The sequence below is a fragment of the Peromyscus californicus genome, unplaced genomic scaffold (genome assembly GCF_007827085.1).
Source record: "Peromyscus californicus insignis strain IS unplaced genomic scaffold, ASM782708v3 Scaffold_18__1_contigs__length_77618521, whole genome shotgun sequence".
Classification (NCBI taxonomy): Eukaryota; Metazoa; Chordata; class Mammalia; order Rodentia; family Cricetidae; genus Peromyscus; species Peromyscus californicus.
Window position 1 is genome coordinate 4,822,088 of NW_026294480.1, and position 144,179 is coordinate 4,966,266.

The window sequence follows — 144,179 nt, forward strand, 5'->3', positions numbered from 1 at the left end:
CTCAGGAATGGAAGAGATGAATGCTGGTGCTCAGCTCACTTTCTCTTCATTTTTTTGAGCCCAGGATCCCAGCCCATAGGATAGAACTGTCCATATTTAAAATGAGTCTTCTCACTTCAGCAACCCAATCTATAAATTCTGAAATGATTTGAACGAGAAATGTCCCTCATAGTCTCTGGTGTATGAATACTTTATCCCCAGTTAATGGTGCTGTTTGGGGGTGGTGTTGGGAAGTGGCCTTACTGGAGGAAATATGTCACTGGGGACAGGCTTTGAGGCTTCAAACACTACACACCATTTTTACTGGCTGTTTTTTGTGTCAACTTAACACAAGCTAGAGTCATCAGAGGAAGGAGCCTCAGCTGAGGAAATGCCTCCTTGGGATCCATCTATAAGGCATTTCCTCATTTAGTGATCAATGGAGAAGGGCCTAGCCCATGGTGGGTGGTGCCATTCCTGGGCTGCTGGTCCCGGGTTCTATAAAAAGGTGGGATGAAAAAACCATGGGAAATAAGCCAGTAAGGAGCTCCTCTCCGTGGCCTCTGTATCAGTTCCTGCTTCTGGGATCCTGCCCTGTTTGAGTTCCTGTCCTGCCTTCCTTCAGTGATGAACAGCAATGCTGAAGTGTAGCCCTAATAAACTTTTTCCTCCCTAACTTGCTCTTTGGTCATGGTGTTTAGTTGCAGCAATAGAAACCCTAACTAAGACAGGTAAGTTTTTATTTTTAATTTGTAGATTGTAGAAATTAACATTCTGTCATCTGTCTTACATATATTTTGCAAGAGAGCTGTCATCTGAATACTCTTGGTGGCTCCTTCTGTTGTATGGAGACATTCTAATTGCTATAACTAATGTATTAAATTTAAGCGACTGTGTTAGATTTCTTTATAAGAGTGTACTTGTTAACATGTCTCTATTCCACCTAGAACTTGCTATTCTCTTGTGAGTAAGGCACTCAGCCTTGTTTTCTGTCCCTCCTAGCCCCACCATCTCATGCATGCTGGCATCCAGAGTCCAATCTGTGCCTCTGTCTCCCTCTTCACAGGCTTCTCTGCTGTGATGGGTAATTTTATTTGGTAACTTGACGCTGTCTAGTATCAGCTTGGAAGAGAGTGTCAATGCAGGACTGTCTGTATCTGTCTGGCCTGTGGGTATGTCTGTGGGAGATTGTCTCGATTGCATTAATTGAAGTGGGAGTGCCCACCCATCTGGGCGGCACCACTCCCGGAGTTTGCATCCTGGACTGTCTGAGAACAGAGAAGGTGAGCAGGGCGTGTGTGCATTCACTCTCTCTGCTCATGACTGACCTCCCTGCTGTGATGGACTATAACCTGGAATCATGAGCCACAATGAACCCTTCTTCTCTAAGGTGCTTCTTACCAGGGTAATTTACCACAGTGATAGAGATTAAAATAGGACTCCCTGTGGGTCTCAATTCTTTTCCCCTTTTCCCCTAAATACTCTTGACATTGGATCTAGGCCCACACTATGTCCACAATCATCCTAAGATCCTAAATGCCCTGCCATCTACGAAGATCCACTTTCCAACAAAGTCACATTTACAGGACCTGGAAGATCTAGAAGAAAATGTCTTCTGTGGAACCAATATTCTTTCTGCTACAAATGGAGAGAGAGAGAGAGAGAGAGAGAGAGAGAGAGAGAGAGAGAGAGAGAGAGAGAACAAATTTATAGACAAAAAGAACAAGATTTCTGTGATTGAAAGAGAGGTCCTCATGCTGACCTTAGTCCTAAACGGCAACACTGCAGTGGTCTGTCTTTTTTTGAAGAGCTGGAAGTTGGAGTAACAACTTTGAGCAAGGACCAGAAGTCCACAGTCCTATTTGGGCCAATGTCCCACTGAGGTCGAGAGAGGCAGTGGCAGACAGGAGCTCTGAGGGACTGTCTACTGGATGCCCTTCATGAAAATCACTGCAAAAGGAGACTCACATCACAGTGCCTGGGCTGAGCTCAGGGTGTTTATCTATGCAAAGACTGTGTGAGAATGTGTCATATGATTGCTCATTGAGAACTCATGAAAAATAACTACAGGGGAACTTCTATAAATCCCACAACATCATGGCAAGAATTATGAATAGGAGAGGAGAAGGGAGGAAACACACACGTTCCAAATCTCATTGAGGGATAAGGAAAAATTAATTTAAAAATTATACTCAAGAGGACAGGGGCAGAATTGAGGAAATCCTACTGTGGAAAGAGCTGCTGCACTGTGTGCCCAAAGTAGACATACTTGCTGTACCAAGACCACAGAAACTATGGCCACAGTTAGGGAGGGTGGAGAACACTGCCAGTCACAAAAACAGGAAGAAGCACACAGAACAGCAGACAGCCAGGTCAAAACAGCAAGATGAGGGAAAAGGAAAAAGAAGATAATTAAACCTTAAGGAACCGAGGAAAGAAATCAATACAGCGATGAAACTAATGAGATCGAGGACAAGAATAATTCCCAAAGCTGAGTCAGACGTGTGTGCCTGGAGAAGGGGCGGGCAGGTGTGGGGCCGGCGGCTGTGGGTGGAGAAGAAGCTGCTGTGAGAGCTACGATGACTAGAAAAACAAGAGGAAACTTGAATCTGCAAAGATGCATGGACAAGATTGGACCGCTAGTGCAAACGGCCCAGGACAGCCTGGATTTAAATCTGAATTTGTAAAATCTTTGAAGGCTACAAGGCTCCCTTATTTTGTCTGGGCTATATAGAAAAGATGCATATTTTCTCATTTTATAATTTTTTTGGGGGGGAGGGAAGTTTCAAGTCAGGCTTTCTCTGTATAGTCTTGGCCGTCCTGGACCAGGCTGTCCTCGAACTCAGAGATGCACCTGCCTCTGCCTCCTGAGTGCTGAGATTAAAGGCGTGTGTCACCACTGCCTCTCCTTATTTTATAACCTCAGCACTCATATTTTAATGTGATGGTATCAGGACATCTATAATATTATTTATGTATCTATGTAGCTAACATCTATATATCATCTATTTAGTATCTATGTAGCTAACATCTATATATCATCTATTTAGTATCTATTGTTATATCTATCTCCTACCTATGTGTCACCTGTCCATCTTACCTATCATCTGTCTACTTATGATCTTTATATCATCTATCTAATTTTAAGTAGGAGTGTTGAGGACCTAGGTGTCTGCCAAAATATGTAATTTTGTATTAATACATTATGGGGGGAGTTTTTGTTGTTGTTTTTTCAAGACAAGGTTTCTCTGTGTATCCCTGGCTGCCCTAGAACTCACTCTGTAGGCCAGGCTGGCCTCAAACTCAGAGATTCGGGCTCTGCCCCCTGAATGTTGGGATCAAAGGCATGTACCACCACTGCCCAGCATGGAGGAATTTTTTTTAACAATAATCAAAAGACACTCAGCACATCTGGCATGCTGACTTGCCATTCCTAATGAGATCTTCCAGCCAAGTATAGATAGAAGGGAAAAAAAGATGCTTAATTACAAGATTCTTAGTGAAAATCACTATCATTTTTAAATAGCAAAATATCAGCATTATTTTAACTAAAGCCAGGAATTATATAAAACTGACTGTTTTTTGTAATTTTGTTTAACATAATCTGGGTGATTCTAAAAGCACAGTAAAAAGTAATCAGTGCAAACCCCAAGAAAAAGTGATATAATTTTCTTTGCTGAAGACATTCAGTATTAGAAAGCCAAAGAGGCTTTGAATTAATGTGAACGCATGCATACAAAGTAAAATGCAATTATCCACAGCATCTCTCTGCATCCACAGTGTGCTTCTAGAAATAAAAACAACAAGAACTATAAATAGTGAGGGAAATTATAAAAATCTTATTAAAAGACATAAAGCAAGAATAGAAAGGCTTTGGGTTTTGGTGGGAAGGCTTCAAACCACCTCCACAAGATTGGTATTTCAATCCAGCTGCAGTTAGTATCCCAACAGGAGTTTTCATGGATTGGTCCTGAGAGGTAGGAACGAGGAAGACCTGAAAGAGCTGAGGGGTCAAAGAACACTGCCGAAGCACTGTGGAGCCATATTGGATCCTGCAGTGGAGGCATGTGAATATTGTGTGCCATGCCGGGGATCAGGTGGACAGGTGGTACCTGGGAAGGTCCAGACTAGCCTCCTGTCTCCTTGAGAAGCCAATATTTAGCAACAGTGGTAAAGAATAGCCTCCCAGGGCTTGTAGGTTGCCCCTGCTATGGCTGAACACACCTGGAGCCACTCAGGTGGGCGGAGGGCTGGAAGATGGCAGTACACTGGGATGCCACTCCCCCACACTCTTAGGGGGAGTCAGGAATGAGTCAGCACCTAGGCCAGCTCCATGAGCCAGCCTCCCAAAGCATGCAACCTCCTCCTTTCACTTAATATGGGCTCTGGATCTTTGTGAGGTAGTTGTCTGGATACTCGCGCTCTGGCCAAGACAATTATTTTGGAAACTTTTTGTTTCATGTGAGATTGTGGCTTTCTCAGTGGACTAGGAAAGAACACCCTTTTCTGAACTCTGGCAGAAAACCGAAATTTGGATTTCACAGTCTAAGCACCCAGAACCTAGCCTGCTTTGGAACTGTACTTTAGCTCACATAGTCCTTAGTGGTCACAAATGGAGAAGGCAAGACTGTTGTGGGATAACCTTTTTGTACACTGTGAAGATGTGTCTCTTCCCAGAAGTCCTGTCCATCCTCTCCGGCCTAACTGTTGGCTGTTCAGCTTTTTATTAAACCAATCAGAAGGCATCTTAGGTAGCAACACATCTTTATATTGTACAAAAAGATCATCCCACAATACAAGCCTTAATAGGTTTCTATCACCCTCTGTGATGACGCCACATGGATGGGGGAATGCCATCCCAGGGACCATGGGTTGCAGCATCAGGCCCTTTGGGCTGAAGCTCTTGGTCAGCTAGGACTCAACTGGCATGTAGTGGTACTTATCAGGAACCCAGTGCCGCCTCCTTCTCCCCAGGACATGGGTGGAACAGACAGTATCACTAGAACCTTGGACCTTAGCCACTAAGGGAACTGGAGACATCTGTCTCTCAAAGGACATGGCATTGTCTATTGGTTAGGACCAGAAAGTTAACACTGGACAGACAAGCAGCAAGGTCTTTCCAAATGCTGTGCAGGCCCACATGAGGTGAGGACTGGTAAGGACCACACAGTGGAGGGGCACAGCGGTCAGAATGCCATGAGCTAAGGAGCAAATGAACAAATAAACCAGTAGGGCATTGTGGCTTCAGTTGGCACAGGGAAGTCAAGGGAGAGTGAAAGAGGGAGAGTCGAGAGTCACCATCGGAATGAGGGGCAGCAGGTGTGCAGAAGGCTAAGGGTGGTGGGAGGAGAGGTGAGTATGCCCCCAGGACCTGCTGTATAGGCTACGCCCAAGGAAGGGGAAAGACGATGGACCTCCTGAGGAGGAGCAACTGGGAATGCCAAGAAGTGTTTCCCATCAACTTCTGATTCCTGTCTGGGCTCGGGGTATGTGTACGGTGCCTGCCCTGACTCTGGATCTCACTCCAATTCTGTCTCCAGCCATAGTTTGGGGGCATGCTTTAGTCCTGAGAAGTCTAGTTTTGACCCAAAGCCTTACATGTGATCTCTCAGGCCCAAGCATAAGCAGTATGCCGGGTGAGAGGTCCTCCCACATGCACAGTGGACTCGGGGCCTGTCTGGCACACAGCAACCTCTGGAGGGAACTGTCGTAAAAGGGGCTAGCCAGATATGCTCATCTATGTCTGATTCCCAGGTCTGATCCCAGCATGAGGCCATCTACACACTTGGTTTTCCAGCTCTGGCACCTGCCGTGTTCACTGTGGACGTTGCTGAGATCCTTCCTCCGCACTGACTGGACTCACCCTCTCCTCCTCCTCTCAGGGAGACAGCAGCCTGTGGTTCTCCTGAGCTGTGAGATGATAATGGCCCATGTGCATCTTACCTGGTGCTGCTCAGTGAGAAGAAAGTGTCACCCTGGGGGCCAGTGCCTGCAAGAGCAAGTGAGTGAATGAAGGACAGACAGTATTTCCAGTCTGACACATGCCCGAAAATCACCTCCACCTTGATTGCTGTAGTGTCCTCATCTACAACTGCAGTCTGGAGGCCTGCTGACCTCCTTTGGGGGAGAAGGAGAGACCCCTGGAAAGAATTCACTAGCTACCAGCTTCCAAGGAGGCCGGCATATTGCAGCAAATCTCCTCCAGGCAGAACCCCAACAAAGCCTTCCAACCAAACCCTCAAGGCCAGCCTGCCGAAGGCTCTGAAGACAGGTGCTGCTGCCTCAGCTGTGTGGTGGTTTTCCATGCCTGCTGGCGGCCAGCATGTCCTTCTTCTCACACAACAAGCGAGCGGCTGAGAGTCACACGAATCGGCTTTCTATTAAACCACGCACCCATGAGGACAGCACCTGTGTTTTAGTTGTGGTTTCTATCGCTGTGGTAAAATACCATGACCAAAAGCCGCTTGGGGAAGAAAGAGTTCTTCCATCTTATGCTTCCACACCACAGTCCACCACTGAAGGAAGTCGGGGCAGGAACTCAAGCAGGGCAGGCACATGGGGCCAGGAGCTGAAGCAGAAGCCATGGGGGAGTCTGCTCACTGACTTGCTTGCTCAGCCTGCTTTCTTATAGCTCCTCAGATCACCATCGGGGTGGCACTGTCACTGTGAGCTAGGTGCTCCAACATCCATCACCAATCAAGAAAATGCCCCCAACCAACTTTTCTACAAACCAGTTCCATGGAGGCATTTTCTCAATTAAGGTTCCTTCTTCCCAGATAACCCAAGCTTATGTCAAGTTGACATAAAAATTATCCAGCCCAACATGTACCCATGGCAAACTCGCTAAATGGATGAAGGAATGAATGAGTGGGTGGATGAAGCCTTCAGGTCTGCAAAGAGAGAAGGCGTCATCAACTGCTATGTTGGTAGTCTTCCTCAGTCCAGGCAATATACCAAAAGTTGCTCAGCTAATAGAAGCAGCATTACTTCCATCCTCCTTCCCACACCCAGACCCAGGGAAATGTCTCCTTCCCTCGAGTGTGCCTGCTTCTCCCCTCTGAGCTTGTACTATGTCCCTGGAGCAGGCCTTGAGGCGAAGGACGCTTCGGCTCCCAGTCTCTTGAGGCTTGCTCTCACTCAGCTGTGTGCTTCAGAGACCCATAAACCACAGGTAGGGTCCGGTTCAAATCCCAAACAAGCTTCTGGCCAGCACTAGCATCACCAAGAAGGTTGTGAGTGGGGACACCACCATCACCATTGGGCTGCAGAGGCTGGAAGAGACCCCAAACCCAACCATCCAATTGAGCCCAACAAACACCTACAGGAGTAGGAGATGGAGAATGAGAAATAATGTGAGTGCTTTTTTAAAAAATCATCTTTGCCTTAAGTTGCTACGTTTTGGGGAGAACAGACACTCAACAAAAGTAAAGGAACAGGAGTAATTAAATTAAAGGGTTGTTGAATAAGGGTTGTTGAAACAGAGATAGCAGCTGGGTGACTGTCAGTCTCCCAAAAACCTTCCTTCTCCATTCTACTTACTAAAGTACAAACGATCCTCTGCTAAGCAGAGCTACATCACTCCCTTACATCAGTCTGAGTCCGTTGAGAGACAGATATCACTAGGCATCATCAGCATCATACGTCAGAGGAAGAAGAGGAGGTATCATTTAGAGGGTCTTTAAAATGTCCACTTGCAAAACATGATCCTGTGGTGATTCATTTCAACTGTCAGCTTGATGAGATGAGATCTAGGAGCCCCTGGAAGATAGACCTGCCTGTGGGGAATTGTCTTCATTAGGCTAAGTTCAGAAGACCTGCCCACTGTCGGCGGCACCCCTCCCAGACTGGGATCCTGGACACATAGTATAGAAAAAAAAAGAGTCAAGCACTAACATTCATCTCTCTTTGCCTCTTAACTGTGAATACAATGTGACCAACTGCCTTGAGCTCCTGCGGCTGTCATTTCCACTGTATGATGGAAAGCTGGGAGGAAATCAGCCTTCCCTCCTAAGCTGATCATCAGAGAGTGTCATCACAGCAACAGAAAAAGAACTAAGACAGTCCCCAAGGCCACTCACACTGCAGCCTGAGCCCATGTAGCTTGTTCATTAACGTAGTATTTTCTCCCAGGCTCACTCTTTGTGGATGTAAAACTGTTTGCCCAAAGACCCAATATTTGAGCATGAACAAGGTTGTTTAATAATTGATCATTAAATAGCTTCACTGTAGACTATAAGCCAAAGTGAAACCCAAGATCATCATAGGAATAAATATGACTGGGTCAATAGCATCACTATAGTAAAACCCTGATGTCAAACAGGCTAATGTTTGTGTGACAAGAATTTTAGTCACCTCAAAACTCGCTGAAGAGAGTCAGAATGGGAGCAGAGCATGGTGGCACACATCAGAAACACCGGTTCTCAGACTATGGAAGCAGGTGTGTGAGTGAGGAGACAAGAGGATCTAGAGTTCAAGACCAGCCTAAGCTGCACCAGCTCCTGCATCCATAAACCGGTCAGAATGTTATAGACAAGACCTGAGGGTAAGCAAGAAGTAGTTTGACTGTGTGGGAAGAAAGCTCTTTGTTGGACAACAATGTCTTCCTCTAACAGAGTTCTGGTAGAGTGTAGACTCTGGACCTTGGGAAGGCTAGCATCCTTCCTACTCTCAGGAGAACAGTAAACAGCCACAGCCCTTTACATAGGAGTTTTCACAGCTACGTTAAGGCTCAGCACAGACTGAATTCGGTAGTGACACTGTGGAGAGGAGTAATCAAGACTGTCTGAAAGAGCTCAGAGTATTCCACCTCCTCATATTTACAATACAGTCTCAGAAGACCGCACTTGTTCTTTCTCATATGCGGATCTAGCCAGTAATATATGTATATATGAACAGATGCACACATGGGCCCATTTCATGCATCTGTGAACCAAACCACCAAATTAACTTTTATTTTATTTAAATAGTCCTGACCATACAGCTATCAGTATAGGTGTTAATGAAGATGCATGTGCCTGTTTAACTTGGACTAGTAATCATCCTGAAAGTCTTTTCAACAACAGTTTCTATGTGAAAACTCAAATATCAAAGAATACTAGGTAATGGTGGTACTTTGAAAGAAAATGGCCCCCATAGGCTCGTAGGGAGTGGCATTATCCAAAAAGATTAGGATTTGTAGACTTGTTGAAGTAGGTGTGGCTTTTTGGAGGAAGTGTGTCACTTTGAGGTTTCAGAAGCTCAAGCCAGGCCCAGTGGCTCACTCTCTCTTCCTGCTGCCTACAGATCCAGATGTAGAACTCTTGGCTCCTTCTCCAGCACCATGTCTGCCTGCATGCTACCATGCTTCTCACCAAGCTTCTTTCAGTGATGAAAATGGACTAAACCTTTGAAACTGTAAGCTAACCTCAGCTAAATGTTTTCCTTTATAAGAGTTGTCATGGTCATGTTGTCTCTTCACAGCAATAAAACCCTAAGACAGTAATGCATACTGACATATTCTGTCCGAGGGCTCCAAATTTCATAGAGCCTCCCGTACTCAGGTAATAGTCTCCAATCAAAGTGGTTCATGATACATTTTTTTATGAACTTAATTTTGAAGAAATTTGTATAAACACAACCAAAAGATGAGGGGAAAGGTAGTGAATGAGGCAAAGACGTTCTGGATGGAGCTACAAGATAATGGTAAAGTAGACGTCATGTCTGAAAAATAGCAGAGTGTGCTACAGTCACTGAAGCAGAAGATAAAAGATGGGTCTGCCACAGACAGAGAGCACATCCAAGCCATGGTTCTAGTGAACAAGGCAAGTGTAACAGTTCATCAGCGGCTAAGGATCCCCAGGGAAGAGATGCACTACCTCTGAAAAATAAAGGTGCAGATTTAAGGGGTTTGTCCTCTTTGATTATCTTACCACAGCCATGTCTGCTCCAGTGCTTTTCTAACACAAATGCCACTTACATTAAAGAGAGAAAACCCTCTGCAGCCACCAACCAGATGTCCCTTCCTAAGATGGCATGCCAAGACAAGCAGTCATTCCTCTGCTCTCCATGTAGACAGAGCTGCAAACATGGAGGAAGTAGTTACCACCTCAAGACAATGTAGCTGTTTCTTCACAGGCAACTTTTCTTTGATACTTACTTTCAGTTGACACGGAATTATCCAAAGCAAGACTAAGTTGTTTCCGGTGTGGATGTTGGTGATGAAGTGGATGGAATCAGGGCCAATGTCTTTCTGTAAAGAAATTGATAGTAGGAGACTTTCACAGTGTAAATACAGAAGGATCATGTAGCTACAGTTTTCCTGCCTGGCCCACAGTCAGGACAAATCTCTGTCACCTGCCAGTCCCACAGCCACTCAGACCCGACCAAGTAAACACAGAGACTTATACTGCTTACAAACTGTATGGCCATGGCAGGCTTCTTGCTAACTGTTATTATAGCTTAAATTAATCCATTTCTATAAATCTATACCTTGCCACGTGGCTCGTGGCTTACCGGCACCTTCACATGCTTCTTGTCATGGCAGCGGCTAGCAGTGTCTCCTCCCACCTTCCTGTTCTCTCAATTCTCCTCTCTGTTAGTCCCGCCTATACTTCCTGCCTGGCCACTGGCCAATCAGTGTTTTATTTATTGACCAATCAGAGCATTTGACATACAGACCATCCCACAGCAGGATCATAGGGCCCCAAGCATATTATCTAAACTTGTCCAGCATGCTTTCTGATTCATATAACCATTCTTAGGGCTCTATAGACAATAAAGAAAAAAGTGCATGTCTTCAACAGAAAGCAAAGAATTCCAAAGCATTGCCCTTGTCAATAAATGGAGTATACACTTGATATGAAAGACTGCAGAGACTTGTACTTACTGGCACTTATGAATGCAACCTGCTGTGCAAGTATAACCGACAGATGCTTCAACCAGTTGTCCAATATGGCCCTTGGGTAAGGCTGCAGGTGTTTAAAAGTGAGAAGGTCCGGGGAGAAGCTGCTGGAATAACATTGATGGGGGACAAGGTGTGCACTTATTCAGGAAGAGTACTAAGCAGAACTATGACCCCCCTCACCCAGAAACATAATAATATTGGTGAAAATGGAAAAGAACAAAACATGATGAAAAACCATTTTCAAAACTGAGGAAAATAGAACTTGGATGTTCTGATTGTGAGAAACATCCTCAACGTCCCAAACCAGAGAAATATCTACCTAAGTTTAACAATAATCTAAAGGAGTCAGTCATGGAAGTGAACTATTGAAATATTTCAAGAACTCAGCATCACTCAGTTATTAGAAGTCCTACATCCAAGACAGCTATTTTCTATTACAAGGAGAAGAACATGGGATTTATTTCCTCAGAGTCTGTCATACAAGGAGACAAGGATGGATTTGAACCAGCTCAAGGACACCTGAACTCTAAATCCACGAGAGATCACACAGACCCAAGTTCAAACCAAGGTGGAGATTCTGAAAACAAACAGCTGGTTGAATAAGATGTGATAGATACAACCAAAAGTAGTGAAGACACTTCAGCAGAGATGTCACCAAGCGGTCACACTGGACCAGGAGGATACAAAAAAGGTGCTTGGCATTCCCACTGAAATGTCCCAAGAGGCAACACTTCCAGCAGGGGCTTGTTGACGAAGAGTTGCCAGGCGACACCACATTCTCCAACAATGCTCAGCAAAGGGAACATGTTTCTGCTGGATGCTTCAAAAGAAAGAAATGTAGGACATTTCCTTAATCATAGTTGTTGCCTCAATCTCCTGGTACAGAACGTTTTTGTTTTTGTTTTTGTTTTGTAGAAACACAGGAATTTTCCATCCGTGGCCATCTTCACCAACAAGTGTGTGCAAGCAAGAACAGAACTAATGTGAGATTGTGTTTATGACTCTGGGACACGCCTGACAGGGAAATCCTCTGCAAATGTGGTTAAAAAGTGAAGGGGAAAAAATAATATAAGCCAGTGTCCGGTGCCTGCCTATTTATGAAATAAGCTGATCTGGCTGACATCACAGCCTTCAGTAGCCAGCGAGACTATGGCTAGTCCCTTGGTTTCCCTTACCCATGGGATTCATATTTTATTTCTGATCTTATGTAACTTAAGCCAGTAACAAACTAAGGATATTTCCACATGCATCGCATGTTGCTTGCTTTTACTGTCATTTAACTTTACACAAATAGAATGGGAATGCATATTTTATATAAATACTGCTGTGCAATTTATAGCATACTTGTATCTTACATAGTAAAGACAAAATTACAATGCATTTGTATGTTCTTTTAAAAATCTTATGACATGTACGTCTAAGTGAAGTGGCTGTGTGTTTTAAACAATTTATATCCTAGCCAGAGCACTTAGCAAGACAGAGAAACAAGGGCATCCAAGTCAGAAAGAAAAAACATAATTTTTTTTTTACAGATGGTATGGTTTTTTTATGTTTAAAAAAATTTTTTAAAATGCACACATACACAAACTGTTAGGACCATCAAAACAATTCCATTAACTTTCAGGGTGCAAATGACTTAGAAGTTCTTCTGTCTGGAGCTGCATTAACTCTAGAAATATATTTGGAGAGAATTTCTGTCTTTGTGACACTGTACCCACCGATCCATCTGTTTGTGCTTTCTTTAAAATCTCTTTATGGGCCAGGCGGTGGTGGCACATGACTTTAATCCCAGCACGCAGGAGGCAGAGCCAGGTGAATCTCTGTGAGTTCAAGGCCAGCCTGGTCTACAGAGTAAGATCCAGGACAGGCATCAAAACTACACAGAGAAACCCTGTCTCAAAAAAACAAAAATAAATAGGTAAATAAATAAATAAAATATCTTTATGTGTATAGGTTTTATATGTATGGGTTTCAAAAGTATCTTTTATATTTATTATAACGTAATTTACATGGGATTTTATTATGTTATCATTTTGTCATTGAATTTCATATTTAAATTTATATATAACCATCTTACTAAACATGTTTCTTTCCAATAATTTATACAATTTAATGTTATTGTCTTAGACACACACACACACACACACACACACCACATCCTACTGAATTCATTTAGTGTTGTTCCTATGTGTGTGTCTCTAGGGATGACCATTTGGAATCAAATAACTTATCAGGGAGCTCATTGCTGAAGCAGACTGGTTCTCCTGCTCAGCGGTCATTACCTACCTGTAGGTCTCCATCTAGGGGTAGCGTCTTGTGAGACTGCCCCCATCCACACGGACATGCCAACTTATATTGTCTTGTTTAGGCAGCTGTATCGATGAGATTTTATGGGTGCAGCTGCCCTGTCGTGTACAGGAGAAATGATCTCACAGCCGGCCGGCACCCTGGACCTCCAGCTCTTGCCGTCTTTCTGCCCCCTCTTCTCCGATGGGTTGCCCTGTAGATTTATCAACTGGAGATGCACACCCACAGTCAGTTGTTCGCTGCATTCTGACCAGTTGTGGTTTCCTGCGATGGTCTCTGTTTCTTTAATGAAAAGTGAGGGCTGTACTTATCTGTGGATACACAGATAAGCATTTGGGACACAGTTATAGATTATAGTGGTTTGGGAAAGTGGCGATAATAAAATGGGTCATCTTATCTTATTGCTAATTTTAGGAAGATGCTTCAAACATTTTGTAACTAGAAATGTCTTCTTAGTATGCTGGCAGACACTTAGCCAGCTTTTATATCACTCTAACAAAACACCCAAGATAACTACATTTTTTGTCCCAGTCTATGGAGGCTTTTTGTGTATGTGTTTTATATTTTTAGAGAAGGAGCCCCAGGATTTCCCCTCCTGTGTGTTGTGTCTTGCTTCTTTCTGGTCCATGATGCCAGCTGAGGTTGTCAGTATAAAGAAGTCAAACTGGAGGGATGGAAGCAGGCTCTTCTGCCATCTTCTTAGATCTTTGAGCCACACATCAATCTAGGGCTGATCCCTCCACACTTGTTCAGCCTTCCTGTGAGGTTCACAGTGATCTTCCCAGCCCTGTGGTCATCAATGATTCCAAATTTGCTGATGTAACCGTGCTTCATCATCACAGTTAGGAGCCGAATGATGACTTTGGGGCATGGCCTGATGAGGACCTGGCATTTGCCTCTCTTCTCAGAATTGTTAATGTTCTCAAGAGTATCTTTCAAGACATTCATGTGCACCATGGTGATGTGTACCATGGTGGTGGTGTGCAAAGATGTGTACCATGGCAGTGGTGTGCAAAGATGTGCACCATGGTGGTAGTGTGCAAAGATGTGTACCATGGTGGTGGTGTGCAAAGATGTGCACCATGGTGGTGGTGTGCAAAGATGTGTACCATGGTGGCAGTGTGCAAAGATGTGTACCATGGTGGCAGTGTGCAAAGATGTGTACCATGGTGGCGGTGTGCAAAGATGTGCACCATGGTGGCAGTGTGCAAAGATGTGTACCATGGTGGCAGTGTGCAAAGATGTGTACCATGGTGGTGTGCAAAGATGTGTACCATGGTGGTGTGTAAAGATGTGCACCATGGTGGTGGTGTGCAAAGATGTGCACCGTGGTGGTGTTCAAGGAAATCTTATATTCTGTCATCTTATAATAAACCAGTCCAGTTTATTAGACAGTATTTGCTCACTGCTTGGCTTGTTATGGGAACACAGCAGGTCTGATGGAATTGGTGGGATATGGTTCCTGGCTTGCCACCCCTCAGTTCCAGTTAGAGAACAGTTAGTTGAGACCTGTGTGGGAACAATGATGCTGAGTCCTGCACATGCAGGCTGCAACATATTAGGATGAATTAGGGCTCATTCTGCTAATGAAACCCACCTCATACCCTCGCACGAAAGGAAAGTAACACCAAGATGTTAATGACCTGATGTCCTTGCAGATTCCAGAACTCTGGGTGCTGATAATGGCATTTTGTAACATTTTTACACTGGAGGAAAAGTTGAAGGGACAGGCAACAAATTACTATGCTAATTGCTTTGTGCTGAAAAGACTTGTTAGAGGGTACCAAAGGTCAGACAGGAGGAATAGATGGTAATGATTTGTTGTAAGACGTGACAGCAATGGTTAATAGCAAGCCGCTGTGCGTTTCAAAACCACCGGAGATTTTGAAGGAAGGAACAGTAAACACTGGGGTTACAGATGGGTTAATTATCATCATTACAGCATTCCATGGTGTATAGAGGTGTCCTAACACACATGGTACTCTACGAATATATACAATTTAATGTGTCAATTAAAAGTAAAATAAGATCTATTTTGACTTGCTTGTAAGGTTTTATCTTAGCCTCTTTGCAATGTGCTGGCATTTCTCATACGATAAGGAAAAAATAAACACATAATAATATAATGACAGTCTTATTTTATTTAAAGGACTTTTTTTTTTGCCAGAAAAATTTTGTGCATTTTAACTACAGAATAGGAAGCAAGGATTTTGTATAGAGCTTAAGAACCAAACCTAAGCCTAGCGGTATGGCTGTAATCCTAGCTGCTCTGGAGACTGAGGAATGAGGATTCAAGTTCAAGGCTTACCTGGGCTGCAAGTGAGGCCAAGGATAGCCTGGGCAATTTAATGAGCTTCAAAATGTAGAGTGAAAAGAGAGCCTGATATACAGCTTAGTGGGAGAGGGCTCGCTTAGCGGGTGTGAGGTGCAGGTTCCAGCTCTGGTCTCTCCCCCTATCAAAATAATAACAATAAAATAAATAAGGGCCCAAGCAGGAACTAGGCCCTCTGAATGTGGGTGACAGTTCTGTGGCTTGGTCTGTTTGTGCGGCCCCTGGCAGTGGAACCAGGATTTATCCCTGGTGCATGAACTGGCTTTTTGGAGCCCATTCCCTGTGAAGGGACACCTTGCTCAGCCTCCGTACGGGGGGAGGGCCTTCATGCTGCTTCAACTTGATATGCCAGGCTTTGTTGACTCCCATGGGAGGCCTTACCCTCTCTGAGGAGTGGATGGGGGGGGGTCGAATGGAAGTGAGAGGGGAGAGGGAGGAGGGGAAGGAGGAGGAGGAACTGTGGTTGGTATGCAAAATGAAAAAAAATAAAATAATAAATAAATAAGTAAATAAGGCCAAAGTGTAGATCAAGGAAAAAAATCAGTATGGCTTTTTCTCAGGGAAACTCTCTCCAAGACCCCATTCCTTTCTCAGTTTCCCCAGGAGCTGTTGGCTCCTGAGGGCTTTGTTTCTCTGTGTGGTGACTCAGACTTTAGCAATGACAACTTGACTTTTTAAGCCTAGTGCCCAACCCTTTAGGCAAGTCCCTAAATCTTGCCAGATATCCCTTGAACTAACAGGGGCAAAAGCTAATGACCTCAAACACATATTTAAGAATAAAATCACTAGCCAAGTACCCACTGCAAAAAATACTCAGCAGGCCGCCTGTGGTGATGATTGCATGTAGCCCACTCATGGGAGGCAGCTTTGCTTAGGTAGTGAGCTCTGCGCTAGCCTAGGCTGCATAAGACCCTGTCTCGAACAAAACACATTGAACAGACAGGGCTAGCAATATGTGGAATTGTACCCATAGCTGCTCAGGAGGCTGAGGCAAGAGAGAAGAGCTCAGGTCTAAGGTCTGCTTGGATGGAAAGAATCATGAGAGGGAGGGAGGGAGGGAGGGAGGAAGGAAGGAAAGCTTGGGATTGGGATATAGGTCAGTGATTCTATTCCTAGTGTACCCATGAGCATGCACACACACACATACACACACACACACACACACACACACACACACACACGCACACATTCACTATAAAAATCTTTACACTATCACTTGTTGAAGATGTCTGACAAACCTCAGCATGTCAGCAGAGTGGGGGCCTGGGTGTGGGGATATTTTGTGTGTGCTCTAACAAATAATGCTTGCCTGGAGATCAGAGTGTGCAGCTAGCCAGTAGTTAGCCATAGAGGTCAGGCAGTGGAGCACACACCTTTAATCCCAGCACTAGGGAGGTGGAGACAGGAAGTGATATGGCTGGGCAGAGAGAGGAATATAAGGTGGAAGGAGACAGGAGCTCGACCTTTATAGGCTGAGGAGTTGGTTGCAGGACATTTCCTTATAATTAATTTCCTTGGCTTATTGCCAAATAATGGAAAAATCTTTTTTCAGGCTGAGGAGTTGTTGTGGTAAGGAAGGGTGACTGTGGTTTGCTCCTTTGTCTCCCTGATCTTTCATCATTTACTCCAGTATCTGGATCTGGGTTTTTATTATTAAGACCAATTAGAATTTGAGCTACACCTGGACTCCTGATGGGAAAGGCTAAGTGGGATGCAGGATGTAGAGAGACCACGTCCCCAAGGGCCTGGGAGATAACAAGAGGCTTGCTTAGCCCTGCCCTGTGTCATTGGCATGCTGCCTGGAACAGGCCTGAGATGCAGGCAGAGACTAGCCAGGCTTTATCCTGGGGCTGGAGGCCTCCCTGTGGCACTGGTTAATGGGTCCCTGGTTAACAGGTTCCCACTGAAGCCATTTCCTATAATATGCTCATTACTTATTTTTTTCAGTAGAGCATTATGCAACCCCTCTGTTCCATGGCTCTAAGCCACCCTCCCTGTGTGGCTAGCTCCTCCTGGGCTAGAGGAAGCTAGCTGAGCACCAGCCTTCACCCTTCACTGCTTCTGATGACATGCGACCAGTCCCCTCACATTCCTGCCGCCCTGACATCCCCACCAGAAAACTGCAAACCAAAGTAAACCCTCCCTCCCGTCAGCCGCTTTTGTCAGGGTACTTCCCCACAGACATGGAAAAGTGACATTGTCCCCACTTGTCACCTTTGTCTACTTTCACATCCCTACTTCCCATCGAGGCCACTCTTACACACTCACTAAGTACACAGGCTTTCTGAAGGCCATTATTCCTGGGTGTCTAGTGCTGAGCCGGGGCAGGTCCCCATCACCCCATCAATGAAATGGCGTCCAACGTGGTGGCAAGAGTTTCCACCTAAAACCTGAGAAAAAAAGATTCTAAAACGGAGCTAAAAACAGTTCCTAGTTGTCTCTTTCAAGTTAGCGGCAGCCTGCCGGTTTGATCTACTATGGCAGGTTCCTGGCATGTGCGCTCGACCTGCAGTATGGCGGGAATGAGGCCTCTGCAGGTGGCACATTAAGCTGTGTGGTGGATTTAGCCTTTGCTAGTAAAAAAAAAAAAAAAAAAAAAAAAAAAGAGGTTTCTGGGCTACACGCTGCTTTGATAGAAGCATAGACCCACTATTTCTGAGAGTTGATGGCTCCCAGAGCTGGTGGAAAACGTATCACCGCCATGTTGGGAAGCTGAAGTGGGCGGAGCCAGCAGCGCTAGCGCCATTTCAGGCTTAGAAGGCTGCAGTTTAAAGCAATAGGCTCAAGCTAATATAAAAACATAAGCCACGTAAAGATGGCTACCACACAGAGAATCTGGATTATGTTCTCTTTGATATTCGTAACTAAAGAAAAACATTTGATTGTAAAAGCTGTTGAGTTATGCCAAAATGTATATTTTAAAGGTACCTTGACTTCAAAATTTGGATATAAAGATATGTTGCTTTGGAAAGGAGATTCTGCTTTTGTTTCCACAGAAAGCCAGAGGCTATGGATTTGTTCCAGATTAAGATACATCAGGTTTGACCAGCCAAGACCCCCTGAAAGGTCTCCGATGACACCATGGCCCAGATGATCCAACATCCAGAACCGTTTCAAGGCAACTGGCTCAGACGATACACCCTCATGGACTACTCCATAATCCTAAAATATTCTTTGTGTCCCCATAAGATACAGCGCCCCCCTCCAGCAGGAAGTAGTAAAAGAAGCTACGCCCAAATTCCCAAATATACCAAGCTGACTTTGGAGAAGTGTAAAGGTTAAAACCTTCCTTTTTAAGAAAAGAAAAGGGCAAGTGCTGTGGGATGGTCTGTATGTCAAATGTGTTGCTGATTGGTCAATAAATAAATCACTGATTGGCCCGTGGCCAGCCAGGAAGTATAGGCGGGACAAGGAGGAGAATAAAGCTGGGAAGTGGAAGGCTGAGTCAGAGAGACACTGCCAGCCGCCATCAGGACAAGGAAGATGTAAAGTACCGGTAAGCCACAAGCCATGTGGCAAGGTATAGATTAATGGAAATGGATTAATTTAAGCTGTAAGAACAGTTAGCAAGAAGCCTGCCACGGCCATACAGTTTGTAACCAATATAAGTCTCTGTGTTTACTTAGTGGGGTCTGAGTGGCTGTGGGACTGGCGGGTGGCAGAGATTTATCCTGACTGTGGGCCAGGCAGGAAAACTCTAGCTACAATGGAACTTAAGAATGACTTCCTATGGGTAAAAACCAACATTCATTGGCCTCTCCTGGAGCTGGGCAGCAACTCCATAAACTAAACTCTCACAGTAAAATGTTTCCATACTCCCGGATCTCACTGCAGACTGTGAAAGCACACAGGTTCCCCACCCCACCCCCCACTCATCCCACTGCTCTCAGACCCCCTTCTTGAGCATGACCAGCATTGCAGAAAGTATCTCCAGAGTGAGCTCTTCTTTAATTTAAAACATGCTGTTTACTTCTGGGATGTTTCCAAGTGCTCAAAAGAAATGATTTCAGAACAATTAAGCTCATCACTCTAGGAAATTATGGTGCCTGTTTTTTTGTTCGTGTTTCTGAGAGGGACTCTCCACTCAGAGAGACCACCAACCACCCCACAGGCCACCAGTACTCCCTCCAAGGGAACACCTGAAGAGCCCCTTCTTTTATGGCAGGTTCTGATCAGGACAGGACAGGAGAAAACCCTGAGCCAGGCTGTCCCCAGCCCAGGACCCCAGGCAAGAGGGCATGGCGGAAGTAGACATCTGGAGGAAGAAGAGTTGTGCGGAGCCATTCAGAACAGGGTCTCATTTTGAAGTCTAGTGTGTGTCACACGTGGATTGTCCATTTCATCCCTTGCTCACCCACAGCTACTGTCGATGTGAAGCCAGACGTGAATGAGCCAGCAGTATTAGCTGGGATCTGCAAACACAGTTAATGACTGGTTCCTTTGAGAGCCTAGTTTCCTCCTGGATTGTTTGTCTGCGGCTACATGACAAATTAGAAAAACAGTACCAGCAAATAGGTGCATAATCATCAGTGTACACAGCGTTATTCACGTCAGTGAAGAGATGGATGAATGGCAGCCGGTAAGAATTCCAACATATGTCAACCTGAGTGAAGTCTGAGAACATAACACCAAAGTGAAAAAAGCCACTCAGAAAAGAAATGCAGCCATGTGATTCCACATACGTGAGACAAAGTCACAGGGACACAGAGCTGGCTACCAGGTAGAGGGAAGGAGGGAGTGTCCAGAAAAAAAAGCGTTGATGAAGGCTGCTGAAGAATAGGAACGGGGAGAGCTTGGGAAGGAGCAGTGAGGAGGACCTTGACAAAGTAATGGGGAGGGCCTGGGAAGGGGTAATGTGGTTGAAAACAAGGAGAATGTGGAGAGCCAGGGGAGGGGAAGAATAGGACATTGCTGCTTCATCGGCATATAGTTTCAGCCCAGGGTGCTGGAAATTGAGGCCAGTTTTATATTAATGTGATCAATAATATTCATAGCATGCACACTTTACTGCAAAACAAACCCCAAACCCCACAATCTGTCATCTCACAGGTTCACGGGTTCTGGGACGCGGCCTCAGCAGGTTGATGTCATGATGTCAGAAATCTGTCTCCTTCAGGATGTTTCACACGAGCAAGATCCAGTTCTCATCCTCCAGATTGTTCCGGTGGAATTCACTAGGACGGAAACCCCAGCTGTCTTGTTAGCTTTCATCTAGGACTACTCTAAGCTTCCAGAAGCCTGGCAGGTCTATAGCCCCCCGTGCTGACCAATTCCTCTTTACAGGAGGACTCAGTGACCTTGAAAGCACTCACCTATGAGGTCTGATCTGGATTAGCTCAAGGTCAGGTGTTTGTAAAGTAAGCACAGGCATGAAATCCCTTTAGGATTCTGCCTGATATCCCAGGAAGGGTGTGGTGTAGCGTGTGCCTGGTAGGGAGTCAAGGGAACCACGTCAGAGTTTTACCTATCTGTCCAGTCTTTGCCTCTGCAGGAGCGACCTCAATGAATCTGGTTAACCCTGAAATCAACAGACGATGATGGGCAAGCTGATGCCCTTTGGTTGGCTGATAAGACCCTGTGAGAAAGAAGATTCTACAGTGAGATGTAGAAGGAATAAAACCGTGTCTGTTCTGGAGGCCCAGCCTGCTTTAAGGACCTAGGGAGCCTCCTTGATAAGACACAGGCGATGAAAAGGCCAGCGTGAATCTTTCCACGTCTCTGGTAAAGGAACCCCTTGTGGCTCTCAATTAGGCAATGCTTCCCCACTTAATAGTCTGGCTCCAGCTGTTGCCTAGACTTGAAAGCCATGAAGCTGGGTCAAGCGAATGATTTCAGGCCTCCAGAGCAGTAACTCCTGCTAATCAGTTTATCTTCTAGAATCTGCCAGTGCTTTGAGGACAGGCTAAGTAACGGTTCCCCACCACAGCTCCCTGGGAGGGATGTGAGACCCATGTGCCCAGCCCTGTCACAGCAGACTCTCCAGAGTGGGCCAGGTCTTCCCAAAGCCACTCAGGTGATGATAAGGGACAGTCAGTGGAGAACCAGATGATCATTTGGGGAACAACTTCTCCTCAGATGAAAGTCATAGAAGTTGATTTCCCTGAAGGAGCCTCAGCTTATTACAGCAACAAGTACAGCAGTCCGGGGAGGACCAGTGAGTCGTGGAAAGAAGCTGGCTGGGCACAGCTTGTGGGGGAGCAGCTCATTTCAGGACATCCGGCTCATCTGATGCGCACGCACAGAGGGTACTCTCAAGTACCAGATACTAGAGGCACAGCCAGTTGCACACAAGATGGACAGGGACCCTGCTTCCAGAAGGCTGCAGTCTCCTGGAAATGTACTACACAGGCTGATGGATCCTTAAAGTGCTAAGGGCCTGGAATTTTTACATGGAGCGTAACTCCGCCATTTTGTGCTCTTTTAGGTAAGAAAATCACATCATGGTTGTGTTACGACAGAGTGTATGTTGGCTTCTTTTGCTCCTAGAAATTTATAGAATGATAGAATGTGATGTGTGTGTGTGTGTGTGTGTGATGTGTGGTATGGTATGTGTGTATATGCCTGTAGTGTGAGTGTGTGTGTGTGTGTGTGTGTGTGTGTGGTGTGGTGTGTGATGGGTGCCTGTAGTGTGTATGTGAGATGTGTAGTATGGTATGTGTGTGTAGTGTGTCTATGTGTGTGTGGTATGGTGTGTGTGGTATGGTGTGTGTGTGTGTGTGTGTGTGTGTGTGTGTGTGTAGTGTGTGTATGTGTATGGTGTGTGCTTGTGTGTGGGGGGGGTTGTGGTGTGTGTGTGGAGTGTGTGTATGCGTATGGTGTGTGCTTGTGTGTGTGTGTGTGTGTGTGTGTGTGTGTGTGTGTGTGTGTGTGTAAGCTCCCTGGAGCTGGGCAGCAGCTGCAGGAGAAGCATCATGGTACCCTTCCCTCTTCTGTATGCTTGGAATTTTCCATAATGAAAAATAACTAACAAACTTAAATTTAATTTTAAGATGATGAATCAAGAGACAAAGGGATTGCTTAGTGATTGTAATTTTAAACTTTTATCATGTTCTTATTTATTGCATGGGTGCACATGTGTCATGGTACAAATTTGGAGGTCAGGGGAAAGCTTGTGGGAATCAGTCTTTCCTTCCACTATGTGGGTCCCAGAGATAGAACTCAGGCCTTTGGTCTTACTAGCAGCTACCCACTGAGACATCTGTCCAGCCCTCATTTAAGTCTTTAAAGCCAAATTAAAAAGAAAAGTTCAAGAGTTCTGAGTGGAGTGGAAGGCAGCTGCCAGACACTGAGGCCTTCATGTCACACCATTAGCATCAGTTAGTCAATGTATCTGTGAATGTGTTCAGACAAGAGCACAGACTATTGCGAGACCCAGGTCCTGCTGAAGCCCTGCCTCCCTGCTCATGGAAAGCAGAGCCACCAAGGCTAAGCCAAGACCCAAGTGCAGTACTCAGGAGAACCTGTCACAGAGTGTGTGGGAAATCAGTGCACATTTACAGAACTGAAATGGACCAGTAGAGCGCTCTTCTCTCCCACTAAGTCCAGACTCTTGTGGAAGCATTTCTAGACTTAGAGAGGATAAGAACATATTGAAGATGTGAAAAGATCGCCCTTAGCCACCTTCGGAAGGAGCAGAGGGCAGGGAGCCGGTGAGGCAGTGGTGGTTGCAGATGCAGTGGTCAGTTTCTTCTCTGCAGATATTCAAAGAAAGAGACATGGATCTCTACCATGGCAGCAAGGGTGTGCCATACTAGACTCTGGGAGGTCCAGAGCGGTGTCTCCACATGTGGAGAAGGAGCTTGCTTTCCAGTCTTCCTGAGCAGACACCATGATGCTGGGCACACAGGAGTATGTGTCAGAGGGAGAGGGGGAGGGAAGAATGGAGGGGGAAAGTCAGTAAAGGAGGCGCGAAAAGGTCCCTGGAACCTCACTCTACACTTCCCAGTACCTACGTCAGGAGGCTCACAACTGCCCATCTGCACAACCAAGGGTCTGACATTTCTGCTCTTGCAGGCACCGCCACCTCATGTACACACCCACACTCAGACACACGTACATACACATACTTAAAGTTAAGAAAAAAAGTAAAACTTCACAAGACGTACCATGTTGGAACATGAAGTTAATCTGAATATATGTTCCTGGGCCATGGTCACTCATGTATGGCTCCAGAACAAGTTGTTTCTTTCTCTCCTTCCAAGAGCTGTTGAGTTGACAGGAAGGTGCGGTGTATTCTCTCTGGACCTTCAGAAGAGGACTGCAAACGCTTGGGATGTGGACTGAGGAACTGCAGTGCTGAAGACAGGAGGCTCAGAGCAGTCTTGGAGAACTCAGCCCAGAAGGTGGAAGTGACAGGGGAGGCATATTGACGCTAAAGTCCCAAGTGGCATTTCCAGGCTTTATGGATGGGTTGTGCTGTCAAGCTTCCTGACTTACCAAGGCAAGTCTCAGGCCTCTCCACAAGGGGGCACCAGAGCCCACATCTATCACTGGGACAGTCTGAGCACAGCCGTGGGATGGGACTGGGATGGTGGCATAGTGGTGCTGCTCAGCCTGGAGAAGCTGAACTACATTTCCCAGGGGCCCCTTTCCCATGTGGTCTGGTAATGCGAGTGGTGAGGAGGATCCTTTTTTGAGCAATAGAGGAGACACGGAGCATAACATAAGCCTCACCTGCTGGCCTGGAGCAGCAGCTGGATCGGCCCACGGCTGACATTCACCCCAGCCTCTTTGGACTTAGCCAAGTGTGTGTGATTAACTCTGGTATGGAAAGGCCCAGCTGCAGCACATAGTCATCAGCTAAAAAGCCGGTATAATGCTTTGGAGTCCTGAGTAAGAGCCCTAAGTACTGGTGCTCCTCCTCCCCAACCCCTGCTCCCTAGGTCCACAAGGGCTCCATCTTGCTCTGCAGTTACAGGTTGCTTTAGTGAGATCACCACAGTCCTGTCTTACTGCATATAACTTCTGCTCCCAAAGGTTTCCTCCGACCTGACTCTTCACTCTGGCTTAGGCTTCTTAGCACACGGCATGCCCCAGGGAGGCCTTCCTCCTCGTTTTGCAAGTAGCTCACGGGCAGATACAGCCTGCTGCACTCAGTCTCTGCTCAGCCTTACCCACCTGTACCCCTCACCTCTGCATCCACAAGGGTCTCCCCATGGGCTAGCCCTTGTAATGCCTGTGTTCTGGTCTAACAGATCGCTCCCTCTAGTCTCCCACTGCTCATACCCGGTCCCTCCTGGAAGATGACCTCAGCACCCCAGGACCTACCCTCCATGCTCTTGTCACATATGTGGGAGTGCCCCTGCTGGCCTCAAGATCCAGAATAGTGAGGGCTGCCTGCTTCTGTTCACTCACTTCAGTGACCTGTATCCTGGCACATAGAGATTCTCTCATGAACACATTGAATTAGTGACTGAGTAGGTGTTGACTTATGTTCTTCACTCCTCTATGGACTTGTGTGGTAGTCTGAATGTAATTGGCCCCCACAATCTCATAGGGGGTGGCACTATTAGGAGGTGTGGCTTTGTTGGTGTGGGCATGGCCTTATCGGAGGAAGTGTGTCACTGTCAAGGCGGGCTTTAAGGTTTCCTGTGTTCAGGATACTGCCTAGTGTGTGAGGAGACTTCCTGTTGCCTGCAAGGTGTAGCACTCTCAGCTCAGCACTACATCTCCCTGAATGCCCTCATGCTCCCTGTCATGATGATAATGGATTGCACCTCTGATACTGTAAGCGACCCCCCCCCAATTAAATGTTTTCTTTGTAAGAGTTGCCGTGGTCATGGTGTCTCTTCACAGCAAAGGACAATCTAAGACAATTTGTTAGGACCTCTCCCTAGTAATAGCAGGTAACAGCCAACAGGACGCTCTCATCCATCACCTCGGTGAATTAGAGAACATGAGTGACTGAGTTTATTGTAGACCAGGAAAGGAGATGGAGTCAGACCACACTGATCTTCTCTCCTCAGTGTGGGCCTCAGCGGGGGTCAAGCAGGAGGTCCATCTCCTCCTCACTCCCCGTGGACCAGCCTGAGGGCCCTGAGGTGGGACAGAGGAGAGATGGGAGCCAGGTCTCAAAAGGGACCTGACCAAGAAAGGTGGAGCAGGGCCTTCCTTCTTCATGAGCTTCCTGGGAGAAAGCCAGCATCTTAAACAGTCTGATAGCCAGGTTAGGGACACGGGATTCTCCTCAGTAAAAACAACGTCCTCTCTGCCAGGCCTGCTACATTGCCAATGCCTGTGTGTGGAGGTCAAAGGACAGTCCTCTCTTTCCACTGTGGGTTCCGGCATTGAACTCAGGTCCTAATATTTTACTCCGTTGAGTCATCTCATCACCTTATTACTTTCCAAGAGTTTGCACAGTTTTCACCAGACACTGACACGGGACAAAAGGAAAACGTGTATGGTGCTTTCTCCTCCGACCCCTGCACCCACACATGCAGTCTTCTCCCTGGAGCCAGTGTGCGTCTTCAGGGGCACCAGGCAAGCGGTGATGCTGGTGGACTCTGTGCGCATGCGGATTCGTACTAGACTTCCGCAAATGCAGGCCGCCCGACTCCCGCACCTGCACAGCTGCTCCGCTGTGGACACCCCATAATCGGCCCGACTGTCCCGACTGACCGCTGCTTTCGGAGCCTTCACTTTCAACGCTGCGGGGACTGACCGGGCAAGTCTGTCCTCTCCCACTTACCCAAGCACGCAGTGGAACTTCCTGCAAGTACATTTCCTAAATCAAAGGGTCTGAGCGCTTTTCACTTGGCAGCATTGATAAAACTGCCATCCATGCGGGTTTAATTAACACGCACTTGGCCCACAATATGACAGGAACGAAAACTAATTGCTTGGATTTGCATTTCCTAATGAGGTCGGGCATATTTTCATGTTTATTGGCCGTTAGTATTTATCTATTTTGCCAGTTTCTCTCTTTGGTGGCCTTTTCCTGTTTGATTTGAAGGCATTCTGCTTATTAAAAAATCAGCCCTTTGATTCAGCATGCTTTCTAATTTGCCATTATCTTATGCTGTTTTGCATGTGGGATTTTTTTTTTTTTTATGTAATTGAACTTGTGTATATCTTTCCTTTCATGTTTCTGGGGCTTGGGTCATATTTTAAAAGATGGTCCTCACTCCAATACTGTAAAAATCAGCAGACTAATTCACACCCCTCCTGAGACACATTGCATGACACACAACTACTGCAGCTAGCCTGCTTTGCACCTGACAGCTAATCTCAACGGTAGTTTTATGAGATCTAGGACCACCTGGGATATGCTCCTCTGCTGTCTGTGGGGGATTATCTTAGTTAGGTTAACTGAGATGGGAAGATGCACCCACTGTGGGTGGCACCATTCCCTGGGCTGATATCCTGGATTGTATAATAACGGACAAGTGAACTGAGCACAGTATTCATTTTCCTTTGCTTCCTGTTAGTACCTGTGAAGAGACACCATGACCATAGCAACTCTTACAAAGGAAAACATTTAACTGGGAGGGGGGGGAAGCTTGCTTACAGTTCAGAGGTTCAGGCCATCATGGCGGGGAGCATGGCAGCATGCAGGCAGGTTAGGTCAGAAGGATGTAAGTCTCGTGAAGGGGATTAGACAAACACCTGTGAACTCAAAAGTGCTGCTCACAGCCTTGATCACACAATGCTATTCTCCAGAACAGTGAAAAAGCAATGTCTGCTAGCTATACACTATTAAAGTTCTTTGTCCTAAATCAGAATGGACTGAGAGTGAGTCCCCACCTCGGCACATATTTCCATGCCAAAATGAGATACTAAGCCTTTAACAGATGGGCAGGGGAATCTCAGTGCAGGGATTCCAAAGAACACTGCTGCATCTGGCCGTGGTTACTCCCCTGGGCTGTCTCCTGGGATCAGCTGGTGAGTCACTCCTAGCTGCTTTTCTTCCCCCTCCACACTGGTGTGAACGTAAGCCTCATAGGTATGCTCTTGCAGGCTTGTATCTTACGGTATAGTACCCAAAGTTTTATCTACTTTATCAGCCTTTTTATTTGAATTATTGATCACCCCTACCCAGCATGTGTTCTAGTTTAAGACTGTTTACTAGCCTCGTTGATATGCAGATCTTTACATGTTCCTGCCTTGTCCTTCCCTAGCTGCTAAGTTTTCTTATTGTAACAGGACTTTTCACTGCCTTATATGAACTGCATATTTTGCCTTCTTCAACATTTTGTTGCAAGGCTGAAGGCTACACTTTTATGAGTTTTATTCCTCTTATGATCATGAAACATCAGCTTTCCTTTGTTGCCATTAACTATGCCTTGCCATTGGTTCTATGCTGAAGATTGGCATGCCTCACACCAACTTTTATTTAAAATGTATGTACTTCCTGAAAACCAAAACCACTTCATTGGTGCTTCCCATCTGGTTCTCCAACCACTACCCCACAGTAAACATTGAATGAAGGGTGGGGAAGATGGCAGCTGTGTTGTATGGGGCCTTGTGTTCTTGCTTAGCTGTAGTTCCGCTGAGATAGTTAAGGGGCCCGATCCAGGGCTGTCTGCATCTTATGACTGAAGCTGGGCCGTGGTGCTTAAGCCCCTTATCCCACCTCCACTAGGCCTTCTATCTGCAGAGGTCACCACAGGCCCCACAGTCTCTGTTGTGCCGTGACAGCCCATCTGAGCTCCCTGCACCGCACCTGCTTCTCATCCAGCCTCCCTGCCTGCAAATCTCAGCACTGATCCTTGGGGGCCCTGGCTTCACCAAATTCATCAAATGATTTATCAAATGACATTTGCACGGGCAACAAAGGTATCACAGAACTTGCCAACAGGACTGAGGACCTGACTGACTGACAACCTGACTTTGGAACCCACAATGTAGAGAGAACTGACTCCTGCAAGTCCTTAGACTTCCACACACAAGCCATAGCATATGTATGCCCACACAAAGACATAAACAGGCATAAAAAAATTAAGAGCCCTGCCCCCCCCCACACACACACAGACAAGTGTAAAAAGTTAGAAAGTGTAGGCAGCACACACAGACAGAGCTGAAGAGCGCTCAGGTGTGTCAGGAAGGTGCATCAGCTCGCTCTGGACCTTTCACATGGTTGCTGTAGTTGAGAACTGGGAAATATCTGTGTTACCAAAATCCACCTGGATAAACACTGACCCATTCTTTGTAGTGTAAAAAGCAATCATTCTGACACAGGGTTTATAAATCACCCAATGAGAACACAAATCTGTACCAATTCTTGGGTACCCGACCACTTCTACTGCAGGGCCAATGGTTGCCCAAAACTTCAGCTCTGAGAGTAGAGAGATGAAAGGGCAGAAACGAAGTGTGCAGAATTAACAAATGGCTACCACAGAATTTCTGTGAGCTCGGACGTGTCCTCAGATATTCCTTCTCTGACCATCAAGAAATGACAGCAGGAACGAGAACCACACATGGTCTGGCTGAGACTACGGTGTACTTAGCCCAGTACTTGGCTGTGTTAGTGGTCAAGTTCTAGAGGCTCCACACAACAGTAGATTACATTAGCAAAGATGATTTTAAGTTATAGATGCTTTTACCCACCTCCTCTTTGGTTCGCCTTCATCAGAGGCTTTGTTCCTTAGGTCAGCATCCAGCTCACAACAGCCACATGCTGTTGTGCTGTCTGCTAGCATGGTGACATCATGACCATTTAGTGATAATAAAACAGTCCCAGAGACCTGGGGGGGGGGGGGGGCTAGTCAGCTCGCTGTGGCTCCTACTACATGACCACAGAATTCAGTGGTCTGAAATATGACTTCTACCTCTGTGGATCCAGAAAGCCCCCATGGACCTTCTGCTCACAGGTTTGCTGGAAGGATTCAGTTTCCAGTGTGGTGGACCCAAGTCTCCCTCCTTAGGGAAGAAAGACCAGGCACAGGATGGCCCTTTGCTGGCTTCTGGCCACTTCAATTTCACAGTGCTCTTCTCCTTCCCTATGGGAGCCTAGAGTCTGAGATGTGCCAGACAGAAGGCACCCACGTGACCCCAAGAAAAACCTGGGTTTGATGCTTTCTGAGTCTCCCTGGAAGACCATGCTGCTTAACTGGATGAGACCAGCCCTGTGCTGACTCCTCTGGGAGATGCTTGAAGCAGGTTTCTTCTAGATGTTTCTATGGATGGGCCCTGTTCTGGCTAGTTTTATGTCAACTTGACATGTTAGTCATCTGAAAGAAGGGATCCTCAATTAAGAAAATGCCTCTATAAGATGGGGCTGTAGGAAAGCCTGTAGGGCATTTTCTTACTGATTGATGGGGGAGGGCCCAGTCCATTGTGGGTGGTGCCATCCCTGGGCTGGTGGTCCTGGGTTCTCTAAGAGAGCAGGTTGAGCAAGCCAGTAAGCATCACCCCTCCATGACCTTTGCATCAACTCCTGCCTCCAGGTTCCTGTCCTGACTTCCCTCACCGATGGACTGTAAACTGAAATCAACCCTTTCCTTCCCAAATTGCTTTGGTCATGGTGTTTGATCACAGCAACAGTAACTCTAACTAGGTCTCATTGCTGCATTTCTAAGTTTTTCCACTGGAACAAAGAAAATCTGGAAAAATGACCATGCTGAATCCCGGGAGTCCTTGGGGGCCTGGCAGGGTGATAGTCAAGTCAGTAAGATGGCAACCAGTCTTCAACAACTTAATTGCCCTCATTCCACACACTACAGACAAGTCACTATGTGTGGTATCTCCCCAAAGACACAAGAATCCACGGGGTATGGATTCTCAAGTTGGAAGTCACTGTCAAGGCATGGTGATGATGATGGCCAGAGTCAGCACAAGCCACTGACCTCATGAAGCTAAGCCTTCCACTAAGAGGGCTGACAGATAGGCAATGCTCCATTTACTCCAAGTGCTGAGGGGGACTGCACCCACCAACGTGCAGTCAATGCAGATATCCCAAAAGTTATGGATGGCATAAGAATTCTGCCCTGGACTCTCGTATGTACGGCCGTCTCCAGTCTTCACTTATCTTTGATTCCGAGTAGCCTTAAGTCTCGTGGTTCGGTTGATGTCAATCCCTCCTCAGAGCCAAACCAGCAGTCAGCTTCTGTATTCTTCTGTTCTGTGAACTCCAGACACATGCGCACAACATATGGTCACTTCTGTACAAACAGCAGCTTTCCACTTTCCTGCCCCTGTCACGTGCTGACATAGGACCTTCTGTTGTTACATACAGTGTGTGGAATGACTTTGCAAGCACATGTTTAACACCCCTGCTGGTCTGGGACGTGGTCAGAGGTAAGCATCATTTATACTCATCATTTCCATATATTCCAACGTTCAAAGGAAACAAAGGCTTTGGGTTTTCTCCTAGATTTTGTTTCTATTTATGCGCATGTGTATATATGTGCAAGGACATGCAGAAACCAGAAGAGGATGGTTATATTCCCTGGAGCTGGAGTTATAGACCGTTGTGAGCCACCCCACATGGGTGCTGGGAACTGAACTCAGATCCTCGGCAAGAGAAGCAAGTGCTCTCAGCTCCTGAGCCATCTCCCCAGCCCCAGAAGTGTTTAGTTAAAGTCTGTCTTTCTTTTAGTCCACCCACAGAGGCAATTGCTACTCTGCACCTGCTTCCCGAGGCTGCTTCAGTGACCGCTTAGGAAATACAAGCACCCATAACTGCTCTGTGCAAGGCCAAGAAACCCTACAGGCAGATGTCTTTACTCCCATAATGCACTTGTTGGGAATCAGACAACTTGACCTTACTGAAATTAAGAGGAAAACATCCTTCACTATAAGCATTCACTGGAACCACTTTAAACCTTCTGGAAACCAAGGGAAATGCATGAGCCTGGGTGGCTCTACATCTGTGTGGCACCCAGGATTGCCACTGGCCCACACTCCCAGTAGAAGGGTGTGAGCAGCTCTGTTTGCTGAGACGGTGTCTGGATGATGGCCTCCACTGGTGTGCATAAGCCCGGCACTTGGGGAGCTGAAGCAGGAAGCTCTCAGTCCAGGTGCCTGAACTACTAACAAAGCCATGTTGTGGGATAGTTGTTCACTGTGAACATGCATTGCTGTGACTGGTGTAATAAAACGCTGAACAGCCAATAGCTAGGCAGGAGGTATAGGCGGGACTCCCAGGCAGAGAGAAAGGAAGTAGGAGAAGAATCTAGGTGCGTGGGAGACACCAGTCAGTGGGATTCCAAAGAAGTCGGACATACGGTATAGATCAGCGGTAACAGCCACGTGACAGAACATAGATGAAAATAAACGGGTTAATGTAAGTTATAAGAGCTAGTGGGACAAGCCTCAGCTAAGGCTGAGCGTTCATAGTTAGAAGTCTCCGTGTCATTATTTGGGAGCTGGCTGGCAGGATGGGAAGACTCAAAAAGAAGAGTCTTGAAAGACCTCCCTGCAAAACACCAACACTGAGTGGGGAACCATGGCAGGCAGGGGACCGCAGAGAGCAAAGTTGCTACCATATGAGGCGCACTGCCTGTATGCTCTGGGTGAACACAGGAGCCCAAGAACATTCTACAGAACCACTGAGCCACACCCTGTCAGAGAAATCACAAGACAGAGTCCGGGCAGCACTGGTTGAGAATGTCACCGTGCCATTTGGCAGTGAGGTACTTCCAATGGTTATGACTTAGTGGTCTTCTCATCTCAAGGCTATACTTACAAATAAGATCTATATTTTAGGAACGACTCACTGTTGCTAAAATTCCTCCCACAGGGCAAGGAACACAAGCAGTCTGCCCCTCCTAAGAGTCCAACCACAAGCTTCACCAAAAACTCCACAATTCTGCCAAGGTCCATTCTGGGGAACTAGTGAGTTTACTGGGCTTACTCATAGAGCAGGTGAGGGCTACTTAGAGTGGCATGGGTGCCCTCTCCACAAATGGCAGTGCCAAGTCTTTAACCAGCAAGCGGTTTCCCCACAGCCACTTAGATGGAGCCCTCACCCCAGTCTTCTCCAGCCTGTATTCTCTAGCCGCTCCCCGAGGCAGAGTTATAACATATGCTATGGTGTAGCTGGACATTTAGGTGAGAGTCCCGTGACCCTCCCCAGGGGATGTCAAGAGTCAACCAGTCCAGCTGGGATGACCTTTTGTGAGCAGCTGAACTCGCAGAGCTGTTGTTGGGCTCAGAGATCGGACTGTTCCAAGACTACACAGGAAGGCCCAACAAAACACACCTGTGACCGATGCTCAACGGTACACACCAAGAACACTCCACACACGGGAAAGAAAACTACTGCAAGAACACTGCCTGGAGAGTCTGGGTGAGGCCAACACTACTGACACGGAATGGTTCAAGAGGCCAAGGAGACGGACACATGAGCAGGTGCCATGTCTGCCCTGCATTTATGTGCACTGCTAAGGAAAGTCAACAGTCACTTCTGAGTACGAGGCTGTTCAATACCAAGGGCTGACAGGGAAAGCTGCGCTAAAGCCCTCCACTCTGGAAATGGTCACTGCTGGGGAGGATAAACATGACTAGGCTAGCCCTCCTGGAAGCCAGGCAGGGAACAGTACAGTTCCACCCTGTTCTACCTCTCCATTCTTAAATGCCGAAACCCTTAATGGCTCAACCAGCACGAGGCTGCTTCTGTGCTAAAACCAGGTCAAGGATCCAGCACACCCCAGTCCGGTCTAGAGCAGCTCACGGAAGCAGGAAGGTGCTCAAGACACACTGCTGACAACCCCATGCTAGACCTATTCAGTCTATACCAGAGACAAGAGGACTTGGTTTTCTCTCCCATTAGCCAACTAAGGGCAAATCAGTCACATGCTCAGACACATTACCATAATAGCTCTTTATTTCATGACCCAAATAATTGCAACCCCACTTAAAGCACCTGCTGGATAAGCACAAAACTGTCCCCAAAACTGCTGTCATGATTCATCAGTCTTTATTCTGGGATCACTTACTTTTTCACTCATCACAAAGGCACAGAAGTCACCTGAGGCTTCAGGTGTCAGCATCACCGCACGGCGCACCAATGTGCAGTCCAAACATTATTAAAGCATAGAGCCGTTTCCCAAGAGTTGTAGTTTTTACTATAAATAATTTTTAAAAGACTAGGCCAATACTGGCCCGACAAGGGACCTGAACTTCTGCAAAGGCTGTTTTGCATCAGCCTTTAGAAGAAGAAACATAGATCCAATCTGCCAAAGCGATTCCTAAATGCTGGAAAATACAACTCTTCCCAGACTGCTGCCACCCACCCATGTACAGGCCCCAACAATACACTTCGTAGCTAAGGACATTCTGGATCTTATCTCAAACACCAAGGGATGATACCAGCTCAGTGTGTGGAGATCTCTTCACCGGGATGGCTCAGTTGCAGCTGGGTCACAGCTGGTGATGGTGGCCTCTTCTGCTGTCTGCTCGGCATCCTCTTCATTTTCGGGCTGCTCTGGACTGGCTACACTCTCATTGGTAAGAATGACCCCATCTTTCTCCTTTTCTCCTAACACCTCAAGGCCCATCATCCTGAGATAATGAAGCCTCTCATTCTTGGGTACAAAAGTTCGAATAGAAGCCTTTCCCCGCCACCCACACAGCACAATGGGGCACTGGAGGGCATCTGGATTCCTGCCAACAAAGACGTTTGTAAGCATTAAACATCCTGTTAGCTACAGCTAATGACACTGACATGCAACCTCTCCAAAAAAAAAAAAAGTGCTGTACCCACCACCCCAATTCCGGCCATGTGTGCAGTCAGTTTTCTGTGTTCCTGACACTCAGCAGCTGCCACCCTTACTATCTGGAACTCCCCAAAGGATAAGCCCTGAAAATCCTGTAGCCTGGGACCCTCTGGCTTTGGCTTTCAAGTGCTGGGGTTACACCATGAGCCACCATGCCCAGCTACTTATCCAACAATGAGGGATACACACTTACGCAGAATCCGGTTCATACTTCAGCACAACACTTCCCTTTGCTGGAAGAAAAGAGAAAAGTTTTCAAAGTTTTCACTTAGCGGCCACAACTAAGATGGGTGTGTGGTTTTCAAGAGGACAACTCTCAAAAGAAGGAGCAGGAGGCTGTGAGTTAACTCCTGGTCAATTCTCAACACTCAAGTTAAGTAAATAAAGCTCCAGCGCCTAGACCCAGCCCAGAATAACATGAGAATTACCATGTCCTATACCTCATCATCTCAAAGAAGGACGAGGGCCAGCCAGACGGCCCAGATGGGAAAAGTGCGTGCTGTTCAAACCTGAAGCCTGGAGTCTGGAGTTCGATCCCAGAACCCAGTGTGAGGAAGGAACCAACTCCTACATGTTGTCTTCAGACCTCTACATGCACACTATGGCCCACACATACCCAATCATCAATGAAAGACGTAACATAAACCTTCATGTAAGATTAAAAAAAAAAGAAATAGAAAGTTCCTGTCTCTTTTTAAATAATCTCTCCTTTGAACTGTGGTTCTGTGGAGGAGACAGAGTGGAGATAAGTGTTCCAAACTGTACACCTGTGGCTCCCACCAGGGTGAGACAAGTCATACAAGCCCAGGACCATGCAGAGTGAGCTGTCTGTGCGCACCAACAGACGCTTGTGAGAGGAGTGCACACAAAGGAACAGGCACTTGGTGACGAAGTTCAGGAGCTGTAAGAGGACAGTGCAACCAAGACTGTGGTCTCACGGAACTAACACAGGACCTGAACTCCAGAGTCCTACAAAGATAGGTAGAAGAGTCAAGAGGTGGGCCACAGGACCAGAACCAAATAATGTCCAGCTCAGCAAGATGCAGCCAAACAGGGGCTTAAAGAGTCAGGCCCAAGTGCTTTATCAACTCAGGGGTACTGCCGAGTAGCAGAAGGGATTCCATAGGGACAAGGGAAAGAACCCTCAAGAAGGGACCAAGTCTTTCATATGAAGTGACAAGAATCTGCACAGAGCCCACTTAGAGCCTCTGTAATGTTATCTGTAGGTGACTTAAAACGCCCTCCAGAGTGAACGTCCTATCCACAGCTGTTATTCAGATTACTTGCTGTGCAGCCAAGGATGATGACTATCTGATCTTCCTGACTCATGTCCTAAGTGCTGGGGTTACAGACAGGCTGTTTCCGTAGTTTATGGGGATCAAAGCCAGGGCTCTGAGCATGCGAAGGGAAGACCTGTGTCAACTGAGCACATCCCTAGCCAGGCATGACTTTTTTCTCTCAAATATTTTCAATCCATGACTGGTTGAATCTGAGGAGGTGGAACCCATACAGAGGGCCTGTCTGAATTGCTACATGTGACTGAGAAACATGTCCTAAAAGAAGAAATACCTGTTACAGGTGTTACCTGTTGCAGGCCTCATGAAGGTAACACAAGCCAGCCTCTGGATCCCTTTACTCACCCAAGTCCTTGACTTGACTGTAGGCCTCACTGCTGAGTTTTCTGAAGAATGGGTTCTCTTGGGTCAACAGTGTCTTCACATCTTCCATTGACACAGTGATAATTCTTGAATTAATAAATGGATACAATGTATATATCCCCTGTAAGAGTTGAGAAAGCACCATGATCCCATGGGTACTTCAATTGAGAGATTGATACAATGAATATATCCCCTGTAAGAGAGCACAGTGATCCCTTGGATACTTTTACTGAAGAGCTTTCCTGTGGAGCTCATGACTTGACTGAAGCCCCTCCCCTGGGTCAAGGCCCTGGAGGAACTCAAAGACCTCTTAGGTGGCCCAGTCAGCTCCAGCAAGTCTTTAAGTACTGAAATCTAGTTGCATGCCCTAAGGACCTCTCTTGGCTGTCTCACACCACCATGGCTAAGACTTTCCATTTCCAAATTACCTCCTGTGCCAAACGGAAGGCACAGTCAAACTCTTCACCACTGTTATTTCGACACCAGACTTTTATCCCGGTGTTAATGACCTGTAAGTTAAAAATGAGAGGAAACAGGAATTAAGGACGATTGTTTACTGCAGCCCCTTCCACTGTAGGGTAACATGGCTGCCTGTAAGCAGCTTTGGAAAGGGATGGGAACCCTTTCTGGAACAGTTTTCCAAGAATCAGCTCATAGTCCCACCACTTCTATGTCCACAGCTCATGAACGATTAAACACAGGAATAAGTCGCACACATCTCAGTATGCATCCAGACAGAGGCACTTCATGTCACTGCCCTGACAGCCCAGCAGACCCTGGAGGACGGAACAAGGCAGCTCCCGATGGCACTGTTAGGAAGCACAGGCAGTCGGCTGGCGAACCTAAGGAAAACTGTCTTGGGAGAAAACACACCCGGGCACTGGGACCTGCCCCTCCCAAGGAAACGAGCGTGCATGTGCAAGGTCCTGCCCGTGGTTCACAGCGCCCCACCTTCATCTTCTCGCTATTGTTCAGCAGTACATTCCTAAGCTCCTTGGAGACCATGTAAAGGTGCCGCTTCTTCCCTTCTGTAGTTCGAGTTAACAAGTTCATCCTCGGGAATGAAGGATCCAAGGCATAGAACTTCCTGTCAACAAAATGGCGCTGCTTACACAGACAGCCCAGGGCAGACCATCTATGAACCTCACAGCCCGCAACAGGACCTAACTCCCAGACACGGTCCACCTTGCCTCAGAGCACAAGCAGGATGTGCCTGAAGGACAGCCAGGTCAGGGGCTGTTCCAAGAGCAGCTCTTCCACCAACCACCACCCGGTGGCGAGGAACCCAGACTCCCACACTAGGACAAACATTAAAGTTTTTACAATGTATGCTTTCCTGTGCTCCCCGTGCAGGGTAATTCCACGACTACCCAGACGTACTATCTCCTCAATTTTCTATGTAAGAGCAGACTGGGGACCTCGGCCACTGCCTGCTGTACTCCACTGAGTGAGAGGAACCTTCACTGGGTTCGAGTTGGCAGCTCTTCAGTTATCTTCACCTCCAGTGGCAAGGCTAGCGCACCTCTCCAGTACCACCCAGCTCGAAGGCACCATCAGGAGGAAGGCTCTAACTACAAAACACCAGCTGTATGTGACTGGTAGCGGACTGGCTTTGCGACAGTGAATTTTCTACAGCGGGATTCCAATGGCAGGATCCTTACTCAATAGGCGGGAACAAAGGGTCATCTTCAGGAATGAACACAAATGGATCTTCTTTAAATCCAAACAACTTCATTTTCTTTGATGGAGGAGGGCTGAGGAGGGAATATGGAGGTGGTAAGGCAGTCAGCAAGTATGGCAGGAGCATTCACTACCACAGCACCCCTGTGGTCCCACCCAGCACTCAGTCCTGAACTGTAGGGCTGGATCCCACACAACACCCAGTGCTCTGCTGTGGGTACTCTCTGCCCTACAGAGCAGAGCGTAACAAACAAGGCGCTGTCCTCACTTCCCGGAAATCCCCGTGGCTAAGGCTCTGGGATCCCACTTAGCTGACATGCCCAGATGCAGTTTTCCTCACCCACAAACGCCATCTTTCTTTTCATTACTCTCTGTGTTCTCAGTGGCGTGTGTTACTTCTGAGTCACCGGCTCCAACGATCATCTGACCGTCCAGCTCAGGGAGGTCACCAGGATTCCTCTCTGTGGCACCCACATGGCTGGATGCTATGTTCTCCCTGGGCTCTGAAGATTTACTCTGTACCTGTCGAGGGGAACAAGTTCATTTTCATAATAAAGCAACACACTTCACCACTGCAAGAAAAGTAAAACTACCACGTTCATATCAACCAGTTGTACTTTTCTATGACATTGCATGACAACAAAATCTTCTTCTTAAAACATCATTTTTAGAATTTGCTCTTTAACTGGAATTTACAGGCACTGTTCATTCAGAGCCAACTCTCCAGTGGCCCCACAAAGACCACCACAGGCTGGCCTTCGTAGAGGCCTATAGAGCCAGCCTGTTCTTACTCAGCAACCCTGTGTCTGCTCTGGCTAAGGCACACGAAGTTCGGGAGAATGTGAGAATGTGCTAACCAGGGGTCCTGCCATGTTAGGAACAGGCACATAACTGAGGAAACTTAACCAAAAGAGGGCTGTTGGAACTGCTCCAGGGCGTGAGTAATTAGGAGAACACACTCCCAGGGTTTCAGGAACTGGGGTAAAGAACTGGCTTGGAGTAGAAGTCAAGGTTGCAGTGACACGTTGAAGCTCCTTTAAGCCTGGGGACGTAGCTCGGTATGCTAGCACACTCGCCCAACACACACACAGCCCGGGTCTCAACCACTAGCAACACTAAACAATCTACAAAGCTGTGTGTCCTGGCTACACGTCAGAAGATCAGTAAGAGTAGATCTTTCAGTTCCATTGTCAGATTACAATTCAGGGAGCTTTGGTGCAGGCAAGTCCCGAATTTTCCTCAGGTCAGCAAGCTGTAAGAGCCAAATCCAAGCCACAGCAGCAGTCTCAAGAGACATCTCAAACAGCCTGCTGTCCACAGCTCCTCTGAAAAGACACAGCACAGCGTCTATGTCTCTGGCTTTGATTCTGAGTGCTCTCTGCTCCCCATGACTGACTTGTTAACACACTACCTCATGAGGAGTGTGCCCCTGCTCACTCACACACAGGGCAGGTCAGACACCCAAACTAAGTAAGAGACAGAAAAGCAGGAGAGAGGGGGAGAGAGAGAGAGAGAGAGACAGAGAGAGAGAGACAGAGAGAGAGAGCGAGAGAGAGACATGGAACCCTGCAAATGACACAACATACTCTAAAAAGCAAGACAACTCATCAAAGGAAAAACACCCTTGTACACTGCAGAAGTAGCATGAAGCCAGAAGGCACTTCGGTGTAGGTCAATCTACAGCACACTCACAACAGCCTCTGAACTGTTCCCAACAGCTCAGAACCACTAGCTATGGATACAGAGCACAGAAAATGCCACTAGTACAAACTAAGACACATCATTTCCAGGGCACACACTAATGGAGCTAGAGGTAGAACTGACTGGTAGAGCATGTGCTTACCATAGGAAAGGACTCTAGTTTCAACACCAGCTCCAAATAACTAACTAAATGCATGCCACTGTTAAAACACATTGTAAGAAAACACAAGGAAACCTCAACTGACTACTTGGAAACAGCCTTTTAAATACACTGGCATTAGTAAACTAGTAGTAAAATGCATTAGTCTAGTTAATTTTACTTCTTTTTTTTTTTAAAGCACACTACTGGAAAAAGACGCCTATGGCTGGCATCCTACCTCTATCAGGAAAGAGTACAGCTCTAAGCTTTACTCCAAAGAGGTTAGGCCCACAGTCTCAAAGTGAGGACCTTCCTAGCCTACCAAGTTCATGGTGAACACCCAAAAGCACAGGGTCTCTGCCTTTATCAGTTAGAAGCCAAACAGTTACCCTTGGCCACCTATAACTGTGGCCAGAGTAGGTTGCAATCCTTTGAGAAAACAGTTCCTCTTTTGCTGTGGGATGGTCTGTATGTCAAATTGCTCTGATTGGTCAATAAATAAAACACTGATTGGTCAGTGGCCAGGCAGGAAGTATAGGCGGGACTAACAGGAGAACAGAGAAAACAGGAAGGCGGGGGGAGTCACTGCCAGCCTCCACCAGGACAAGCAGCATGTGAAGACGCCGGTAAGCCACGAGCCACGTGGCAAGGTATAGATTTATAGAAATGGGTTAATTTAAGCTATAAGAACAGTTAGCAAGAAGCCTGCCATGGCCATACAGTTTATAAGCAATATAAGTCTCTGTGTTTACTTGGTTGGGTCTGAGCAGCTGTGGGACTGGCGGGTGACAGAGATTTGTCCTGACTGTGGGCAAGGCAGGACAACTCTAGCTAAACTCTTTGTTTTTCCAAAGCTGAACAGTCTTAGTCCTAATCTAAGATGATCTTGAAGAAACAGAGGTTTGCACAACAATTCCAGGCAAAGTCCATAACCACAGAAGTCTGACTTATGAGCCATAATAACGGCTAGGTTAACAAAGAAGAGGGGAATGACACAGAGACTGGGAAGGCACGAGACACCACTTCCCATGGCTGCTCACAGATGAGAAGAGAGAGCCTCACTCATGGCCAGTACACACAGGGCCAGAATGAACCCTATGGTGGAGGACAATGAATGTCAGAGCCCCTAGTCCTGCCCACCATCAATCTCACATCATTTCAACTGCTGTTAAGTAGCTGAACTTTAAGACAGAGACAGAATGTGCTACCCACACACGGCCTTTTTCACCATCTCTTTGTGAGATGTTGCCTGCTTTTTTGAAAATCTGAAATTCAGATGAATCCTCTTCCTTCAGGCTGAGCCTCTCTAAACATCCTCACCCCTCAAAACCTCCACTTTGCTCTGCATTTCAAGTGAACTAACTCTTACAGGGTTTGTCTTGTATGAACAGTAGTAAGGTCACATGTTCTGTTAGACAGTTTTGATTTAAAAGCCCTTACCTTTGGCTGACGTTTATTCCATGGCATTGATGCTTTTTTGACCAACACTGCCACAAAGAACCCTCCAGTATTCTGATGATGTGGTAGTATTCGAAGGCTAAAACAGTATATATATATAAAACGTCATACAAATGATCTGATCTTCCCTTCTTGCAAACTCAGCCCCTCTCACAAAGAGCTCCCACTCATATCGTCTGAAAAGTTCACGGAGGGAATGGGAGAAGACATTCCTCCACACACGGATGGAGGAATACTGCCATGATCAAGGTGCACTGCAGCATTTATGGAGCCGTCCTATGAAGCCGCTGCTCTGTACAATTCCTACACACTGACGAGTGAAGGGTGAAAAAGCTCATGCAGTCTCCAAAGCATTAACTCTGAGATTCTAACCAGTTTCAGGATTTGTCGACACTAGCAGCAAGCACTGGGTACCGAGTTCACAACTCAACAGACCATCTCCCACTCCAAAGCCCACAGTGCCCACAAACCTACCATCGCTCAAGATGCATCGCTTGTAGTTTTTCCAGGTCTTTTGGTGGGAACATAGTAGGTCGAACCTGTGTATGCCTGCCCTGGGGCACCTCATCCCAGCCTGCAAACCACTGCCCATCTCTAGTCATGACCTGCAGAAAGACCAGCAGCACTATCACAATGAAGAGCACGCCGTACACAGGGAACACAGCATAAAAGGTAAATTTGTTTCTCCAGAGAAATCAGGCTATTTGCAAAGATAAAGCTAAAACATGCAGGGCAATAACTTATATAGCATCTTTTAAAATTACTGAAATACCTTCACCCCAAAGTCCAGGATAAATAGCATCAAGCTCTCTGACCAGGTTATTTACTTATTTAAAAAAACAAACAACCAACCAAACAACCAAATCTCAGACTGTTTAGGCAGGAAGGTCAATGGGGAATTGTTTGTTTATAAAAGCAAGGTTGAATTGCAACCCCCCCCCACACACACACTCAAAAAGGTAGCAAGGTTTTAATTTTTGGATGAGAGCAAAGCTAGGTTCTATATGAGGAACAAAAACAGAGAAAAAATACATGCAATATAGCATTTGTCTTTAAATAGAATCTGTGCGTGGATTCTATATTGTACAACCAGGTGATGATTGATTCACAATACCCAAACACAAATGTTTTCCAACATCTGTGGGTCTTAAATCCTTCAGGTGTCCCTGGGTCCTTTGAACTAAAGCCCTCACTTCAGGATTACCTTCCACTGGGAGACTCCAGGCATCCACTTCAGTCCTGGCAACTCAGCAGATACGTCAGCAAGCTCAAGAGCACCTAGGAACATATACAAGGAAAACCTCAAAGGCTGCCACATTTGCCCATTCAAAGAAACACAGCAAAGTCCATACAACATGGTTCCATTCTAAGAATGTCCAGGGAAGGCAAGTCCACTGACAGAAAGTGGCTTGGAGTAGGACCAGGAGTGAATGCTAATGGCCACAAAGAACCCTCTTTGGGTACAAAATGGCCTCAAATTGGACTGTGGTGACAGACTCAGCTCTGTAACTTTACTAAGTCATTTAACTGTATTCTTAAAGTGCAAATGAAAACTCAATACACACACTGGTCAGATGATCAGCATCTTCATGCCTTTTTGTCTAACACTCCAGAATTGAGTTCACTCATAAAGTTTTACATCCCAGGAGGTTTTCTAAAGTTGCCCACTAGGCACAACTGGAGCAGCCTTACAGCAGGACAGTGGGGACACACTCCGGTCCTGCGGTCTCCAACAGTAACACTGTAGGAGGCTGTACAGTGGGGACATCAGTCACCATTTAAGTAGCTACCAATACACACTTGTGGAAAAGAATAACAAAACTCCTTGGAGAAGCAAAGAAAACCCCGAATAACTGCATAAACAAACCAGAGGACCCCACGGAGACCCTTGCTGGGAGGCCTTTCACAGAAGCAGCCTGCTCTAAGAACCTCCTCCTTCCAAGCAAACACAACACCCTGACACTGGTTCTCCATTGAGGGAAGCCAACAGCTGCACCCAGGAGCAGAGCTGGCCCTGGGTTAGCTCCAGCCCACCCCACCTGCAGTCTCCATGCTGTGAGCCACCTCTCCTCCAGCCACAGCACTGTCCAGCCACAGCACTGTCCAGCCACAGCGCTGACCACACTCCTCCAGTGCTTAACCACAGCAGGTGTCAACTCTCAGTGTTTGACATCCCCTCATTTCCCAGAACCTAAACACTTTCTGTTGCTCCATTTTCTGTTGAAAGCTTGTGACTAGGCCCAAATGCCAGGCCTGACGACAGAAGGAAGGCCCCTGTCACCATCAAGCCTGTGCTTGAGGTGAGAATAGCTGCATTTAGTATCCACACTAGTCAAGAAAACTAATCACCAATCATCAAGAAACCAGTCTTTTTTATATTAATAAAAAGGTACCCCAAACAGTGTGAACACCTCAAATCCTACAACTACCCTCAGAGGTTTCTGTACTGCTGGGGATCAAACCCAGGGGCTGGTCACACCAGCCAAGGACTGTCACCAAGCTACATCCCCAACCCTGGGCTTTTTGAAAAAGGAACTCCTGTGCAGCTCAGACCGGCCTTGAATCCAGTTCCTCTGCCTCCCTCTTCCTGCTCTTGAGAGCACAGGCCCTATTCCTGGCTTAGCCCTGAGACTGAGCAGCGACAGAAACTACCTACAAATGATCAGTATATTGACTGCTTTTCAGAGCTCAGGGGCTAGGCTGTAGCCCCATGTAGACATGAAGTCTATCATTCTAGTTACCAGAATCCCATTTTTCCTAAAAGTACAGCTAACACAGACATAAATCTGAGCAAGTTCAATTTGGGGGGCGGGAGGGAGACACAGCTAGAGACAGAGTTTTTCTGTGTGTGTAACAGCTCTGACTGTCCTGGAACTTGCTTTGTAGATTAGGCTGACCTCCAACTCACAGAGATCCACCTGCCTCTGCCTTCCCAGTGCTGGGATTTCAGGCATGCACCACCACCACCGCCCTTCACAAGTTCAGTTATTATCACTTGACCCAGAATGCCTGAGGATATGACATCATTTCCTTCTCCACATGCACTTTGAGAAGTTAAATACTACCAAAACAATTGTTCCAAAATCCTATCTTTACTAAGGCCAATGTGTAAGAATACAAATACATGTATTAAATTTCAATCTAAAGGACTCGGCTGAGGGCTGACTACACAACCCAGACCAGCCAGAGCTGCAACACACCTAAGGCCAGGGATGGCAGGTGGGTGCCATGCCTCAGGATATGTGAGTGCACTTCCCTAATCATGCTTAACTTCCTCCAAGTTTGTGAGGATGGCATACTGCTGGATTGTGATATTGAAACATGGAGAAAGCCTACTGTTTGCTTTTAGAAAACCCCAATAAGTGAAGTTAATAGAGAAAAGCTAACACTTCAACAAAATTCTACAACTGAAGCACTTTAAAAAGCATCATGAAACCGCTGTTTTGGAATCCTGTTTGAAAATGCGGCCTGTCTGATGTCTCAGTGCACTTCCGTGTGCTAAGACCTTACAATCAGTGGGATGGAGACTAACAGAACAACCACAGGTCTGAAAAGGACAGGACGCAACTGGAGCCTTGTGTACAGGCTGTACAATGATGCTGTGAGTAAAGAGCAGCCCTGAGTCCTCAAAACAGGAAGAGTTCCCAGGACTCAGCGACCCCTCTAGAGGCACATCCCAAAGCAGGAGAGCAGGCGGTCTAGGAGACTCTTAACACACCATGTTCACGGCCTCAAGTCCACAGAAGTTCCAAGCAGAAATCCAAGGGTCACCCACTAATGATCCAGTAAACAGGGTGGAGTCACAGACAACTGGGTACTGCTCGGTTCACACACGGAATGAAACCCTGACAGAAACCTGGTACTGAGGCAAACAAGGCTGTGACGTGAAGACAGCTACAATATGACCCACCTTCATAAGGACCCTAAACCACAAGTCCAGAGGAAAAACCCCAGTGTTGGCAGCAGGGGTGGCTGCAAGGGGACGCAGTGACTTAACTCAGTTTTGCAGATTGAGGAAGTGAGATGGACAGTGGTAAAAGCTGCACAGTAATGTCAGTCCCTAACATACTGTGTACAGTTCATGGGATTATTCTACCCTATTAAACACTTCTACATAGACCAACATAGTAAGGACCTAACATAATGGCAATCATTTTGTCATCAGAGGAAAATGAGCAAAGCTGTGTCCTTAAGCCTTTAGATTTCAAGCAATAAACAAAATATGACAAATGCATCACAGAAACCTATTTTTAACTGACACCTCACTGAAGAGTTAGAGGCAAGAGGTTAAATGTACATGCAAACCATCAAGACCCCGCCTCCCCGTCAGCCACAGCATGCTCACTGTCCCTCAAGGACTAGCACACAGGCGCACCTTCACTCTTTTCCAGCAGAGCTGCTATCACTGCTTCATCCTCGATGGGGTTCAAGGAACATGTGGAGTACACCATCCTGCCCCCTTCTGCCAGCTGCTCAGCACCTCGAGTCGCAATCCGGAGCTGTAGGCTAAGGGAGGATTGCAGGTTACCAATCCTCCTACGAAGTTACCTACGAAGTAAGTAGGTGCTGAGGCTACAGAGCACCTACTTACTTCGTCACACACAGATTTTATAAGAAGCAAATGAAACACTTCAAGGTTGCAATGAAGTTAATGTAATCTTACATAAGTCACTGTGTCCATTCTTTAAAAAGAAATCTACTTTACATTTTTTCTGTTCTGTCACGTTTCTTAACAGTTTGACAAGAAAAGTAGAACATATTTGGAGAATTTCTCTATCAAAAATCTCCAAATTTAGCCGGGCGGTGGTGGCGCACGCCTTTAATCCCAGCACTCGGGAGGCAGAGCCAGGCGGATATCTGTGAGTTCGAGGCCAGCCTGGACTACCAAGTGAGTTCCAGGAAAGGCGCAAAGCTACACAGAGAAACCGTGTCTCGAAAAACCAAAAAAAAAAAAAAAATCTCCAAATTTATTCATACATGTAGTTTTTCTATGAAAAATATAAACCCTTTCCTCCATTTTACAAAACCAGTACCATTTAATAAGCAAAATTAAATGATTAATTTGCAGTCAGTTTTTACTAGACCATCCCATTACACACTGAAGGACACGTGCTTTTCATGTTAAAAGACAAAAGAACACCAAACTCTATAGAGAGAGCCAGTGAAAATGCTGTGTGAGCTAAAGAGATGGCTCAGCAGTTAAGAGCACTTGTTGAGGACCAGGTTTGGTTTCCAGCATCTACATGGTGGCTCGTGACCATCCATAACTCCAGTCCCAGGATCTAATGCCTTCTTCTGAACTCTACAGGCACGAGGCACGCATGACATGCACATATATACATTCAGGCAAAAAATTCATACACATAAAATTAAAAAGTATGAAAAAATGCCACACAAACAAGGCAATACTAAGCACAAAGAGATGCTACCCTATGGTCATAAAAGGCAATTTAAACAAACATGCATCTTGACAGAATAAAAATAGCAGTTACTACTCTTTTTTTTTGTTTTTCGAGACAGGGTTTCTCTGTGTAGCTTTGCGCCTTTCCTGGAACTCACTCTGTAGCCCAGGCTGGCCTTGAGCAGTTACTACTCTTAAAGGCTTTAAAGCAGTGGTTCTCAAACTTCCTAATGCTGCAACCCTTTAATACAGTTTCTCATGTCCTGACCCCAACCATAAGATTATTTCATTGCTACTTCATAACTGCAATTGTTCTGTTATGAATCATAATGTAAATATCGGATATGCAGGATATCTGACAATTGACCCCCAAAGGGCTGAGAACCACTACTTTAAAGCAACTTGTAGTGTGCAAGTAAACTCATGAGGCAGCTATTAACTGTGGCTCCATGTATGTATCCACCTGTAGATGGTCAGTCAGGAAACACCACACACTGGCAGTCTGTCTGTCTCCAGGTCTAACCAGTTCACTTACCCATGGAGCTGCAGGCTGTTTAAGGTGGTCCATTTCTTCCAAACATCAATGTTCTTCCTCATCGTGCCATCACCACTGAAAAGAAGATATTTAACAAGCTGAACCCCTGCCTGGATAGATGTTTGACAGGCATGTTATACCCAAGCTGAATTGCAAAGCAGGTTTTATAAATACTGACTAAAGCACCTCTATCCTCACAGAAGACACTGTCTTTCTACTTTAACTTTCAGAGCACGACACTTTGACATTCAATTCCAAAAGGAAGTACGGGAGTAGAAAACCTCATTTAACCCCGAAGAGACTCTTTCCATGGGACAAGTCTTCCAGATTTACAATGCTTCAGAGAAAACAAGTTCTGGGTGTCTTTGAACCAATTCTAAACACAAATCCATTTGTTTTGTATATACCTTACATGTACAGCATGAAGATAATTACATGTCATTTTGAGTATGTAGTGTTTTGATTGTGACTTGTCACTTGAGTTCAGGTGTGGTTCACTTGGAGATATGACAAGGACTCAAATGCTTTGGCTTTTGAAGCACTTTAAGTTTTCAAATTAGGATATTCAGCTTGTACCAGCAACACCAATCTGTATACCTAGAACACAGGCCCTTGCATAAATGCTGTTTAGAAACCTGATTAATAAAAATGACATTTTAAAACCAGAATCACACTTGCAAAGGTTTGCCACTGCAAATCAATCAAGCCGATTTTATACTGTTACCAACTTTCTCACTTCCTCCACTGATTTGATAGAAATTAATGCATATGCATCTTACAGGACAGGTTCCGACTGTCCTATTTCATCTACCAGAGTTTGTTTCTGCCCTAGCTGTTGACTCTGCAAAGCTTCATTTCTTTGTGCTTCAGGAGCAGGTCCAAGAGACTGGCAAGACCTAATACATAATCCCGACCCTGGCTGGATGTGAGGGCTCCTATGGCAGAAACCCTACCATAATTTCAGAAATTTCTCTAGCCTATAACCAAGTGTTTGCAAGACTAACTTATTTTCAGAATATAAAATTTTTTTTTCTTTTGATTATAAGACCATATGGGTAGAAAACATGACACTCAAGGTTAAAGAATATTGTAACCAAGGAAATGAGAGAATTCATGACTCATGTATTTAATTTATGACGCTTCACACAGAACATTAAAAGTTTTACTTACCATGCTGCAAGTTATTTAAGGGAGTCCACACTCTTAAATTTCATAAATTCTAAAGTTTCAGTTTCCATGCATTTTAACTCAGCCACACTTAGCATTACCAGCTACAATTTTCAAACTAAGTTCTACTACAAGCAGTAAATGTTTAACAAAATGACATCCTTCCCAAGAGGTTTCCTAAGCACTTTGATAGGTTCTCTCAGGCAGATTCTGAGCTCTAGTCCCCACAAATCCATGTTGTTAACTGCTTGGGTTTTTACCTACTTCTGAACTGATGTCTGTAACAGGGCAGGGTCTTTCCTTGTAAGACAATGTTTCTACACATAAAGTCTAATTCTAACACTGATGCCATTAAATTTGAAGTATCAAGATACAGATAAAATGAGTATTACAAAGGTTTCAATTCTTAAATTCCTTTCACTGAACTAAGCAACAAACTTTAATAGAAAACCCTGACAGTGATATCCCAAAATACATCCTGGGGTGTGCGTGCATGTGTTCATGAGTGCGTTGTAAGCTCCCTCTTCTGGAGCTGTTTATATAACACCCTTCCCCATACTCCTGGCCACAGTAACCATATGTACCACCGTGTTCATGTGCCACTTCATTTAATCTAATCTACATGTGATTGGATGTCCTGATAGATTTGGGGCTTTCTGGCCTCTTAATATAAATACCTGCAAGGAACATCACATAAAATTCGATCATAGAAGAGAATCTCTTTCCTTCCGTCCACATCTACTGTGAGTCTAGGGATGCTGGACGCATCATGGTTTACCACCATGATGCAGGGACTGCTCAACCTTTTGGCCTGATGAACGAGCAGATAGCAGCGCTTGTTGTCCACATCATTTGCGATAACAAATCCCTCTAGGAACATAAAATTGTAGTCAGGTGAGATGCAGCAGAAGTAGAATCACTCCCTGAAACACATAATCATAACCTCTGGTCGGCAGGTGAGAAGAAAAGCTCTGTGAAATGTAAGACCTGACATCAAGATTTCCTAGGAAAGCGAAAAGGAGCTGTCAACACGTGGATTTTATAGGCACCCAAAAATATCAAAACCTCAAGTCTCATTTGTGAGCAGCTGTTTACCTTGCACCTGATGAGCTGTAACTGTTGTGCTAATGACTTCTCTAGGATTTCTGATTATGAGGAAGACAAAGAGAAAGGCACACAAAACCTTGCCCATGTGCCAGAGCTCTGCTCTAGAGTGAAAATCAGGCTTGGGGCAGGGTCTTGTCACCCGAGCCCATCAACGGGCTCTGGGACATGGTGCTTGGTGTCCCAAGCTCAGAACTATCCCCAGGAAGTTTCCCAAACAGTAACCCTGCTCATTCCTGGTTCCTCCCACACTCCAACAAACAAGACAAAAGAAGCTTAACAACATTTACAGCCAGGATCACTCTTCCCAACACCAAGGAACATAAGACATCAGGAACACACAAAGAAAACTGCTCCCGCCAGCTAAGAAGGCCCTTTACTGACAACATGGAAATATTAAAAACAGGTAATACAGATGCTTTGGGGGGAAATTATTATCTACCAATAAAATGAGGGCTTTAAAAAAAATGACAACAGCCGGGCGGTGGTGGCGCACGCCTTTAATCCCAGCACTCGGGAGGCAGAGCCAGGCGGATCTCTGTGAGTTCGAGGCCAGCCTGGGCTACCAAGTGAGTTCCAGGAAAAGGCGCAAAGCTACACAGAGAAACCCTGTCTCGAAAAACCAAAAAAAAAAAAAAAAATGACAACCAAACAAGGAGGGAGAGAACCATCCACACTGCTAGTAAGTCAGGCAACTAGAACAGAACTGGGGTCGGGCAGCCAGCTGCTCAGAGACGGCCAGCACGGGACACTGGCGACTGCAGAAACAGCTGCCACCTCACGAGCACTCTGCCACCTCCCCACACCACTGCACATCACATCCCACTTCAAATACGGCACCTAAGGCTGCCACACCCCACTGCTGAAAGGCGAAGGGGTGTGAATGGAGGTGGCTAACAGCAACAACTAAGAACAACATGCCACTGCTTCTCACCTAAGGCAGGAACTGACTCAAGCAGAGGTGTACTGCCCAAGTTCGAAAGCAGGTCTGCACACGATGCCAGGCCTGACACCACCTGCCCATTTCCTATCACAGACAGCACATACAGAAAGGGTCTCAGAGCCTGACCGTGTTGGCGTGAGAACTCATCAATCGTGAGAGCTACCCTCGGTCGTCACAGGTGACTTCACTGCCCAGGAAGCAGGAAAGGGGAGGACTTTTCCTCACCCACAACCCACCAAAGTAGCTTCCCTGCCCCTCAGTGATTACCTGGAAAGGGGACACTCATGTCTGCATGCAACATTTCAATTAACTGTGTGGTCTTTGATCCAGGGGCCGCACACATGTCTAAGATCTACAAAACCAAACAAACAAGAAGGCGTCACTTTTCAAAAGCTGTAATACTCTACCTTTGATCTTAAACCATCTGTGAGTCACTCTGGTATGCTGACTTGCATTCCAAGACCTAAACCACACTTCTACACGATGGAGAGAACGTTCTCTGCTCAGAAAACCAAGAAGTCACACGGCGACAGAGGCACAGCTTACACAGGGGTGGGACAGAACGAGGCTGGGAGCTGCAGAACGCAAACGAAGAATGGAGTCACCCCAGCATGACATGGCAGCCCCACAGCAGAGACCACGCCCTTCACTTCGTCCTTTTTCTCACTGCTCCCAGACGATTGTGTGGACAAAGTCAAGCCATCAATTTAATTAAAAATTATGCAGCGGTGCTCAGCCCAAATGAGCTCCATGGAGTCAATGTGATTTAGCCAAAAAGAACACAAAAGGGTTATATCTGTATAGTTAATTTGCTAAGTTAACAATAAAAAACAAAAAACCCTTTAAGTGTTAAAATCTTGAAATACATACCATTATCAAAGGAAAGGAGGAGGCAAAGGCTACCACTAAGAGGGTTCAGCAGAGTGGGCGATCACTGCCTACACCTACCTCCCATCTTCTTTCTGGTACACTACCTTATGATGTGGCTCCACGTTGAGCAGCAGTGGGGGGATCATGCTGACAGCCTCCTGCCGGCTGATGTTTCCCTTGGGGAGAAAACCAGGAACAGTGAGAAAAACAGCACTTCAAATGAGGCATGTGTCAAGTGCAATAAGAAAAGGTCCCGTAATCTTCCAAGAACAGAAAACTCCACTATCACACAAAATACTCAGTGAGGAGAGATTTTTGAATGAATGGATAGTTGTTTGCTATCTAAAGATCATTAAGAACAACCCACTAGCACCAAGGCTAGACTGTCAGGTATGACACTGGAGGCGAGTACCAGTCTAGGTCCTCTCAAGCACAGGGGTTGAATAAGTGTGCTCAAGGGCGGTCTCCTATCTACAGAGCAGCAGACAGCCAGGAGGAAAGAAAGCGGCTGTTAGGCAATGTCCACGTTCTAGATCTAAGCAACTCTTGCAGAGACAAGACCATCAGCTACTGATCCTACCTGTAGCTTTCCAACAACTATCACCGCCTCGAGTTGTTTTCCCGAGGGCACGAGAGCTGGCGGACGGAGCAGTAGACGGACCAGCACTGCCTCAGTCACAACTCTACCTACAGCCTGCAAGCGGTTCGGGCGCGCACAAGTCACCAGCTTTTAGCACCCAAGACACTGGCCAAGCACTGACACAGGACAAGTCTGGCTTATGACATCAGAACAGACATCTAGACTTCACAGTTCCACCTGCCACCGCTCTGGCAGGTCTCTGGTCAGCAGTGATTCGCTCACCTAGGCACACTGACTCGAAGCTGCCAGTCTACCCATGTGACTCCTGTTTCAAAACTCTGCAGCAGTTACAAAGCTAACCTTGCTCAGCTGCACAGCTCTCACTACCTAGCTCCTGGTAAACCCAGAAACCTTCCTTCCAAACAGTCACCTCCTCATACCACTAACTGGGTTTCTATTACCCACTAGCTGCCTACCACACTGGTCCCCACAGCCTCTGTGCTCTACCCAACGCACAAACCTGATGCTCCCCAATGAATCTTTTACTGAGCTACCACGAATAAGGAGCTGGGCAGAGCACAGTACAGACAGGGATGTGGCAGCTCTCAATTCTTACTCTCCAGGGAGGGAAAGCCAAGGCAAATTTATGCCCTTTACCTATTTTGACATAAAGCCATGGTGGCAGGAAACAGCTAGAAATTGGAACTGAGCAAGGTGAATGACATTCAGATTGGTAATGGTGCCAGGAAAGAAGGACGGGAACCACAGTCCTTCTGAAGCTCTGTGAACAAGCTCAGGTGACCAGAAAGAGGTAGATAAGAGGAGGAGGGGGAACCCCTGAGTTCCAAAAGAAGGAAGAGGAAAGCGCCAGGGCGCACTTACCCACTACATGAAAAGACAGTGTCTGTTCTGGGGACACCTCTGGCTACAGACCTGTGACTAAAGCTGCTCAAAGCAACCCTGAAGGACAGCACCATAAGAACCAAAGCTACACTTAGCTACAAACATTGGTCAAGGTCAAGTATAGGAAAAATACATGGCAAGATTCAACAGGATAAAGTGTAGAATTACCATTCAAAGTAAACTAGACAACTTCCACTCCACTAAGTGGCCTTAAAAATGTACTTTTTTTTGTATGTATGACAGTAAATAGAATGCACATCAAAGAAAAAGGAGTACACACTAAACAGCAGTCCATGAGTGACTGCCCAGTCCTGCACTCATCCAGATTCTACAGCCACATCAATCCACAGAGGAGACAGTAAGACAAACCGGCCACGTGACAGGTGAACTTACTATCCTCATGATTCCATGACTGAAACAGGCGGCAGATGAATCAACATCCAGACACTAAACTCGTGGTCCTGCCTATGCCCCTCTACAGTGGAAGTTCCATGACACAGCACTTGTGTTTTCAGGCCCCCAGCACACCCACAGAACCAACTTACACACTCAGTCTCGCTAACCAGGAACTGATGAAACTTTGCCAACAGTGGAGACTTTCTCAAGATTTTTCGACTTAAATTTGTATGCCAGGCAAGTTCTTCAGGGTACCTAAATGAGACGAGTTGAAAGTTAAGAAATTCACCATTTTCAAACAATAAGGCATGTGTAGCAGATATTTAAATGTTAGACAAATATCTGATCATGATTTTCTTAAACTGTATTCTGTTTCTATACAAAGCAATTCTACAAGGCAACAAAAGAGGAAACGGCCATTGCACTCATTTTTAACTCCTAGACCAGGGTTAGTTATACAGACTGAAGAATGAAGCCTCTTTGCCAACTGTGTCAATCCATGGACATTCTATCTTATGAGGTCAGTGGATGGGAATGTGTCCCATCTGGCCTGTACCTAGTCACCAACCAGTCCACAATGGCAGAGATGAGGACTCTGGTACGACCCACAGCACAATGCTCACCACGCCCAGTTAACCCGATGTCAAACAGGCGAGATAGTGATCAATCTGCGTGTCACTGCTGACTGTTATGCCTGAGGCACAATAACGAACTCCACTAGCAATGCAGGTCACAAAGGTTCTAAGTATCAATCTGTAGCCATGGTAGCAGCCGGGACAATGAAATCAGGCTGACTGGAAAACAGACACAAGTGACGAACTGGAACTTGGGACTGACGCAGAGAACAAACAAGCTTTCAGCATCTTAAGACCCTACTCAACAGGCATGCTTTAAGATACATGTGATAAGTTCTGTCTAGTGAACTATGAAAATGGAACTGATTGAATTTTACACACAGCACCCTCCACTCACACAGTACTGTCAAACTATGTTCCATTACCAGGCAGTTAAAAACTGAAGTATTTGTTCTGGTTCACTAGAGGCAGTAATATAGAGACCCCCAGTTTGGGGTCCTAATGTTGTATTTGAGAAATCTGCTGCACTGTGTCACCTGAAACACAGAGGAGTAAAATGCCAACTTTGATATAATTCTGGCAATCGCAAACTTGCCTGTGACCAATGACAGTATAACTGCAAATTACCAAGTCACCAGAGCATCAATGTGAACGCCATATACCACTTAGACTTACTAGAAATAACTGAATTTGCATTTTAAGTCAAGGGAGCAACCTACACACAGTCTAAATAAATGGCTTCCATGGTCCTTAAGGGTCAGTTTCTAGCATCAACAGTTAAGGTGTAAGTTTACGATGATAGGCTTCAAGTTCTCCTGTAGTGACCTTGACAGCTGTTGATCTTATGATTAAAATGTTTTAAAACTTCCAAATAGCTAAATACAGAAGTGAAAATGAATAAAAAACAAATTGACCATACATCTTTAGAATAGCCAGCAAATACATATATATTTTTAAGACAGGATCTCATGTGCAGCTTTGGCTGGTTTAGAGCTCTCTATATAGACCAGGCTGGACTCAAATTTCTGCCTGCCACTGCCTCCCAAGTACAGGGATCAAAGGCTTATGCCACCTCACCAGGCAATGGCAAATATTTTCAAACATGTACTTTTAAGATCGAATAATCATGAACATGTATATTTGTTGTGGAATAATCTTTTGGTACACTGTGAAGATGTGTCTTTGCCAAAGCACCCTCTGATTGGTTGAATAAAGAGCTGAATGGTGAATAGCTAGGTAGGGAAAGAGGTTAGGTGGGACTTCTGGAGACAGAACTCTGGGAATAAGAAAGGCAGCGTCACCAGCAGTGGCAGAGGGAACAGACATGCAGGAGGAGAGATAAAAGCCAGGACTCACGTGGCAACACATAGATGAACAGAAATGGATTAAGTTATAAGAGTTAAGGGGGCAAGCCTAAGCTATAGGCCGAGGTTTCATAATTAATAAGTCTCTGTGTCATTTTTTGTGAGCTGGTGGCCCAAAGAAAAATCCATTGACATGTCTTTTTTTAATGAGTATCTTAGTTAAAAACCCATCTGAGGTTTTTCTGAAGACAGAAGTAGCCCTGCTATCTTTTTATACTATGCCTCAATGTGGCCAAAGGCTAGAGAGAATACCCTATAGCTGCACTCTGAACAGAGAAAACCACAAGTCCCAGAAAGCTGCTGCATGACTGCTGAGATTTCCAAGTGTCCAACACTGACATGTAAACCTGACGAAGTAACTGTCACTGATAACGTGAAAAGCTATCGATTAGGAACCTAAAGCATTCCATCTTTTTTCATACCCCGGCTGTGTTCAAAAAACTAAGCACAGCAGCAGCAGCTACTGCCGGCCATTGACAGAGAAAGAGTCACTTCCCTTCCCCGCCTTCCTCCGGAGGCTTTGGGAGGCTCTGCCCGACACCCACACACAACCGCATACAACGACACAGAAAAGCAGCCACGGCATGAGCTGTGGTGAGGAGTTCAAAGCGCTGTTCAAAGACTGTGCTGTGGAGTTTGCTGGAAAGAGAACAGAATGACTACAAGAGCATGGCCTGAGTGGACCTGCTTCCCAGAGATGCACGCTGAAGGGCCTTCCTACTGGCTGAGGCCAGTGAACAGAGGTTTCCTCATCTGCAAAGCCTTTCTGCCCAATCCCTGTGCAAGGTTTATGGAACAAATGTTTTCAGGTGAGATGTAAAGCAGCAATTCCATGAGAAACTAAGATGCCAGAAGCCTCCACATCAAGCAACGCACAAGCACCACTACCACCAGTTTAAGTCTCAAACCAAGGCTCAACGAGATGTCAGTCAGTCAGCTGTCTGTTACCAGGGGGATGAAGGCTAGATGCTCAGATGCCTCCTTACCTTAACTAGTCAACAACCAAAGCAGCTGAGGTACAACTTCCTTTCTCACCGACTCACTACAACAGACTTGCAACTAAACTACAGCAACGTACACGTGAGTCATTCCAAACTACTAAAATCTAACTCAAACGCAAAACCTGGGGGGGGAGGGGCAGCATAAAGGTACTCTGCAGCATTGGAGTTTGGATCATTGCTGCACACTGATTTCAGTGTCTGACATCCAGTACTCATTGAAATGAACATGCTGTGCCTAACTAAGCTGAGGATACCACAAATAAATCCAAATGGCCAGTGAGAAAGGCAAGCTACATTCCATGATGACCAAAACCCTAATCTTGGGTTGTTACCACAAAAGATTACCTAAAAATAAAAGAGAACAACACCAATTTGTAAACAGTCAAAGCTCCAGGCATGGGGGCACAGGCCTTTGATTCCAACAGAAAGAAGTCGGGGCATTCAATCTCTGTGAATTTGAGGCCAGCCTGGTCTACATAGCAACTTCCAGACCAGTCACAGCTACATAATGAGATCCTGTCTCAAAATAAAAAGCATAAAATAGTCAAAACCTCCAGTTACCAGTAAAGACATACTAAATTCACCCTTAAATAGCAATGACTTAAAAAAATACTTTTCTTTTGTGAAAATTCTATCCCCAAATCTGAAATCTGAAACCATAATTAAAAATTTCTGTAAGTTTGTTCATCCGGGTATCTCCGGAGCATCTGCGCTGTTATGGGGCACTTCAGGTATTGCATGAGGTATCCTACGACTCAGGCTCTAGGGATCACAGGTAACACGATCATGGGAGGTATCACGGGAACAGGAGTGCTTGACTGCTGGACACAGTGCAAGACTGAATCTGCGTGGAGCTGTGCCAGCCCGTGGTGAGGCTGTGCCAATCGGAGTCTGCTCTCCCTTCCCGAAGGGAGAGCATCTACCCTGAAACTCTGATGTGGGAAAGAAAGGAGGGGCTGTCAACAGAAGCGAGAGAAGCCACTCAGGAACATCAAAGAAGAGGCTGGACCCCAAACCAACTGACCAGCAAGTCACTTACGAACATGGGCACACCAGTCAGACGTTCACAAAAGCTTCAGGAAAACAACCTAAGATGCTGGACAAGTTCACCCCGGCTCTTTATGCCGACAGCGATTACAGAGCTGAGAGATGCATCCAAGGGGCACAAACATAAACAAACGAGTAAATAAATAAGATAAAAACCCAAGAAACACCCAACACGAGTGAGGATTTTCTACCTACCAGCTTAGTGGCTGTGGAACTTCAACTTTCTGTCCATCTACCTCCAGGTCCTCCAACTCCTTAAAATACTTGTTCTTCAAGCAATGGAGAATCTCTTTTGCGTGGCTATGAAAAAAATAAGCAATTTTCACAGTGACCTAAAAAGCTGAGTTGGTAAAAATTTAATAACCTTAAGACTAAAAATATTTTTAAAACTAAAGCCAACTCTGAAATGTTCCTTAATCATCCAGGGGTGTGCGGCCTTCTCACAGTCCGGCCCTGCTAATTTTTAAGAATTCAACTTGCAAAGCATCAGTGCCCAATGACTGAAACCAAAAACCCTTCTAGTTTACTGTGCTGCATTGGCGAATGCGATACTGCACTTCTGCCCGGCTTCATTTCTATGTGCAACCACACCTTGGGGATGATGTACAACGATGGGCGGGCGGGGAGAGGAGAGGCAGAGGAGATACCACAAACCTCCCGTGTTCCTCAGGTGGACCCATCCGTTCACCCACCCCCAAGGAACCAAGTCTTTCTCGGGTTGCGTTTTCTACGCATAGTCTGATCCTTCCACCTGCCACGCGGAAGCAACCCAGGCTGCCCCCCCTGCGCCCTACCACCCTCCCCAGAGCCTCCAAGCCCACATGCCCAGGGAAGGCACGTCAGTGTCTTACCTTTTGTAACCCGTGATTCTCAGCGTGGCCGGGAGGGGCTCCCGGAGTGAGCCCATGAACTGGTCCCACTCTCCCTCGGGCACGATCTTGAGCTCCTGATAGTAGTGCTCGAAGAGCTTGTTCTCCTTGATGATCTCGGGGTAGCCACCTTCCCAGTCCTGACAGGAAAGCGAGGGGTGAGCGAACCACGTCCTCCCCCCCACGCCCGCTAACCCGGCCCACGAGCAAGCCTCCACGCCCGAGCCCACGGGGCGCCCCTCTGTCCCCCCCGCGCCTACCGCCTGGCCGCGCTTCCTGCCGCCCTCGGCGCCGTCCTCCGCGCCTTCGGGCTGCGCCTGCAGCCGCCGGCCCCTCGCCCGCCGCCCCATGGCCCACGCGGCTGCACACGCGGAGCGCACACCACGGCGACCCGCTACAGCCAGCTCGCACGCTGTACTTCCGGTTGCTCCCCGAGGACCCCGCGGCCGGGTCCTCGCCGGGGCAGTCAAGAAATATGCCTCGGAGGACGCCACACTCCGAAACGCACGAGACGGAAGGGTGATCGCCCGACAGGGAGCATGTTTCCCCACAGAAACCCCCAACGCCGCTGAGCATGCATCACCCCCGTCGCCCACGAAGGCTCAGGCACCTGCGTGGACGACCTGAGCACGTCGCGTGCGCAGAGAGGCGAGCCGCGCCGCCGCTGTCAAAAAGGAGGCGATACCGTGGAGGGGCGTGGCTCGGTGGCAGAGCTGGGCGGGGCCATAGCTGGGTAGGCGGGACTCTGTGGGACTCCGAGGGCGGAGCTCCGGCTGCAGGAGAGCAGGGGCGGGTCACTGAGTGCTCGGCTCTTGCTCTTCCTTCTCCTCGCGGGGCCGAGTGCCAAAGGAGCTCTAGGCCAATGTGAGCCAGATCGCGGGTGGGAAGGGGCGGGGCTCTCTGTGTAGGCGGGGCTCTGCGCAATGCGGCTCTCCCTCCGAACCACTGCGGGAGGGTATGGTCTGATGGTGCTAGCTTGTGGCCCAGTCCCAGCCCACACAGGTGGCTCGCCCCTCCCCTGGGCAGGTACGCACTGCTGGGGCGCCGGCTCGTGTGGGCTGCTCTGCGCCCTCCTCCCGGGCTTATATGTGGCCTCACTTGGAAACCCGGGCATGGAGCACGCAGCTCGACCTCAACTATGGGCTGGGACGAGTTGCGCCTGCTGGACGCTCTCACTTACCTAGAGGGTTTCATGGCCTTTGTGATCTTTGCGACTCTCAGTTGGATAGGCTCTCCCTACGGCCGCTACTCGTCGCAGTTTCCCGGCCTCCAAGTGCCGGCGCGACCCGCCTGGTTCCTGCAGGAGCTGCCCTCGATGGCTTGGCCGCTCTATGAGTGCGCCCGCCCTGCAGCCGCGCGCCTGGGCATCCTCCCTAACCGGGTCCTGCTGGCCATGTTTCTGATCCACTACGTGCAAAGGTAAAATGGTCTTCCCTCCTGAGCTCGCTCCTCCCCACGCGAGGTGTCTCCCGAGAACCTGAGGCTCAGAGATTTCATTCCGAAATACATAGGATTGTCTCGAAGGGGAGATAGAAAGGAACGCATGAAGTGGAAGTGCGAGCCTGGTCAGGGTTAGTGGTACAATGGTCCCGATTTCTTCTCTGGCTGTCTGCGGACTGTCAGCGACGTCACCCTAGCAGGGTGATGTTACTGTGTTTCTCTGTTTCCCCTTGGGGAATCTTTATTCCTGGTACAGCCTCTCTCATAGCTGGATGACCCAGCTCCAGCTTGCGAACAGCTTAGTAGTCTCTTGGAACCACTCTGGACCCAAATGCGGACTTGGGCAGTTTCAGAGATGTGTTGCCTTCTTTGTTTGAGAGGGGCTGGCTTTCCAGGCACAAACTCAGTTGGCTTATGAATCTTTCCTGGGAGAAGTTATATGGACCGTGTTTTAGTGACTGCCTCAAGTCTTAAGGTTTTCTAATAAATTGGACTGAACTGTCTCTAATGCTCGCCCCTAACTGACTCAACATTTGTAAGTCAACATTTAAATGTTTTCATCTAGATTCTGAAAACTGCACAATGAAGGGAATGCCTCTGTATCTACAGGAGTTGAGTTCTGTGATGTTTGCAAGTCTCTCGTCCTCTGATTTTTGGGGACTCACCCTGAAGTACCCATTTCCTGGAGAGGCTGAGAATTCAGTGTTGTGTTGGTAGCCTGTTCTTTCCTCTATTCCAGTAAGGAGATAGAATGGCTTCCTCACTACTACGAGTCCCTGGTATCCAGCATGGTTGGTATAGGAGTTGGTTTCTATACCAGCCCCTCTCACCATCTTGGACATAGTGTGCTTCTAGTCACCTTTAGTGCCGGCGTTTTATATGGGGGCACAATCAACATATAACAAAGACTGAATTCTGTGTGCCTCGAACTGTTGATAGAGTATTCCAGAAGCTGAGGAGATGACTCTGTGGGTAGCTGTGCGAGCCCAGGGACCAGAGTGTGCATCCCACACAAACTACTGCAATACCAGTGCCCCTGTGGGGAGATGGACGGAAGAGATAAGAGACAGGGGCTGGCTAGACTGGTATACACAGCAGTGAACCACGCAGAAGGCAAAGACAAGCAGCTGAGATTGCTACCAAAGTTGTTATCAAAACACTTAATCTATTTTTAGGAATGGGTGGGGAGTTCCTGCAGTTTAAATACCTACTGAACTCTTGTCCTTGGAAGTGCCTTCATAAAAACACCAAAATTTGTGTCTGTGTGTATCACCGATGGATAAAAGTCGGTTCTGGGAGGCAAACTGTTAGAGGTATGTTCATCTAAATAACAAATCCTGGAGATTCCCTTTGGACGGAGAATGTAGCTCAGTGGCAGGACCTTTGTTTAAGATCTGCAAAGAGGCTCTGAGTTAGGGGAAAGAGGACTAGCCCGGAGAAGAAGGGAAAGAGGCTTACAGACCATTGGAATGAGAATGTATGTGCTGTACTACATTGTACAACCAAAAAGATTTTCAGAAGCAGTCTCGGGATTACATACAGGGTTTTGAAACTAATACTTGGCTTAAAGAGTTATAACTGGGGAGGGGGGTCAACAGTCTAAGGTTAAACAGACATCCTTGCAGAAGTTATTTTTGGTGTGAGGTTGTGGTGACCATTGCCCAAGGTTGTAGTGCTGGCAGAGTCTTTTGTGATAGATAAGTCTTATCAAGAACACATTCATGAAAGCCCCTCCCCAATTACTTCTTGTCTTCCTTATCTGTGGTCATTAGTACTTGACAAGGAGGATGCTATTTGCACAGCTGTCACCTTTTCCCCCTTGATGAAATACTGTCCCAGAAGGACTGGGGTTTGATGTGATCTGGTCCTATGAACAAGTGATTGGTACCTAGAGATCAGTGTTCACAGTGCCCACATGTGTCCGGCACAGGTTGTTTTAATAACATTCATTCTTCACAGACCTGCCACCTGCTCAGCCCCTTTGCAACCTGCTTCATCTTTAGTTTTACTCTATTTCTTTCTTCCCATCCTGGGCCAATCCAGCATAAATAAATAAACAAACTAACTAACAAATAAGTCATTCTACCACACAGAATTCTCTCATACAAAAATCTCCCATTGTTCTGTTTAACTTTTCTTACCCGAAATATACGTCTTCTTCAGGACTGTCTTTTCTATTTGCTGGTTCCTTTCTACCTCGCTATATTTCCCTCTTTACCTTTATATGTTGTAAATAATCTAACTTTTAAACTTTCCAATGGAGACAAAATTAGTCTGCTTCTCACTAAAAGAACATGTCTTATGCCATTCATCCAGTTTGCCTAATCTCCCCCACCCCAAAAAATCACTTTGATTTTTCTTATGCCCTGTACAAGTGATGAGACAAAGCTTATGAAAACAAGTCGTCAACATTGAAATTTTCTCGTAGATCAATGTCGGCTATAAGTACATATATGATCACAGTGAATTGTTTAAAGTGGTCGTGCATATTGCATATGGTGAATCGTCCTTTGCATAGCATTGAACAAGCCCAGAGGACCCAAATTTACGTTTAGCTATTGATGTTTCAGAACTTTCACTTAACTTGGGCATTACTCAAATGCTCGGTGTCTCGCCTTTTAGAATTGGGTTTGATCCCCAGAGAGGGAAACAAAGGGAAGGGATGAAGATGAGAATGGAAATGGGGGAGAGAAGAAGTCAGCCTCCCTCGGACTTGGTCACATTATTATGTAATTTGACATAACTTTAAATTTCAACTTACACAGGTTTGGTGTGCTGGCACACTCCTTTAACCCCAGCACTCTAAGTTCCAAGCCAAAGATGCTAAAAAAAAATTTTTTTTCAACTTACCTGACAAGTTCATTTATAAACATCCCGTTTACAATTACCTAACTTCATTAAGTGTTATACCTAGATCACTTATGAAAAAAAAAAGAGGTATCAGACAAGCAGTCATCATTTGAAGTTACTTTTCTCTCCAAAACTTTAGGAAGTATGGTCATGCACACCTGTAACACTAACTCTGTAGGCAGATTTTTCTTTTGGCTGCCACCTCACAAATGATGACACAGAGACTTCTTATTAATTATGAATGCTTGGCCTATAGCTTAGGCTTGTTTCTAACTAGCTCTTATACCTTAAATTAATTCATTTATATTAATCTACATTCTACCATGTGGTGTTACTTCTCTTCCATCTTTTTTTCTTTTCTTTCTTTTTAGTTTAAATAACATTTTTCTTCATTTATTTTACATACCGACCACAGTGTCCCTGTCCTCCTCTCCTCCAAGTCCCCTTCTCCTTCTACTCTTCCCCGCCATCTCTTCTACTCCCCCCCCCATCTCCATTCAGAAAGGGGCAGGCCTCCCATAGGCTTGAGCAAAGCATGGCACATCAAGTCGGTCCTCTCTTCCATCTTGCACCTCCTGTTTCCTCTCTGTGTCTCCTGGCATCACCTCCCTTCTTCTTCCCAGAGTCCTCTCTGTCCCTGGAAGTCTAGCTAACCTCTTCCTAGCTATTGGCCGTTCAGCTTTTAATTACACCAATCACAGCAATACATTTTCACACAGTGTACAAATATCCCACAACACAGTTCTCAGGCCAAAGAAAGAGAATCTCAGATTCAGTGTCAGCCTGGACTACATAGTTGGACCCTGTCTCAAGAAAACAGAGAACATGAAATGCTCTACTGCATGGTCCTTTTAAAACAAAACATTATATGCAAAATGGAACGTATTAATGCAAAGTCCCTGGTCTGGGAGCAAGGGAGGCACCAAAGAGGACTGTCCTTTTAAGTAGGAAATTTCTTTGAAACTTTATCAATCCTGTGAATACACAGACAAGCAGACAGTAAAGTGTTGGATGCTCTGAAGGAGTTCAGTCTCATGTGGCAGAGTAGGAGTCCCTTCTTGCAGGTCTCAGAGAAAGGGGAGACTCACAACACCAGCCTGCAGCCAGGCTGTCCCTGATTCCCAGGTGGCAAAGAGAGGGCAAAGAGCAGGAAAACTGGGACTCTGAGAATGTGGGTGAGGTGAGGAGGGATGCACATCTGGAGGAAGGGTCGCTGTCTCTGCAGGTGGAGATGCACGCATCTTAGCTCCCTGACGGATGCCTTAGAGTCTGACAGCCTACAGTCTAAGAGCTTCCTTGGAGAAGTGAAAGGGGCTCCTGTCATTTGCCTGGAGTTCAGACACACTGGGAGGCCCTAGGTGACTTGTCTGCCTCTCTGTAGAAATCGAGGAGGACAGACAGAGGGCAGCATTTAGGCTTAACTGAGCAGTCTGGTCTGGGACTCTAACAATGGTTTGTTTTTAAGCTTTTATGAATAAACGCTTCCGAAATGTTTCGGAGGGGCAGGGGGAGGGGAAGCGGAGGAGAAGAGAAAAAGAGAGACCGGAGAGTACACTCTGCCTTGCACTCTCAACGGCACGTTTTCTTTTCGGAGACACTCGTGCTTGTGATCTTAAACCCCTAACAGACATGCCTGTAGCTCTCCCTGGCCCACCAACCAGGGGAAAGCTGACAATCCTGAGGACATTTCTTTCATTTTTGCCAATGAATTTCAAAACAATTCACTCGTCAGATTCGCTTAAAACATGGACCAAAGAGATTTGGGTTTGGTTTTTTTTTTTGTTTTGTTTTACAGAATTCTTTTTTTTTTTTTTAAATTATTTATTATGTACACAGAAGAGGGAGCCAGATCTCATTACAGATGGTTGTGAGCCACCATGTGGGTGCTGGGAATTGAACTCAGGACCTCTGGAAGAGCAGTCGGTGCTCTTAACCTCTGAGCCATCTCTCCAGCCCCTTTTTTTGTTTTTTTAATGTTACGCATTTTGGAGTTTTGCCTGCATGTGTGTCTGTGTACCACATGGGTGCAGTGCCCAAGGAGGGCAGAAGAAGGTGTCAGCCCCCCTGAAATGAGGGAGAGATGATTGTGAACTTCTCTGAAGCCATCTCTCCAGCCCCTTCATTACTGTTGTTAACACTGTTGGTTTAGTTGAGCTATATTTTATAGGGCAGCTTTTGTCCAGCTGCCCAAAGGACTTTGCCTTGCAGCACAATTCACAACAGGTGTGCCCGGGTAACCCCCCAAATCAGGGAGACATGTTGTCATTCAAACCACCACAACCTCGTTGTGAAAATGTCTTGTAGAAATTGGTTTGGTTTTTTTGGTTGTTCATTTGCTTGTTTGTTGGTTTGTAAAGCAGAGTGGCCATTGCGCAAGTCAGGCTTGTAGGAAAGCCTTTTCCAAGTACTTGTTTTCAGGCATACATCGTACAACAGATCCCATCTCCCTTCATTACCTTCCTAATTTATCTATCTGTGTCTTCACTGTTGTTTGTACTTGGCAGTGGGAGTATTTGTTTTTCAGAGACAGGGTCTGACTGCTTGGCTCTGGCTAGCCTGGAACTTGATATGTATAATAGGATCAACAGACTGGCCTGGAACTCAAAGAAATCCTCCTGCCTCTGCCTCCAGAGTGCTGGAATTAAAGGCATATGCCTCCACACTTGGCTTTATCTTCTTTTTCTTTTTTTTTTAATGGAGTTTGATGAACTGAGCAGATTTTGAGTCTACCTGTTATCACAGGGCTATCCCAACACCATCATTTCTTGGGGTAAGTTCCTACACTGTGTAGCATGAATCTTAAAAGTTCTTATTAATAAAATCAAACCTGAGCCAGGTATTGGGGTGAACACTGGAAGGTCGGAGAGACAGAACAAGCCACAGCTAACCTCACCTGGCCAACTTCTCAGCTGATCTTATTTCCTCAGGTTGGAAGCCTCTGTGTCCTCATCCCAAATGAATCTCAGCTGAACTGCTGCTCAAAAGCCTGAAAGCTTAACCAGCCAAATGCTTCTAGTTTCTGGTTCTCACACCTTATATACCTTTCTGCTTTCTACCACCACTCCCTGGGATTAAAGGCTCGATTTCTGGGATTAAAGGTGTGAGTCACCATGATTGGCTGTATCCTTGAATACATGGATTTCTGTCTCTGGAATGCTAGGATTAAAGGTATGAGTGTCACCATTTTCTAGCCTTTGTATCTAGTGGCTGTCCTGTCTCTGACCCCAGATAAGTTTATTAGGGTGCACAATATTTTGGGGAGCACAATACCACTGTGCAGGGTTTCCCACTGATAACATGAGCTGTTTCTTCCTGATGCTTAACCTTGTCGGATTGGCATTCGTGATAAAGAGGCTGCTGTCTGAACCGCTCACATAGTACTGACACATCCAAGGGTGTCATCAATGATGACAGGCACTGCTTTACTTCCACATACACGTGGGCCTACCTGTGTAGGTCCTGCCAGGCTGGATGCCAGTGAAGAACTTCTGAGAACGACAGGTTAGAAGCAAAGGCCGTGCTTCCTAAAATTTTATTGAGCAGTCTGCGTCGAAGCCTTTGGATTTGAAACGCCATGATTAAGTGTAGGCAAGTGAGAGAATGGAGATAGCCATGCAAACGCAATGTCCCTTCTAGAGCAGCAGAGGCCGAGGGGACCCTTCTGTAGGGAGGAGGGCCCTGAGCACAGCAACCAGTGCTGACCTTGGCTTGCTGACTGGGGGGACTGGTGGGACAGAGTTTTGATCATCAGTTCCTTCTTCATTCACTCATTTGCTTTCGTTAGCTTTTAACATTGGCATTCAAAGTCATGAGCAGTCGCGTGAGTACTCTGTGATGGTCATCCTTCTCCACTTCCCTCCCGGTCCCTCCATTCTCACCTGCTGACCCCTGTCCTCTCCCTAACTTCTCTCCTTCTACTTTCAGGTCTCATCTCTTCTGTTGCCATCTCTCTATCTCTTATTTCCCCTCCTCGAGGTCCCCATTCTAGTTTTGTGGCCTATGGTACAGGTAGTACAAACGTGGTTGTGTGTGTGTGTGTGTGTGTGTGTGTGTGTGTGTGTGTGTGTGTAAAAGTTAAAATCTAGGGTCCAGCCAGGTGGTGGTGGTGCACGCCTTTAGTCCCAGCACTGGGGAGGCAGAGGCAGGCAAATCTGAGTTCGAGGCCAGCCTGGTCTACAGAGCAAGTTCCAGGACAACCAAGGCTACACAGAGAAGTCTTGTCTTGAACACCACCGCCCTCAAATCTAGGATACACCCGTGAGAAAGAATATACGGTGTTTGTCTCACTGAGTCTTGCTTATTTTTGCTTAACACAGGGATGTCCACTTCTGTTTGCTTTCCGGCAAGTGCCATGACTCAGTTTCTTTGTGGCTGAGTAGAAAACTGTTCCAAAAGCACTTGTTTTGCCAGATGTGGTATTTAAAACTGCTGGGAGATACTTCTGTGGGAGTAGGGAGGCAGTGGAGGGAGAGGGAGAGACACATGTCAGTAGACACATAGCCCGTGTAATTCGGTGACATTTAAGTTTTCCCAGTAGAAAAGATAAGCAGTTTCCATTCTCCCCAAGCATCTTACTTATTAAGTGGTCATTTGAGCTCGAGCGGCATGCCCTGGAAGAAAACCAGGGTGGAAACAGCATCTCGTACAGCCAGTCTGGCAAGCCCTCCCCAGCCCTTGCTGGTATAGGGTGTTGTGGGGTGGTACAAGCCAATTGAGAGAGCAGCATAGAACAAAATGGCATGGGCCCAGAAGTGGTGCTAAGGGAGACTGGCCTGGCTCCCGTGTGACTGTACCAGAGGGAAGCCAGACCCTGGCCTTGGGAATATGAACCTTCTCTGGTGCTGAGGACAGAAACGGGGGGGGGGGGGGTAACAGGGGGCAGGGAGGGGCACAGTGGTGGCTGGGAGGGTCGTCAAGGGTAATGACAACAGCCTATATTCTTTGGGGAGTCTCTTGGATTCCCTCGACTAACATCATGAAGGGAGGTTTCCCACGCTTGGCCCTGGGGGTGGTTTTGTTAGCTCTTGAGGCGAGCAGAAAACAACTGATAACAGCCCACCCTATGCCATTCTGTTTGGTTCATGCTTTGGTATATGCACATTCCGTAATATTGTAACTTTGCAGATTAATTTCGTCCCATTGAATATTAGATGGCAACTCCCAAGTACCCAAAGAGATTTTTAAAACATGAAGATTTCGGCTCACAAAACATTGGAAATTATGTCTGTTGCAAATTTACATGATAATGGAGATCTCACATTGAATCTGGGCACCATGGGGAAAAGAAACCTATAAAGCATGTGACATGGCTTTAGCTCCCAACAGCCTTGACGTTAAACTGTGGTATGGTTTACACATGGATGCTGTTGGAAGTTTCCAATGAATCGAGAAGATAGTTTATGGAGTCTGCAGAGAAGCTCCTTCCAGAAGCCCTGCAGAGCTGACCAGGAGATTGAGGGTCCTCATTCAGGACGAGGCTGTCTAGGCTCTGAGTTCAGAATAGTTCACTGCAGACTGCTGTGCGTAGCCGTAAGTGCAGCCCGTTCCTTAAGCTCAGAGCGGAAGGGGATGGTCAAGTCCATAGTGTATTGGATCTGCCCGCCGGTGATCTAAATTTATCTAAATTGTTCTATAATAAAAACTCAGGAGTCAGATGTTGAGGTGAGAACCTGATAGATCAAGAAAGCATGGAGAAGCTGGGCAGTGGTGGCGTATGCCTTTAATCCCAGCACTTTGGAGGCAGAGGCAGGCGGGTCTCTGTGAGTTCAAGGCCAGCCTGGTCTACAGAGTGAGATCCAGGGCAGGCTCCGAAAGCTACACAGAGAAACCCTGTCTCGAAAAATCAAACGAAAAACAAAGAAAGTGCCATTACACTGTAGAAATGGCAAAGTGGAGGAATGGCCAGCTGACCAGTGAATCTTTCTAAGCCTCTCACTACTCTTTCCTGTGCCTTTCTGTCATATTGTATCCTGGGTCATCCAAATTCTCTATGGCTAATTTTGATCAGTTAGCCGTGGACTCTGCCCCCGATTCAAGATAACATTAACAATCTCCGAGTTACTCTAATATCTATCCTATCTTTTTTTTATTTTTTTTTTTAAGATTTATTTTATTTATTATGTATACAGTGTTCTGCCTGCATGTATCCCTTCAGGCCAGAAGAGGGAGCCAGATCTCATTACAGATGGTTGTGAGCCACCATGTGGTTGCTGGGAATTGAACTCAGGACCTCTGGAAGAATAGTCAGTGCTCTTAACCTCTGAGCCATCTCTCCAGCCCTCTATCCTATCTTAATGAGTCCAAAAGTTTTCTACCTAAACAACTTTCTATCATAACTTGTATTACCATCCTAAAAATATCTTCTTAGACCTTAAAATGTTTTCTTAGAAAAACAACTTAAGCTTTTATGTCTTTCAACATTATAAACTTCACATTTCTTTTGTAAGTTTCTTTTCTGAATTTGATAACAAGGAAAATTGTAACTATAACTGTCTAGTCTTCAATCCCATCAAAGACTTGAGAAGGATTAAATATTATCTGAGTAAACAGGAAGTGCAGAGCAAGCAACTTCCAAAACTATAGTGTTGTTGGATAATCTTTTTGTGCACTGTAAAGATGTGTCTCTGCCTAAGGCACCTTTGGATTGGTTTAATAAAGAGCTGAATGGCCAGTAGCTAGGCAGGAGAGAATAGATGAGACTTCCAGGAAGAGAGAGGAACTTGGGGTTAGAATCTAGGCATGCAGGAGACTCCAGAGAGACACTGAGGAAGTTGAATGGATGTACAGAATGGAGGAGAGGTAAAGAGCCATTTGGCAGAACGGAGATTAATAGAAACAGGTTAAGGGTTTTTGTTTGTTTGTTTGTTTTGTGCTGTGGGATGTTCTGTATGGCAAATGTGTTGCTGATTAGTCAATAAATAAAATACTGATTGGCCATTGGCTAGGCAGGAAGTGTAGGCGGGACAAGGAGGAGAATAAAGCTGGGAAGTGGAAGGCTGAGTCAGAGAGACACTGCCAGCCGCCATCAGGACAAGGAAGATGTAAAGTACCGGTAAGCCACAAGCCACGTGGCAAGGTATAGATTAATAGAAATGGATTAATTTAAGCTGTAAGAACAGTTAGCAAGAAGCCTGCCACGGCCATACAGTTTGTAACCAATATAAGTCTCTGTGTTTACTTGGTTGGGTTTGAGCGGCTGTGGGGCTGGCAGGTGAGAGAGATTTATCCTGACTGTGGGCCAGGCAGGAAAACTCTAGCAACAGTTTTGTTTTGTTGTTGTTGTTTTTGTTTTTCAAGACATTGTTTCTCTGTGTAGTTTTGGCACCTTTCCTGGAACTCACTCTGTAGCCCAGGCTGGCTTGGAACTCACAGAGATCTGCCTGCCTCTGCCTCCTGAGTGCTGGGATTAAAGGCGTGTACCACTATCACCTGGCAGAAACAGGTTAAGTTTTAAGAGCTGGTTGGGAACAAGCCTGAGCTAAAGACCAAGCTTTCATAAATAATAAAAAGTTTCCATGTCATTAATTGGGAATTGGTGATTCCAAACAAAAGTCCCACAAGAAAGTGCAATTACGCTATAGAAATGGCAAAGACAGCTGGCCGCCTGGACAGTCACCAGAGGCTCCTCTGCAACATTGGGGCATCCATCTTCGGCCTACATGCCCAGAATATCTGAAGACTTTTCTGTGAAGTGGGAATTTTGAATGACTGTCCTACATTGTCTTGGCAAAGTTTGGCAGTCACCTTCTTTTGTGTCCTGCTCATCCAGTCTGGACAGCATACTGTCCGCAGTCCAGGCAAGGGCATTTTCCTGTCCAGTGCCTAACTTTGCCACAAATGTAAGCCAATGAAGGTTCTTTGATGCCCATCATCTTCTCTGAAGTAAATTGGTGCTACCAGGAGCAGATGTGTCTCACTATCATGAAAAGTCTTAGGTTATTAAAACATCTTAAATGCCACATTCTGTGATTTCTGAAGTGTTTGAAGCCCACCTGTCTATCTAAAATATATCTCTGACCTCAAAAACATATCTAACATGGCTACAAGTTTGCTTGTTATAGATAACTTACTACTAACCTGCATTTCTTAATTATCCTAAATAATTTGTAATAGTAGCTTTCAAGGACTAGAACCTCATATTACATTTTTAAATGAGCTGCATAGGTACAATATCTTAAACAAGAGTAGAAACATATATAAATATATATACATATATTATGTTAAAACAAAAATAAACTTAAATTTATATCAGTATATAAAAATCCATACCAATGTAAAATATTTCAGTTGCTTTTTAGTTTAAAAGTAGACTTAATAATCTACCCTTTTATCCTGTCATTTCTATATCCCTCCCTTTTTTATGTTTTCAGAAAGAGATCCCTGAATCCAACCCCCTCTGTTCAGTTTCCTCCCTGACCATGGCCAATAACAACTTGCAGCCAACCCCCTTAAACAATGATAAACATCCATAATCCACCAAAGGACCAAAAAACCACCCACCTCACCTCTTGGGAATGTGGGCATCATGTTCTTAAAATTACTTCCTGTTTCCTGGGGGTGACAGCATCTTTAGGGGACCCTGAGAAAATTGAGATAGAGATCAAATCCTGGGAGAGCTAGCTGTTGTCCAGTCTCGGTGTGATGGGAAAGTGCAGGGCTTTTCTGAAATCCTGACTGGAGTAGTCTGTGAGACTGGACCATCTTAGCTAACTGCTTTGAAGTTGTCCTGAGCAGTTTGTAGTTCAAAGCTGATCTTAGTGTGGTATTTTTCAGCTTAGTGGCATTACCACAATCCTGGTGGCATTGTCATGGTAGGGCCCTGTCCTCTTCATTGAGACCTCAAAGCTCACTTCCAGGAATGGTCACACAGTTTACTACAGAAAACTTAAACATCTTAAATGTCATATGCAGCAGCTCTCCAAGAGGTTAAAGGATCATCATCTGTTAAATACATCAAGGGTGCACAAACTTAGCCCCTAATTCCTGCTTCAGACTCAAACCCGAAATCACATACAGGAAGGTAGATAAAGCTTATTTCTAGAATTAGTTAATACTCTATATGACCATTGGTATCATGACAGAAAGTTTAAATATATATATATATATAACAATTTTATAAGTATTGAGATAATAATTATACCTTAAGAAAAACTTTAAAGAGTAAAAATTAAACCAAAGGATCATGAGATTAGTGGCAATCGAATAGTCCCTTAATCTTGTTTTTTCTTCTGTCCCATACCAGGTTGCTCTTCTGACATGAGACAGAGATTTTGGATTTTCCTTTAACAAGCCTGCTTGGGCTGAGAGAAGAAGAGAATCATGCTCCAACTCCAAAGTAGCCTTAATTTTTAATTGAACTGGGACTACAAAAAGGCTATTTGCATTATATGTCTGTAGAGAATAGAGAAAAAAAACATTTAGGAAGATATATGAAATTTTATCCTGTTGGAGATGTGCTATACCATTCAGCCAATTTACTTTTTTTCTTTGGACATTTTCTCTGGATGATTCATCCTTTTTCTTCAGATGTCTCATTTGTCCAGTGGTCTTCAGATTCCTTAGTTGGATGCCTTTATTCTTCTGGAAAGACAAAAACAAAACCTTGCCCCAAGCCTAACTTTGGGGACTTCCCTTTTTTGGCAGGTTATGTCTGATCAAATGAAAGGCATTTGTTAGTCTTACTAGTTTAGACTGAATGGCCACACTATTTGATGAACTATCACCTCTCCTAATCAAGAGTTCGCTCTTGTTCGAATCTAATATTTATCAATCTTGATGGTATCCATAGCTTTTCTTCTCCTGTGGAAACAAATGCAAAACCTTTCCCTCAGTGTAACACATATCCTGGTTTCCATTCTGAGGTCAACACATCTTTGAAATATACAGGCTGATTTAATTTAGCAGTTTTTCCCACCCTCCCTTGTCTCTCCACAGCTGTTATTCTTTTCTAGTTAGCATTTAAAAATTTTAAATTAATAAAAGCACTGTGTTATCTATCTTTAGGGGTCTTTATTGCCCTTTTCTGGGTGGGTTTTTTTTTTTTGGTTTGGTTGTTTTTGTTTTTGTTTTTGTTTTTGAGACAGGGTTTCTCTGTGAAACAGTCCTGGCTGTCCTGGAACTCACTCTGCAGACCAGGCTGGCCTCAAACTCACAGAGATCCTCCTACCTCTGCCTCCTGAGTGCTGGGATTAAAGGAATGTGCCAATGCCACCACCCAGCCCTTTTCTGTTTATTAAGCATATTTTTTTTAAAGTACAAATAGATCTTTCTGTAACTGCTTGTGCTGTAGGATTGTGTGGTTATACCTGTAATATGCTTTAAGTTGCAATATGGAAAAAACTTTCATTTTACTAGAGACATATGCTGGAGCACTATCAGTCTTAATTTGTATGGATACTCTGATAATGGCCATGACTTCTAATAGATGTGCAATTACAGAATCAGCCTTTTCAGAACTCAAAGCAGTTGCCCATTGAAATCCTGAATGTATATCTATAGTATGGTGCACATAATTTTCCAAATGAAACACATCCATTTCTTCCTGCAGGTAATGGAGTTTATACTACAAAGAACAAGTAGGACATTTACTTATAATTTTCTCGGCTTGTTGCCAAGTGATAGAAAAGTCTTTCTTCAAACCTTTGCTATTAACATCATGTTTCTTATGAAATTCTGAGGTTTCATGATTACCTTATGCCAAAGGACCTGGTAGACCTGTATTGGATCTGGTATGTGTTATACACAAAGGATAATTTCTATTTCTGATTACTTCTTGTAGTTGAATAAATAACAAAGTTAATTCTGAGTCATCTGGAATAAGTTCAGCAGTTTCAATATGTAAAACAACTCTTGCTGCATATTGAGAGTCAGTAACTATATTAAGAGGTTCTGGAAAACCTAATAATGCCATGAGAATCATATGTAATTCTGACTTTTGAACAGAATTCTAATAAGGCCTTTGATCTACTTTACTTATTTTTCTTGACTTTTAACCTGCCTTTCCTGATTTGTTTGCATCATTATAGAATGTAGGGGCTCCAAAAGTTGGTTTTCCTCATACCATGTGAGGAAGGATCCAATTAGTTGTTTTTATAAACTGAAGTCTCTTGCTTTTGGTATATTTGTTGCTAATCTCTCCCCCCAAATTACTGTAAGCTCTTTGCCAATGTTCATTTTTTGCCCATAATGAGGCAATTTCAGCATGTAAAAAAGTACCACAATTTCTTCTGGGTCTCTTCCTGCTAATTGACGAAGACTCAATTTTCCTTTGAGGATCAATTCAGAAACTTTTTCTATATAGGTCTTTAATTCTTTATACTCTGTGTGGCAAAAATATCCATTCTAAGATCTTATCTTCTCCCTGCATAAGAATTCCTGTGGGAGAATGTGTAGAAGGTTGCATGACCAGGATATAATCAAGCTGTGAATCCAAGCAATCCACATGTACATCCTATAATTTCTTTTCTACCATAGCCAATTCTCTCTCAGCCTCAGCTGATAATTTTCTTGGACTATTTAAGGCCTTATCACCATATAGGATTTGAAATAAATTACTTAGTTCTTGGGTTGTTAATCCAATTGTGGGCTGTAACCTGTTACCAGCTCCCAGCAATTTTTGAAAATCACCAAGAATCCATAACTTATCTCTCCTGATTTGTACTTTTTGTGGTTGAATTTTCTGTAAACCTATATTATGTACTAGGTAATTAGTAGAATCTCCTCTTTGTATTTTTTCAGGAGCAATTTGTAATTACCAACAAGGCAAAATTCTGTTTACTTCATCAAACATTTTTTCCCTAAGGTATCTGCATCTGAATCAGGTAGTAAGATATCATCCATATAATGGTAAATTATAGACTGAGGAAATTATTTCTGAATTATTTCTAATGACTATTGTACAAAACTGTAGATGTAACAGTCTTATTAAATAAGAAACACAGAGCCAATGCAAAGATGAAAGCCCAAGAGGTCAGAGTTAAGAACTCAGTCGGTAGAGCATGAGACTCTTAATCTCAGGGTTGGGTGCCAAATGTAGAAGTAACCGTCTTATTAAATAAGAAACACAGAGACCATGCAGAGATGAAAGCCCAAGAGGTCAGAGCTAACAGCCTTACCCTTCACTGTTGCAGCTATCCTCTTCAGCCAAGAGAGACCTACTTCCTGTGTGTTTGTCTTTATATAGACTTTCTGTTCTGCCTTCTCATTGGTTGTAAACCCAACCACATGACCTCCTCATCACTGCCCGTCTGTACAGACCTCCAGGTCTTCTATGGTTGGTATTGAGATTAAAGGTGTGTGTCTCCATGCTGGCTGTATCCTTGAACACACAGAGATCTGCCTAGCTCTGCCTCCCAAGAGCTGGGATTAAAGGTGTGCGCCACCAACGCCCAGCTCTGCTATGGCTTGCTATTAGCTCTGACCCCCAGGCAACTTTATTTATTAACATACAAATAAAATCACATTTCAGCACAAATAAAATATCACCATACAAAACATTGACACAAGTGGGCTGTTTAATATTCCCTATGGAAGAATTTTCCACTGATACCTTTTAATAGACTGGGGAATATAAGTAGGCACTGTGAAGGCAAACTTTTCTCTATCCGATTCTTGTAAAGGTATAGTAAAAAAAAAAAAAGCAGTCTTTTAAATAAATAACTATAATAGACCATTCTTTAGGTAATAAAGGAGACAAGGGAATTCCAGGCTGTAAAGATCACCTTACTAATAGATCTCAGATCTACTACCATTCTCCAGTTTCCAGATTTCTTTTTAATGACAAATATAGGAGAATTCCAAGGACTGGTTGATTCTTTAATATGTTGAGTGACTAGCTGCTCCTAAACCAGCTGTTCTAGTGCCTGTAATTTTTCTGATGTCAAAGGCCATCATTCCATCCAGACAGGTTTGTTAGTTAACCATTTTAAAGGTAGGGCTATTGGTACCTTTGAAAGATCAATAGCTGTTATGCCCTGCTTATGTACAACCTGAATGGTTGTTGACTGTTCTTGATAATACTTGAAAATTCTTTTAATATTTTTCTCAGAAGCATACGTTACTTTATGGTTTGTTTCTGAGACTGGAGGAACATTAATCTGCATTTAACAAGGCACAGAAAAGAGTAGGGATGGGCTAAGAAAGATTCACGGGTTTTTTTCTGATCTGTGAAGGTAGAGAGAGAGGGTTAGCCAGTCACTCCTCCACTGCTTTCTTGATTCAAGGTTAATTTTATTGCCATTCACAGGTGATGTCCTTCCTAGGCTGACAGACTAGTGATATCAGACTCAGCAAACAAGAAGAACAGGTCCATAGGATGGCATTTCATACTCAGAAAGTCCCAGCTCGCATTGGCCGCTGAATATAACACTGAACTTAAAGTGATGAAAGGTTGCTCTGTGACTCCAGCCTCCTGGGGAAGTCGCCATCCACAGAGGGGTACCCATCTCCAGCATGCCATTCACCCTTGGGAATCTGTAGCATTAGCCCAGAAGTCTTGGTCAGATTGTTTATTTTCACACCTATTTTGTGTAGTGTAAAGCTTCTTAATTTTCTTCCCTCTTTTTAAACCTTTCTTTTGGATCTAGGCTGGAACACAAGCTGGGTTTTGTTCAGATCGGCGGTGTCCACATCTCCTACAAGCTGAGGATAGTTGGTACTTTATTACTGTTGGTTCATTGTCCAGATCCAACCAACTTATGTACTGAAAGTATTCGTAGAAAAATTACATCCGTATTGAGTGAGTGTGGAGTTTTTATTATGTCAACATTCCCCGAAGAAAACAGCATAATACCTGTTTACATTTGGTTAGGTTGTGAGTAATCTAGAAAGTATACAGAAAATGAGTGTAGCTGGAGTTTTCCTGTGTCCCTCCCAGTCCGCAGCCGCTCAGACCCAAGTAAACACACAGAGGCTTATATTAATTAAAACTGCTAGGCCATTAGCTCAGGCCTACCACTGACTAGCTCTTATATTTAAACTCAGCCCATTTTTGTTCATCTATATGTCGCCACATATTCCGTGGCTTTACCTGTGTGCCATTACATGCTGCTCCCTGGACAGCAGGCTGGCATCTCCTCACTCTGTCTTCCTCTTCCCAGAATTCTTGTCTGCTTGTCCCACCTATACTTCCTGCCTAGCTACTGGCCACTCAGCATTTTATTAAACAAGTGTACAAAAGCATTATCCCACTGCATTTCCTCCTTTCTGTTTAATTGAAAAGGAAGGTTTTAACTTTAACACAGTAAAATTACGTATAACAAATGAGAATTACAGTTACAATATCTAGTCTGTTTGTATTTTGTAAATTTAAAGAAAATATTCTATCTATCCTATATTTGTGAGTCTAAAGTTTGATATATACCTTTTGTCTTATCATAACCAAAGAAAACCATAATTATAACTATCTAGTCTTCAACTACATCAAAGACCTCAGAAAACTATAATAAATGGGGCATGTATTTTATGCAAATGCTATGCAGTTGTGTATGAGTTGAAATCCAATGACTTAGTTGTTTTCAGGGCTCCTGAAACCAGTCTCCAAAGGACAGAGGGACAAATATAAACGCTGTGTGTGTGTGTGTGTGTGTGTGTGTGTGTGTGTGTGTGTGTGTCTGTCTGTCTGTCCATGACAAGTTCTCTGTCCTATGGCTTTAAATATTAACACACTGGGAGCTAGCTTATTTGGTAAAGCGGTAAAGCACTTGTTATGTAAACGTAAGACCCTGAGTTGATTCCTAGAATCCACTTAAGAAAAAACTGGGCACTAAGGAAATGTAGACTAGAGCATCCCTGGAGCCCTGATTAGGTGAGGCTGACTGATCAGCAAGACCCAGCATCTGCTGTTGCCACCTCCTCAGTGCTGGGAATGTAAGTGCTCACTTTTTTTTTTTTTTAAAGCTCAGTACTGGGGATTAAACTAAAATACTTGCATTTGTAAGACAAGTAATTCACCAACCAAAATAGCCCTCTAGCCACCAGTAAACTGTATTTCAACAGGCATATTTTCTTTTAAAATTTTTATTTTTTTCATTTATTTTTATTATTTTAAATTGTGTGTGTGTGTGTGTATGTGTGTGTGTGTGTGTGTGTGTGTGTGTGTGTGTGTGTGTGTGTCTGTGTCTGTGTCTGTGTAGGGGATGTGTGCACATGATTTCAGGGTCCCACAAGTGCCAGAAGTGTCAGATTGCTTTGGAGAGAGTTTTAGGAGAGGGGGAATTTGTCCATTTTTCTCTAAGTGAGTGTATCTGTTTCGTGCTCTGTATAATTAGAATCCTGAATATTGTGATTGACAAACATGAGTGAAGCACAGTTGGTTCTTTAGCTAAAAGCCCCTGATTTTAGAATAGAGTAAATCCACACAAATGTGCATCAAGAATGACATCTATACCAGAAAACAAACTGGAAAGATTCTGTGAAGCAGCAGTGTGGAAACAGCCCCCCAGGTCTCAAGTCTGCTCCTTGCTTTTGTTTCCTAAGGACTCTGGTGTTCCCGGTCCTGATCCGAGGAGGGAAAGCTACACCGCTGTTTTCCTTTGCTGGCGCAGTCCTGTTCTGCACCATGAACGGATACTTGCAGAGTAGATACTTGAGCCAGTTTGCGGTGTATGCCGAAGACTGGGTGGCCAGTCCCTGTTTCCTGACTGGTGAGTGCACCGAGATCGCCCCTTCTGTGAGGAAACTCCAACTAGAGAGGAAACCACAAGCCTGCAATGTGACCTCCCCAGGGAGTTCAGAGCAGGGAGAGGGAGGCTGTCTTTGCTTGCTTGGGCCAGGAGGGAAGGCCCGGCCAGGTGCTTTGATCCCACTGATAGTGAAGCACATGTTGTACTACAGAGAACTTGGAAACAGCCACAGGCTGCAGCCAGGTGAGGGCACTTGGTGATGCAGTGTTTGCTTCGACGTCTGTGGGGCCAAAAGCTGGCAATCGAGAATGGGAGAAGAAATTGCTTGTCTCTCTTTCTACCTTCCTCCTTCCCTCCTTTCCTCGCCCCCCCCATTTCTCCCCTCTGTTTCCTTTCATTCTTTCTCTCTCTATTTTTTTTTTTTGGTAAAGGATTAATTTCAAATGCTTATATTTTATCTTTTGAGAATTTCATATGTATTATATTTACAAACTTTCCACCCATCCCTCTTCCTTCTCCAATTCCTCCCATGCCCCTTCCCAACTTCCTCTCAAATTCATGATCTCCTTTTCTTTAATTATTGTGACCCACATGCATACACACACAGGAAACCTACTGAACCCATCTAGTGTTGCTCCTATGTGTGTATGTTTAGGGTTGCTGCTTGGGATTGGATAACCTATCATGGAGCTAATCCCTAGAGAAAACTGATGCTCTCTCCTCCCCCAGCCGTTGGTTGCCTGTAGATCTTCCCCTTAGGAAGTTTCCCCCAACCACATTGGCATGCCAACTGGTATTGTCATTCTGCAAGTTGTGTTTAGGCAGCCATACCATTGAGAGTTCATGGGTGCACTTGCCCTGTCACGTCTAGAAGACACTGTGTCCCAGCAGATGTCCTGGTCCCCTGGCTCTTAACAGTCTTTATGCCCCATATTCCTTGATGTCCCCCAAACCTTAAATGTGGTGCTGTGTTTTAGATGTGTCAGCTGAAGTTGGGCACTCTGTAGGCAGTGGTTCTCTGCATTTTGAGAGTTGTAGATTTCTGTCATGATCTCTGTCTGCTGCAAAAAGAAGCTTCTTTGATGAGGAGTGAGGGCTACATTTATCAGGCTGGCCTGGTGCACAGGCTGCATGTCATTGAGATCATTCTGATACCTCCTTTCAGCCTGTGAGTGCAGTCACTGCCTGAAGCAGCTCATTGGACGACAGACCACACTGCCTGGAGGCACCTTTGCAGCTGGTCTACAACCTGAGCTGCCTATTAATTGTTTACAAACCTTTGACTTCTCCACCGTTAAATGGAAGGACATGGAAGAAAAGATGGCATGCCCAGCAGGAAGTGAGCCAGACTAACGGGGTCTATGGGGGTCCTGCCCCTCGATAGTCCTCTCCCAGAGTCCAGGAAGAATCTACAACCAGCTGATAATTAATCTTTGAGGATAGGAAGTGAATCTATGTACATGAAACTCCTTAGTCCATACACTTTAGTATTCTGTGTCAGTTCTCTCTCTACAAGCTTCTGTTCTGCTTTCATGCCTAGCTCCTTTCTTGCCTGACTATCTGCTGTCACCTCTAAGTTCTAACTTAATTCTCTCACCTTAGTTCCACCCCATCTAGGTTCTCGTCCATCTATTTCTTTCCCATCTCAACTCCTCTCCCATCTCCTTCTTTCTCATCTTGCTCTTCCCCATCTGGCTCTTCCTCATCTTCCATCTTGTTCCTCTAGCACTCTCTTCTCACCCTTCAATCTAGTTCTTCCCCATCTCAGTACGTTCCTCTCCAGTTCTTACCCATCTAGCTCTCCCATTCTCTTTTCTCTCCTCCGTCTCATCCTCAAGTCCTCGCCCAATTCCTCTTCTAGGTTTCCTTATACCTCTTCATCCATCATCTCTCAGTTATTGAGTTAGAAAACCAAGCAACAGCAATCCTCTGGCCAAGCAAGGTCACCAGGCTTGAATTCTTACAGGGTCATGAAGGCAGACAAGAGTTTTCCTCAGGCAGTGACCATCAGGTTTTCTTTGACAACCCAAAGGGAAGTGGTAAAGGAGGAGGTCAACTGAGAGCTAATGATCGGTTAGTATATCAAAAAGGGAACTTATGTGCTCAATCTACATTCCTAGAAGTGGTTAGGTAAAAATGTTAGGAGTCTTTAATGTTAGTAAGGCTGTATAAGGAAGGAGGGTCTCAGCTTAAATGGAACAAGAAATAAAGCTATCTTTTATCCACTTGACCTAGGAGACAGGCGGTGTTTCCAATAGGGTGTTACCTTAGCTCAGGAGATCATTTGGCCTTGGATGCTTGATAGGCATTTTAGATAAATACACTGTTAGGAGTTCTTTGAACCACATATAGCATACAAAAAAAAAATCATTGTAGGAATCAGCTAATACAGATACAAAAGCTAAAATATCACCAAGACTTCTTTTTTGGTTTTTCAGACAGGGTTTCAGCAGTTCCGGTTTTTTAGTTTAGTAAAGAAAGGATGTTTAATTCTCTCTAGGTCATCGAATAATGTGGATAAATATTAAGTTTGGAGATGACTTGAAAAATAAAAAGTAGTAGTTAATTAATATTAATATTTAATCAATATTAATATCAATAAAATATATAATCAAAAGCCTATATAGATGGCAGGCTGAGAATTACTTTAACCATCTAATAAATATAGTTGTATATAGTTAGAATATCTCTGTCCTCATAAGGGAGCCGAGGAGTAACCTAAAAATCTACCATTAACTAGTATAGCATAATATGGTCAAATGTGTCTAAATACTATGATTCTGACTTATCAAAAGGAAATGGCTAGTTTGGAACATTGACTCCATCTATTAATCTCTGATTAGTGGTATTAATTTGGTTAAACTGTATTTTAAAGAGACATTGTTAGATAAAGAGTTACCTGAGTTAGTCATGAGCATCTGTGGGACCAAGGCTGCAGTTGAAGCTGACCTAATAATTTAAAATTGTAATCAAGTCAATATTAACCCATATAGCTATGAAAGGAATGTAATAACCTGTGTCAGGATATACATAACAAGACTTACATACAGAAAATTGTCAGAAGTACATGAGGAGAATGTCTGATAGTGTATACATTTCACGATCATGGGCAGAGTTTATACAATTAATAATAGAGCATTTTTAAGGGCAGTCCAGCCCCTGGGCTGGAGAGTTCAGTATGGAAAGGGGTAAGTGAGAAGGGGCTGTAGAAATCGTTCATGGTTACTTCCTGCTGAGATGGGAGCAAAGCTAAAGGTCCTTAGGGCTGGAATACAGTGGCAACCCAGGAAGCGCAGGCTGTTTCAGTCTCTGTGAGACATGTAGTGTAGTAGGATTTCCTGTCTCATGGGCTGGAGGGTGGGGCACAGGGCTGAGCCGGACAGCACCTCCATGTGGGCTGGAAGGCAGGATGCAGACCTGCAGCTAGCCAGCATGCCCATGGTCCAGAGAATGACAACCTGTAACTCTTTAAATGATTAGAAAGTCTGCTGGAAACAAATATATGTATTAATGGTAGAGCATGCAGTTAAGGAGGAAGCTTTTTCTCTTAGGTGTACCTATGGAATATTAAATACATGGTTTTAGCAGATGAGAGAAGGGGATATCAGCCCAGGGAGAGAGGGAAAGCCTCCCCCCAGAGGAAAAAAAATTGGAAGTGGGAGAAATAAACTGTAGTCAGGTTATATTTCCCCCAGTCCTTCTTGACTTGTGAGCATTGGTGAATTTTGATCTTCTGAAGCTTTTACGAACCTTCTTAAAAAGACAAAATCTTTAGACATATCAGCAATATGATAACAGTGGTGAATTTTGTCAGAGCAAAACTATGAATCCTCAGAGTCTCAACAAAACATCAGGGTAGCCAGAGAATGAAACCTGAAATGTGTCGTTTATATATATTTCAAATCTTTTTTATCATTTGATCAAAATTAATAAAAATACATTTAGGACAGAATTATTATTTCTAATCATATTCCTATAAGTTTTGATATCATTGGTGAACAGTTCATCAGAAGGATCTGGAACTGTATCAATTTATTCATAAACTCAAAGCCCAATATTTAAGAATCTAGAGGTAAATAACAGCCTGTAATCAGACTGGCAGCTTTAGAGCACCTTTGTGCTGCAGCTGCCTAGTATATGGTGTGACCAGGAGATCCAGCATTCATAAAGGGAGGTCAATATCCTGTGAAGACGTGTAAGCATATCCTCTCCCTGATGTTGTGAAAACATCAGGACCTTTTCAAACACCAATGAGAAGGTCATAGAGGCCTAGGTGAACTTTGTGGCTTGATCTGGGCCTAATAAGGAATGCTGTAGTGGAAGATATGAAAAGTTAAGCACCAATTCTTAAGAGCTCTTAAAGTATATGTAAAGTCTTTGTCCAGTTATGAACTCTAGGCCTTCCTAAAATTGAAAAGCAGTGGAATAAATGGTGTATTATTTCTTATTTCATAGCCATAAATAATAAGGACATAGGCCTCATGGGTGAGCTTCCATAGGGAGAGAATTTGTAATTGTTGGACACACATGAGAAAGTGCCAATATATCCTATAGACCTATCTGCCAATCTATAGACTCATAAGTTTTATAGTTTGATATAAATATAATATCACCTGTGCAATAAATGTATTGCAATATATATGTACATACATATATATATTATTATTCAATTGGGGGATGGTAAGGAAACTATAATTGACAGTTCTGAACATATATATATATATAAAATGAAGAACTCTGCCCAATAATTGAGTCCTGGATAAACAGAACTCACATTTCCTGCTCTGCATGTCAACTTTGACCTCCATCTTGTCAGGGTTAGAAGGCAAGCTAAAAGCAAAATGCTGACACTCTTTCGGGTGAGGAGGTACGGTGGAGAAGCAGTCTTGTAAGTCCGTGACAGTTATATTTTGAATTCTCGGGATGGCTGTGAGAGATGACGAGCCAGGCTGTGAAGCCCCCCTTGGCTCCAGTCAATTTTATTTCATTTCTTAAGGTCTTATAATAGTCTACCAACCTGATTTTTTTTCTAAACAACAAATATTGGGGTGACTCAAGGGCTGGTGGGAGGCTTTATATGCCCTATTTTTAAGCTTTTCCTCCGCCAGACAGGTAGCGGCTACAATTCTCTCAGCATTCAAAGTCCATTGTTTAACCCAGATAGGAGCATCAGATTTCCATGTAGTGGGGTCAGCAGTGAACAGTGGCCCCGAGGATAAATTTTGATGCCCTAGGCCATGTCTGTCGTTTATAATTTCTGGAATAATGGGCTCCATTATGCCTTGGGTTTGTTTACCCAAGTTCTTTGAAGTTTAAAACCCATCTATAGCATTAGAGCTGACGTCAGTCCGTAGCAGAGGTTAATGACACGCCCATTAGCTGCAGCATGTCTCTTCCCCATAGTGTGTTAAGTATGGAGGATGGCATACGGGCAGAATATGCCATAATTTCTTCTATCTGACCATCTTAATATTTTTGAGCTTCTGGCAGAAATATTAGCTTGACCTCAGCCTATAAGAGATGAAGGAATAATAGTTGCCTTGAGTACTTGGCCAATCTTTTCCTGAAATATAAGAAACGTCCATGCTCATGTCTAGCAAGCCAATTATTTTCTTCCCCTGTATTTTAAGTGTTTAGTTGGTCTGGAATATTTAATTTCTGAACCCAGAAAGCCATATCATTAGACTCCAAACCAGCAGCTCCCTTAGGTGCTACCCTGCATGAATCTGAATTGTTTTTGTAGGGGGTTGTACAATAATCTCAATTTTTCCAGTAAAGTCAGGATCAATCTTTCCTGGGACAATTTTTATACCTTATACAGCAGAGGTGCTACAGCCTATTATTACTCCCTTCTGGGGAGGTCCATGGACGCTTGTATTAAGGCATACATAAGTCCATTCTTAAAGCATATATATATAATCTCAGACCTCAATAAAAATTTTGTCCATAGATCTAACTTAAGCACACATCCTCAGTATCTCTAGGTTATTTACTGAGATTCATGTATCATTTATAACATATCTAGATATTTATATGTTATATTTATCTATCCAGTTATCTAATAACTGGCAATTCATATATTATAAGTTATTTTTTAACTTTCCTAAATATTCTTTATATCTATATAAACTTCCATACCCTTATAAAAAACTTTACATCCAAAAGCATCTATGTATTTAATTTGTCAGGAGACATAGGTGATTGATTTTTGAGAACAGCCAATGTAAAGTGGATTTCATTTAATAAAGGAACAGTAAAAGGTCATTTCAGAATCTGTTTGGTGAGCTATCTTTTATTTGAAATTGGATAGCAAGGCAAATTATCTTTAGACCTAGTAAATGGGGCTATAATCTAAATGATCTCAAAGTGTAGTTTGGACAAAACCCTGCCAATAAGAGGCATGGCATAGTTTAAAGTGGGAAGCTTAAACATTTTTAGAATGCCAAGGGTTAAATAAGGAATTTATTGTATTAATAGTCAACAAATTTAGCATAAATATAGTTTTGTATACATTAGAGAATTTGATCATTTTTAGGATGATCAAGCTTTAACTTATAGCCTAATAATTATCCTTAATAGCTTATAATTTACGTACAACTTATCCTTAAGAATGTACAGTTTAGGTTGGCCAATCAATCAATAAATTGTATTTCTCTATTATCTTTAATTAAAGTAAACGTATTCTTAACAATTTGTAAGTTAGTTGTCCTTATAAACTTAGAACTTAAGCTTTATACCTATCAAGGTTAGCCTTAAAAATAATAAGTTTGTACTGAAGTTATTTTAATATAGAAACAGGAGCTCTTATTCAAAAATATAGTATATAAGGAGAGTAACAATTTAATAAATCCTTTATGGTGTATCATGAATTAAGATAAGCACAGTTAAAAAAAAAAAACTAGAACGGAGGAGGATTTTTGTTGTTGTTGTTTTGTAGCAGCCGCAGCCAGTTTGTCCTTTCTGTATCAAACCAGATGGCTGCTGGGAATAGCAGGGTTTCGGGGGGACATAGGCTGAAGTGAACTGAGATGCAGACAGTTAGGTTCGGAGAGAAGAAGAAGGCGGGTGTTTAGGATTCCAGCCTCCAGTGGCTCCGGAAGTGTAAGAATCAGTAGGAGTTCACATTGTGGAAGGTGTCTCTTTGCACAGTCTGATATTAGCAGTTCTTAGACTTGGACCAAGATTTGTTGTAAGTAACTAAGAACGTCATAGGAATAGTGAACCCAGAAAGAGAAAGAGAGAGAAAAAGACACTTTTCAAATACAGCGATAGGAGAACTGGGAGTTGCCATTAGTTTTGATACCTGCTCTGGTGGGGCTATGAGGCTTGCATTGTTATTTAAATGAAGGCTGCTGGATGAGCTCCTAGTTAGGTGCAGGGCAGTTTTGAAGTTTTATGGCTCAAGTTAGCCCTTAGATTCCAGTGAGTCATAGCAAAAAAAAAAAAAAAATCTGTTTGTAGTAGGAGGCTGCGGCTTCAGAGGACATAGGTCAGTGACTCTCCTTCATCTTTCTATGCATTTCTTAGGGGGCTGTTTAGAATTAAGATAGTCTACTGCCTCCATATCTAGGCCTGTAGACTGACTGGAGCTGGCTGAAATGCCTCTTATCTCAAGCCTGTGTCCTGTAATTTCTATCTGAAGCTGTTTCTCTTCAGACTCATTTTAACTATTCTTAAGGGGGAGGGGAGTGTATTCATGGCTACTCACTGCTCCGAACAGGGCTGTGGGTGTCCCCTTCAGTGAGGACTCGTTGTAGCTGATACTCCAGAGGTCTCCAAAAATCGTACCTCCTGAAGAGTTGAGCCTCTAACTGGGCAACCCTCTGTGAAGCGATACCTCTCTCCCTGGATATGCTCCAAACCTTACTTCCTATCAGTCCCCCGAGTACCTAAACAGTTAAATCTGTTCGTGGCACCAGGTGACGGGACTATGGAGTCCTGCCCCTCCATAGTCCCCTCCCAGGGTCCGGGAAGAATCTACAACCAGCTGATAATTAATCTTTGAGGATAAGAAATGAATCTATGTACATGAAACTCCTTAGTCCATACACTTTATTATTCTGTGTCAGGTCTCTATCTACACAGCTTCTATTCTGCTCTCAAGCCTAGCTCCTTTCTTGCCTGATTTCTCACTACATTTATCTGCTGTCCCCTCTAGGTTCTATCTTAATTCCTTCATCTTAGTTCTGCCCCATCTCGATTCTCATTCATCTAGTTCCTTCCCATCTCAGCTCCTCTCCCATCTCATTTTTTCTCATCTTGTTCTTCCCCATCTGGCTCTTCCTCATCTTCCATCTTGTTCCTCTAGTACTCTCTCCTAGCCCTTCAATCTGGTTCTTCCCCATCTAGTCCATTCCTCTCCAGTTTTACCCATCTAGTTCTCCCATTCTCTCTTCTCTCCTCTGTCTTGTCCTCAAGTCCTCCCCCAATTCCTCTTCTCTGTTTCCTTATTGTTGGTTTAAAAATGACAAGCGGCACTGGTTACTGAGTGGAAAGGTCATGAGGCACCAGCCACGACAAAACCCAGTATCTGAGCTTTTTTCGGGGGTGGGGGGGAGACAACAGAACCAGGCCTGGGGAAGAAGCACGTGCAGAGAACAGAGAGAGAGGAGGAGTCTGTGTCTGGCTTTTTAAGATGCAGGTGGGTTTATGGAGCTACGCCATGCATGTGCAGATTGCATGACCATGCCGTGTGCATGTAATCACCAGCGCACACTGATGATGTAAGACACAAGACCCCTTGCTTAGCTCCTGAACTGCGCATGTGTGGTCATGCAGCTGGAGTGGGCGCAGAATCCTAACATTCCAGACTTTTTGCTTATTATAAAAAAGTAGGTGAGCAGGAATAGGGGCATCGTTTCTCCCAGAAAAACTGCTTCCAGCTGACTTGGTGGCCATTGGTTGACTCTTGGGGGGGCGGGTAGGGAAGGGACCTTCTGAGGTAGACAGGTGTCCTGGGATGGTGGGCTGTCGTCTGCTGCCTCGGAGCTGCTCATCTTTCTTGGCTTGGCATTCTGGCTGCTTTTGTGTCTGACAGGATGCTGGTGAGACAGAGAAAAGCTTAGAAGAAGAATTATAATTATTATTTTTACTTGTTCCTTTGGGGGTTCCCAGAGTGAGAGAGGGGTCCCAAGACCAGTAAAGTTTGGGTTTGGCACTTATCTTGAAGTAGCTCCGACCTGTAGGATGGGTTTAAGCTGGTTTCTGGAGCTTGGGAAAAAATTTGAACATATTAAGAAGCAGCCATGAGAGAAATTAAAGTCTTGGGCTGGTGATCATTGTAGTGTTTAGTACTCTGCTGGTTAATGTTAATATGAGAGAGAGAGAGAGAGAGAGAGAGAGAGAGAGAGAGAGAGAGAGAGAGAGAGACATGTTTTTAATTTTTACCTGATAAGCTTTATCAGAGACATATTATTTTAAGGCACCTGTTTCCTTTATTAGTTTAGCATCCAGGAGACACAGATGATCAATTGCTGAGAGCATTTAACAATAATGGGTGGCTATATTAAAGTCTGTTTTTGCAGAGCCCAGACACTTTTGGGTCTGGGGTGTAAATACCTTTTAACTGTTACTGTTCCTTACCTCCTGGGTATATCTGATGGTTCTTGAGCGATCTATGATGATCCTGTAACAATTAGCTTGAGTAGTTAATTAGAAGAGGGAACCTGGAAGAGAAAAGCCTGTGGGGTGAGACCTCATTCTTCTGGAATTGGGGACAAGGCAGTGGATCCTGATGTCCTCTGGAACCTGAGAGAGAGCAGGGCCCTGTCTGTGTCACTGCTGACCAGTCTGGAGTGAGGCACATGGAGGGAGCAAATGAAATGAAAGCTCCTACCTTAGCTGGAAAACCTTTTCCTATTAAGTAACCCTGAAAGTACAGTTAAGTCTGGTGAGGTATGTAGTAAGGCTGTCCCCCTACCCCAATAATAGGGAAATGAGAAGGAGATGTGGTACCCCAAAACTCCCTCAGGATTGATTAAATGGCTCAGTATCCAACAGGAAGGAAACGGCTCACCCCCATGCTGCATTCTGGGTTCCCTGTGAGCCCGTGGCCAAGCCTAGGAGGTCTGCTGGAGGTCTTAGTTTGATGTCCCCATGCCCTTGGGTGCATGAAGGCAGTCAGCTGACCAGTTATCTCTCTAGGTGGCACTTTAAACAAGACTCAGTTGATAGCCCAGCAGGGCACGCATTAGCCCAGTGGCCTTCTTTCCCGCACTTAAAACAGGGACCTGGCAGCTTTTGGGAAGCTGGTTGGATAGCATGTGCCAGCATTTGGCAGTTTTGTTCATGGCTTTCTCATCTCTCTCATGGCACACCTTAAATGCCACAGCTGAAACTTCCGCCTGTGGGGTCAGGAGCCTTGCTCTCCAGATGCTTAAATGTTAGCCCTAATCCCAGGGAGCTCTGGTAAACAAGAGACGGATTTTATTCCATGTCTTGAATTTTGTTGATAATTTGCTGACTTGAGGACAGCTTTAGGAAGACCCACCAGGAGGCAGGCTGTAAAGCAAACTTATTTGTATGCGTCCTAGCCTGCTTCCAGGATATCAAAAAGGGAATATATGTGCTCAATCTACATTCCTAGAAGTGGTTAGGTAAAAATGTTAGGAGTCTATAATGTTAGTAAGGCTGTATAAGAAAGGAGGGTCTCAGCTTAAATTGCACAAGAAATAAAGCTATCCACTTGACCTAGGAGACAGGCGTTGTTTCCAATAGGGTGTTACCTTAGTTCAGGAGATCATTTGGCCTTGGATGCTTGATAGGCATTTTAGATAAATACACTGTTAGGAGTTCTTTGAACCACACATAGCATACAAAAAAAAAAATCATTGTAGGAATCGGCTAATATATATACAAAAGCTAAAGTATCACCAAGACTTCTTAAGCCATGGCTTGACCTTCGGAAAGGTCGTAGTAGCTAGATTCCATTATGTTTTCCTGCGGTGTGCAGCCCTAGACTGCCTCATTGTCATGTGGAGATCACCGTTCAGTGCATTGCTGTGTGAGGAGAGAGGAAGCTGTGTGGATAGATATTTGTCCTGAAGCTAGTTACTGCCAGGAACAAGATGCTAACAAAAAATTTCCCCTAGCAGCAAAAGTGGTTAGTCTGAAAGTTTTGCCACCCCAAGCCACCACAGTCCGAGGAAGAGTCTCTCAAACATAGTGATGCACATCTGGGGGTAGAAGGGCATCACTGTGGAAATGCACAGCCTGCTGCAGACTGCCAGTCAAAGAGGCTGAGAGGCAAAGGGAAGGCTTAAGAGTAAAATGAAGGGGGATGTGCAAGCTATTTACAAAGATAACAAATTGGTATCTAGTCAGCGTTAACTGTTTCTGAGGCAGACCCCTTACGGACACCTTCTCCTAGAAGTTTCCGTGGCTGCTGGGTAAGGCTGTGGTTCTGGTAGAACCTGTGTGCTTGGTCCCACATGTATCCATGCATCCCCTCCCCCAGCTCTGCTGTTCCCACATGTATCCATGCATCCCCTCCCCCAGCTCTGCTGTTCCCACATGTACATGTGCATCCCCTCCCCCAGCTCTGCTGTTCCCACATGTACATGTGCATCCCCTCCCCCGGCTCTATTTACTTATTTATCTTAGGGAAGGCTTGGCAAAAGTGGCTCCATTTTAGCTCTGATAATGTCTCAGTTTTTATTCTCCTCGATGTGGCAAAATACAAGACGAAAGGGAGGAAGGGTTATCAGGGTTTGAGGGCGCAGCCCATCATGACAGGGAGGGTACGGTGGTGGTGGTGGTGGTGGTGGCGGTGGCAGCGGCGGCGGCAGCGTGAGGTGGCTGGCCACGCTGCATCCACAGTCATGACATGGAGAGAGATGAATGATGAAGCTCAGCTCGCGTTCTCTTTACTAAGCTCATGCATGACCTTAGCCCGTGGAAGGTGCCACCCATATTCAGGGTGCATCTTCCCACCTCAGCTGGAGTTGGAAGGGAAGGAGAGGACCAGAGCTGGGCTCCTAGGGTCTATCTGTCCCCTAGCCCTCCAGAGGTCTTGCATACCCAGGAACCCTCTTACAGACATATCCAGAGGCTCACTCCCGCCTCTTTCTTTCAGCAAATGGCACGCCTTTCATCTCTGTTACTCCACTTTCTGAGCAGTAGCCAAGCCACAGCCTAGATGCTTTCCTCTCTTAAAATTTCTTCCACCGACAAATTAGCCCACCTCCTTTGACTCCAGCCTCCTTCTAGTTCTCAGGACATGGGTAGAATGCTGCCCATCTTCACCGAGGTGTCACAAGTTCCTTCTAGTCCAGTTCCTGACAGACCAGTGTTCCCTTCTGAGACAGCATGAGACGAGTCTCCACTGTCCGTATTTCTTTTGGAATTATGATCTTCTGAACTCCCATCAGGATGGGCCATTAAGCCCTGCTTACATCATTCTACGACGTTTTTCACATGAAGTTCCAACTGCTCCACACGCCTGCTATAAACCAGTTCCACCTCAGAGGAACCTGGTGGTCACAGTGACCAGTTTGCCCCAGTGACAGGAATACCCTGGTTCCCATTTCAGCTGCTTATTTTTCTCATTGCTATAACAAAGGTCATGATTGGAGAGGACAGTCCGTTGTGTGAGGGAAGGCATTGTTGTGGTTGGGGCATGAGGTCATTGGTCATGTTGTGTCAGCAGTCAGGAGGCAGAGAGAGGTGAGTGTGTTTGTTTATTCTTCTGGCTTTTTCCCTTTTTTTAACAGCTGCTTTTATTATTATTTATTATTATTATTAAGAGATTTTCTATTCATTTTACATACCAACCACAGATTCCCCCATCCTCCCTCCTCCCACCCCCAGCCTTCCCCCCCAAACCACCCCCTATTCCCACCTCCTCCAAGGCAATGTCTTCCATGGGGAGTCAGCAGAGCCTGGTACATTCAGTTGAGACAGGTCCACTAGCTCCAGGAGTCCAATCGATGAGAGAGAGGAGGGATTCTATGAGCAAGGGACATCAAGACCGTGACGGGAAAAAGTACAGAGACAACTAGCCAAACTAGTGGAAACACATGAACTGTGGACCAACAGCCGAGGAGCTCCCATGGTACTGGACTAGTCCCTCCAGATAAGCGAGACAGTTGTTTAGCTTGAACTGTTTAGGGGGCCCCCAGGCAGTGTGATCGGGACCCGTCCCTAGTGCATGAACCAGCTTTTTGGAGCCCAGTGCCTATGCTGAGACACTTTGTGAAGCCCTGGTGCAAGGAGGCTCTCTCCTTTTATGGAATCCAGGACCTCAGGCCATGGGATGGTGCTGCCCACATTCAGAGTAGATCGTCTCACTCCAGTTAACCCATGCAGGCGTGACCAGAAGTCTGTCTCCTGGGTGCTTCTGGATCCCATCAAGTTGATAATCCAATTTTAGCCATCACAGATACATTTTTAAAGGCTTTATATGCTTCTTAAGTCCCACAAATTAAATTCATTGTGTATTTTGGATGCACACAAATGGTAGTTTTCTTCACATCTCAGCCTAGAGGAAAGCTAGTCTCTCAGAAGGGAAATGGGGTAAATAAATATGGGATCCTGACGATCTGATTTTCTTTGTAACTTTATTTAAAAGCTAAAACAAGTAAATCGTGTAAACGTCTAAAGACCAAAAGTTAATTACTGAGTCCATTATAGTTACCAGGATACAATAAACCTTGTCATGGCATTTGATATGTTTAGGGGAAAAATGATATGCCTGGTGGCAGAGTCAGGATGAAGAAACCCAGGAGCCTGCTCCAAAGGGTCTGTGTACTATGAGGGCATCCCATGGCTGGGCAATGAGTCAAAGGTTTGATGCTTTCCCAATGCACCTGCACTGATAACAGTTGCAACACTATTTGGCCTTCACATTTTTAGTATCTCAGAAAAATCAGACTTTTTGTATCAGAGTCATTTTTTTTTTAAGCAGAGTTTTGGCATTTTGCCTTTTCTGATTGAAAATAAAGCCGATGCTTTCCATGACAACCACATCTGAGAACCTCTCTCCTAACCTCTGTGCTGAAGCAGATATGAACATATTTTTAATAAAATCTCACACTCTGGTTCATACAAACAAGGAAACTCCTGAGGATTTGAAGAACTATCCCCCGGAAAGGAACCTCCTAGGTGCTGGGGTGCCAGCGAGAGCCATGGAGTTTCTAGCCCCTGGGGATGGAAGGGGAGGGGAGGAGTGGCCGAGCGGCAGAGGAGAACTGCCTGGGGAGCTGGAAGCAGGCTGACGGGCTGAAAGTCAGGGACATGCACTACAGAGCTGGAAAGGGAGGGGAGCAAAGGACCACAGCTAGGGTCCCAGATCTGTGCCTCAGGGGTAGGGTGTGGTGTAGCCAGTAACTATTTGCCTCTCCTTATGTGGAGAGAACACTATAAGTATTATATAATTTTGTTCTGTTTTGTTTTGTTTTTGTTTTTCAAGACAGGGTTTCTCTGTGTAGCTTTGCGCCTTTCCTGGATCTCACTCTGTAGACCAGATTGGCCTTGAACTCACAGAGATCCACCTGCCTCTGCCTCCCGAGTGCTGGGATTAAAGGTGTGCGCCACCACTGCCCAGCCTTATATATTTTTCTTCTGGAAAGGGGTGGTAAACATACCTGCACATGAGTTCCCCGGTGTCCGGGTCATAGGTCTGTTTTCTGTTCCTGTCATGATAAAAACACAGGTTGAGACCACAAGTGTTTGGGTAGAGTAGATGTCTATAAACGTGGTTAAGGAAACAGCCTATTGCTGTGGCTAGCACTGGTGTTTGTGGTGGTGTTGCCAGCCATGGCTCATACTCATGCTCACACCGATACAAGGATTGTGGTGTGCTGTTCAGTTGAGCATGGCTTTCTTAACTCCTGCCAGTGATTAACCATAATAATCTTGTTTATTCCTTAGGTTTTGCCTTGTGGTTAATTGGCATGGTGATAAATGTCCATTCAGACCACATCCTGAGGAATCTGAGAAAACCAGGGGAAACTGGATACAAAATACCCAGGGGTATGTACCGAGAAGGACTTTCCGCAAAGTCACTCTGCCTGTGGCCAACCTACCCTCAGGTCCCAGCTCTGCGAACTCACAGCACATTATTTAGTGACTGAAAGTTTTCAGTATGAGCCACAGTTAGGACTGTCCTCTTACAGAGGTCCATGTCTGGCTTCTGGGGAGAAATGGTTAAACAGTGTTTGTGCTTGGAGGCAGGATGAGGAGGACTCTCAGACCACAGCTCCAGTACTTAATGTTCAGCACTGTGATGGAATGGCTTCTTACATGGAATCTTCCCCTTGAAAACTATATAAAATTTGTATGGGGATTTTAAGAAAAACTTTTAAAAGTACGTTAGTGTGCTATGGTAGTTTAAATGTAATTGGCCCCCATAATCTCATAGGAAATGGCACTATTAGGAGGTGTGGCTTTGTTCGAGTGGGTGTGGCCTTGTTGGAGGAAGTGAGTCACTGTGGGGGCGGGCTTTGAGGTTTCCTATGCTCAGGATACCACTCAGTGTGACAGTCAGCTTTCTGTGGCCTACATGTCTGTAAGATGTAGGACTCTCAGTTACTCCTGAAGCACCACATCTGCCTGCTCCTCAACATGATGATAATGGATTGAACCTCTGAAACTGTAAGCAAGCCCCCTTAATTAAATGTTTTCCTTATAAGAGCTGCTGTGGTCATGGTGTCTCTCACAGCCATAGAAACCCTGACTAAGACATGAGCTTCCAGGAAAAGCCATCTTCGGGAGACAGTCTGAATGTGTGCTAGAGTTTCAAAGGGCACCGTGTGACAGTGTGTGACTGGTACCCCTCAGGCTCACCCAAATTCATGGCCCTCGGTAGATCTGAAAAACCTGAAGCTGTGGGTTATGCTCCATGTGGTCTTGTTATGGTGCAGCCACTGACCTGCAGCAAAGCCCCAGAGGCACCTGCCTTCAACCATAACCACAAAGCCCTCAGCGCAGCACCATGGCCAGAGGAAGAGCTGTGTGAAAGCGATGGGTCTCTTGAGGAACTGGAACACTGTGCTGCAGAGTTCCGAGGACTGGAGGACTGCATCGGAGCAGATCTGAAAGTAAAGATGGCACTGATGGACAAAGGAGTCAGTCACTGCGCACGCAGACAGTAGAAACCAGCAGAGCGCCTAAAAACAAAACAGCACCATAGGGGAACCTAAAACTTCGATGAAGAAAGCACATGAGGTTGATCAACAACAAAAATAAGATACACACACACACACACAGAAAGCAAAAAAGAAAACCACACCAAATTTCAAATTACTCCAACTCCCTAGAGACAGGAAGCTACAGAACCACGCTCCCGAAGTTACAGTCCAGTGATAGGCTGTTGTGTGACTTTTCCTGAGGAGATGTGAACAACTGTCTGTTCCCCAAGACAGGGCAGGGCACTGATAATGGACCAAAGAAAGGTTTCTACCTCAGTCTGGTTAAATGAACCAGTGAGTTGATTGGCTCTACCCAAGTCTGATTAAATGAACCAGTGAGTTGATTGGCTCTACCTCAGTCTGGTTAAATAAACCAGGGAGTTGATTGGCTCTACCTCAATCTGGTTAAATGAGCCAGGGAGTTGATTGGCTCTACCCCAGTCTGGTTAAATGAGCCAGGGAGTTGATTGGCATGGCTTACAGGAGCTTGGGTGACTCAGAGGCAACTGTGTCACCCAAGGCCACCCCAGCCTGGGTGGTGACTCACAACAGCTGCATTGCTTGACTTCCCCTGTCTGACTTGCTCACTGGCAGCTTGATGGGTCCTCCCCTGCAATGACTCAGTTTCATGTGCGCAAATGTTTCGATTTGAAGGAAATAGCAACACGGTACAGATGCAGTGGAGGACAAGTTCTGAGGGATGGAAGAGATGCCGCTGAGGTCCAGTGCTGGTGAGCAGTACACTGTGACTCTCTGCAGGAGCCATGTCCTGGAGAGTCCAGTGGTCCTTCCCCTGCCTCATGCCTCCATCCACATCTGCATGATAAACACCTGATTCCAGATGTGGGGGACAAAGCATCAGACAGACCCAGAGAAGGGAAGGATACATGAAATGCCCAAGCCATGGAAGTGACAGGTTTGAGAAACACCACATCTAAGACATAGCACTCTGACCAGAAGAGGGTGGATTTGTTTTGTCTTGCAATTGAGAGGTTACCGGAAATTTCATGGCTAGAACGCTGCTTGGGCAGGATCAGGAAGCTAGAGCAGAAATTCTCTAAAGGCCCTCCCACCTCAACAGCCTGCTTTCTCCACGAAGGCCACACTCCCTAAACGTTCTACAAACTCTCAAAACAGTGCCAGGAACTGGGGACCAAATGTCCAAAAATCATGAATCTATGGGGACAGTTCATAGTCACTGACTCTCATAATATCCATAGAGGGCGGGACCCCAGAGGAGGGTCCCGCCCAGCCAGAGTGGTCACACCGACGCCCAGAGGGGCATCGTGTACAGCAGCAGCTTGTCCAGCTCACGGCAGCAGAGATGCCAGCAAAGCGTCTGTCCTTTTCCCCTTTTCTTCTTCTTCATTCCAGGTTCTCACTGTGTATCCACGGCCGGCCTGGAACTCGCTGTGTAGACCGGGCTGGCCTCGAGCTCTGTCCTCTGCTGCCCTGTACTATCACAGCCAGCTGCTTTTGTTTCTTGGTGTCAGTTGCATGTTTGTGTCCCAACCCAACACGTGGAAACCCGAATAACCAGGAAGAGAAAGTCAGGACACCTCTGCCAGCACGCCGCAGGGGGAAGATGGCTGCAGAACCTGTCTGAACAGGCATGCCTCTCCCTGGGTGAAGGAAATTGCAGCTGAAACCCCTGCAGTGCGGTTTGTCCATGGAGACATAAATGAAACAGCTGCAACCTCAGTGCCCATTGGCTGGATGCCCGCAGAGCACTGCCAGCTCCAAGCCTGGTTCCCTGCCCGCTCCAGCCGGAGCAGCCCTCATCCTGCTGTGAGGAGGGACCAGCTCCTTGTCTGAAGCAGCGTGTCCCCACTGTACAAAGTCTTTCTCTGTCCGGCCGGCCAGCTCCCAAATAATGACACGGAGACTTCTTAGTAATTATGAGAGCTCAGCCTACAGCTTAGGCTTCTTTCTAACTAGCTCAATTAAATCAACCCATTTATATTAATCTGCGTTCTATCATGTGGTGTTACCTCTCTTCCGTCTTGCACCTCCTATTTCCTCTCCATGTCTCTTGGCATCTCCTGTGTGCCTAGATTCTCCTCCTCTTCCTTTCTCTCCCTGGAAATCCCACCTATACCTCCTGCCTAGCTACTGGCTATGCAGCTTTTTATTGTACCAATCACAGCAAAAACATCTTCACACAGTGTACAAATATCCCACATTTACCCCTTTTTGTCTAAATAAGAAAGAAGTGTTTTAACTCTAACATTGTAAAACTATATACAATAAGAACAGTTACCAGGTAAGAATTACATTCATACTGTCTAGTCCATTTGTATTTGGCAAATTCAGAGAAAGTACTGTACTATCTGTTCTATCTTAGTGAGTCCAAAGTTTTGTACCTAATTCACTTTCTATCCTAACTTGTATTACCAACCCAAAACTCTCATTCTAGATCTCAAAACATTTTTTTTAGATAAACAATTTAAGCTTCTATGTCTCTCAACCTTATACACTTTATACCTCTTATGAAATTTTCTTTTCTGAATTTGGTAACAAGGAAAACTATAACTATATTATCTTCAGCTCCATCAGCTATATTATCTTCATCTCCATCAGAGACCCGAGAAGGATATAATATTACCTGAGTAAATAGAAAGTACAGAGCAAACAACTTCCAAAACTATAGAAATGGTAGAAACAGCTGGGCAAAGAAACTGCCCTTGCCTCGACTGCTGACAGTGTGCTGTCCAAACTGGACAAACAGGACAGAAAGAAGATGACTGACAAACTTTGCCAAGACAAGGTAGGACAGTCCTTCAAAATTCATGCTTTACAGAAAAGTCTGTCAGATATTCTAAGCCTGTAGGCCAAAGATGGATGGCTCCAACATTGAAGAGGAACCTTGGGTGATTGTCCAGGCAGCCAGCTGTTTCTGTCATTTCTACAGTTTTGGAACTTGTTTGCTCTGTACTTCCTATTTACTCAGGTAATATTATATCCTTCTTGGGTCTCTGATGGAACTGAAGATAATATAGCTGATGGAGTTGAAGATAATATAGTTATAGCTATAGTTTTCTGCACAGGTGCAGCGTTCCCTGACCTCAAGACAAACCTTCAACAGTTATGCCAGCCTCTGCGTCTCTCTCTGGCTTAACACATGGTGCTGGTGCATGACCCTGGTGCGTGACACTGGCGGCTGGCTCCAGCCTGCAGGTAGTGGCCAGGAGCCGTGTCTCTGTATGCTTGTATGTCTTTGTGCAGCTATCAGGAAACCAAGTCTCTTAGGCTCCATTTCGTCCTCTCTTTTCATTTCCATCCTTTATGTCCTTCTATGGGAGCTGCTGGTTGTTTTGTTGTCCTTGGTGTGCATCTTAACTTCAAGGGTTAGAAATGATGAACTTTAGAGATGTCCTGCCTAGCCTCAAGGCTTCTACCTTGCCTTTTCTACAAAGCACTGGTCCACCTGAGGACTGCAGAACTAGGAATCCACATCCAGCTCCTTGCCCAGAACTTTGCTTAGCATTCTCAGGCCCTATGTTTGGATAGTCGAGCTTCCATGTTGGACACCATATGTAGCAAGTCTTTTCTGTCCCACCAGCCAGCTCCCAAATAATGACACAGAGACTTCTTATTAATTATGAAAACTCAGCCTACAGCTTAGGCTTGTTCCTCACTAGCTCTTACAACTTAAATTAACCCATTTATATTAATCTGCATTCTATCACATGCCATTACCTCTCTTCTTGCCTCTCTGTCTCTCCTGGCATCTCCTGTGAGCCTAGATTCTCCTCTTCTTCCTTTCTCTCTCCAGAAATCCCACCTATGCTCCCTGCCTAGCAATATTGGCCATTCAGCTTTTTACTATACTACACCAATCACAGCAAATACATCTTCACATAGAGTACAAATATCCCACAACACTCCACGCTGGTCTTAGAACAAGCTAAGCAGAGAAGCAAAGGCTGGTGTTTCCCAGACAACAGCAGATGCCAGCAGCGCAGAAAAGGCAAGGTAGAAGCCTTGAGGCTAGGCAGGACATCTCTAAAGTTCATCATTTCTAACCCTTGAAGTTAAGATGCACACCAAGGACAACAAAACAACCAGCAGCTCCCACAGAAGGACATAAAGGATGGAAATGAAAAGAGAGGACGAAATGGAGCCTAAGAGACTTGGTTTCCTGATAGCTGCACAAAGAAAAGTGGGGACTGGGGGGGCCTGTTGGAGGACACAGAACACACCCTGAAAACTAAGATGATAGCCTTAGCGGAGAAGCCCAAGCCTCAAGCCTGCCTTTCAGAAGCCCTCACCACACACCCGGGGAAGCGGACAGAAAGCCATCAGCTGCACCTGGAGAATCCTGTGCTTATTGGCTTTACCCTAGCATTCCTTGCATATACTCTCTCAGTGGTTTGGGGTGGGGGCAGCACACGGGAGATGTGGCCACCAAGGTGCTGTGGCAGCTCTTGAGTTTTAAACTGACCAACTTCCTGCAGGCTCTGAGTTTCAAGAGGCTTTTCCAACGTGATGCTTGACATGGCCACATTTTCTCATGCCTGGTGGTGTCTGTGCTTAAAGATTGAGTCACACCCTGCAGAGTCATTTACCAGAGCTGAGAGTTATTCTGGTGTTGCCGGCCAAGGCCAAATGAGTTTACTTGTCGGGTCAGTGCAGAGTCAGGCCTAGATGTAGAGGTGTGATCCCAGCTTGTCCGCACACGTAGATGCAGAGAAGGCGCCCAGGCCACACAACCCAGGTGGGGATAAAGGGCAAGTGCTGTGGGCTGTAGGTGACAGTGACAACCCACTGCTTTTTGCTGTCGTTGTTCAGTTAAAATATTTTTAAAAAACACATACATGCTTGATTGGCTGATTAGCAGGTCCCAGGGGTCCTCCTGTCTCCATCTCTCCCAAACTGAGATTACAAGTGTGTGCTCCCATGCCTGGCTTTGCATGTGGGTGGTGGGGATTGAAGCCAAGTTCTGTGCTTACAGGGCAAGTGACTGTGCCATCTGACCTGCTTTATAAAATTAGTATGCACTAATGCATTGGGCAATGCATTCATTTGTGACATTTTACACACACTTGACATGCGCATGTCCTTATGCTGCCTGATTTAAAGGAACAACACCTAGCAGAGGGGTGTCTGGGATTCTTAGCTAGTCATGTGCTCACCAGCCCCTGCCCTCACACCTATTTGCTTCTACCAGATAATGAACTCTCTACACTGGACACTTAAGAGAAAGGCCCCTTAGTGTCCTGTTGCGGCCTCCACCCCGGGTTGGAGTAGTGTGGCATTTGAAGGGAGGCTGCAGAGGTGCCCACTTTGAGGATTCAGGGATTTTTTTTCTCGTTTTTCATTATTATTAATTATTATTATCATTGTGTGGGTATGTATACATGTGTGAGGGGCACACATATGCTACACCACATGTGTGGAGCTCAGAGGACAACTCATGGGAGTCAGTTCTCCACTGCCATCCTGTGGGTTCTGGGGGTTGAACTCAGATCATCAAGCTTGGCAGCACTTGGCCACACTCCCAAACTCTGGCCCTTCCTTGCACGCTGGTCCCAACCCCGAGGCTCCAGCCTCTCCCCTAGACATTACCTATACCCTGAGTCCCTCATCATTTCCTAAGACTCTCTTTTTCAAGACAGGATCTCATGTATCCTGTGCTGAGATAACAGTCATGTGCAGCCATGTCTGGCTTCTTTTCCTAAGTGGGAAAGTGAGACAGTGTCATCCCAAGGAAGTGTCTGAAGCAGCAAATTATCCTTCACAACCCCTGGACTCTGGCTGCACATGCATGAAGACAGGAATTCTTAGAAGCACAGAACCTGAGCAACGTGCGTATGTACACACACACACACACACACACACACACACACGCACGCACGCACACCCTACACACACACACACACGCACGCACGCACGCACGCACGCACACCCTACACTAAAAACCCTAGAATTTGGAACTGACTTTTAAGCATATGTTGGATCACTTACCCTCTTCTCTTTCTCCCTCCCTCTCCCTCAGTGCTGTGTCCTTACACAGCTCCAGAGGACTGGGCTCTCTTGTGGTAAAACTGCAGCCCTCTGGACGCTCATTGTGTTTATTGTATACAGTTGAACTGAGAGCCGAGGTTATTGAGAGCATAGGGCTGATGAGGAGCTGGGGAGTATGGTGGATGACTGGATCGAGGAGGGAGGGTTAGCTCGTCTTGATGGGAGGTCTCTCTAAGGGAGCAGTTTTTAGGCCATGAACATCTGTGGGGAGAAAGCTATGGCAACTATTTTCTGAACACACTGTCAGTGACCATGCATGGACCAGAGGAAGGCTTTGCACTCCCATAGGACTGACACCCCATTCCTTGACTTGACCATGCCCATGTCAATACACACATTCATTCAGGACTTCACTCTCAGGACTTCCTCAGCTCCCTACACCTTGGACAAAGAGTCAGAAGCCCTGCTGTGCTGTGACCTTGTAGCTACAAGATAAGTGTATAGTCCTACCCAGTACCTTGCTTCTAGGTACATAGACCAGGCTTGGCTACACCATATGATGCGGAACCTCCTCTCCAGGCCTGCAAGCCTGTGGAAGTCAGAGGGCTTTCCTTCAGGCCTCTATTATGCTATGCATGGCAGCGGTTTCTCTAATGGTCTCCCACTTTAAAGACCAGTCATGGTTATGGTTCCCTTCCTCTGTCTCCCCACGGTCACTAGGCATTCTCTCCTAATACTCATCCTGAAGGGTAATCCCATGTGTACTCCTCTCCTGAGCCTGAGGCATCTGACCTGAATTCTCTTACTACTGTTCCTTCTTTTCTGAGAAGTATGCCACCTCAGCTCCCCCAGGGGTCTCGTGCACTTTGGTTGCCCAACCAGAGCTGTTTTCTGGCATTGGTATCATGATCACCTTTTAAAACAAGTTCCACCCACCGCAGACTCTCATCCCACTTATCACAGTTACAGAGTCTCAAGCGCGTGCACACACACATACACACACACACACACACACACACACACACACACACACACACACACACACACGCCATGCTAAGCCAGCTCCTGATTAGCTATTACTCTGCACTCACATGGCGGCTTTTGTCTTCCCTATAACTGCATGCTTGTCTGCAGAGAAGCAGAGCGTGGTGGGTACAGGGGTCCTGCCCCTTCTGTGGTTGTGGTTGGAGGAGACTTGGAGCGAGGAGGCTGTCCCAACTGTTAACCAGAGCCTCTTAATTTCATAAACCTCTCCATCTTGGTTGAGTTGCGATGGTTCCAGTAACTACAGTAATTGGGCTTCTAGAAGTAAATTAACTTGTGTCTTTAGATCTTGCGGCCTGCCCCATGAACTCCCCAGTATGCAGTAATGGCCAACCAGGAGAGCTGGTTTTTGATCACCCTTCTCTGACTCACTACTCACCAGGCCCAAAGGGGAAACTTCAACTTTCTTCCCTGCCCTCCACTTTTGCCCTATATGACTGAAGGAAGGAAAGAAATGAACAGGAAGGAAAGGACGCAACTGCTCCTCGGTCTGGTGGAGGAGAAACTGTATTGCAGATGTGTGGGAGAGCATAGCCAGAGGCAGGGACACCCGGGAGAGTCCAGAGTGGGCATGGCCAGGCTGAGCTGGGCCATGTGGGGAGGGAGGAGGGGAAGGGAGGGGGGAGTGCAGGGGCACCAGGTGCAGCAGCCTGGTGGTCAGGAGGTACCAGAAGGACAGGTAACCAAAATGGCTGGATTATATAGGGAAGGACAGCCCAGCCCCTGGGCTTAGAGAGTTCAGGGTAGGGAGTGGGGTATACAATCCAGAAGGACCTGTAACAGGTAGAGGCTGAGGGATGCTGGAAGAACCTGGGGGCCAAGTCCACTTTGATGAGTTAAATGGGCACCTCAGCCATTTGTACCCGGTTTGAAACTTAAAAATTACAAACCCCCATTTGTAAGTAGACGGTGAGCTCTTTGATTCTTACAGATCCTTCTCTGGGTCCCCCTCCCCGCAACAAAGGCCTGTACTGTCTGAGTCTTTCATCCCTTGTCTGTCTGTCTGTCTGTCCTCACTGACCTGCCACCTGGGGCCCCCTGCTCCTCCTTCTCCCATTCCTGTCTCCAGCCCCTCAGCTCCTCCCCTGAGTGCTCTGGATGGGTCCTCTTCCCCTGAGCGCCTCATATCCAGCCCAGCTGACTTCACTTTGGCTGAATTTGAATTTCTTTCCTTTCTCCAAAATCTTCTTTTCTCACTGTCCTGCAGGTGGGCTCCCCAGAAACCGTGGTGCCCCCTGGAGAGTTTCTCCAGACGGAACCGCTGGTCTCCCCGAGTGGGGCAGTGGAGTGGCCTCTGAGCTGTCGGTGGGGGGACACATCTTCCTTTTCTCTTGGGAAGACTCTTTCTCACCACTCCTTATAGCCACTGCCGCACAGTTCTCTAACTCCGGGATACGTTTTGGCATGTTTCCTCAAAATCTTCCTACTATAGCAGAGCCTGGCTGAGGTGTCTGATGGCTGCCACTGGCCAGAGGGTCATTTTGCATGTACAAAAGGACCTTATGTTTGCTGGCCTTACATCAACACACCAGAATGTCATCTAAAGTCTGTCCTTCATTCAGGCCTCTCTCTCTCCCTGCCCCAGCCAGGATCTCTGCTCATCCTCCTCTGCCTCTCCGGTTCTCCTCCACAAAACCCTCCTGGCAGTCTCCCAGACCTGACCCCCTCCAAAAACTGCCGTCTCTCCTAAGGTATGCTGCTTTCCAAAGTCAGCTACTAAAATTTACTACAGAAAAGGGTTGTTTCCAAATCCCACTGGCAGAGGACAGCAGTGGCCTGGAGTGACCTTCTTAGCAAAGCCTGTCTCAACCAGACTCCGGGCTGGCTGTGATCAGCTCCTATAGTCTCTTTTGTGACCTCTGCCTCCTGCTCTGACAGCTTCCCTGCCAAACCTTCCTGATTCTTCTTTCTGCTTCCCACTCCTTCCCCTGGTGCCCAGCCCAAACCTGGAGCCACCATTCCCCTCCATACGGTTGTCTGGCTCAGAGCCTGACTCCAGCACTGTTGCTGGAAAGCTCACCTCCGCGCCCCCCCCCCCACTCCCCACCCTGTGTATATCCTGTGTAGGAAGTAAAAGTTTGCAAATTTCTCTCCTCTAAGTAAAGGCCTGTATTGTCTTTAGTCCCTTGTCCCTGGCCTGTCATTCCATCTCATTGACCTTCTTGTTAACATTCTGCGAAGGGCTTTTCCCAACTATTGAGTGTATGCTCTGCAAATTGTCACCTTTCTGCTTTTCTCTCTTTCCATCTAGGAGGCTTGTTTGAATACGTATCTGCAGCCAACTACTTCGGGGAGATCATGGAGTGGTGTGGCTTTGCGCTGGCCAGCTGGTCCCTCCAGGCCACAGTGTTTGCTCTGTTCACATTCAGCACATTGTTCACCAGGGCGAGGCAGCATCACCAGTAAGTTTTAAAAACGCATCTTTGCATCCTCAGTTTGCTCTCAGACGTCAGCATAGCCATTTCCAGGCTAGACTTTCATAATGCTAACATTAATTTGAGTTGCTAATCCCTCTGCTTCAAGGACAGAGCTGAAGGAGCAGGCCCTGCCGCTTTGGGGGTCCTCCCTTGTGCTGGCTGGTCGGTGTCTTCACCTGAAGAGGGAGTGACAGAAGTCGATCGGAGCCGGGGACTGTGCCTTTGTCACTGTTCTGTCACAACACTTAGGAAAGAAAGTATCTAACTGGGAACTGGCTTGCAGTTCCGGAGGCTTAGTCCATGATCATCCTGGTTGAGAGTACGGTGGCATGCAAGCAGTGGAGAGCCACATCCTGATCTGTAGCAGAGGGGGGAGGGGTGGCTGGACTTGGCATGGGCTCTGGAAACCTCAAAGCCCACCCCCACTTCCTCTAACAAGGTCACACACACCTCCCAATCCTTTCAAATACTGCTATTCCCTGGTGACTGAGCACTCAAGTATATGAGCCTATGGGACGAAATCATTCTTATTCAAAATAACCACCACAACCTGAAAACCCCCAGAGCTGCTGAGAAAGACAGAGAGGTATAAAGAAACAAGGGCAGGTACCCGGAACAAAGGTTTATAAAATAGACTTACATTATCAAGTGGCCGGAAAAAAACAGGGTAAAGAGGGAACTGCTCGCTGGGCGCATGCCTTTAATCCCAGCATTCTGGAGGCAGAGACAAGCAGATCTCTGTGAGTTTGAGGCCACCCTTGTCTACAGAGCGAGATCCAGGACAGGCACCAAAACTACACGGAGAAACCCTGTCTTGAAAAAACAAAAACAAAAAAAGGGGGAACTGCTCGTTGTCTATGGGATTTCCAGGTCCATTGACCTAGCTGCAGAGAGGAAAACTAACAACTTTGTCCTGTTGGGATGGGAGAAACCTAGGTTGGAAGCCTGTTAAATGGATTCTGGCTGAGTATTTTATAGGGCTTTCCCTTTCTCCTAGTGATAGGTCAGATACCTGCCCCCGCGCCTCACAGTGTGTTCTGGGGACAAGTTGTCGTGTTCACTTTCCTAATCTACTCACGTCCCTCTAACTCTCCTGCACTCCCCCATCTCGGAGATCCACACCTACTTCTGTCAGGGCAATGACTGCTGTAGCGGCTTCATGCTAAGAAGGGGCAGAGTCTACCCATGGTGCAGGTCTAGAAGAGGAAGAACTCTTATGAGGTGACTCCTGGGGCTGGTCCTTGTGGCTTTGATAAAATTCTGGCAGGCAGTGTGTCTTGGGCTCTTTCTGCAGAACCATCTCTAGAAGCAAAGGGCCAGGTGGAGTGGAGAGAAGACTGTTGGAGACCACTTTAGTATCACCCAGAGTAGGCCAGCAGTTACCCGAAATGTCCCCACATCCAAGGCCGGTCTTGAGAGTGATGAACCCCGGATCTACTTTCAAGCATGTTGGTAGCTATAGGAGTGGCTAGAACCACAGGGAGAGATGCCTCAGAGAGAGAGAAGAAATTTAACCACTGTTCGATTATTGGGTTAAAATAGCAGTGGACCTGTCTCTCTTGGCTTCAGTAGATGTTGAAATGTTGAATTGAGCCCAGTTGTCCAGGGAGTATGATGCCCTAAAACTCCAAAGAAAGCATGCCAGTCACAGCCATACCCCAAGCTGTCCCTTCCTGCTGGGTGTTTAGGATCAAACCTGTGACCAGAACCAGCCTCTTCTACCTTTTAGTATCAAGGCCACTTAAGGGTCTGGTTCTCGAGGATGACTTGGCTTCAGAAGAGCCTCTACCCCTTTTTCCTTTTATCGCTTATTCCATCTATATGAAGGTGAGTCGAAATCAAAGGCCCTCCTTCGCTGTGGCTTCACTCGGAAGCATGGAGGGGATGTCTCCTCTGGGTAGATCCTCCTCTTTGTAGACCAGACACTGGTTAGAGTTTACTGGGTGGGGTCTCCAGGTAACTCTCCACAGTTTCACGATGTTCTGGGAGATGCCTCATGGTCCCCCGGGACCCACTTGACCTTGGAGGATGAGGGGAGAAAAAGTCCCCTTCTAGTCTCAGCATGGTTGTTGAACACCCAGAAGATCAATATACCAGTTTGATATTGTGTAATATTAGATAAAACCAAATACTTCAATAAATTTTGATTTCTTGAGCCTGTCCTTGTAATTGTTATGAAGTGTGGACCCCATTGATTTGAGCGGAGGTTTGACGTCAGTGTGGTGAACTTTGACCTTTTGCATATCGTGCGGTCCTGGTAGGGTGACTATTGCTGTGATGAAACACCATGAAGGAACTCTTGGAACCAGTTTGCCTGCCTAAAGGGAGCTGGGGGCGAGGAGATGGAGAGATCCTGGGTCAGAGTCACCTCTTCACTGCTTGAGTTCCCTTGTCCACCTGAACGGCAATGTCCAGTCTGTGAGCAGGGAGCAGCTAGTTCCATCTAGTCCGTCCCCAGGAGAAGTCATCCGCAGGATTTCCACACCTCACCCACGGCTCAGTGCTCTGTCATCCCCCAGTTTCCTCCCTTAGTAAACCGCGCCAGCTCTTGAGCTGAGAGCCAAGAGCCACATTTGCCGCGTCTGTTCAGCAGCTGCCCCACTCCACTTCACCTAGGTTCACAAAGCCAGACAGAGCCAGGTTCAGAAGGAGGCAGAGAGATGCCCACTCATTAGCCCATTCACCTACTAGATGCGCTAGGGAACCAAGATTTAGCTGCCTCATTTTGGGACCCATCCACCGACCAACTCAGAAACAATTCTTGTCATCTTAATTCCAAGAGGGAAGAACCAGGGCGCAGTTACAACCAGATCACAGCAAAACAAAAGCCCAACAGTATAAATAGCTCATTACCCAGTATCTGGGATTCACTCACACTCTCCTGGGCTCTAAAGGGCTCAGACGGCTCTGCCTCACTGACTCTGCTCTCCACAACACACATCGTTCATCCCATTGACTGAGGCCAGCTTTGCTGTACAGCTGCTGCTGTCCTTGGTGGTCACCTACAGCCCTGAGGCTTCCTGCAGCCTTATGCCACCAACAGCAGTACCCTGTGGGAGACTTCCACACTACCAGTGTCAGCAACCAGCATGACTTTCAGCTTTGGCCTCCGTGGGACTGTCGCTTCTGTGTTTGGACACACTCACAGAAGAGTCACCGCAGTGACACTGGTCTCTTATTAACCACAGGTCACTTGGATTCTGTGCCATTGGAACCCAAATACCTACTGTCCTTACTCCCAGTGGAGGTGGGGGCTCACCTGGGTTTCCACCACACTAGTCATGGTTGGGGTGGCCCCTTGCTTAAAGGGCACCCTTGGAATACCCAGTGGGTCGCAGTCACTTCTGATGCTTCTCAATTTTCAGTCAGGTAGACAACTGTCTTCTGAAATCCTGGACAGGAGACCCCAAGATACGGGGGTGACAGGTGTCTGGGGAATTGCTGCATTCATTCCCTGGCATGAATAAAGAATTGAACTGGGAAAGACAGAAAACCACACCATGGAGATTTACATTCAGGATGGGAGAAGTCTAAGGCTGGAAGTCTAATAAATGGACACTGGCTTGGTAGTTTGGGCATTTTATAGGGTTGCTGGGTCTCCCCGCTTCCTCTGTGGGTCCTCTCTAGATCCCTGTCCCCACTTCAGGAAGCTGACTTTCACATCCCTGGTCTGCTCGTGACCCACTAACTCTCCTTTAGTGAGAAACAGGGTAACTATGGTGACTGAACTCTACTGGAGGGCAGAAAGTTCTGATCCCAGTCCCTGTGCGCAGTCACAGGTGTGACTGCATGAGACAAGGTTGTGCTGGAACTAGGTATGCCAAAGCCACTAGAGTGGGGATGCTTATCACAGGTGCACACCCAGAGGAGAACATCACACGGAGTTAGAGACAGAGAGGTCGGACAGCTGGGGCCGCCAGGAGCTGGTGGGTGAAGTCCTTCAGCGGGAGCGTGTCTGTCACAACTACGGTTCAGGCTTGCCAGGGAGGATCTCATGCTGCTGAGTTCTGCTGCTTTGTCAACACCTACGTGACACATCCGACTGACACATTTTACATTGACTGAGCCTTCAGGAAGTAAAGGCAGTTGAGTTTGACCTTTGGAGACCCCAGAGTTCTCTGATAGGTGACCTGGAATAAGACTGCGTGGGAACAATACCCACTGGACACTAAGTATGCATGAGCAGGTTTTACAGCACACTGGGAGCCAAGCTGCACGGCCGCGCAGGCGCTGGACCTGGCCTCCCCGAGTCCTGTTGCTCTTGGTACCCTTACTCGGTTTTCAGCCCCAGGCTCCCTGTGCAGAGGGACCATGGCCTATTATGGGTGTCATGTCATCCAGGCATGTTGCCATTCTTTACATCTGCAATGTCTGATAGGAAAACTGAATGGTGGCTTGTCTCTAACTAGACACATGAGCATTCATACTTTTGAACACTGGATCGGGGGAGACTGAGCAAGACGTGGTTGAGTCCATTGTGGAGCATTTTTCTCTAACAAAGCAGGGACCAAGAAAGTCCCTTTCAACATTTGATTACGAAACATCCATAAATGGGAAATAAATAATTCAGTTTTCCAAAAGAAAGCCTTGCTAGTGAAAATCCCAAGGCATTCTTTGTGTTGCCAGGGAAAATCAGGGTCCCTTCATTGGGTTCTTAGTCTCATCAATAAGACATTTAAAAGTGGCATCAGGAGGAGGCTGGAAGACAACTTCACTAGGACTCGAGAGAAAACAACAGGGTAGGAAAGCTGTGCGTCTTGGCGCTGCTTGGGGGGCAAGGAGGATACAGAGGAGAGGAAGAGAGACCGGCAGTGGGAGTCAGCAGCCATGCGGGCAGCTTCCAGGACAGCAGGCAGCTGCACTAGGAAAGGAGGGCAGCATCAGAGAAAGAGCGAGAACGTGCAAGGTGCCCCTGACAACAGGCTTAGGCTTCGACCAGTAATGAAAAGAAAGAAAAGAGGAAGAAGGAAGTTACACCTTTGAACTCTGAAGAGTGGGCACACTTAGAGCTGCGCAGTGGTAGCATAAGCAGCCGCACCGAGGACGGAGGTTCTCCGAGGGAAAAGTAGATTGTCTCATTAAGGGTTCATTATCCCTCCTGTCTCGTTAACTTCCTGAGGGTCCCTTGGCCAAGTGACTAACAGGCCCAGCTGGATGAACTTTTAATGAAGGAGTCAATAGTATGAGCTGTTCTACTCATTGGAGTGGATCAGAATGTAAGGCTCCACCCAAGGCCAGCCATAGATTCCATTCCTTTGACTGGGAGCGTATCCCTTTCTTAATAGGCCTCAACAGAGCCCTGATAACCTCAGTGGCATCTAAAGCCACCATGACATTTCCCCCCCCTTAAAAATAAGGAGCGAAAAACCAAAAAAAAAAAAAAAAAAAAAATAAGGAGCTTAAAATCGCTTAGAAAATGGGCCAAAGGTGGTGGATGCATACAAGCGTGTCCACCGGGAGAGAATCAGCATCCCAGCCGGAGTTTCTGTCCCATGCACCTCAGTTGATTCCAGGCTGGGCACTCCTCTAAGAGGAGCGCAGAAACCAGAGCGCCCCCTTCTGGCCTGAGAACCGAAGACGGTTCCTGTCTCAGGCCTTCATCATTTGCAGAGGGATTTCTGAGCTGAAAGTACTTTTGGATGTCGGTGGGGGATGATTCTAAATCCTAAAGAGTAATTCCGTTCTGTGAAGGCGTTTTCAGAAATCACTGGCCTTACAAGCTGAGGACTGTTATCCCTTTTTGTTATCTTGTTATGTTACCTTGGCTGCTCTGGAATTAAACATCTCGTTGCATCCGCCTCTCAAGTAGCCAAGAGTACAAGCATGTAATAATAGGGCTAGCTTATTTATTTTTTAAATAGCCCAGTAAACCCAACAACTAAACTGTCAGATTGATCACTCAGAAGAAAGCACTTCCAAGATCAGTTCCCAGCTTTGTCTTCATGGCAGTTTATCAAAATAGTATTGTCTGCCAGTGAAATGGTAATAACAGCGCGGGAATTTCAGTTTCTAAATGCTCGTATTGATGGTCAAGCCCCAGGCCATTAGCTGTTGCAGCTTGCTAATAAGTGTACCCTTTTGAGAGTAAAAACTTAAAGAAATTTAAGGGAGATTGCCTTCTCCAGGAGCCTGAGCACCCACACGTACTTAGCAAAGCACTGAGTGCATGAAAGATCACACCTGTCCACGAAGTACCAGACTAGATACAGACATGTGCTTGTTCGTGCAAAACACTCGAGCCCGAAGATCAGCCACAGAGGAAACTTACTGAAATTTGAGAGAGATATTAAAATATTGTAATGTGTAATCTATTTATTAAGTTCCATGTCCCACCCCAGTGTGTCCTTGGGACATAGTGATGGAATTTTTACAGTAGTGATTTAGTAAAAGGAAGACAAGAAAGAGTGTGTTTGTGGAATGCTGGCTATTCCCACTGCCTCCCCAGCAAGAGGCTCAAAAACGTGATCTGTGGAGTCTTGGCCAGTTGCTCAGCCCTTCAGGACATGAAGATAAGTCCATGACGAGGACCTCCTGCAGAGAAGCTGAGACCTTAGGTAGTGTTTGGAAGTCGTACAAACAATAGCTGGAAAGCAGATTGACAACTGACTGCCATAAACTGTGCCTGAGGGGGTGAGCAATTAACCTTCCTGCAGAGGTGTGTTGGGTCATGAGCTCAGTCAGCAATGATAAGACCACTGGGAAGTAGGAGTCAGGTCTGATCTCGGTATCACTGCATCAGTTCTAGGGATGGGAAACAAGGGGAAAAAAAGACTTTTTAAAACTATCTATACATATATGCAGACGTATAAATCTTATAATAGGACTTTTTGAGGTGGATTTGTGATTTCGGTATTGTTATCAGAAAGTCTTCTCTAATCATTTAACCAGCATAAGTCCTGCCTGTGTAACAGGTTTTCAAACCATTACACAAATATCACCTTTACATCAGAGGCCTTCAACTTCACAGTGGCCGGGCTTGTACAGTGCCCCCAGCAGTGTGCCAGATCACACAGCCAGGGTGCACTCTCATCTCTGCCGACCGGTGCTTTCCTGGTTGCTCGGCCTTTGCCCTCCTGAGACCACTGTCATCTTTGGCAGGCAGAAGAATCAATCTCTTTATCAATGTGGGGCGTCCTGCACAGGTATCCCCAGGGCCTCTTAGGAAGGAGCTGTGCTGAGCGTCAGAGCCCCCAGCAGGCTTGCCTCCATGGTCACATTGTGAAGTGGGTACCCTTTTTCCACTGGGGACTGTTCACAACCTGTGGGAAAGGCCCCTGTCACTGGGTCTCACGCCAGAGAGGTGGCAGGGGATACAGAGGCCCTGGCAAGCTTCTCACCATCTCTCCTATTGCATAGACAGCATGTGACAGTGACTGTGGCAGAGAGCCCCACAGGTTATCATTTCTGTTAGTAGACGACAGTTAGACTCACCCAAATACAGCAGTACACCACCGCCTCCCTCTCTGTCCATTGTCTTATCTTTCTGCTACACTAGCAAATAATTGTTTTCCTTCGTCATCAGTAATCTGCTTTTTGTACCATTTTTTTTTTTTTACTGACTATTTCTAAATCCTATAAAGGAAAAAAAAAAAGATTTTTTGGAGATGAGGTCTCATGCACAGTTGCTCAAGCTGGCCACCCTCCAACCCAGCCTCTCAAGTGGCTGGAGCTACAGGCACGCAGCACAACCGACTCCTTCGTTTCCGTCCTCACTCAGCCTGTTGAGCCGTCGGCCTCCCCAGCTGGCTGCCTGCCTGGGTCGGTGCACTGGAGATTCGAGTGAAGAGCTGAATTGTGGACGTTACCAATTGTATTTTTAGGACATGTCAGCACCCTTTCCAAAAGGGAAGATGAATTACCCAGGTCACTTCTGAGATAGCACTTCAGATATGTGAAATTATTCATAAATGACAAAGTCCTTAGTGCTAAAATAATAATAATAATAATAATAATAATAATAATAATAATAATAATAAATGAACAAACAACAACAACAACAAAAAAAGCTTAGGGCTGACAAGGCAAGGCTCAGGCGTTTGCCACAAACCTGAGGATCTGAGTTCAATCCCTCGTACCTACATGGTAGAAAGAGAGAACCAGTTCCCAGAGAGTCGTCTTCTGACTACCGTGTGTGTGTGTGTGTGTGTGTGTGTGTGTGTGTGTGTGTGTGCGCACAAATTTACTAAATGTTAAAAAAAAAAAACCTAGGTATTTCTTGCATAATCAATTTCGTTGCCATCTTCAAAGATGCTTAAATGACAAACTGGATTGGTTTTTAAACCCCTTTTTTTTCTCATTTTAGGTGGTACCATGAGAAGTTTGAAGATTACCCCAAATCGAGAAAAATGCTAATTCCCTTTGTGCTTTAGTGTGCTGCCAGTGGCATCATCTTTGAAGAGCTCCTTCCTGGTGACACCTCTCAGGCACTTATACATGAAGCGTTTTCCCTAATTCTCCTGCAACTCCATTGTTTTCAAGAAGGGCTGGCGGGGTTTTTATCCCCTGGTAAAGGAGTAAGCCAATCATGAACTAATCCACTGTGTGCTGTTAGGAATGGGGAGCATTGGGGCATTGCAGCTCAGCTGTCTTTGGCTTCAAACGTGCCTCTTTGGGGTTTTGGTTTTGTTTGTGTGTTTAGATATTTTGTTTTGTTTTTGTTTTTGTTTTGTTTTGTTTTGTTTGCTTTTTTCCAGACAGGGTTTCACTGTGTAGCCCTGGCTGTTCTAGAACTTGCTCTGTAAACAAGGCTGGCCTCCAACTCACAGAGATGCACCTGAGTGCTGGGATTAAAGGCTTGCACCCCCACCACCCATTGTGTGTATGTTTTTGAGACAAGGTCTCACAGTGTAGACCAGGCTAGTCCTGAACTCAGAGAGTTATGTGAGGTCTCTAGCATAAAGGTGTGTTTGCCTCCAGCTCTCCATTGCCACCAAACCTGGCATTGCCTCGGGGTTCTCTGTGGCAAAAGTGTAAGAAGAAACTGCTGATTCCCACCACCTCTGACAACCAACCCTGCAATGAATGCACCCAGACCAGCAGGAGTCTCCCGCCTCCTCCATGGATGGATGTTCTGCCTGTTCAGCCCCTGCTAGAGAGGCCTGGAGGTATGGGAAAGGTCACAGCCTGCTGTCCTTCACTGAGCTGCTGTCTAGTAGGGAACTTGAGCTCCTCCATCCGGCAGCTGGGAAAAGGTGTCTTTTACTTGTTCCCACTCAGCTCTCCAGGTGAAATACTCCTATAAACACACGGTATCCCCAGGAGAGGTGGGACTGTAGAGTATCCACTCACTCACTGGCCCTCCCTTTGCCCTCCCTTTGGGCTAGGCAGAACTAGAATTCTTTAAGGCACTTTTTAAAAAATACCTTTTTTTATTATTATAAAACAAAAATCTCAAAAGCATTTCTTATTTTGAACGCACCGTAGGACCAATCATGGCACATGCCTGAAATCCCAGCACTAGGGAGGCCAAAGTGGAAAGATGGAAAGCTCAGGGCTAGCCTGGACTGTGTAGGGAGACCCTATTTGGGAAAACAAAACAAAACCTAAATAAAAAACCTGTACTAATCAGCTAACACTCCAAAGAAGTGGCTGCAGAAATAAAAGACACCGCCCACCCAAGCACCATCGTGGAAGAGAGGTCTCCACACAGGACACAGACTCCACTGTGGCTCTTTGCACTCTGAGGGTCACTGGTGAAGAACCATCCCCACTGGGACCAGCACTGCCCCGGGCAATGCACTCACGTTTGCCCATTGTCGTCAGGGGAAGTGAGGGGACAGTGTGCTCTGTGATCCCACTAAAGGTACTGCGTTAGGACCTCCTAGCACGCCTGATGGCACTCACAGTGCCCGCCGCCCGCCACCCGCCTTTCCTGTGTGTACCACCTACTTTCCTTGCCCCCACCTCCTGCCTGCCTTCCCCAGTGTCTGTCCAAGCTGGCCTTCCCAGCAGGCCTTCCTCAGCTCTTTTGTTCTCTTATACAAAGTATTCTCTGTGCATCTCCTTTGCAGAATGTCAAGAATTGACACAGAAAACCTAAAGCACCGAACATTGTTCCTCTGCTCTCAAAACCTCAGAAGTGAGGCCCGCCTGGGGTGTTCTGGAAGGAGGTACTCAGCTGAGATCCTGGGGATGTTTGCTGTGAACTTGACCTCCATTGGAGGGCATGATGCTAGAATGGAACCCAAGACTCTGGGCTGCTAGGCAGATGCCTGTCACTGAGCCACATATTATCCCTGTGATGCATCTTTGTTTATAAAGGACCAAGCTGCCCACAGGCTTGATGCTTGTTCCACCTACATGCTGAGTGAGAGATTAATTTAGAAGAAACCCTGTCCTAACGTTACACTCTCCTTCATTTCTTAAAACTTTACTTACTTGTGTGAACTGTGATTTGTAGCCAGAAGGTTTCTCCAGTCCTGTCCGGCCCCCGTGGTCCCTTGGCTGCTTATAAAATAATCATTCAGAGGTTTAATATTTATTACCAATTGTATGGCCTATGGAATGCTTCTTGCTAGCTAGCTGTTATAACTTAACCCATTTTTCTTAATCTATAAATTGCCACATGGCCATGGCATTACTGGTCTGCTGGCATCTTGCTGTTCCTTAGGTGGTGGCTGGCGTCTCTCTCTCTCCTCTCCTTTCTTCTCTCTGTACACCTGCTTAGATTTCCTGCCTGCCTCTAAGCTGCCTTGCCATAGGCCAATGCAGCTTTATTTGTCAACCGGTCAGAGCAACACATACTCACAGCACACAGAAAGACATCCCACAGCAGCAATTTTTAAGGAAATTAATAAAACTGTAGTTTTCAGTCCAGTTGCATTGTTTGTCTTGGCGGTTGGTTGGGACCATCACCTGTTTTGCATTCAGCGCTGCAAGGTCACCTCTTTCCCAGTGTTGGGTGGTCCTTTAATACCCTCGGTGAAGTTGCATAGGTCATAGGACCCTCTTACGGTTTTAATGAAGGTTATTTTAAGTATTCACATGAAGATCTGCCCCAGTCTGTTTCTAACTGGGATGAAATGAAGCTATGGATGTTTGTGGCTTCACCATGTCAAGCTATGCTGCTAAATTATCTCATGAAGTCCCGCTTTTCCCGTTGCCATCCTCATGATTTCCAGTTTGGCAGCATTCAAAGGCCTTGATTTCTTGTCATTGGCTGCTCATGTCAGCGAGACATTGAAGATTCTCTGGATTCCCATGTTATCTGGGCACAAATGGCTTTTGAGTATTCTTTTATTTCCTTCTGCGATTTTTGGTCTTTTCTGCCTTAGCCCACAGGCTATTTCCTTTCCCCATGTTAAACATCATTTACTTCGTGGGCCGGCAAGATGGTTCAATGAGCAAAAGCATTTGCTGCACAGACCTGGCTACCCAAGTTCAGTACCATGTAGAGATGAAAGAGAAGAATTTGCTCCAACTCTATCCTCTGGCACACCTTGCCCCCCAGTAATAAATTGAAAATTTGCTTATTTTGAGACTTTTCAGATGTACTTCATACAGAAAAGAAATGAGAAAGATTTTTACAGCAGGTGTAGAGAATATGGGTGATTAGAACACATTGCACTGATGCTCTAAATTATCTTGTTTAAAAAAAGAGTGTATGGGTGTTTTGCCTGCATGTGTATCTACAGCTCACGTATATGTAGTACCCACAGAGGATAGAGGGCATCAGATCCCCTAGGACAGGAGTTAGAGATGTTATGAGCCACCATGCGGGCCTATCAAACCCTGGTGCTTGGAGGAGCAGCCGGTGCTCTCAACCACTGAGCCATCACTCCTGCTCCAATGTTTATCTTTCTTACTCTGATCTAAGCTAATTTTGAGTTTGACTTTACCTTGCTTTTCTGACTTTGGGTGGGTATTTTGTTCCACTCACAGCTGCTTGGGAACAAGATCAGCACTGGTTTACTTCCTTAGCTAGCTCGTGTTAAGGATTTGAAGCTGCGTGTAGCCTATAAACAAGACCCTCTTTCCTTCATTGGAGCAATGTTCCTGTGGGGCAGGAAAGTTGGGTCAGCAGAGGACCCCAGTTCAATCCCCGGCACCCATATCAGGCAGCTCATGACCACCTATAACTCCAGCTCCAGGGGATCCAGTGCTATCTTCCATCCTCCATAGACACCTGTGCATGCATGTACATGTGCATGTGCACGCACACACTTAACATAGAAATCTTTACAAACAAATGTTTATATAATTACACTAAATAATCTCAAATTTTACTTTTAGATTATTTCTGATCCAGAGACTTTTTAGGATAATATGTTTAGAAGGATACTTTTTACTTTTCATCAATTTGGAGTGTGTTATTTTATTTTGTTTTGAGACAAAATTGTACTATGTATCCCAAGCTTCCCTCAAACTCCATCCTCCTGCCTCCAGCCTCCCAACTGTTGAAATTATAGTCATATGCCCCCATGCCCCGCTCATTTAGATTTTCACACAAAAGGATTTTTTATCCTTTATTGCATGTGTGGATAGAGATTATTTTCTTCAAATTTTCCTTGTAGATCTTGGGTTTTCTTGATAACCTGAAGTTTACTTTTTATAACAATAACAAGACCACACCTTAAAGTGTATCCTATTTGCCTCTTTTACTATTGTTAATTCAAACATTACTTTTTCTTTGTAACTGATTATCTCCCATGTTTTAATTCTCCTTGTATTTCTGATGATAGTCTTTCTTCTTATGAGGCTGTGTCTTTGTAAACCCCACTTGAGTCTGTACCTCTTTCCAACTTAAAAATCCTCCTCCAGTGAACTGCCTCCTGACTTAAAGTCTGCTTTGGTAAGACCGTGACCACACTGTTTTCTTGGAAGACACACACATCTTATATTCATTGGCCATTTTTTTACTTGCCTTTGAGTTTTTAAATGGTCCTCATTTTAGTCTTCTTTAACAAGTAGATTTTACAAATAACAAATTAGTTCACATTCTCTTACTAATCACCACACTGAAATATTTCCCTAATCACTTTCTCTTAAGACTTTTAAAGACTTATTAGCATTTTATGTGTATGGGTGTTTTGTACAAATGTATGTCTCTGTACTGTGTGTGAGCAGAGCCCTGTGTGTGTGTGTGTGTGTGTGTGTGTGTGTGTGTGTGTGTACTGTGTGTGAGCAGAGCCCTGTGTGTGTGTACTGTGTGTGAGCAGAGCTCTGTGTGTGTGTACTGTGTGTGAGCAGAGCCCTGTGTGTGTGTACTGTGTGTGAGCAGAGCCCTGTGTGTGTGTGTACTGTGTGTGAGCAGAGCCCTGTGTGTGTGTACTTTGTGTGAGCAGAGCCCTGTGTGTGTGTACTGTGTGTGAGCAGAGCTCTGTGTGTGTGTACTGTGTGTGAGCAGAGCCCTGTGTGTGTGTGTTTACTGTGTGTGAGCAGAGCCCTGTGTGTGTGTGTACTGTGTGTGAGCAGAGCCCTGTGTGTGTGTGTGTACTGTGTGTGAGCAGAGCCCTGTGTGTGTGTGTTTACTGTGTGTGAGCAGAGCACTGTGTGTGTGTGTGTACTGTGTGTGAGCAGAGCCCTGTGTGTGTGTGTGTACTGTGTATGAGCAGAGCCCTGTGTGTGTGTACTGTGTGTGAGCAGAGCCCTGTGTGTGTGTACTGTGTGTGAGCAGAGCCCTGTGTGTGTGTACTGTGTGTGAGCAGAGCCCTGTGTGTGTGTACTGTGTGTGAGCAGAGCCCTGTGTGTGTGTACTGTGTGTGAGCAGAGCCCTGTGTGTGTGTACTGTGTGTGAGCAGAGCCCTGTGTGTGTGTACTGTGTGTGAGCAGAGCCCTGTGTGTGTGTGTGTACTGTGTGTGAGCAGAGCCCTGTGTGTGTGTGTACTGTGTGTGAGCAGAGCTCTGTGTGTGTGTACTGTGTGTGAGCAGAGCGCTGTGTGTGTGTACTGTGTGTGAGCAGAGCCGTGTGTGTGTGTGTGCACTTTGTGTGAGCAGAGCCGTGTGTGTGTGCACTTTGTGTGAGCATAGCCCTGTGTGTGTGTACTGTGTGTGAGCAGAGCCCTGTGTGTGTGTACTGTGTGTGAGCAGAGCCCTGTGTGTGTGTGTACTGTGTGTGAGCAGAGTCCTGTGTGTGTGTACTGTGTGTGAGCAGAGCCCTGTGTGTGTGTGTACTGTGTGTGAGCAGAGCCCTGTGTGTGTGTACTGTGTGTGAGCAGAGCCCTGTGTGTGTGTACTGTGTGTGAGCAGAGCCCTGTGTGTGTGTACTGTGTGTGAGCAGAGCCATGTGTGTGTGTACTGTGTGTGAGCAGAGCCCTGTGTGTGTGTACTGTGTGTGAGCAGAGCCATGTGTGTGTGTACTGTGTGTGAGCAGAGCCCTGTGTGTGTGTGTGTACTGTGTGTGAGCAGAGCCCTGTGTGTGTGTGTTTACTGTGTGTGAGCAGAACACTGTGTGTGTGTGTTTACTGTGTGTGAGCAGAGCCCTGTGTGTGTGTACTGTGTGTGAGCAGAGCCCTGTGTGTGTGTGTACTGTGTGTGAGCAGAGCCCTGTGTGTGTGTACTGTGTGTGAGCAGAGCCCTGTGTGTGTGTACTGTGTGTGAGCAGAGCCCTGTGTGTGTGTGTACTGTGTGTGAGCAGAGCCCTGTGTGTGTGTACTGTGTGTGAGCAGAGCTCTGTGTGTGTGTACTGTGTGTGAGCAGAGCCCTGTGTGTGTGTACTGTGTGTGAGCAGAGCCCTGTGTGTGTGTGTGTGCACTTTGTGTGAGCAGAGCCGTGTGTGTGTGCACTTTGTGTGAGCAGAGCCCTGTGTGTGTGTACTGTGTGTGAGCAGAGCCCTGTGTGTGTGTACTGTGTGTGAGCAGAGCCCTGTGTGTGTGTACTGTGTGTGAGCAGAGCCCTGTGTGTGTGTACTGTGTGTGAGCAGAGCCCTGTGTGTGTGTACTGTGTGTGAGCAGAGCCCTGTGTGTGTGTACTGTGTGTGAGCAGAGCCCTGTGTGTGTGTACTGTGTGTGAGCAGAGCTCTGTGTGTGTGTACTGTGTGTGAGCAGAGCGCTGTGTGTGTGTACTGTGTGTGAGCAGAGCCGTGTGTGTGTGTGTGTGCACTTTGTGTGAGCAGAGCCGTGTGTGTGTGCACTTTGTGTGAGCAGAGCCCTGTGTGTGTGTACTGTGTGTGAGCAGAGCCCTGTGTGTGTGTACTGTGTGTGAGCAGAGCCCTGTGTGTGTGTACTGTGTGTGAGCAGAGCCCTGTGTGTGTGTACTGTGTGTGAGCAGAGCCCTGTGTGTGTGTACTGTGTGTGAGCAGAGCCCTGTGTGTGTGTACTGTGTGTGAGCAGAGCCCTGTGTGTGTGTGTACTGTGTGTGAGCAGAGCCCTGTGTGTGTGTACTGTGTGTGAGCAGAGCTCTGTGTGTGTGTACTGTGTGTGAGCAGAGCCCTGTGTGTGTGTACTGTGTGTGAGCAGAGCCCTGTGTGTGTGTACTGTGTGTGAGCAGAGCCCTGTGTGTGTGTGTGTACTGTGTGTGAGCAGAGCCCTGTGTGTGTGTGTACTGTGTGTGAGCAGAGCCCTGTGTGTGTGTACTGTGTGTGAGCAGAGCCCTGTGTGTGTGTACTGTGTGTGAGCAGAGCCCAAGAAGGCCAGAAATGGGGTTAGTCCCTGGAACTGGAGTTCCAGATGGTTGTGAGCTGCCATGTACATGCTGTGGATCAGACCCGGGTCCTCTGGAAGAGGAGTTTGTGTTCTTAACTGCTGAACCATCCCTCCAGCCCTCTTTTAAAAATTATTTTTACAAATCCTTTCTCTTGCTATCTATAATGATTTGGAAAAGAGACTTCCTTAAAAAAAAATACTGGGGCTGGAGAGATGGCTCAGAGGTTAAGAGCACTGGCTGTTCTTCCAGAGGTCCTGAGTTCAATTCCCAGCAACCACATGGTGGCTCACAACCATCTGTAATGAGATCTAGCGCCCTCTTCTGGCCTGCAGTCATACATGTTGTATACATAATAAATAAACAAATCTTAAAAAAAAAAAAATACTGAGACTGGCCTCTTGATTTTAGAAGTGCCTTCCACCATGTCCAGGCACAGAGGTCAAGCTCAGCATGTGTTCTTACCACATTTGCTGATGTTAAAATCCTGTACCAGGACTTGGGGTGGTTGCCCTTCAGCACCTGAGGCAGCCAGTGAGGAGCCCTCCAGATGTGTGTTCTGCGGCATGGCAGGTCCTGACCTCCAGGGTACAGCCCAGTGAGGTCCTAGATGGTGACAGACAATACATGACCATGTCACCCACATTCCTGTCTCTTACAAAGAAACTGAAAGCCCAGGAATCAGCTGTCTATGAGTTCTCAAGGAGAAACAGCTAGGCTACCATCCTCAGGCTGGTGTGCTGGGAGGCTGAGGGAGATCTCTTTGAGTTCCAGCCAGCCTGAGCTACGTGGTTCCATAGCAGCCCAGGCTACAGCATGAGACCCTGTCTGGAAAGAAAAGGGTCATGGTCCATATGGCTAGGCACCTTCTACCTCACTTTGCAGGACAGCCCGGGTAAGGGGTGATGGTCCCCCAAGACCACTTCTGCCCCGGCCAGCGGGGTGTCAATGGGGGCGACCCACCTGCGGGAGAGAATGAGAGGGATAGGGGAGACACGAGAGAAGACAGCAAGACAGTGTGTTCTGATCAAGCTGCAAATTTTATTCTCCTCAGCAAGGCTTATATAGCATGGGAGGGGGCAGGAAGGAGGGAAGGGGTGCATGACATGCCGTTCGTGCAGGTGAAGGGCTACGTGCAAGTCATGAGGCTGCTAGGTGGTAAGGTCACTGGTCAGGGCCCATTGTTCTGTTGCTATGCTACCTGACCTGCCTGACCTGTTCTTTATCTTTGGGGGCATCCGGTTTAGGGTAGGGGCTTGTTCTCAGGCTTAGCTAGTACTTTTCCATGGTCCATGTTTGGTCTCTGACACACTTCTACTCTGCTTTGCTTTTTTTTTTTTTTTTTTTTTAATGAGCTGTGACACAAAGTCCCCATGTGCTTTAGAAAGAGGATGATTCTAGAGAAGAGGTGACTCAAGGTCAAGAGGACATGTTACATTAAAGACTTGAGGAGATGGAGCATCAGCCCCGGGTCACCTGTGGGACATGGACCCTAGAACACTCACTACTGTAACATTAGACAATGGACTTCCGTTTCAAACCAGCTGTCTAATAAAGATTTTGTGCAAAGAATCACCAAATCTCAATAATAATTTAAACTTGTATTTTTCCTTGTGTTTCTGTGTGGTGTGGGCATTGCTATGTATGGGAATGTGGGTAAGCACACGCCACAGCGCACGCATGGAAGTCAGGGTAACCTCAGCACACGCCACAGCACACTATGGGAGTCAGGACAACCTTGGGAGTCAGTCCTCACCTCCCACCTTGTTCAGACTGGACTCTTACTGCTCTTTTCCATTGTGTAGTTTCTGGTGCCCCAAGTCGGTCCCTCCATCCATCCTCAATCAGCCAAGGAAAGGTCAAATTAAAAATAGAAAGCAGAAAAGGATTCATTCAGTGTGGCTACACTGGGAAGAGGGACAAGGATCTAGAGAACCCCCCACCCCTGAAGTTCATCTTTGGGGTCCTGAAGTGAAACCAAACTTTAATTGAAGAGCTAAGGTTGTGCACATCCAAGCAGTCCCGTCATTGTCTGGGTTTCATTCACCTTGTAAGGTTGTCTGACAAGCTGTTAGAACTGCCTGCGTCAGGAGCTGGAGAGACGGCTCAGCTGTTAGCAGCACTGTGTTGCTTTTGGAGGATCCAGGTTCAGTTCCAGCTCCTGAACTGCACCCAACAACAGTCTACCCAACAACAACTCCCGGTCCAGGAGGTCCAACGCCCTCTTCTGGCCACTGCCGCCACTGCATGCAGACAGATAGCACACATACATGCAGACAGCTTACACACACACACACACACACACACACACACACACACACACACACACACGCAGGGAAAACACCCATGCATGATAAATACATCTATTTTTTAATCCTGTGAAATTCTTTTTCAGGAGACAAGTGTAGCTAGAGTTTTCCTGCCTGGCCCACAGTCAGGACAAATCTCTCTCACCCGCCAGTCCCACAGCCACTCAGACCCGACCAAGTAAACACAGAGACTTATATTGGTTACAAACTGTATGGACATGGCAGGCTTCTTGCTAACTGTTCTTACAGCTTAAATTAATCCATTTCCATTAATCTATACCTTGCCACATGGCTCGTGGCTTACCGGCATCTTCATATGCTGTTTGTCATCGTGGCGGCTGGCAGTGTCTCTCTGACTCAGCCTTCCACTTCCCAGCTTTATTCTCCTCCTTGTCCCGCCTACACTTCCTGCCTAGCCAATGGCCAAGTAGTGTTTTATTTATTGACTAATCAGCAACACATTTGCCATACAGAACATCCCACAGCAGACAAGTGCTTCCTCTGGCTGACACCTTTTCCTTATCCTAGCATTAGATTCCTGGAGGAGGGGATTTCCCTTCTTTTGGGGGTCCTTTGTTTCAATAGTTGGAGAGTCAGACTGAGAGACTCAGAACATCTCTTTACAATATCTTCATTTTTCTGCCATGCTTGTTACACCAGGGACCAGTTGTAAGCCTCTGTAGCTTGACCTGGTCATGGCCGGCAGCTTCCTGACAGAGACCTCAGGTGCTAACTCCCTAGAGACTACTGTAACCACCTCCTATCCAGGCCAGTCCTCGGAGAACCTCAGTACAGACCTCAGCCCCCTTTCCTGAAAAATTCACAAGGAACTGCCCATCTCTCGATGCCATGCAGACCTGCCTCTGCCATGCTCTGCAGGGAGACCAGAGGCTTCAGGTATCCTGATCAGAGTCAAACACAAGACAAAGAATTCATAACCTACATCTGTGTCCTGCTTAAAGCAAGTCTCTCCATGGCTAGTGGCACATGTATCTGCTTGCTCCAAAGTGAGTTCTCAACATGCATACATTTGCTCACCCCACAGTGAGTGAGCATTTATCATGAATTTGTCTCACCCCACAGTGAGCAAGCACTCACCCTGCATGCATCTGCTCACCCCACAGTGAATGAACACTCACCCTGCACGTTTCTGCTCACCCCACAGAGAGCAAGCACTCACCCTGCACGTATCTGTTCACTCTACAGCGAGCGAGCACTCACCACACAAACATCTGCTCATCTCATCAACATGCATGTTATCTGCTTACATCACAGTCAGGGACCAAGCACATGTGACTCACAGACATTCCCTGCTCAGATGAGATGACAAGCAAGAGACAGAGAATCTAAAGTAATGTTAGCAAGTCTCCAAGCTCAGTATTTTAATACAGGGGCTTCTAGAAACATTTCACATCCAGCAGGTCACTCCGCCCCTCTGGTTCCATCTCTAGACCTCCTTCCTTGCCAGATGAGCCATTATGCAATGCTTAAAGTATTCCATTGCTTTCCTAACCCAAATTCCCAAAGTCCATATTTTTCTAAACAAAAACATGGCCCAGCCTATCATGGCAATATCCCAGTCCCTGGTACCAACTTCTGTCTTAGGGTTTCTATTGCTGTGAAGAGACACCATGACCATGGCAACTCTTATAAAGGGAAAACATTTAGTTGGGGTGGCTCACTTACAGTTCACTTAACATTATCATCATGGTGGACATGGTAGCGTGCAGGCAGACATGGTGCTGGAGAGGTAGCTGAGAGCTGTACATCTTGCAGGCAATAGGAAATGGTCTGAAAGTCACACTGAGGGAAGCTTGAGCAAAAGAGACCTCAAAACTCACTCCCATAGTGCTGTGGGATGTTCTGTATGGCAAATGTGTTGCTGATTGGTCAATAAATAAAACACTGATTGGCCATTGGCTAGGCAGGAAGTGTAGGCGGGACAAGGAGGAGAATAAAGCAACTGGGAAGTGGAAGGCTGAGTCAGAGAGACACTGCCAGCTGCCACGATGACAAACAGCATATGAAGATGCCGGTAAGCCACGAGTCATGTGGCAAGGTATAGATTAATGGAAATGGATTAATTTAAGCTGTAAGTTAGCAAGAAGCCTGCCATGTCCATACAGTTTGTAACCAATATAAGTCTCTGTGTTTACTTGGTTGGGTCTGAGAGGCCGTGGGACTGGCGGGTGACAGAGATTTGTCCTGACTGTGGGCCAGGCAGGAAAACTCTAGCTACACCATAGTGACACATTTCCTCCAACAAGGCCATACTTCCTAATAGTGCCAGCCTCTATGAGCTTATGGGGGCCAATGATATTCAGACTACCGCACCAGGTATGGTAACTTATACCTGTAATCCCACCATGTGAGAAGCTGAGGCAGATAGGTCTGAAGTTTAAGATAGCCTGGGCTACCCACTGATCTCCAAGACATCCTGTAATGCAGAGTGAAATTTTAAAGCAGCAGCATCCTCGGCAGAGGTCCCGGTATAATACAGAATAGCCAGGGTCAGGGAAGGGCTGACCTCAGATATGATGCTAATGGGATAGATGGTGAGTACATAAGATAAACTCACATTTACTGTTCTGGAGATGTTTGGAACTGCTCTGAAGTGTCCAGGCATTTCCTGGAGAACTTATCACAGAAGAGATGGCACCAGCTTCAGATGCCGTTTAACGGAGCTTCAGTGGCCCTAAGCCCGCTGTTGACTGGCCTCTGCCTCTCACAGACAGCACAGACCTCTCCTTCTGCCAATGCAGCAAACAGACAAACAGCTCTTGTCCTAAAGGGAATAAGAGACAGTTTTTTTTTCTGGAGCCATTTTGAGGGACCATGGCCCAGGTACATAGATTTAGTTTACCCCAAATTCCATGTCCCAGTGGGGAAGCAGTTTCATGAAAGTTTATAGTTTTGCAGAACAGAGAAAATCATAAAAATACAAGTTTAAAACACATTGGTGGTTACATCAGAGAGGCGGTTACAGCAAGATGGGGGGAGCTTTGCTGTAGGCCTAAGATATTATCTGATGACATTCTCAAGCCTTTGGGTTGGCAGAAGCTAGAGGTCTGCTAAGTTAACAGATTTCAAAAGGGTTTTATCTATTAGTCACAGGATGTTAGTTCTGATATTAGAGGTGGGCAAGGAATGGTTGTTCAGGAGGCTAAAACTGCCTGAAGATAATATAATTAGCCTTTGGACCTGCAGCATTCCAACCTTTCCACATTATTGTAGTTTTAATCGGTCAATCAATCTTGATAAGCAAATACAGTTTATTTCTGGGAACTCTCACTCAGAACTTTGTCCCCCTGTTGGCCAAACATCACCTTTCAGCATGCAAAGGCCACATATTATTTGTTAAATGTTACAAGATCCTTCCCATCTAGGAAGCTCATTCTAGGATCTAGCGTAGGTAAGGCTGAGTGCTTGGGAGGACAGCGATCTTCAGGAGAGAGGAAGAGCTGGTAAGGACCATGAAGAAAGAAGGGGAGGCGGGGACAGGTGGCTCTCTGAGAGTTTGAGGCCAGCCTGGTCTACACAGTGGCCTACTGCATAGCCAACCCAGGCTACACTGGGGGAGCTTCTCTCAAAAAAAAAAACAAAAGAAAGAAAGAAAGGAAGGGAGAGTGGAAGAGAGGGAGAGAGGAGGGAAGGAAGGAAGGAAGGAGCAAGGAAAGGAAAAACTGAATCATACCAAAGCTATCAGCCATCATGACTGCTATCTTGACTTTTTCTATTTTGTCCTCTGTGTCTGACATAAATTAAGATTTATATCTGACAACACAGTTTGGTCTAGTTGAGTGATGGTAACAAATGAAGGAACTATGTATCTTAAATAACCAATTTTACATATAAAAACCTAGATTGACTCTGTGTATACTCTGGCTACATTTACAGTCATGTGTACTCCATGAATGATCTCTATATCCATGATATCATGTACTCCATGACATCTAAATGGTTAAAATGGGACTCTGGGAGAAGTCATCATGGTTTCATCCTTTTTTTTTATTAGCAAAATACAAATATTGTTTAATGTTTTAACCTTATCTGAAAGCATTATAGGACATCATAGACATTAATTTAATTAAGAAAAGTTAGTACTTAAGATAGAAAACATCATGGATGCTGTTATTAGAGATTAAATTTTTCTTGTATAATTTGGATGAGAGTTAACTCAAATCTTGGATTATCTCTAACTAGAGTAAATGAAGTTAAAGTGTAATTTAAAGACTAGGTGTTTTGTTTTATCCAAATTATGCTGAAAAATGAAAAATTATATATATATATGGTATATATATATACATATATATATACATATATATATATATATATACAGTGAAAACACTTGATTCCTTTAAACATGAAAACTAGTTTTAAATAGTGCAGAGGTCTGGGGTAAGCAAACAGTTATTAAAAAACATAATAAAAAGAAAGGACATAATATCTTCAATTATAAGTTCATTAAAACAAAGGTTAGTATTATTTTATCACAGAAATATACTAGGTAGAATATTAACTATCATAAACAATTTTTATAAACCTTGTGGTGATAGTGTGTTCCCCAATATATTGTGCACCCTAATAAACTTATATGGGGTCAGAGAACAGAACAGCCACTAGACAGACATAGAGGCCAGAAAATGGTGGCACTCACACCTTTAATCCTAGCCTTCTGGAGGCAGAGATCCATCCGGATCCCTGTGAGTTCAAAGTCACACTGGAAACAGCCAGGCATGGTGACACACACCTTTAATCCCAGGAAGTGATGGCAGAAGCAGAAAGGTATTTAAGGCATGAAAAGCAGGAACTAGAGCTGGTTAAGCTTTTAGGCTTTTGGGCAGCAATTCAGCTGAGATCCATTTGGATGAGGACTCAGAGGCTTCTAGTTTGAGGAAACAGGATTGGCTGAGAAGTTGGCGAGATGAGGTGGCTGTGGCCTATTCTGTTTCTCTGATCTTTCAGTGTTCACCCCAATACCTGGCTCTGGTTTTTTTTTTTTATTAATGAGGCTTTTAAGATTCACGCTACATCTAATCATTAAAGTATTTAAGAAACATAAAGTGTTGGATGTGGTGGCACACACTTTTAATCCCAGCATTTAGGATGCAGAGGCAGGTGCATCTCTGAGTTTGAGGTCACCCTAGTCTACAGAGCTAGTTCCAGGACAGCTGGGGCTACACAGAAAAACCCTGTCTCAAAAATAAACAAAGAAAAAAAAAGAACTAAAAAGTGAGAGGAATGTTTAACTACTCAGTGTACTCTATCATTGGTGGTATTGAAGGTATCGTCCAGCACTTTTGAAGTCCACATGAATGGCCTAGACTCTCAGATAATGTGAGAAAGTTCACCCGGTTGAGCTTCCTAGTCTAGGAGTGAGTTACAAGTACCTGGATACAGTCTCAATCTTTTCATCAGAATGTTGATTATGTTCTCTTTTTTTCTTTTAGTTGATGAAATCTTCTAGTTTTCTTTATCCTTTGAAAAGACTCTGTAACTAATTTAGAATTTTAATTACCATACTTAAAAGTCCTTTTCAATACATAAAGCCAGCTGGTGTACCAGATGGCTGTTTATCTCCAAACACTTTCTCCTTTTTGGAAACCTTGTTGCCCATACCTATCCTGCTTTCTCTTTCTGAACACTTGCCTGTCTAGCTAGGGAATTTGTGTGTTGGGTCAGTTTTATGTGCTGTCTTTGGGATCGACTTTCTCAGCTCTTACCCGGAGACCATCTTCTCCCCCTGGTTATCCTGCACATTTATGCAAATGTGAAGGGATCCACGACACTTGGTGACTAACCCTTCATAAGTGTCTTCCAGGTGAGCCAATGCAGTTCCTTCTGACCTGGGAATGGGATATATTTACTGGATTTCTCTATGAAGCCACTCTGGATTGTAGGGTGTTCCCCTTGACAGCCACACTTTTGGGTGGGAGGAAACAAGTGCCTCTTGTCTTCAGTCTTTATCACCAGGTGTTCATAAAACTTCTAAGCGGAGTCTCGGCAGGGTCACAGGAAAAGCTGCAGAGAAAGGCAGGATTATGAACTCAAGGTGGAGTGTCAGGAGACAAGCCCACATGATAGTAAGTTAGAGCATTTCAAAGACAAAACAGAAACCAAAGTGCCTGCATAGTTCCAAAAGCAAGCAGAATCCAAAATGCCTTTAGATTTCTGAAAGCAGGCAAACAAAACAAAACGTCTAGACAGAAAAGCTTCCAAAACAAACTAGATACCTTAAATTAAATACTTTGAAAGAAGACCAAAAAGGTATCTATTAAATTACCCCAAATTCCATGCTCTCATGTGGAAACAGTTTCTGAGGCTCAGGCACCTGCCACATAGTTTCACACTGCTCCTCCCTGGCCTCAGTAGTCTCAGACATCACCACCCTGCTGCCACCCAGTTACTGCCAGCATGTCTCCTCAGAGGGACAGCTCATGCAGAGTATTGCAGTGTTGAGAGTCACCTCAGGTAATGAAGGCATGGGCACTTGTGGGAGCTCTAAAAATGCAGATGTGCCCACGTGTTCAACAATAATATGTGCACTGTTGGTAGGATGCTTGGATCCTTGTAGATTGCATCACAACAACGTACTCCATTCTGTATACCCAGATACTTTGGATGTCACCCACTTACAACAAATGTGCTCTGCTTCCAGGTGGTCCTGGCTCACTGATTCTCTGTGTTGAGCCACAGACACCTGTGTTCCATTATTTCATGGCATAAGAGTGTTGTTCTTCTTGTGGAGTTAGAACGACATTCATCTGCATATATGTGAAAGATGTATTATCACAGCTCACTGATCCTACAGTGTCCCCCAAGACCCTACACCCTGGCATCACAATCTGTGTGATGCTCTCATGGTAGGTGATGGGGAACGTGATTATGGTGGTCACAACCAACCGCCACCTTGCCGGGAGATGGTCCCTAAGTAAAAGGGCTGTCATTGTGTTTCCCTAAGGAAGGGTCTGGGAGGAGCTTAGGGTTCCTCAGTAGGTGCTGAGAAAAGAATGAGACCCTTACACCTGTGATCAGGGAGCTGAGAGCTTCGAACAATCAGCTGAGCCTGTGGCAAGACCACAGTCTGGAGTCTAAGACTGGAACACAGCAGGACCCTGTGCAGCAGACGTAACTGAACCCTGCCTAGAGCCTTGGCTCTCCCAACAATGAGTTTTCATAACTCTGGTAACAACTGCAATATAATAACAACTACAGTAGCTTGCTTTGTTTGCAAAGAATTGACCAAAGACAGGAAACTTCAATACAAATATTGTGTGCCAGGACAGGCTAGTGTCCTAGTTAGGGTTACTATTGCTGTGGTGAAATGCCACAAGCAAAAGCAACTTGGGGAGGAAAGTGTTCATTTGGCTTACATTTCCACATCACTGTTTATCAAATGAAGTCAAGGCAGGACAAGAACTCAAACAGGGCAGGAACCTGGAGGCAGGAGCTGATGCAGAGATCATGGAGGGGTGCTGCTTACCAGCTTGCTTCCCATAGCTTGCTCAGCCTGCTTTCTTATAGAAAGAGGACTACCAACCCAGTGATGGTCCCACCCACAATGTGCTGGGTCCCTCCCCTCCCCATCATTAATTAAGAAAATACCCTACAGGCTTGCCTATAAACCCATTCTTACTGAGGCATTTTCTCAGTTAAGGCTCCCTCCTCTCCAATGACTCTAGCTTGTGTCAAATTGAAGTGAAATTGGCCAGCACAGCCAGATTCCCAAGGAACCCGAACACAGCATTCTAAGACCAAGTCCGGTCTGTTCTAACCCCAGCACTGGTAGGAACTGACCAGGTTGTTGCCCTAGCTGCCTTAGATAACTTCAAAGCCTAGCTTATAAGAAGGAAATAAATAGAACTTCTAAGTCAGCAAAAGAGGTTTCCTGAGCTTCCAGAACCTTCTCTGCAGTGACACAATCTGATTAACGCTATCAATCAACTTCAGACCGGTTTAAAAACTGGAAGGCAGACCACGCGTCCCAGTTTTATCTCCTTAATGTCGCTCTCTACTTTTCTCTCAGGAAAATGGATCTGAAAAGTCCTATTGGTGCCACTGCTGAGTGGTGGCATTGCAGGATAATTTTCCAAAAGTGCCCGTCTTTTGCTCAGAAGAGCCTTATCTCTGCCGACTAAAACACAGATGAAATAACACTGCTCCCACTTCAATCCCTGGCCCTTCCAGCACAGCTTTCACATAAAACGACTACATATCTATGGGGGAAATACAAATATCCCTCGGCACTCAGCAGTCTGTATGCCTGTTGGCAAATGGTGTCTACAGGTGTCTGCCTGTAGAGCCAGGCACGAAGACAATGACACTCTCCTGAATTCTGGAAGGAGTTTCCACAGGCTGAGCTGGATGGGCTGACAGGGGAGTGGAAGGAGACTGTGCCCAGAGAGCCGAGAACCCGGGAATTGACTCTTTCATGCAGCTAGACCCTCAGCAAGGCATTGTTTCTGCTCCAAACAGAAATCAGAGCAGAGGCTGGGGCTATGTTCTACATCTCTCAGGTGCCAGGTTTGTGCTCTGTCTCTTGGGGGCTGGGGCTATGCAGCTCACATGGGAGAAGACATCGGCCCACAGGTGCCCCCTTCCCATCCTCCTCCTCTGTGTTCCTTCTGGATAGATGGTGGAAATCGTCTCACTGTATGGATTTGGGGGAGGAACAGATTCTTCAGTATCTACAAACAAACTGCTTGAGAAAGAGTGGAAGAGATTGTTACGCTTGTGCTGTGGAGAGGAGAGCTGGAGAGCTTTCAGTGCTGCTCGGGATGAAGGGAAAGCCGAAGGAGTAGATGAGAGGTCTTTGGGCAAAGAGCAACCTAGAAATGATAAGTCATTTAGCTTCCATTTCCTTCCTTCCTTCCTTCCTTCCTTCCTTCCTTCCTTCCTTCCTTCCTCCTTCCCTCCCTCCCTACCCCCTCTTTCTCTCTCTCTCTTTCTTTTCTTTCTTTTTTTAAACTGGGTTTCTCCATGTAGCCCTGGCTGTCCTGGAACTCAGAGATCCACCTGCTTCTGCTTCCCCAGTGCTGGAATTAAAGGCATGCGCCACTCACTACTGCCCGGCTTTCTGTGTCGTTTCTTACATAATATACTCATAGCTTGGCCAGAATGAGCACAAAGAGAAACACAACCCATCGTTGGGCTGAGCTTTGCAGGCTTCTAGTCAGGATCTTGCACTGGCCGCCACCCCGCCAGACTCTGTCCACACAGCTTTCTAAGACTGCTCCTTCTCTTTCAAGCAGAAGAGGCCAATCACTTATGTCCATCTAGGGACGGGGACAGCTCAAGCCATGGTCAGTCTGGACACTGTAGCTCTTGGCTACTACATGCTCTTTGCATCTGTGGCTATCCCTACTGTGGACTCATTTCAATCCTGCATTGCCATGGAGACTGTGAGCTTCTTGGAGGTGAGTTCTGAGCCTTGCTCTTCTCACAGAAGTGTGGACCTTAAGATGTGTGTGAATCCCTCCATCTTAGTAAATACAGTGTTTTCTATACTTCTTAGGTTCCATAGGATGAAAAACCAGCTGGTTATATCAGTGAGATAATACTTTATTTCCTTTCTTAAAATCTAGCCAATACAGTCTAAAATATACATGTGGGTGGAAGGACTGAGAAAAAGATCTCAAATTAATTAGTGTCTCTCGTAGTGCAGAGTGTGGCTGGTTGCTTCCACCCTACAGAACCACACTCTGTTCTCAACAGCTCCTTGTGTCTGGGAGCCGCCCTTTCCCATTCAGCTACTCTGGGAGAGTATAACGTAACGACTCCTGCTGAATTTGAAAGCATCTAAAAAGGAAATATTTGGCATGAGTTTCTTTACCTATGGACTTTGAAAGATAGAGGAACGTCTGGCCCACACACTCCAGAAACATCTTTCTCCTGTAAGTGATGCTTATTGTTTTGGATCGGAAATGTCTCTAAAGGCCCGTGGGAGAAAGAAACAAAACTAAGTACCACACATACGACAAGTTCTCCACGCTACATCATCAGGGAACTGCAAACCAGAACAACAGGGTACCATGGCACACCTTTCTGAATGGCCCAAATCCACAATGTTTAATAAACCAAATGCTATTAGAAAACAGGCCTGAAAGAACTTCCTAGGAAGTCAAAATGTATGATGGCTTTGAAAGACAATCTGGCAATTTCCAAAGAAAATAAACACAGATTAAAATTTGACTAAGGAGCTGGACAATGGTTAAGAACACCTGCTGCTCTTGCAGATGCCCCAGAGGGTCAGCTCCCAGCATCCAGACTGTGGCTCACAACCATCTGTTACCTCCAGGGTCCAGGGGTTCTGATGCCCTCTCCTGGCCTCCTCAGGCACTGTATGTATATGGTACACAGACACACATGTAGGCTAAACACCACACACACAAAAATAAAACATTAAAAACATAAACTTGATTCAGACAAGCTCCTAATTACCCACGGGACTTCAGAACTTATATCCACAGAAAACCCAGTACATAAATACCTAGACGCTAGAGTAACTTTCCTCAGAATTGGGCACAGGGCCAGTGAGACGGCCCAGCAGGTGAAGGTGCTCACCTTCAAGCCCACGACCCGAGTTCCAGCCTCAGGGCAGAAGGGGAGAACCAAGGCTTACAAGTTTTCCTCTGACTCCCATATGTCCGAAGGGGCAAATGAGTGTCCACCCAGTGCACAATACATAAGTGAATGTAGTAAAGGTGAGAGAGAGAGAGAGAGAGAGAGAGAGAGAGAGAGAGAGAGACAGAGACAGAGAGAGACAGAGAGAGAGAGAGAGTCAGAGAGAGAGAGACAGAGAGACAGAGAGAGACAGAGAGAGAGACAGAGACAGAGACAGAGACAGAAAGAGACAGAGAGAGAGAGACAGAGAGACAGAGAGAGAGACAGAGACAGAGAGAGACAGAGAGAGGGGGGAGAAAAATAAAGGAGAATAAAGAAAAGCTTTGCTTTTTGTTTTATTGAGCCTGGGTCTTGGTTCTTGCTATACTATCCAGACTGATCTATAGTTTACAGTTATTCTACCTCAGCCCCCAAAGCAGCGAGGATAACAAGCATGTGCCACCATGCTCAGCTGAGAAAAGCACTTTGCATGTATCATTATATGCGTGTGTGTGTGTGTGTGTGTGTATGGTGTGTATGCCACAGAACATCTCATGTGTCAAAGTCAGATGACAACTTTTAGACGTATTTTCTCTCCTTCCATCATGGATCTGAGGGTTGAACTCAGGTTATCAGGTCTGCATGGCACATACCTTTACCCTCTGAACCCAGAAAAAAACACTTTTTAAATTTAAATTTTATTTCAAGACAGTGTCTCACCGTGGAGCTCTTGACTAGACTTGAATTCTCTAGGTAGTTAAGGCTGGCTTCAAACGCACAGAGATCCACTCGCCTCTGTGCATTGCAGTGAATGTCAAGTGTGCTGGCCCTCAGTGTCAGAGGTCACACTGACGCTTTCAGAGCTTATTATTTTTTGATCCAGACTCATCATTGGAGCTGAGGTACAGTTTAGTTTAAAGGCAGAGATCAACAAGGGAAACAGGAATGATAAGTTTGGTCACAAAGGCTATGAGATGGCCAGGACACAATGCTGAATACCTGGCAGTTGGTTCTACCACAATGTCACACAATGTCACCCTCTGAGGAGCCCAAGAAAGAAAGCAAAACTTGGGTACTGGGCACTGTTTTTGGCCAAATAGATTTTTGGTCCCAACTAGGCTTAGTACTGAATGCATTTCTTTCCTTCCGCCTACCCTAGTTTGTTCATTCAGAAAGTGCTCATGTGCCCCTCTGTGCCAGGAACACGGCTAGGATCTGAGAGTGTGAGAATGAGCTGGGCAGGCATGCCCTGTGTGTGCAGAGTTCAAGGGAGAACGCTGCCATTGAATAGTTGCACAGATAAGGATCTTGCAATGCGGCCACACATACATTTTTTGAGGCTTTCTCCCACAGGGCCAGTGTGTATTTACCAGGAAAGATGTGCAAGGAGCAGGCGTAATGTTCAGCTTTCTGAGAACTAGACAATGGCTTTGAAGTGAGGCTAATCTCTGGAAATAATAGCGCTACTGTCTGACTGGTCAGAGAGAGGATTGTGTTGTGGAAACGGAACATGGGGATTGGCCTAAATCCCACAATGGATCCTGCTGGCCGTGGACTCACTGTGGTATTCTTGCCCAGTGCCTCACAATAGTAATTGGAATACACACAGCCAGCAACGGGAAGACGACGCGGCTCGCTCTTGGTGCTGGTGCGTGTGCTGGTACAACAGAAGGGACAAAGTGGCTGCCTTTGAATTTTTATTTCCATCCAGACCAAGAAAGCGAAAACAATGCAGCAGCCCTGGGTGGTTTGCCGTGATTCATGAGGTCTTCAAAGACTTGAATGACGTAGGAGTGGTGATGCTGGCGGCATTTCTAACGACTTTGACTGGCTCCTTCTCGTTCTGTGATCTGAATGAGACTTGCATTCACATTTAACTGACCTTAGGTCTTCTCAGAAGTTATCTGGGGGGTGGATTTCCATAAACTCGTTCTTATTGTGCTTCCCGGAGTAGCCATTCACCCTCCCTTGTCATCAATACCGAATAGCATCAGCCTGGCTCCTGGTATTTGCTTTGCGGTGAACTCCCCAGCAAAGGCACTTCATTTCTCTTCTAATTTGCAAATACCAGAGGTTTCTTCTTACCTGTCAGGCCCGACAGTGCCACTTCAGAGCCTTGCTTCAGAATTATGCTCTCTTTTCTTCTCTCTGCCCTAATCTGCCCATGAGAACTTGGCTGTTTGGACATCCCATGAAACACCACACCGATCTCTCTCAGTGCCAGCATTGTGCAGGTTGGATTTGGTGATCAGGAAGTGATCAGTAACTTTGGTGCCCTGTGGCTCAGCTGCTGTAACAAACTGCCACGCCCCAGGCAGCATAAATAATGGTGGCTTATTTGCTCATAGATCTAGAAGCGTCTAGTTAGGTACCAGGAGGGCTGGATTTGGGAAGAGTGGCTCAGGATGCTCTGTCTGCCTTGCAAAAAAGGTTTCTTCTTGCTGTGCATTTACATGGCCTCTCTGAGCTCACAAACGGACCTCTGGGGTTTAGAGTTCTCTTGTTATGAGGGACAGATGAACTTGTCACATGAGCTGTCAGTTAACACAGTTAACACCATGACCTCATTTAACCTGATTAGCTCTAAAAGGTCCTACCTCCAATTATAGTCACATTGAGAATTAAGGCTTTCACCTCTGCATTTGGGACACCACAAGAGGTAGCTCAGGTCCCTGACAGGTGCAAGGTAGAAAGGAATGCCAGGAACTCTCGCAGGCTCACCCTCTGAGTAATGCCTTAGGTACCAAGCAGTCTGAAGTACAATGGGATAATATTTCCTAGGAAAAAGGAAAGTGACTGAGTGACATTACATTTATAACTGGGATGATGCTCTGCACTGGGAGTACCCAGAATTTAAGAGGCAACATTTCACATCTGAGTGTGCTATTTAGGGTCCCATGCACCCCAAACTTCTGTCAGTGGACTTGGTGCTGTCCACCCCATTGAGTGAGCACTTAATTACCAGGTGGGTGCTGCAATAGTTCAGCTGGCTTCTGGGACACCAGTGAGCTGCAGAAGTGCATGGCCAATACCACGTGTCTGTTTTTTTTTTTTTTTTTTTTCTGTCAAGATTTGTTTTCCTAGCTTCCAGGGAAGAGGCACCCCCATGCCTGCTCTGCAGATGGCTCCTGACACATGGGAGCCAGCTGGAAGTAGGCTGCTGCATTAAGTTCAAGCAGGAGGACCCAGGGAGATCATCAGGTCGCAAACCCAGTTGCCCAACTCTCCTCTCTTTCCTGTGCTTCCAATGTAGGGTTATTTTAAAGATGATGAAGTGCTTTAATATGCAAAGCAACAGGGAGGCTTCAGTTTGAGTGTGCAAGACGATAATGATGACAACTTGAAAAAAAGAAGCTGACCCCCCCAACACTAAAACATTTCTACATGGAGTCAGGACTCCCCAAACTGTCCCAGGATGCCCTGGTCCCAACTTGGGCTCTTGGGCATCCAAAAAGGTGAGTTAAGATCGGCCAACATTTGTGCCAGCACAGATTCATATTTCTTCTAGGACAGTAGCTGCTGGACCTCCTCCTCCTCCTCCTCCTCCTCCTCCTCCTCCTCCTCCTCCTCCTCCTCCTCCTCCTCCTCCTCCTCCTTCTCCTCCTTTTGTAGAATCCAAATTAAAAGCTATAAATCACTTCATGCAGTCGGTTGCCCAGAATCATTCAGAAAAGCAGGGCTTTCTCCAGTCTGTGAGAAGGATTTAAACACCATGGACAGCGCCAGGTCTTTGTCAGTGCTAGGTCAAAGAACAAATACAAAGAAGTATAGGCAACTGAGCAAAGGTGCCCTGAAAACATACATACAAGTAACATCATATGACCTGAAAAGGTTATATTTAGGAGTGTGTGTGTGTGTGTGTGTGTGTGTGTGTGTGTGTGTGTGTGTGTGTCCAAATATGCATACAATAACAACTAGAAAAAAGAGGTCATGAATTTGCAGGACAGCAAGAGGGGTATATGGGAGGGTTTGGAGGGACGAAAGGGAAGGGGAAAATGTTGTCCTTACATTATAATCTTAAAAATAAAAATAAAAAATTAAAATAATAAATACAACAGCACTCTTGATTTTGCCAATAATTTCAGCAAGCCAGGTTCAGAAGAATCCAAGTTCAAGAGAATTGTTACTGTATGTGAATTTGTTTTAAAATAGATTATACAACCTAATGCCTGAAATTAAAGATGAGCTGAGCATGTGTCTGCTAAAATTTACATGCCCATCACCTCAGAGGGAAATTCACCTAAACACTGTCCAGTTTTCTAGCCAGCCCTAGGGATGTCTTTTGTAACAGTGGCAAGGCTGAAGCCCAGAGCTGAGAAACAGCAGAAAACCAACATGGGGCCAGGGCTGCAAAGAAGCAAGGGGCTGGCTCTGGGCTCAGACTGTCCAAAGCTGACATTGTGGGAAGAATCCTTAAGCCCTGATCCTCACTCTTGGTACCTGTGAATGGGGATGCTTCTGTCCAGAGTTATGAAGGATGAGGGATATTGCCTGGAAGGGTCTCAGCAGAAAGCTGCTTATTGTTAGGACCACCTATCCAAGAATGTTTCCATCATCACTTTAAGATTCCGATTTTTAGAAACTCAGATGTTTCTTAAAGATACTGGCTTCTCTGTGTAAGCAACTCAAATGGCCAACACACACACACACACACACACACACACACACACACACACACACACCCCTACCTGTGTGGCCACAGTCATACACTCATATGTTGCTAGAGTTTTCCTGCCTGGCCAATGGCCAATCAGTGTTTTATTTATTAACTAATTAGCAACACATTTGCCATACAGAACATTCCATAGCACTCATATTCAAACATTTCCCTATCTGCACACACCTTCCCACCCCACAGGTTCACATGCACACAGCTGCACACATGTTCACTCATGCACATCACAGACTCAGTGAATTCAGTTACTTTTCATTCTCCTGCTTCTGAGAAGCCAATGAGAGACAGCTGTCTGCGTTGATGCTGGGAGAACCCAGGGGACAGCTCTGTGCCTGCAGCAACAGTTATTCCCTATTCTTTCTGTGTTTTCCCAGCTGTGCTCAAGTGAATAATGCTCTTCTGCTAAAACCTGGAAACCATGAGTGTTCCTTACATGGCAAAAGGGACTTATGGGACATGAGTAAGGATCATAGCAGCACGTATTACCTTGATGTGTTAAGATGAACCAATGGCATCACAAAGATCCTTTCAAGTTGGAGGCAGTGGGGCCAGCATCTGAGAAGCCGATATGAGGCAATGGATGATGGAGGATGCCCTCTGAGGAGAGAGCAGGGGCTGCAAGCCAAGGACACTCACGTGAAACAGTCCCCCACTAGAAGCTGAGAAACAAGGAATGGGTTTCTCTCCAGATCCCCACAGACCTCTAGACATGAGGCAATGAAATCAATTTTGAACTTCCATCCTCTCTGTCAGGTGACTAATTTACATGATTTCAAATCACTAAATTTGTGGCAGCTTCTTGTGGCTTCCACAATAAATTAAAATGTCAATTGTTTTATGGCAGGTGTACATGCCTGTGTATGTCTTTCCTTTTCTGGACAAATGAATCATGCGAAGTTGGTTGTTTTATGCTGTTTGGAATTTGTTGGAATCAATCCCTAGCACAGCAACACTTAAAAATATTTTCATTTATTCTTTGAAATTTTCATACATGCATACAATGTATTTGTACAGGAGTAATATCCACCCTGTAGCTGTATTTTTTCTTACTCTTTGGGGGCCCACCACCCAGCTCCCAAATAAATACATGGAGACTGATTTTTACTCATGAATGTCCTGCCTTAGCTTGGCTTGTTTCTAGCCAGCTTTTCTAACTTAAATTATCCTGTTTCTCTTTAACTACAGTTTGCCTCTGGGCTTTTTACCTTTCTTTATTCTATATATCTTTCTTTCCTTCTTACTCTGTGGCTGGCCCCTGGCACCCTCCTCTCCTCCTTTTCTTTCTCCTCACCCCTCTTGAGCCTAGAGTTCTTCTATTTATTCTCTCTTCCTGCCAGTCCTGCCTAGCCTTCTCCTGCCTAGCTATTGGCTCTTCAGCTCTTTATTAGACCAATCAGGTGTTTTAGGTAGACAAAATAACACAGCTTCATGGAGTTAAACAAATGCAACATAAAAGAATGCAATACATCATTGTATCATTAAGCAAATATTCCACAGCATAAACGAATGTAACACATCTTAAAGTAACATTCCACAACACCACCCCTCACTCCCCATTATAATGCCCCCCAAGTCCTCCTAACAGTTTCCCCTCCCAACTCTGTGGTCTCTTTAATTATTTTTAATAGCCCACTGAGTCCAGTTGGTGCTGCCTATATGTAAATGTGTGAGGTGTGAGGTGATCCACTGAGACATGGACAACCTAGCAGGGGCCATATCCCTTAAAGAGCCATCACTTCCAGTGGCCATCAACTGCCGACAGCTCCACAGCTAATGATGGGGCCTTAGGGTCCTCTTTCCTGTCCATGCTGGAGCTTCGCCTGACTCGATTTTGACAGTACCACCTTTTAAAAGGGAGTCCGAAGAATTCCTTTGCATGGGTGACTGTGTTACGTCTGCTGGTTTTCAACACCTTCACGTGTATTCATTTCACTAGCAGAAGTGGTGCAGTACCTCTGTAACCTCAGGTGGCCACATCTCAAGAGTGTCAGCCCTGTGCCGTGTTTGCAGTGTGGACTGCAGGCTGGCACCTGCCACTCATTCTCATTCCAGTGCTGGGAGCCCTTCCCCACGATTACCAAAAGCAAGGGGTATAGCATAAATCTTAAAAGTTCTTATTAATAAAAACAAACCTGAAGCCAGGTATTGGGGTGATTGCTGGAAGATCAGAGAAACAGAACAAGCCACAGCTACCTCACCTCACCAATTCCTCAGCTGATCCTGTTTCCTCAGACTGGAAGCCTCTGAGTCCTCATCCAAATGAATCTCAGCTGAACTGCTGCTAGAAGCCTAAAAGCTTAACCAGCTCTAGTTCCTGGTTTTCACGCCTTATATACCTTTCTGCTTTCTGCCATCACTTCCTGGGATTAAAGGCTTGAGTCACCATGCCTGGCTGTTTCCAGTGTGGTTTTGAACTCACAGAGATCCGAATGGATCTCTCCCTCCCAAGTGATAGGATTAAAGATGTGTGTGCCACCATTTTCTGGCCTCTATGTCTGTCTAGTGGCTGTTCTGTTCTCTGACCCCAGATAAGCTTATTAGGATGCACAATATATTGGGGGACACAATATATCACCACAAGGAGGCTTTGTCCTCTGTCATTTCCCCACCGAGAAAGGCCATCCTTCTCATCCTTTTGGCCGTTGATTCAACATATATGTAGTTTTATTCCAAAAGACACCTGAGCACTTTTTATTTCACATTTTTTTACTTGTTCTGTCATGACACGTTTGTTCCATCACAGCAGCTTAAATTTATTCAACTTCCAGTCTGCAGAAAGGGCCAAACCGGTCATCACCCGCTTTGACCATGTGTAGTGAATACTCAGGGTTTTTTTTTAATTCAAAACACTGGCATGAATGACATCAAGATGGGCTCTGAATAGCACAGACATAAATCAAAAGCTGGTGCTTGGGAGTGTTAAAGTTGCAGAGAAGACTAATGGGCAGAAGAATGTTAAAACGCAAAGGACTGGGCTGGGAGAAAACTACTTACTGAGGAAGCGTGAGGACCCAAGTTCAAATCCCCAGCACCTGTGTAAAAAGTCCGCCATGGCTGTGCACATGCTTGTGATGCCAGCACTGTGGTAGCAGACACAGGAGCATCATCGGGACCCACTGGCCGTCAACCTATTTCCAGCTTCAATGAGAGACTTTGTCTCCAGGGAATAATGTTGTGGAATGTTATTGTAACTAGGTAAAAATGTGTAACATTTGTTTGTGCTGCTGCAGAATGTTACTTTAACTGTGTAAAGGCGTGTTACTTTTGTTTATTCTGCATTTGTTTAACGATGTAAGGATGTGTGTTAATTATGTGAAGATGTGTGGTGTCAGTTTCACCTTGCCTGCCTACGGCCCCTGATTGGTCTAATAAAGAGCTGAGTGGCCAGTAGCTAGGCAGGAGAAAGGATAGGCGGGGCTCCCAGGCAGAGAGAATAAATAGGAGGAGAACTCTAAGCTCAAAAGGAAGGGAAAGGGGGAATGAGAGAAGGAGAGGAATGAGAGAAGAAGGAGGAGAGAACGTGGACACACCCAGGGCAAGAAACCAGGCAGCAGACAGCTAGACAGACAGACGCAGAGAAGCAGTGAAAGTAAGATATAGAGAAGTAAGAAAGGTAACAAGCCCCTAGGCAAAGGGTACATAGAGAGAAACAGGTCAAGCTAGGCAGAAAAGAGCTAAGTGAAGGCCGAACATTCAAAACTAATGATAAGTCTTTGTGACATGATTTGGGAGCTGGTTGGTGGCCTAAAAGAAAAAGCCTGGTACAGAATAAGGCATGGGGTGATAGAGAAGAACACCCAGTGGTCTTCTCTGGCCTCTGTGCACATGCACTGGTATGCACCCACACCCACACATGCCCACAAACCACAGATTCACATTCTCACAAAAACGCAAAGAATTGATGTATTCTCAAAAAGACCTGTATTTTTACAAAAATTATTGATTCTCAGCCTTGTGATTAATATTAAGTTGGCGTGTATGAGATGCCAGGTTTACCAGAAACACGGAGAAGTGAACTGAGAGAGACCAGGCTAAAATCAGTGGGTGCATGTGCAGGTGTTTGTCAAGGGTGGGTGAGATATGGACCATTGGTGGTATCAAAAGACACCAACAGACTTGGCAAGACCAGCTCTTAAGCTCATAATAAAATACTGATACAGGGGCTGAAGAGACGGCTCAGTGGTTAAGAGTGCATATTGGTCTTGCAGAGGACTGGAGTTCCATTCCCAGCACCCACAGCAGAGGATCTTCTGCCCTCTTCTGGTCTCATGAGGTACTGCATAACCCATAAACAAGGTAATTATCTGTCAATTAAAATACCAACACAATCCTCTCTAGAATTAAAATCCAAGACACTAACTTCAAAAGGACAGAGGATATAAAATGTTCCTACCATGCCAGCAAGAAGAAAAATAGAAGGAAGGAAGAGTAAAGAATGGAAGAAGTACAAAGAACAGGAAGTTAAGAAGTAAGCAGCAGTTTATCAACTGGGATTTTTTAAATGGTGTGATACCCATGGTGCACAAAACCCACGTATGTTACCTACAAGGTAAATTGCCCCCCGCCCCGCAAAGCTGACTCTAAAAGGCTGATGATCCAACTTGGTTCTCATCACCTAAGATTCCTTTTGTAAGTCTGGTGGTTTTGCATTTCCATGTACATTTTAGCATCAGCTTGTCAGTTTCTGAAACAATAATCATGCCAGAGTTTTACTTAGGATCCAGGTGAACCCACACATCAGTTGGAGAGAATGTAGCTTTTTCTAGTCCCTGGAGATGATATGCCCCTCCTGATTTGCCCCTTTACATGCAAAGATCGCCCACATGGCCACGGCTAGCTTTAACGGTCAACTTGACACAGTCTACAGTCACCTGGGAAGGATGTTTCATGGAGGAGCTGTCTAGAACTGGCCCCTGGGTGTGTCTACGGAGGAGTGTCTCGATGACTGTGAAGAACGCCCCAGTGAGAGTGTCCGTTCCCTGGGCGGGGGATCCTGGCTTTTTCAAGAAGGGAGAGCGCACACTTGGCACAGGCATGCGTTCATTTATAGCTTTCTGCTTCTTGGCTGTGGATTCATGTGTCATCTTCTTCAGGTTCCTGTCCCGTGACTTCCCTCCTACGGCGGACGTCTTGGGACTCTGAGCTGACTTAAGCACTTTCTCTCTTCAGTTGCTTTTGTGTGAGTGTTGTGCAACAGCAACAGAAAAAAATACTCAGATACTCCTCAGTTTTTGAGATTAGTAGATCATTTCCCCTTTCCCTTTCCTCTCTCCAGAATCTGCCACATACTCCTCCTCACTCACTTTCAAGTTCATGGTCTCTCTTTTTTAATTCATTGTTGTTTCATACATATTTGTATATGCGTTTGTGTTCCTAAATACATAAGTACAACATGCTCAGTCTGTATAGTGTTACTTGTATGCATGTTTTCAAGACTGACCATTTGGTATTGGGTAACCAATTGTGTGGTGATATTGTGTTTCCCAATGTATTGTGCATCCTAATAAACTTATCAGGGGTCAGAGAACAGAACAGCCACTAGATATAGAGGCCAGAAAATTGTGGCACACACACCTTTAATCTTAGCATTCCAAAGGCAGAGATCCATCTGGATCTCTGTGAGTTCAAGGCCACACTGGTAACAGCCAGGCATGGTGACTCATGCCTTTAATCCCAGGAAGTGATGGCAGGAAGCAGAAAGGTATATAAAGCATGAGGACCAGGAACTAGGCCTGGTTAAGCTTTTAGGCTTTTGAGTAGCAGTTCAGCTGAGATTCATTCAGATGAGGACTCAGAGGCTTCCAGTTTGAGGAAATAGGATCAGCTGAGGAAGTGGCAAGGTGAGCAAGCTGTGGCTTGTTCTGCTTCTCTGATCTTTCAGCGTTCACCCCATACCTGGCTCTGAGTTTGTTTTTTATTGATAAGACCTTTTAAGATTTATGCTACGCAATGGTATTGCTCTTCCCTGGGGAAGACTGTTTCTTCTGCTCTCAGTATTCTTTAGTTCCTGTAGTTCTTTGTGTAGGGCTGAAGCCTGGTACATAGTTTTTTAAGGTTTGTTTTTAATTATGTGTATGTGAAAGCGAATGCAGTAGTCCAGGAGTCCTGAGAAGTCAGATCTCCCTGGAGGAGGAACCACAGGCAGCCATAAGCCACCTGACATGGGCACTCGAAGCCAAACTCTGGTCTTCTGTAAGAACAGTGTGCTCTTTCAACCACTGAGCCATGTCTCCAGCTCAAGGCACACATTTTGATATATGTATTTCTAGGTGTTCTATTTTTATGCTAATTCAGTGTGTTTTTACTAAGGTCATACTTTGACAATTTTATACATGTATATAGTGCATTCTGGTTATTCTGTCCCCATACTCTCTCATCTCCCACATACCCCTATCACATCCCCCATATCCCTATCACTTCCCCCCACACACCAGTCCCTTTAACAGATTCATGGCTTTAATTTTGTTGTGGGACCCATTTAGTGTTAGACTTTTTAAGCCTCACATTCTCCTTCTTTACCATGTGTTTATAGAAATTGTTGAGGTCTGGATGAGAATGTCCCCCTAGCCCCCATAGGCTCATATATTTGAATGCCAACCCCAGTTGGTGGAGATGTTTGGGAAGGATTAGGAAGTGTGGCTTTGTTGGAGAAAGTGTGTCACTGGGGGTAGGATTTGAGGTTTTAAAAGCCCAAGACATTCCCAGTTACCTCTCTTTGCCTTCTACTTGAGAAACAAGTAGTTTCTCAGCTAGTGCTCCAGCACCATGCTTGCCTGCCTGCTGCTCTGCTCTCCACCATGATGGTCATGAACTCTACCCCTCTGCAACTGTGAGCCCCAAATCAAGCATTTTATTTTACAAGTTACCTTGGTCATTTTGTTTTGTCATGGTGTGTGGTCGTTTGAAAGAAAATGGTCCCCCAAACGGAGTGGCACTATTAGGAAGTGTGGCCTTGTTGGAGAAAGTGTGACACTGTGGGGGGCAGGCTTTGAGGTCTCTTTGGCTCAAGCTTCCCTCAGTGTGACACTCAGACAACACTTCCTGTTGCCTTTGAGTCAATATGTTGCAGCTCCTTCTCCAACACCGTGCCTGCCTGCACGCTGCCATTCTCCCCACCTTGGTGCTAATGGACTAAAACTTCTGAAACTGTAAGCCACCACCTCAATTAAATGTTTTCCTTTATAATAGTTGCCTTGGTCATGGTGTCTCTTCACAGACATAGAAACCCTAACTAAGACATATGGTAATAGAGTGGTAACTAAGACAGAAGTTGGTACCAGGAGTGGGGTATTGCTGTGACAGGCCTGACCATGCTGCTTTCTGGAGGAATGTGGGAGACCTTGGGACTTTGGACTGGAAAAGTGGTTAGATGCTGTTAGTGGGTCCTAATGGGAGATCCTGATAGGAGCTTGGAGGACATTAGTGACGACAGCATGGTGTACTACAGAGACACAGCTCAGGGTTTCAGAGGGAAACACATTAGCAACTGGGCTAGACACCAGGGGGACAGTTTGGCAAAGAATATGGCTTTTGTCCTTATCTTAATAATCTGGCTGAGACTAAATTGAAGAGTGTTGGACTAATTTCATTGGCATAAAAGATTTAAAGAGCCTCATATTGACTCTGTCATGTGGTTATTAGTGATCACTCTTGTGCAGCTTTACAATGAGAAAAGATTAATAGTCAACTTTGCCCATAAGCCATGTTGCTGGCCCCGTTCTATAATTCTTGAATCAATAAATAGGCCAAGGATAAAAGGATGCAAGATATGTCAGTAGACATGAAAAAAATATCTGATACTCATTTCTATATTTTAAGAAAGCTTCTAGAACAGGGCTGAGGATGTCATTTCCTTAATAATCAAATAGCTTATTAAAAATCAAGAAAGTATATTCAACAATGAAAAATGGAGTACTTCTATTAAAATCAATAGGAGAAAATGTCTACTCTACCATCACTAGTAGATTCATCACTGATGTGAAACTTTTAGATGATAGCATAG

At 45.6% G+C, this 144,179-nt stretch overlaps 2 protein-coding genes and 2 pseudogenes across 8 annotated transcripts; 2 read left to right on the forward strand and 2 right to left on the reverse strand.

The window, feature by feature from the left end:
• The first annotated feature begins 9,629 nt into the window (after window positions 1-9,629).
• On the forward strand, window positions 9,630-12,121 carry LOC128113206 (histone-lysine N-methyltransferase SETDB2-like; annotated as a pseudogene).
• Window positions 12,122-13,734: 1,613 nt separating this feature from the next.
• LOC128113207 (40S ribosomal protein S15a-like) lies at window positions 13,735-14,253 on the reverse strand (annotated as a pseudogene).
• An 18,993-nt stretch (window positions 14,254-33,246) lies between these two features.
• Nsun2 (NOP2/Sun RNA methyltransferase 2) lies at window positions 33,247-58,034 on the reverse strand. The gene is made up of 19 exons (XM_052742930.1): window positions 57,808-58,034; window positions 57,530-57,687; window positions 56,874-56,978; window positions 52,841-52,946; window positions 50,917-50,988; window positions 50,210-50,294; window positions 48,573-48,765; window positions 46,729-46,803; window positions 45,168-45,298; window positions 41,997-42,070; window positions 41,267-41,397; window positions 40,775-40,871; window positions 37,835-38,016; window positions 37,476-37,568; window positions 36,766-36,901; window positions 36,243-36,323; window positions 35,797-35,935; window positions 34,350-34,389; window positions 33,247-34,043 (listed from the first exon to the last, which is right to left on the reverse strand). Exons 1-19 carry the CDS (start codon window positions 57,895-57,897, stop codon window positions 33,773-33,775), a joined length of 2,259 nt encoding a protein of 752 aa, XP_052598890.1. The 5' UTR covers window positions 57,898-58,034; the 3' UTR covers window positions 33,247-33,772.
• Srd5a1 (steroid 5 alpha-reductase 1) lies at window positions 58,022-113,827 on the forward strand. Of its 7 annotated transcripts, none has more exons than XR_008219420.1 (6): window positions 58,032-58,411; window positions 77,312-77,478; window positions 92,326-92,427; window positions 102,847-102,997; window positions 111,315-112,814; window positions 113,023-113,827. XR_008219420.1 is itself a non-coding variant. In XM_052742931.1 (5 exons), exons 1-5 carry the CDS (start codon window positions 58,122-58,124, stop codon window positions 103,201-103,203), a joined length of 795 nt encoding a protein of 264 aa, XP_052598891.1. In that variant the 5' UTR covers window positions 58,022-58,121; the 3' UTR covers window positions 103,204-105,167. The 7 variants fall into 7 exon arrangements, 5 of the variants coding, with proteins under 5 accessions (XP_052598891.1, XP_052598892.1, XP_052598894.1 ...); XR_008219421.1 differs by having other exon boundaries at window positions 111,315-112,116; XM_052742931.1 differs by lacking the exons at window positions 111,315-112,814; window positions 113,023-113,827 and adding an exon at window positions 103,119-105,167 and having other exon boundaries at window positions 58,022-58,411.
• Window positions 113,828-144,179: the final 30,352 nt, after the last annotated feature.

Excerpts from the sequence above, each read along its gene's own strand:
- Nsun2 (XM_052742930.1), bottom strand. The coding sequence starts at position 57,897 with ATGGGGCGGCGGGCGAGGGGCCGGCGGCTGCAGGCGCAGCCCGAAGGC. Across the intron at positions 42,071-45,167 it reads TCTGCTGGAAAAGAGTGAAG|GTGCTCTTGAGCTTGCTGAC; the intron begins GTGCGCCTGTGT and ends ATATGTTCCTAG. Across the intron at positions 36,324-36,765 it reads ACAATAGCGAGAAGATGAAG|GTCATTAACACCGGGATAAA; the intron begins GTGGGGCGCTGT and ends TTTAACTTACAG.
- Srd5a1 (XM_052742931.1), top strand. The coding sequence starts at position 58,122 with ATGCATCACCCCCGTCGCCCACGAAGGCTCAGGCACCTGCGTGGACGA. Across the intron at positions 58,412-77,311 it reads CAAAGGAGCTCTAGGCCAAT|GACTCTGGTGTTCCCGGTCC; the intron begins GTGAGCCAGATC and ends TTGTTTCCTAAG. Across the intron at positions 77,479-92,325 it reads CAGTCCCTGTTTCCTGACTG|GTTTTGCCTTGTGGTTAATT; the intron begins GTGAGTGCACCG and ends TTTATTCCTTAG.